Here is a 143,864-nt window from a genome sequence, read left to right on the forward strand (position 1 = left end):
TAAACCTCCCAAACCAACATCCGGTCAAACTTAACCTGTTGGTACGTCATGCCTAGCGTCTAGTCACTCCCTTGACCTGCTAGGACTCCCTCACCAAGTGTCCGGTCAATCCCTTTGACCCACTTGGACTTTTCTTTCATGCCAAGTATCCGGTCACTCTCTTAACCTACTTGGACTTTCACCTAGCTTCACTCACTAGGGTTTTCAATCTGCCTAGCTTCACTCACTAGGTCTTTCACCTGGCTTCACTCACCAGGATTTTCATACTGCCTAGCTTCACTCACTAGGACTTTCATCTGGCTTCACTCACCAGGATTTCCATCTGCCTAGCTTCACTCACTAGGACTTTCACCTGGCTTCACTCACTAGGATTTCCATCCAGTCAGGTATACCTACTTGACTCTTCTTCATTCACACTGATCAGTCCCTGATCAGAATCTCCCCATATGAACAACTGCACCTGCATTGTCCATGTGTCTACATGTATTGTCAAACATCGAAACTATGACCAAGACTCAAGCTTGGTCAAACCAGTCAACCTTGACCTAAGGGATATTGCACCAACAATCTCCCCCTTTTTGATGTTTGACAATACCTTTAATTTTGGACCATTCTGAGTTAAGCTAATCCCATAGCCTTAACTCCATTCATGCCAAGGTATGAATGTTGGTTCCCTTCATTCTCCCCCTATGACCTCCCCCATAGGTAATGAAGGTCTAACTTAAACCACACATTCTCCCCCTATTGGCACACATCAACCCATCTTTGAGCACACATTAACCCGTGCCTCAATTTTGGGCACTCTTCAACAAATGCCCCATTGTTGAAAACTCTCCCCCTGAAGAGTTGCTCATCGTTGTTCACAACTTCACTCATTGTGACCAACACGATAATGGAGGACCCATACCCTTCATTAACCTTAACCCTACATTCTCCCCTAATGTAGGCAAATGCCCATCCTTGAGCATTATCCACTTGAAGCCACTTGAACAATGAGGATATCCACTCCCCATTAAAGTTCAAACGCTCAACCTTGAGCATGTTCTTAACGGAAGGTTGACCACCTTCCAAGGTTCATGAAAAATAATTTTCATGTCTTTAAAGAGTCCCTCCCCCTAAAGACATGGTGATAACTTCTGTCATTGCACCAACAATGACTTGAAATCCCCAAAACTTTAGGAAACCCAATTTTAGAAGTTTTGAGCTTCAAATATTCAAAATTTGAAACAAACCTCAACCTAAACTTCAACTTAGCCTTCCTTAACCAATCCATCCTTGTTTTCCACACGAAAACACCCTTTTTATGTATACAAATGTATTTTTAGGGGTTTGGAATGGTTACCTAGACTAAAATAGGTTCAAAATGCTGAAAATAAGCTTTCCCAGCCAAAATCAGCAACTTGGATCGGTTGGAGTTGGGTTCCAATCGATTGAACCTTTCTGAATCGATCCACTGATTGATTCAGACTTCCTGGATCGATCGGCTGATCGATCCAGCGAGCTTCTGCTCGCGGGAGACTTGCCTTCTGAATCGATCCACGGATCGATTCAGGCACTCCAATCGATCCATGGATCGATCGGAGCTCTGATAGTAGCTGAATTTCAAAATCAGCCAACTTCAAAAACCCCTAGAAAATTCTACAAAAATCCAAAAATCATGAAATTTCGTGTAGGCATTATTTAGGGCATATACTATCAAGGAAAAATAGTTTTCTATGAAAATACTTCATATTTTCAAATATTGACACAAACTTGAAAACTTGCAAAAACTTTAGTGTTTTTCCTCAAGATTGTGTCTAACTATTCAATGGTGATTACTATCAAAAGATAGCAGTCACCAATGTTTTCCAAAATCATTTTAAAACATTTTCAAAATCAATATCCCACCATGTTCCTTGGGCTTAATGCACATGACTTGTACATTAGCTTTCCCAATGATGGGAAAACACATAACTATGTGTTTTGATGAACCTAAAACTCAAAAAAATGCACTAAATCAACATGTTGAGTTTTGTTCATCATCCTAACATCTCACTTGTATCTATTGTGGACAAAACACATACAAGTCATCTTATAGATCTTTGTGAGATGTAAAATTTGGTTTAGCCCTATTCTAGGGATCATGCATATCTATCTAGGCATTTTAGATATATTAGACATCCACCCAGGATGTCACTTGTTAATAAGTGTTGTTAAATGTCATTTGTCCTTAATTACAAGGAATTAAACTTAATGCATGATTATGCTATGACATACATCAAAATGAAATAACTTTCAAAAGAAAGATTCCTATAATTACATGATGTATGTATGACATGACATGGTATTTTTGTATTTTCATAATAAGGTATGAGTGCAAAAATAAACATGATGTCATGACATATAATGGGCAAACAATCATGGCAAGATTCAGCATAAATAAAATATACCTAAATTACCTTTCTAAGTATCCTTACCCACTTAGCTAACCCCACTTGTTTTAACTTAAAACGTTAAACCTAGATTGCCCTAAATGCTTCAAAGAAATGCCAAAACCTAAATTGACATTTCTATTTTTCTTGATTTGTTTATGCCACTTAAAAATTAAGCATATCCTCAAATGTTGGCATATTCTATTTTTTTTTCCTCAAGAATAATCACATAAATCAAGGCCCGGATTTCCTTAAATTTCTAAGAGAATACCAAAATCTCAACTTGGTATTTCTCTAGGTTTTCCCAATTTATGCCATTTTAAGATAAAATCAATTTTTCACCATTAGGCACATTTTACTCTTTCAAGGAGTAAATAATAATTCAATTTCATTTTCAAAGGTTAACAAAAACCTTGAAAATGCTCCTTGAGTGTCAATTTCTTCATGATTAGGTTAACTACCCTTTCACTTAGAGTTGACACTCTCTAACCCATTTATGGGGTAGAGAAAATGCTCCTAGGAACCCAACACCTATTGGTGCTCCTTGGATGCTCTAGGTATTCACTAGGGATAACTTCCCTAGATACCTTCCTAGTGACCTTGTTTGGCTTCTTAGAAGCCTTGGTCACCTTTTCTAGGTCAACTCTAGGGATAGCCTCCCTTGTGACCTTGTTGGTGACTTTCTTAGACTTCTTAGAAGCCTTAGTCACATTTATTGCAAAAATACTCTTAGGGATGACTTCCCTAGTATTCTTGACTTGACCACTAGACCTAGGGTTATTTCCATAACTATATGGAACCCTATGGTACGAAATTTCATCCTTCTTAGCCTTAGGTTTGTATCCCAAACCTCTATGGCCATTTGATGACTTTGATACTCCTAGACCTAGATTTTTACCCTTAGACCCTTGTGTCATATTTGTGATTTTTCTAAGGGTCTTTTCTAATTTATCAAGTCTTGACCTCAAGACTTGATTTTCCTTCCATAATCCCTCAACCATAGATTTTTCATTACACCCATGAGCATTTTTGTTTCTAGACTTATAACTATGGTCCTTAGTGTGATTGCCTAGATTTTTATCTATCTTCCTAATCCTAGGTGTGGTAGTCTTAGCATGATAAGCTACATGTTTTTCTTTAATTTTATCATGCCTCCTATTTTCATGGTAAATAGCATTAAAATGATATAAACTTGAATTAGCATGCTTTTTACCATTATGCAAGGGAATAGGCTCAATGAAAGTTACCTTTCTTTTTACCTTAGGGGCTCCCCCTTGAATTGAGCTTCCTCCTTGAGCCTTGACCACTACAAAAAAACCTGTAAATAACGACGGCATTCCCGACTGAATTTAATTCAGTCGGTAAATACCGACTGAATATATATTTCAGTCGGTAGTTACCGACTGAATTTAATTCAGTCGGTAAATACTGACTGAATATATATTTCGGTCGGTAATATTCCGACTGAATATATATTTCAGTCGGCAATTCATTTAAAGGGTTCGGGTATTGATGCTTACCGACGGAGTTAATATTCCGTCAGTATATATCGCTAATCGGGTGATCCGATCAGGGTTAGAGTTTACCGACGGAATCACAATTCCGTCGGTAATCCCCGACGGAATCATAATTCAGTCGGTAGTTACCGACTGAATTTAATTCAGTTGGTAACTACCGACTGAATTTAATTCAGTCGGTAAATACTGACTGAATATATATTTCGGTCGGTAATATTCCGACTGAATATATATTTCAGTCGGCAATTCATTTAACGGGTTCGGGTATTGATGTTTACCGACGGAGTTAACATTCCGTCAGTATATATCGCTAATCGGGCGATCCGATCAGGGTTAGAGTTTACCGACGGAATCACAATTCCGTCGGTAATCCCCGACGGAATCAGAATTCCGTCGGTAAACCCCGACGGAATCACAATTCCGTCGGTAAACCCCGACGGAATCACAATTCCGTCGGTAATTATCGACGGAATTGTGATTCCGTCGGTAAAACAGAGTGAAATTAGGGCACGGTGCGACTTTCCTCTCCGCGCGAACTTGATCTCCTCTCCTCTCCGCTTCCTCGGCGATCGGCAACTGACAACCGGCGATCTCGACGTCCAGCCTCGTGTCCTCTCCTGTTGTCGGCGATCAGCAACAGGCGACTTTGGTATGCTCCTCTTCTCCCTCATCTCTTTTGTTTGACACGCACGTCGGCGCTACGCCGGCGCCTGCTCCCCGGGCGTGTGCTCCACCGCCGGCTGCTCCCCAGGCACCTGCTCGCGGCAGCCGGCCGCCGATGGCGCAGGGCCGGCCGCCGCAGGCCGCTACTCGCGGTAGGCCGGGCGCCACAGGCCCTTGCTTGCGGCAGGCAGTTGCCGCAGGCCTGTGCCCATCTACACTGCTTACTGCTTTTCGATTCTAGTTTTTTTGCTTCTCGTATGAGATCGGATCTGTTAGCGACTGAGTTTGTCTCTCCAATGTGCGAGAGAGAGCTTGTGTCGGTTTAAATCTCATCTACGCTGCTGATTTCTATGCTGTATAATAGGATCTCTGTAGAGGAATCTAGATTATTTGTAATTGTCTGTCTTTCGTTGGGTAATATTCTTTGGAGATTTCTCCGGAAGATGTTAACTATGCAGAAATGTAAACTTTATAAAAAACAATTGTAGGTCTGATATAACTTTGATTAGAAAATAACAGAGTCTAGCGACGACGACTTACAAACTGTTGATATTGAGTAGAACTGTTTCCAGAGTCTAGCATTGATTACATTTTAGCATTATTGTTCATCAAGTAAGTTATGCTTCAATTCTGTTTTATTGCCTGATTATCATGTTTGTAAACTATTATGATGTGTTGTAATGCTATTTTGTAGATATTATATCTAATGGCAGATCATCCAGCACCACCACTTCGTGGATCTACAGTTCTTAGGGTTGTCGGAGAGTCGTAAGTATTTTTTAATTATTAGTAATTTATGTTCCTTTTTTAAACATATAGCTTATGTCTTAAATATTAGTGTTGTTATCTACAGTTCCTAGTTGTTATTAATTCAATATTAGTGTTGTTTGATTGTGAATCGAACATCTAGTTTACTTTCTCCATCATAAAATTTCTCATAACCACACTTTAACCATGCTACTGGAAGAAGTAGAAAAAATAAAGAAGCTAGATTATTGATATACTAATAGTGTCTTATTTGATTGATTAACCATCCTTAACACCAATAACCAAGCCCTCCACAACCTCTAGTTTGTTAAACTTTAAGTTGTTTTACCTAGTGACAAACTCTAAGTTTGTTAAACTTTCATTTGTTGTTTTTTTTTAATAATCCAAGTGTCCAAACTTCACCCGATTAATTTTCGAGATAGACAACCTTTCCTTAATTCAACTATCGAGTAAATTCGGAGTGCAGCTTATGCACACTCAGAAACTAACTTGATATTCTTATTGTTCCTTTGAGTACTAGTGTTGTATTGTTCCATGGACAAACCAACTCCAACACAACTCTGCTGACAAGCAAACTCATAGACACTAGATTTCATGCATAATCTATCCTCTAATGGGACAAGGTTCCAAGCATAACCTAAAGGTGGAACCTTAACCTAAAGGTTCAGATTTGCATGTTGTCCTCATTAGGCTTATGATACAATAACTTGAGCTACTTCAATCATAAAATGAATATTGTAGTTGTTTTTATAAGGTTTCAGATTCTTAAGTGGTTGTGGAGGTGGCTCAATTTTAGTAGTTGTATGCTTAAAGTATATTGTAGTTGTTTTTAGGTTTCAGATTCTTAAGTGGTTTTAATTTATCATACATTAATTAAGTCAAATATAATTATTCTATTTGGATATTCTTAGATATTTATCTTAAATTGTATTGCATTTTGCAGAAGTCCATATTGATACATTCACCATTGTACAAAATTAGTTATATACATTGATACTATCATTGGATATCTACAATATAATTCAGGTATTTTATTACATGTAAAATTAGTTATATATTACAATTATATCGATTCAGTCTGATTATAATCTCTTATGTAACGCCCGCCCTTCTTACCCAACCAAAGGCGGCGCTACGTTCTTTATACTACTTACGTACATGCTTTGGTTATACTATAGCAGCGGAAGAAAAACTTTTAAACTATTCATTTTATTTAAATAAGCATGATATCACAGATGAAATATGCATATATTGATTCTATAACTAATCATATTAATCTGTCTGAATCGTTCTTTGCCGAGCCACCACCACACACATCCTTATCCGCTCCTCCTGTTGCTCCTCTAGTTCATCCAGTTCTTTTATCTGCGGTACAAGGAAAGTAAGCTGTGAGCACTCATGGCTCAGTAAGTTCCTTTCCTACTCACTAAAACCGAAAATCATCGTATATTAATATCATGCGTAATATCATAAGCATATAACATACAAAGGTATCATATTCATATCATCATGGCATCATATCAAATCATTAGCTAATTCAAGCACATATGCAGGCAATGCATCATGAATTTGAAAACTTATATTTGTAAGTACTTGAAATTAATATCATCATCATTGGGGATCCCGGTTTGTACCACATACATCATACGTAGGTCCAAGGTAGCAAGTCTTGAACCCTACCATACATACATACTAGGCCCGAGTCTTACTCCATCGACCTAGGGCATCAGAAGCCCATTACTGACGAGGCCCGAGTCTTATTCCATCGACCCCGGGGCGTTTACGGAGCCCACCCTTGGTACAAACCATACAAAGTAATTTATCATGCATAACTATCATATCATATCCTTAACAATCTTTCATGCATTTCATTTTTCATTCTTCTCATTATGTATAGCATTTCATATGCTATTACATATCATGGCATTCACATAATTTCATTCTTCTCATTATGTATAGCATTTCATATGCTATCACATATCATGGCATTTACATATATTTCATTCTTCTCATTATGTATAGCATTTCATATGCTATCACATATCATGGCATTTACATATATTTCATTCTTCTCATTATGTATAGCATTTCATATGCTATCACATATCATGGCATTACATAAATTTCACATAAAAACATATAAAAAGCCTTGTACCACAGGTGAGGGGAAGCTTACCTTCTTCGCTTAAGTTTTCTAGAATTGAGAACTTGCTTGGACCTTTCTTCTTGCTTGCTAGGTTCGGCACCAATGGAGGGAAAGGAGTGGCTAGGTCTTTTGGTGGAGAGGGGAGGAAGAAGAAGCTTCTCCCTCTTGTGTTGCTCGGCAACAACAAGGAAGAAAGAAGAGGGAGGGAGTGAGGAGGAAGAGGAGCTTCCTTCCTCTTGTGTTGCTTGGCAACAAGAAGAAGAAGAGAGGGGGTCTCGGCACAAGAGGGAGGAGGAGAGGGAGAGGAGTGGAGGATGAATTTGAAGTCACCCCTCCATGCCTATTTATACTAAAATGAGGGGAGGAAATTTGACTTGATTCATCCTCCCCATTTATTCCTCTTCTTTATGATAGGAATATTCTAGAGATATGCCTTGTGAGTTCTCTCTTAATCTCTCTCTTTTCTCTCCTTTAATAAAATTTTCTATCTCTCCTCTTACAATATCCTCTCTTATCCCAATTGGTTAACACATGCATGCATCCACAAGAGAACCAAGGTTCAAAACTTGGTTATGCATATTTTTACTTCTTTTTCTTTTTAAGTAGAAAGAATCCTTTCTTATTCTTAACTACTTAATCCTTCCTCTCTTTACTAATAATTCTCCTATCCCTTTGGTATCCTATACATGTTCCCTACAAGAGATCCAAGGTTCAATCTCTCTTCTAACATTTTATTTTCTTTTACACATAATAATTCATATGCATTATGCATAAATATTTCATACATGTACATATTATCTCTTATTTCTTTCTTTTGTCCACATTAATTCCATACATTTTAAATCATGTATAGATGATTATATTCTCAACTTTATTTTTCTTTCATAAAGTTTTAATCATCTAAATCCATCTTAATATTTAACATAGAGTATTTACATCCTCTTTTCATTCGTACTCCCATTACCCTTCTAGGCTTTCTAGGGGTGTTACAATCTCCCCTACTTATTGAAAGTTCGTCCCCGAACTTAGAATGACAATTTCTGCTCAGATTCCCTTAGATGTTGGTGGAGCTTCTAATCTCCCTTGACTTATTGAGGGTCCCTCAATGGAAGTCTGCAGTTGGTGTAACCTTGCGGGACCGCCTTGATTCGAAACATACTGTGGTGCTTTAGTAGGGCAGTCTCTAGATAGATGTCCTTCTAGTCCACAGTCGTAGCATTTAATTTTGCCCTTACGACAGTCTTTTGCTTTATGACCCTCTATCCCACAGTTGTAGCACCTATTAGTGCCCGTACGACATGTCCCTGGATGTTTCTTCCCACATGTATTGCACAGAGAAAACTTGAGCTGCTTGTTGGACGGACCAATCTCAGTGTCATTCCGTCGTTTTTCCTTTCCGCCGTGGTTCCCTTTCCAGTTGGCTTTAACATTTTCCAGTTCTTCCTTCTAAGCTTGCTTCTTGTCCTTGTCTAGTGCCTTCAGGTAGTGTTCAGTATTCAGGGCACTGCTAACTAACTCTTCTGTGGTCTGTGGTCTGTTAACTCCGCCGGCCACATTAAGTGCTATCTCGGGTCTGAGCATCTTTAGCATAAGCCTGACCCTTTCTCCTTCCGTCCTAACTAATTCCGGGCATAGTCGCGCCAGGCGGTTGAATCTTTTTATCGCTTCTTCCACCGTTAGGTCGCCTTGCCGAAATTCAGTGAATTCATCATAGTGCCTACTTGTCACCCGAGTGTGGAAGAATTCTTCGAAGAATTCCGTCTCAAAATCTGCCCAACTCATTTGATTCACTGGCCTTTTCACTCTGTCCCACCACATTCGGGCGTCTCCTGTGAGACAGAAGGATACGCATTTGACCTTTTCATGCTCAGGCCAGTCCAATAGTTCTACCATGCTCTCCATCGTCTTAAACCAAGCTTGTGCGTCCCATGCTTCACAATTTCCAGAGAATTTCTCCGGCCTCAGTCTTTGCCACTGGATTATATACGCTTCCGGACGAACTACCGGTGCCAGATTCACTGGTGGTACCGGTGCTGCCACTGGCTCCGGTTCCACTACTGGTATGTTTGGCGTATTATTCTGATTTGGGGTAGCGGGATTCCCTTGTTGATTTATCATGGCAGCAATCATTTGTTGCTGTTCCGTAAGCTGTCGTTGTAGCTCAGTAACTACTTGTGCCCAATCAGGTGGAGGTACTGTCTCCTCCGTTCTGGCATTTCGTCTTCTAGCCATACCTGATTTCCTAAATGATGACAAGATTAGCCTAAGTTATCATTCATGCATGAATATCTTAACACATCATGTCTAGGTTTCATGCCATTTTTGGGTCATCATTGAGGTATTCTTTCTTAGGTTGTCATATCACCTTTAGATTACCTTATCTTTCTTACACGTCAAGATCTAGCCGATGGTATTATCATTCTTATACTCAAATTGATATCATTTCTACTCTTTGTATTCATCAAAAAGCTTTTATTACATAACTTCTTCTCTTAAACAGCCAGGTAGGTTGCGACTACTCCTGCCATAAAGGACATGAGAGCAGTAGTCATTATCAACCCAACCTGTATCGACTTGCCCAGACCATCCTGGGGTGGATCAGGCATTATCGGAGGTTGAATCTCCGGTGCCTCTTCCGGGTCGATTATTGTCTCTTCATCCATTCCCTCGTCTTCTTCAACAGGTTCGTCCAGTTCCATCGGGTCTTCGTCTAGTTCCTCCTCGAGGTTGTTCAGTCCCCACTCGAAGTCTATTATATCGTTGGGGTTGAAACCCATTTCCATGTATTCAGCAAGGTTAACTTCATCCTCGACCATCTCAGGAAGCTCGTTCTCTTCTTCATAGTATTCCATAGTTTCTTCATTTTCATCTTCATAATCGTTCAAATTTCCTTCCTCGATTTCCTCGAGATCTTCTTCTCCGAACTCGCCGTGTTCCGGAGATCCCGCGGCGAAGTATTCCAGCATCTCAGGTTCATCCGCGAACTCGAGGTATTCGCCAGAATATTCCACATCCTCGGAATCGTATTCGAACGGGATATAGTCCATTTCTACAAGATTTTAAAGATTCATTATTCCTCTTATGTTATAACCTGAGGTTCTTGTATCTAGGCTACCATTCATGCATCTTAGCATATCACCTACTTATCATTCTGCACCATTCTCTAGGGTATAGTTTAAGGTATCCTTCCTAGGCTACCATTCATGCATCCTAGAGTATCATACAAATATTTGCATACAAATAAATTAAGCAACTGTACTTACTTGGAGCGGCAGGAAGGAGCTTGATGTGTGTGTAGTGAGCTGGCAACACTTCGCTCTGATACCATCTGTAACGCCCGCCCTTCTTACCCAACCAAAGGCGGCGCTACATTCTTTATACTACTTACGTACATGCTTTGGTTATACTATAGCAGCGGAAGAAAAACTTTTAAACTATTCATTTTATTTAAATAAGCATGATATCACAGATGAAATATGCATATATTGATTCTATAACTAATCATATTAATCTGTCTGAATCGTTCTTTGCCGAGCCACCACCACACACATCCTTATCCGCTCCTCCTGTTGCTCCTCTAGTTCATCCAGTTCTTTTATCTGCGGTACAAGGAAAGTAAGCTGTGAGCACTCATGGCTCAGTAAGTTCCTTTCCTACTCACTAAAACCGAAAATCATCGTATATTAATATCATGCGTAATATCATAAGCATATAACATACAAAGGTATCATATTCATATCATCATGGCATCATATCAAATCATTAGCTAATTCAAGCACATATGCAGGCAATGCATCATGAATTTGAAAACTTATACTTGTAAGTACTTGAAATTAATATCATCATCATTGGGGATCCCGGTTTGTACCACATACATCATACGTAGGTCCAAGGTAGCAAGTCTTGAACCCTACCATACATACATACTAGGCCCGAGTCTTACTCCATCGACCTAGGGCATCAGAAGCCCATTACTGACGAGGCCCGAGTCTTATTCCATCGACCCCGGGGCGTTTACGGAGCCCACCCTTGGTACAAACCATACAAAGTAATTTATCATGCATAACTATCATATCATATCCTTAACAATCTTTCATGCATTTCATTTTTCATTCTTCTCATTATGTATAGCATTTCATATGCTATCACATATCATGGCATTTACATATATATTTCATTCTTCTCATTATGTATAGCATTTCATATGCTATCACATATCATGGCATTACATAAATTTCACATAAAAACATATAAAAAGCCTTGTACCACAGGTGAGGGGAAGCTTACCTTCTTCGCTTAAGTTTTCTAGAATTGAGAACTTGCTTGGACCTTTCTTCTTGCTTGCTAGGTTCGGCACCAATGGAGGGAAAGGAGTGGCTAGGTCTTTTGGTGGAGAGGGGAGGAAGAAGAAGCTTCTCCCTCTTGTGTTGCTCGGCAACAACAAGGAAGAAAGAAGAGGGAGGGAGTGAGGAGGAAGAGGAGCTTCCTTCCTTCCATAAGAGCAAACCATTGCTCTATCTCCATCATAAGAAAATTTTCGATTCTTGATTTCCAAGAATCGAAGCTCGTGGAAGTGTATGGTGGAGCCACTCTCGTGTCGAATCCGAGCCCATCTCGGAATTCCATTGTAGAAGTTGAGCTTTTGAATTTCTTTGACTTTGACAATTTTGCTTCAACTTCTTCACCCTCTAGCTCTTCTTGTTATGCTTGACCCTTCCGGCGATGATTCCGGTGAAGAGCGGCCTCGCTCTGATACCACTTGTTAGGACCAAAAGGAGCTAGAGGGGGGGGTGAATAGCTCTTCGCGTGCTCGTTGCTCGGCGTTGCTTGTTTCTTCAAGGATGCACAGCAGGAATACAAAGAAACAAATACAAACACGCTAACACTTGGATTTTACTTGGTATCCACCTCCAAGGGAGGTGACTAATCCAAGAATCCACACAACGCACGCACCCTCCACTAATGAAACTCTCCTTTATGGTAACTACCAAGGGCGGAGAAGCCCTACAAGACTCAATACAAGAAGAAGAAAGGGTAGTAAAGAAATACAAGCTTACAAGCTTACAATGAGTGCACAAACCCTAACCCTAGCTTCTTCTTCTTGCTTTGATCTGCCTCTTGACTTGGAAGAGCCTCCAAGAACCTTCAAGAACTGGCGATCTCGAGCTTGAGAAGAGTTGTGGAGGAGCTGGTGAAGATCTGAAATGAATCTGTGAAGTGATTGCCGAAGACAACGCTCGCATGCGGCTCAAATACGACGCAACGGTCGGATCCCAATCGATTCGATTATTCCCAATCGATCGGGGAGGCTTTGGATCGATCCACGGATCGATCTGAGCGCGCTCTGGAAAAATGCCCGGATCGATCTACGGATCGATCCCGCTATCGCCTGGGAACCCCTAATCGATCCACCGATCGATTGGGACCCGATCGATCCACCGATCGATCCGAGCTTCTGATTCCGGAAGGTCCGGATCGATCCACCGATCGATCCGAGCTTGGTTTTTCCCAAAACCAAGTCCCAAACCTCCCAAACCAACATCCGTCAAACTTAACTGGTACGCCATGCCCAGCGCCTAGTCACCCCTTGACTCGCTAGACTCCCTCACCAAGTGTCCGCCAACCTTTGACCCACTTGACTTTTCTTTCATGCCAAGTATCCGGTCACTCTCTTGACCTACTTGGACTTTCACCTAGCTTCACTCACTAGGGTTTTCAATCTGCCTAGCTTCACTCACTAGGTCTTTCACCTGGCTTCACTCACCAGGATTTTCATACTGCCTAGCTTCACTCACTAGGACTTTCACCTGGCTTCACTCACCAGGATTTCCATCTGCCTAGCTTCACTCACTAGGACTTTCACCTGGCTTCACTCACTAGGATTTCCATCCAGTCAGGTATACCTACTTGACTCTTCTTCATTCACACTGATCAGTCCCTGATCAGAATCTCCCCATATGAACAACTGCACCTGCATTGTCCATGTTTCTACATGTATTGTCAAACATCGAAACTATGACCAAGACTCAAGCTTGGTCAAACCAGTCAACCTTGACCTAAGGGATATTGCACCAACAGAATGATGAGTGCCGAGCAAAGTGGCAAGTGAGTCACGAACGATGAGTACCAGGCAAAGCGACGAATGAGCAGTGAGCACCAACCAATCAACAGCGGTGAGCAAAATGCTAATGATGAGGGTCGGGCAGAGCGGCGAGTAAAGCGAGTATGATGAGTGTCGGGCAGAGCGACAAGTGAGCGGTGAGCGCCTACCGAGAGGTCGTTGGGCGTGAGAGCATGCTCACTTATAATTCGCACTGGGGCGAGAGTCTGGAATCCCGACCGGAAGGTCATTGGTCGTGAGAGCATGCTCACTTATAACTTGCACTGGGGTGAAAGTCTGAGACACCGACCGAGAGGTCGTTGGGCGTGAGAGCATGCTCACTTATAACTCGCACTGAGGCGAGAGTCTAGGACCCGACCGAGAGGTCGTTGGGCGTGAGAGCAGACTTACTTATAACTCGCACTGAGGCGAGAGTCTGAGACCCGACCGAGAGGTCGTTGGGCATGAGAGCATGTTCACTTATAACTCGCACCGGGGCGAGAGTCTGAAGAGTTGAGAGCATGCTCACTTATTACTCGCACCTAAGGCGAGAGTTTGGGACCCGGTCGAGAGGTCGTTGGGCGTGAGAGCAGACTTACTTATAACTCACACTGGGGCGAGAGTCTGGAGGAATGAGAGAATGCTCACTTATAACTCGCACTGGGGCGAGAGTCTGGAATCCCGACTGGGAGGTTGTTGGTCGCGAGAGCATGCTCGCTTTTAACTCGCACTGGGTCGAGAGAGCAGGCTTACTTATAACTCGCACTGGGGCAAGAGTCTAAAAATCCCGACCGAGAGGTCGTTGGGCGTGAGAGCAGGCTCACTTATAACTCGCAATGGGGCGAGAGTCTAAAGGCGTGAGAGCATGCTCACTTATAACTCACACTGAGGCGAGAGTCTGGAGGCTTGAGAGCATGCTCACTTATAACTCGCATTGGAGTGAGAGTTTGGAGCTCGACCGAGAGGTCGTTTGTCGTGAGAGCATGCTCGCTTATAACTCACACTGGGACGAAAGTCTGGAATCCTAACCGAGAGGTCATTGGTCGTGAGAGCAAGCTCACTTATAACTCGCGCTAAGGCGAGAGTCTGGAACACTGACCGGGATGTCGGTGGTCGTGAGAGCAAGCTCACTTATAACTCGTGCTGGGGTGAGAGTCTAGAACACCGACTGAGAGGTCGTTGGTCGTGAGAGCAAGTTCACTTATAACTCGCGTTGGGCGAGAGTCTGGAGGCGTGAGAACATGTTCACTTATAACTTGCGCTGGGGTGAGAGTCTGAAATCTCAACCAAGAGGTCGTTGGACGTGAGAGCAAGCTCACTTATAACTCGCACTGGGGCGAGAGTCTGGAGGTGTGAGAGCATGCTCACTTATAACTCGCGCTGGGCGCGAGAGTCTGGAATCCTGATCAAGGGGTGATTTGGAGGCATGACTAGTATTTGATCTGGAGACCCAACCAAGAATTGATCTGAAGGATCTAGAGGTCTGACCAGGACTTTATCTGGAGACCTGACTAGGAATTGATCTGGAGACCTGACCAGGAATTGATCTGAAAGCCCGACCGGGAATTGGTTTGGAAGCTCGACTGAGAGATCGTTAACGATACTCCGATCCGAGACCAGTGGTGATAGCTCGACCCCGAATGGGAGAGGTGAAGCCCTGAAATCCATAGAGGCGAAGCCCGTAGCAATATGAGGGAGGAGAGCTTTTATCATACATGACCGCGGAGTAGTGTCGACTGACTGAGGATCTGTCTCGGTCCCTCAACTCCAAAATACCCGTGAAGTCAAGGAGAGAAATAGTATCGATCTCATGACTCCCAAATGTCCGCGGAGTCAGGGAGAGAATAATTTGCGCCCCGACCGTCAAAGATGTGAAGCCCATAGCCATATGAGAGAGCAGAGTTTGTAACAATAGAAGGAAGCATAACACTATGGGTGAAGGGAGCAGAGCCTGTAGACGTAAAAGGACGCAAAACAGGTGGATAATACAGAGCATATAGTAATAATAGAGTGAAGCGCCTATAGCAGTAAAATGATGCAGCCCCCCATGGTGAAGGGTGCAGAGCCTGTAGCAGTAAGAGGATTCAGAGCCTCATGGTGAAGGGTGCAGAGCCTGTAGCGGTAAGAAGATGCAGAGCCTCCTGGTGAAGGGTGCAGAGCTTGTAACACACCTGATAGGGGAGCTGGGCCCTTGGTCCCTGATTGGAGAGTAAGACCCCTAGCCTGCAATCAAAGAGCGAGACCCTTAGATCCTGATCGGGAAGCTGTACTGCGAGTCAATGATCGGGAAGTTGTGTCCCTAGTGTATGATCGGGGAGTTGGGCCCCTAGTGTATGAGCAGGGAGCTAGGCCCCTAGTGTTCGATAAAAAATCGAAGGCCCTAGTCTTTGATCAAGGAACTAGGATCTTACTCTCTTATCAGAGAGTTATAACGCTCCTATAACCGTAAAAAGGAAGCATAGCCTGTAACGTACCTGATCGGGGAGCCGTACCAACCAGCTAAGGGTTTGTCTCGGTTCCTTGACTCCCGAATACCTGTGGAGTCAGGAAAAAAATATAATGGAAAAACTAACCTATCGGCCAACTGAGGCTCTAACTCAATCCCTCGACTCCCGAATACCCGTGGAGTCAGGGTAAAAGATAATATGTTTATAGGGATCCTCTGGGACTGTGATAATAGCAGAGAACCTCTCGACATCGTCAATCTTCATGTTCCAGAACAGGTGGAGAAGATTCCCACAAACGGAGCCAAATTGATCCTGTCCGGAATTTGAGTCAGACGGACCGCCAGGTGAGGTGGATGGAATGTTGACCGAGTCGCGATGTCCCGGAGGGGGTGTGCTGAGATGACTTATGTGTTGATCAAATCTTCAAAAGTCCTCTGGTGAACGCTACTTGCAGCCAGCAACGGGGTTGCCCCGGTCCCTGGTACCCCGAGGCTCGAAGTAGATCCGACGAATATACGAGTAACAGGTTAATAATATAATAATGAGATAAATGAGGGGTGAGTACAGAAACGTATACCCTGGCCCGGGGGGCGCCCTCGGATGGGACGGTGCTCGAGTTGTCACTGTTGGTGCCCGTCTGGACTAACGATCTAACTCAGATTTTGATGAATGATAAATTAGGTTAAGTTAGGTTTGTCGTTATCTAACACTCTGATCGAGTGTACAGGCTAAGTCCAGACAGGTCGACGGGCTGACCGGATGTCTGGCACGAAGTCCAAGCAGATCGACGGGTGTTGGTGCAACCTTAGGTCAAAGTTGACTTGGTTGACCAGACTCGAGTTGACTTGACTCGAATTATGTTTTGATGTTTGACGATGTTTGACGAGAAGAGAGTTGTATTCTTGATGTTTGACAAGAATAGGTGTCTGGGAGATTGTAGGTGCAACCTTAGGTCAAGGTTGACCTGGTTGACCTGATTCGGGAAAAGTCCAAGCAGGTAGCTTGGCACGCGGAAAGTCCAAGTATGGAGACTTGGCACGGGGAAAGTCCAAACAGGGAGTTTGGCACGGGGAAAAGTCCTGGTGAGTGAAGTCAGACAGTGGAAAAGTCCTAACTGGGATGTTAGGCAGTGTGGAAAGTCCTGGTGAGTGAAGCCAAGCAAAGTCAAAATGTTAGGCAGTTGGAAAGTCCCGTGAGTGAAGCAAGGAGAAAGTCCTAACTAGGATGTTAGGCAAGTGGGAAGTCCCGTGAGTGAAGCAAGGAGAAAGTCCTAATGGATGTTAGGCGGTGGAAAGTCCCGTGAGTGAAGCGGCAGGGAAAGTCCTAACTGGAATGTTAGGCGGTTGGAAAGTCCCGTGAGTGAAGCCAGAGGAGAAAGTCCTAACTGGATGTTAGGCTGTGGAAACTCGGTGAGTGAAGCCGTGAAAGTCCGTGAGTGAAGCTGCAGGAAAATCCATGGATCGTGATGATCGGACATCCGGTGTTGAGGAAAGTCCAAGTAGGTCAAAGGGATTGACCGGACACTTGGCGGGGAACTCTAGCAGTCAAGGGAGTGACCGGATGCTAGCATGATGTACCAACAGGTCAAGGTTGACCGGATGTTGGTTGGGAGACGATCCTGGGAAACTTTGGATGACTGATCGGTCCGCAGATCGATCTAGTGAGACTAAGTTTTCTGATCGGTCTGTAGACCGATCAGGAAACACTCAGTAGCACACTGAGTGGAATCTGATCGGTCAGTAGACCGATCAGGAGAAAATGTCGCAGAAGAAAAAGGGCGTGGATCGGTCCATAGACCGATCCACATCCAATCTGATCAGTCGTCACGACCGATCAGACCAGCCTCGGACCGATCAAACTGTTGTCTGATCGGTCCCACGGATCGTGAGGCCTGCACCGATCAGGGTGAAGCCTGATTGGTCTGGATCTAGCCGTTGTGAGTAACAACGGCTAGGTTCTGCGTCTTCTGTCTTCGTTGCAGGTTCTTCTCAGGCACAGGTAATATAAAGAGGTCGAGGGCTACAGGGCTGAGTTGCTATTCTTCCTCTCTTTCTTCTAGCTTGCTGCTGCTTGCGATCTGAGCTTTGTTTGAGCTCTCCCCAGTAAGCTTCGTGTGAGCTTCCAGTCGACGGTCAGCTGCTGCTGTTGTCCGAGAAGTTGTTGCTTCACAGGCAGTCGACGAGAAGGCGAATTAGTGTTTGTACATTGTTCTTGTCTTTCTACTTGTATTTCTTGTACTCCTTCTTGTTGTTGCAAGTTTTGTGGCGAGGTTTCTCCACCCAGAAGGAGTTCGTATTAGCCGATTTTCCGGGGGCTCATCCACCGACGGATTGACTGGACTCGTCCACCTTACGGACACGCCGAGGAGTAGGAGCCCTAATCTCCGAACCTTGTTACATCCTTGTGTTAAGGTTTGGCTTTTTTCTCTTTCGTTTCTTTGTTGTATTTTTCGCTGCGCTAAGTTTGATTTGTAGAAAGAAACGAGTAATTTGGGGCGGCTATTCACACCCCCCTCTCTAGCCGCGATCATCGATTCCAACAAGTGGTATCATTTAAAGCGGCTATTCCAATGCAAGCAACGGGGACACTATAGGAGTCAATGTCCAAGGGGGAGGCAACCTCACAAGGACAAGAGGCCAAACACATGTAAAGGGGGAGCTAAGGCAAACCCTAAGGTAACATTTAAAGCTCATTCTTGCAATTCTAGTAGGATGCATGCTAGTAGTCTTATTGTCATTGTCAATAATGATAAGCATGTTAACACTAGAAATCGATACATGTGCTTAGGAGCCAAGCATGTTAGCCTAGATAAGAACAATTCTAGAAATGCTAACCCTAGAATTAACTCATCTAAGGCTAAGGAAAATCTAGATAGAAATCTCAAATCATCTAGACACATGCCTAGGAATACCTCAAAGAAAAATGATAAATCAAAACTTGAGGTATTAGAGAAAGAAAATCAAGTCTTGAGGTCAAGACTTGACTCTCTAGAAAAGGCTCTTAAGGATTTGACTCTAGGGTCTAGGGGTCAAAAACCCAAGTCCAAGGACAAGAAAGGTTTGGGTCACAAACCTAAGTCCCAATTGGTCAAGCCCACTTATCATAATGTTTCATTCGATTATGGAACAAAATCTAGGGCTAGGAAGACCATCACCAAGGTCACAAGGGGAGTCACCCCTAGAGTTGATCTTGATGAGTCCCAAATGACCAAGGCTTTAAAGCCTAAGAGGGTCATTAGGAGGGTTGCTAGGGAAGTTATCCCTAGTGAATATTTAGTGAACCCAATGAGCTCTAATAGGTATTGGGTTCCTAGGAGCATCTTCTCTACCCCATAGATGGGTTAGAGAGTGTCAACTCCGATTAGAAGGGTAGTTAACCCAACTTTGAGGAAATTGACACTCAAGGAGCATTTTCAAGGTTTTGAGAACTTTTGAAAATGAAATGGAATTATCATTTACTCCTTTGAAGAGTTAAATGTGCCTAAAGATTGGAAATTTCATTTTTAATTTCAATTGGCACAATTTGGGAAAATCTAGAGAACTCTTGAGGAAAAATGAAACATGCCAAGATTTGAGGATAAATTTGATCTTTAAGTAGCATGGAAAATCTAGAGTTCAAGGAGTGTCAAAATTAGGATTTTGGCATTTTGGGGTCTTGGTACTCTCTTAGGAATGTAAGACAATCTAAGCCTTAATTAAAAAGGTGTTGTTCTTGAGGAAATATGAAATATGCCAATATTTGAGGATATACTTAATGTTAAGTGGCATAAATTAATCAAGAAAAATAGGAATGCCAACTTAGGCTTGGACATTTTCTTGAAGCACTTTGAGCAATCTAGGTTTAGATTTTAAGTTAGCTAAGGTGTTAAGGATACTTAGATAGGTAATCTAGGTATTTTATTTGTGCTAACTTACCATGGTTGTTTGCCATATGTCATGCCATGACATCATGTTTAACTTATTATCATTTGAAATGTCATGATCATGCTTAGGTTAATTATATGTCATGCTTTAGTTTAAGTTTCATACTTTATGCCATGACATCATGACATTGGCACATGCTTTTATTTATGATATTATTTCATGCCATGTCATCATCTCTTGCATTAATAATCAATGAATTTGATTTAAGGATAAAAACACATTTTGATATTGAGATCAAAGTGTAGTTTAGCAAATGCATGAGAACTTAGCCTAAGATAACCTAAACCCATATCTCACATCAAAATTGACTTGAATGTATTTGATACACCTTAAATGTGTGTGAGATATTAGGATGATGAGTTAGGATCAAGGTGCATAGTTCTTGTACCTAGATGAACCTAATTCAAAATTGGGGGATCATAGGGAAAGCTTATGTACAAGTCATGTACATTTAGCCCTAAGATTATGGTCCTAAATTAAAAGGTTTAAAATCATTTTGAAATTGATTTTAAAAAAAAAACTTGATGAAGCTTTTCTAGTGATAGCATTCATCATTGAACAAAGTGATACAAAGTTTTTGAAACTTTGAGCTATTTCAAAACTTTTCGAACTTTGTATCAAGATTTGAAAATGGAAGTTATTTTCATAGAAAACTATTTTTCCTTGATAGTATATGTTATGAGGAATATATCCTCAAAATTTTATAATTTTTGGAATTTTCTGGAATTTGTTGTGAGTTTCTGAATTTCGAGAGAAGGAAATCAGAACTCGAGTCTGTCCAAGGCTGGATCGGTCACTGGACCGATCCAGGGAAGGCTGGATCGGTCTGGGGACCGATCCAGAGGGGTCCTGATCGGTCCGGTGACCGATCAGGCGTGCTGGATTTGCTGAATTTCGACTGTGGTCTGAAATTTCAGCTGTGGGAGTTGAGTTTCGGGTTTCTAAAGGTTTGAAACTCTCCAAGACATTGTTGGTGCAATGGTAAAGGGGGAGTTGGCCTTTAGGGGGAGTTTTACCTAATAGGGGGAGTTTTACTCCTTAAGACTTTTGAGGATTAGTGATATGGAATTGTCACTAAGTTGAGTGTTGAGTTTAGTATAAGGGGGAAATTAAGGGTTTCAATGAAAGGTATGAGACTTTCATTGAGAAGAAACTCTTGACCTTGATTCCCTCTTTTTGATGTGTGTCAAAAAGGGGGAGAAATGTCCCAAGGGGGAGAATGGGAGAATGTTTTGGAAAACCTAAGTTAGATTATCGGGTTAACCTAACTTGTTTATGGGTTTTGTCAAACATCAAAAAGGGGGAGATTGTTGGTGTAACCTTAGGTCAAAGTTGACTTGGTTGACCAGACTCGAGTTGACTTGACTCGAGTTATGTTTTGATGTTTGACGATGTTTGACGAGAAGAGAGTTGTATTCTTGATGTTTGACAAGAATAGGTGTTTGGGAGATTGTAGGTGCAACCTTAGGTCAAGGTTGACCTGGTTGACTGATTCGAATCAGTAGCTTAGCACGCGGAAAGTCCAAGTATGGAGACTGGCACGGGAAAGTCCAAACAGGAGTTTCGCACGGGAAAAGTCCCGTGAGTGAAGTCGACATGGAAAAGTCCTAACTGGATGTTAGGCGGTGTGGAAAGTCCCGTGAGTGAAGCAAGGGGAAAGTCCTAACTGGATGTTAGGCGGTTGGAAAGTCCTGAGTGTAGAAGGAGAAAGTCCTAACTGGATGTTAGGTGTGTGGAAGTCCCGGTGAGTGAAGCGAGGCGGTGGGAAAGTCCTAACGGAATGTTAGGCATTGGAAAGTCCCGTGAGTGAAGTCGCAGGAGAAAGTCCTAATCGGGATGTTAGGTGTGGAAATCGTGAGTGAAGCCGTGAAAGTCCGTGAGTGAAGCTGCAAGGAAAATCCAAATGGATCGGGGATGATCGGACATCCGGTGTTGAGGAAAGTCCAAGTAGGTCAAAGGGATTGACCGGACACGGGAACTCTAGCAGTCAAGGGAGTGACCGGATGCTAGCATGATGTACCAACAGTCAAGGTTGACCGGATGTTGGTTGGGAGACTTGGGACTTGGTTTGGGCAAAACCAAGACCGATCAGTTGATATGTTTGGTATCTCGATCGGCCCGTGACCAATCGATAACAAACCAAGGCGATCATGGTTTCGAGCTTACCGACGGCCCGGGACCGATCAAGATGGAGCTCGACGGCCCCGGACCGATCAGGACGCTACCACTGAGGTGGGATCGGTCCGTGGACCGATCAGATTCCACACAGAGAGTTGACAACTCTGGTGAAGCCTTGATCGGCCCGGGACCGATCAGCACAGGGCCTGATCGGTCCCCACGACCGATCAGGCAAGGCCCAGACCGATCAGGGTGAAGCCTGATCGGTCTGGATCTAGCCGTTGTGAGTAACAACGGCTAGGTTCTGCGTCTTCTGTCTTTGTTACAGGTTCTTCTCAGGCACAGTTAATATAAAGAGGTCGAGGGCTACAGGGCTGAGTTGCTATTCTTCCTCTCTTTCTTCTAGCTTGCTGCTGCTTGCGATCTGAGCTTTGTTTGAGCTCTCCCCAGTAAGCTTCGTGTGAGCTTCCAGTCGACGGTCAGCTGCTGCTGTTGTCCGAGAAGTTGTTGCTTCACAGGCAGTCGACGAGAAGGCGAATTAGTGTTTGTACATTGTTCTTGTCTTTCTACTTGTATTTCTTGTACTCCTTCTTGTTGTTGCAAGTTTTGTGGCGAGGTTTCTCCACCCAGAAGGAGTTCGTATTAGTCGGTTTTCCGGGGGCTCATCCACCGACGGATTGACTGGACTCGTCCACCTTACGGACACGCCGAGGAGTAGGAGCCCTAATCTCCGAACCTCGTTACATCCTTGTGTTAAGGTTTGGCTTTCTTCTCTTTCGTTTCTTTGTTGTATTTTCCGCTGCGCTAACTTTGATTTGTAGAAAGAAACGAGTAATTTGGGGCGGCTATTCACACCCCCCTCTCTAGCCGCGATCATCGATTCCAACAACGGGTTGACCGGACACTTGACACGAAGTCCAGCTAGGTTGACAGGCTGACCGGATAGCTGGCGAGAAGTCCAGGCGGGTCGACAGGCTGACTGGACGCTTGGCACGAAGTCCAGCTAGGTCGACGGGCTGACCGGATAGCTGGAGAGAAGTCCAGACGGGTTGAAGGGTTGACCGGACGTCTGGCAGGTTAGTAAAGGTAAGTCACTGGAAGGGAGTGACTGTGAGGACGCGTTCCCGGGAAGGGAACATTAGGCGTCGATCCGGCTTAGATCCATTTCGGATATCTAAGTCGAGATCGTGACTAGATTCCAGTCTCGGAAAGACGGAATCTAAGTCATACTTTTTATATTGAACTTATAAACTGTGCTAATACTTTGTTTTGCAGGATATACATTATCTATTTGCCTCGGACTAACCTTGTCTTGCAGGAAAGATGTTCCCTGGAGAAAGGTGGTCCGGGCGCCCGGAGGTGAATTCTATCCTAATCGCGGCATCGACACGTGGAGCTCGCTGGTTGGACCTGCTACGTCACACCAGGGCGCTCGGAAGGGATCCGGGGCGCCCCGAGCCTCATATAAAAGAAGGGGCAGGGGTGGAGCTTCAACAACAACTCAGAACGAACTGAAACCTGCTCTCCTGCGCTCTTGCAACGCTGCGAAAGATCTCCGACAAAGCTCTGTCCGCCTCTTCTTATTTTCTATTGTCGGTATTTCTTGTTCTAGCTTTTCTGTACTTAAACTCTGTAATTGAATCTTCGAATTACTAGTGGATTGCCCAACGAAAAGCACCCTTGTGTACGAGCCTTGGAGTAGGAGTCGCCAAAGGCTCCGAACTAAGTAAAATTGGTTCTTGTGTTAGCGTTGTTTTAATTTCGTCTTTTCCGCTGCGCTTACTCTCGACGAATTGTTATAATCGATATTCACGCCCCCTCTATCGAACGTCTACGATCCAACAGTCACGACCCGGAAGAGCAGGTGACTTGGAGTTGGATGAAGAGCTGGATCTGACGACGTGAAGTCGGACGCGATGGCACGAAATTGGATGCGACCCCAGCACACAGGCCAGGCTAAGACATTAGCATGCAGGCCAGGCTAAGACATTGGCACGCAGATCGGGAGGTACTAGCGACACGCATGCCGGGAGGTACTAGGGCACACATGTCGGAATACAATGACGGCACAAAGGTTGGAACACGATATCGGCGCACAAGTCGAGGTATGACATACAACCAGACTGGATTATCGCATAAGTTGGAACACAATATTAATACACAAGCTAGATCAGACCGGAACAGAACAATAGCTCGATGGTTGGAATAGTGCCGAAGACGCTCGTCAATGTGGGTTAGATACCGGATCGGCTTCGGAAGTGTGTGACAATGCAGATCGAATGTCGTCTACGACGGTGGGACCCGACTGCGGCTCGTGGCACCAACCGGTACGGAGGGTGCTGCAGTATGTGAACAAGGAGGAGAGAAGGCGATAACCGCGCACACCCTTGATGGCGGTGACTAGAGGCGGCTGTGCGAGAGAGGGGTGAGGAGGTTAGCCGCTAGATGAGGGGTAACCGACATGGGCGGCTGCTGGTCGGCTACGAAGAGGGGCGAGTTGGCCGCAAGTCTCCCGGTGAGGCTGCGGTGAACCTTTCGGCGAGGCAGCACCGAATAGAGAAAGGAGAACTTCCTCAGCGGCGTCAATGCGGAGAAAGGAGACGGTCGTGCGTGCCTGGCGGTGTGGGCTCAGTATGGCTGGCTTGACGACCGCCCATCGCTGTGGTGGCAGCAGAAAAACGAGTCAGACATTTCCTCTTTGGCGGTGGCGGCATGAAAAACGCAGAGGAGAGACAGAGAGAGCGAGAGCTAGAGGAGAAAAAGGGAGGAGAGTTGTGCAGACGACGATTGCAGCGTGAAGAAGAGATGGTGGAGTCGGCCTCCAATGCTAGCGCCTGGAAGCTTCTGCTGGCGAGAGGAGAAGGAGAGGGAGTCGTCAGCGTCGACGTCACCACGCCGTCGCCAGTGATGCCGGAGGCATGAGCCACGTCAGGAGTGCGAAGAGGGAGAGGAGATGTGGCTCGGCGATACTTCCTTGGTTGAGGAGAAGGCAACGAAGGTCGCCATGCAGGGCGGCAACGGGCTGTAGCTTCGACGGCAGCTCCGGCGGGAGAATCGGGTGTTGGCGGTGGCCCTTCGTCCCTAGCCCTAGGCCCTGGCGAAGAAAACCCACCGAGGAGGAAAAAAACACCGCCCCTTCATTGTATCTACAGTGCTCCCCTAAAAACCCTACTTATCCATTGACCAAAATGTCCTCCCATCTCCACTTAATTCTCTCACGGTCCTATATCCGTATTAATTATTATATCGTCCGAGCAGGATTGTATTAGTTAATGCGAGACAAAATTATTATCATAGAATAAAGATTTAAATCCTGATGAAGTCAGAAACAAATGTCCTTCTATACTGCTCAATTATAATTTTTTAATTTACTTCCTCATACATAATGGTAAGGTAAACAAAATTGTAAGGTCAACGGATGACAAATTTTATTATTTTTTTTTACTATCATAATTATTATGATATCACTCAGTATAAGAAGCCATAGTTAAACCTTCTAATAATATACGAGGAGTTTTCGCCTTAACGAGTAATACATTTGAGAACGATGAGTTACTGCTGCAACACATAAATGATAAGTGAAATCTATAAAATTATAATTGTTAGAATAAGAGAGTATTTTAACTGAGCTTATAAATTCTCTAAAATAATTTTAAAATGATTTTAAAGCTTATAAACTCTTCAAATTTATTTGATAAATTTTTTTTCAAACAACTTATTAAAATAAGTTGTTTTGGAACTTATAAACTATTTTTTAAAAAATATGGAAAACCCAACTTTTTTTTAAAAGATTTTATTTTAATATATTTTTTTCTAAAATATTCTTATATAATTTCATAAATCCTCATCTTATCTTTCATTAATTTTTAAAAGTCTAATATCTTTTTATCTCCGCCAACTTCTCTTCCAGCATTGTGTCATCTTCTCCGCTAATGTCTCTTTCCAATTTTCTCTCCCCTAGTGTAGAAAGTTACTCAAAACCCTCTATTAATAAAAATCCCAAAATCCTCTATTAATATTATTATACCTTTTTTGATAATTTTATTAATAAAAAGATCTTATAATATCAAACATATCAATACCTTTAAGTTATTGTAATAAGTTCACCAAACATTTTAACAACTTATTTTTAAAATAAAATCTAATAACTTATAAACTCTTAAAATAATTTATAAATTGTACGATTTTATAAGCGGTTTTTAATAAATTTAATCAAACATCCTCTAAGTTAAATATATAGTGCAGTGGTTATAACTTCTATAATGAGCCCTCAATTCAAAATTTATATGAAAAACTATAGACAAAATATAATAATAAAAATGATATACTGAAGAGTAACTCGGTAATTGTAGATCCATTGACATGGAATCAAGATGGAGATGCTCTTTTTGACTCTTGTCGTATATTTAAATTATTCTTATCAAAATTATTTAAGTTTATTTTTTGAAAAATTAAATTTGGTAGGATGAGGTTCGAGTTTTTTTTTTTATTAAACTCAACTAATATTATTTTTATTATTATACGAAAAATGCATTATTTAGGAAAGTGCAATATGTAATAAAATAAATTAATTAATTAATGCAATATTAAATTTTAGGTGAAGGAAATAAATAACTACTGTCACTCGTCCAAAATTGATAATTTTGAAGAGAGGAGCATTTGACGCCGCTTTTTGGTGCCAGTTCTGCCCTGCGCCTGCCTGTTTAAAGCGCCCACTTCCGCCGCGTTCATCCCCCGTCCGCTCTTCCAACCTCACGGACGATCGATCGAAGCGGCGGCCTTCATGAGAGCTTCCGGGATCTCAGGCGCCTCCCCGCCCCTCGCAGCCAGGAGATTTGGGCGCTTAAGGCGCCAGGAGATTTGCCCTGTCCTCGTCAGGTCCAATTTGTTACCTACTCCCCGGTCGTCCTTGACCGTCGGTTCTCAGAGTTCATCTCCAAAAGAGGTACCTTTCTTCCGTTTCTCGATCGAGCATTTTATCAAACGAAAAGTTTGCTCCTTTTAATAAACATACTCCATTGTTGTAGATTCATGGTCTTCCACGACTTTTTGATGCAACAAATGTTTTATTTAATTCTTTTGGGAGCCATAATTTTTAAGAACAATGTTGTCGGACTTCTTTTTGTTTGTTTGTTGACAGTGGACAGAGCATTTGGTTGTAGATGAAAGATTTTTTTTCAGTTTGTATAATATATTGAGTGTAAGGATCGTACTATCTTTAGGTGAAGAAGAATAACATGGATGATCTTTCCAATTGGGATTTGGCATCAAATACAACATCTTTGTCACCGTTGGATGGACGCTATATGCAAAAGGTCAAGGATTTACGCCCATTTTTCAGTGAATATGGACTAATTCGTTACCGGGTTTTGGTTGAGGTTAGCATTCTTGCTCAATAAATTTTGTAATCCCATCCTTTTGTTGCTTCGAAGCTTAATTATGTCCTACTCTAAATTCTAAATTGGATTATCATGACATTAACATACTCTAAAGTGTTTTTGAACTGCAGCAGAATAAACAACTTGTGTGCTTGTTGCATTAGTGAAGGAGGCAGATATTGATTCTTTTGATATTAGCTTGTTGCTAATATTGGTTTTTAGTAATAAGAGTAGTAAGAGTTTATTTGAGTTAGAACAATGTTGTCTACAGATGGGATTATTATGATTTCAAATTTGAAATTTTGTGAGTCGAGCTGTTTTTTATATGTACCAAACACTTTCACTTAGTATGATCATCTTAAAACCCTACTGCTTACTGGATTACTAAGTTTCTTATAAAACATAGGTAGAGAATGCAAACATTCTTATAATTGTCAAATACTTTTTAACAAATATAAGATTTCTATATTAGGAGTTTATGTGCAATTATCAAAATAAATATGCTAGTTCAAGGCACCTTATGGAAAATATATCTGACTCATAGTTATCTTAAATATTACATAATAGTATATTCATTGATTAGAGCAGTGAAATAATAATTGTCTGTTTAAATTTATAGGAATATTCTCTTCATCATCACGGTGCATGACAATGTATATGGTTGAAATTGTAACATGAGCAGATATTAACATAATAATCGTTCTCTCCATTTTGTCATGCTTTAGTTCTAAAATTGTTCTAATTTTGGTAGGTTTTGCACATCCATATCTGTTATTATTGATAATGCTTCCTAGCTCTACTTACAACTCCAATAATAAATTTCCATTGGCTTGATAATCCTGTAAAATCATCTTCTTTGCATAAAAATTCTTGTTTGGTGATGCCTTTAGCTGATCTCATACAATAGTCATCCAATTGGTTCCTTGCAGGTAAAATGGTTGCAAAAGCTTTCTCAAATTCCTGAAATTGTGGAGGTCCCACAGTTTAGTCAGGATGCTCATCTTTTCTTGGAAAAAATTATTGACAATTTTGATATAAATGATGCTGTCGAAGTGAAAAAGATTGAGAAAATAACTAATCATGATGTGAAAGCAGTGGAGTACTATTTGAAGCAGAAATGTAAATCTCATCCCGAGATTGCAAAGGTTAGTCAATTTTTACTTCTAATGTTTTCTGTGTGTCAAATGTTAGTTTAGGATATGAAGTATTATTTTTTTGATTATTCTTGTACACTTCTTCCAGGTGCTCGAGTTTTTTCATTTTGCATGCACGTCTGAGGATATAAACAATTTGGCTCATGCTTTATCACTAAAAGAGGCTCTGAATGATGTTATCTTTCCAGCCATGGTTGATTTGTGTAAAGAAATATGCGCTCTAGCGAAGGAAAATGCACATATTCCTATGTTGTCTCGCACACATGGCCAGGTAGGTACCTCATATTTTCAAGAACATTGTAGTTTCTTGTGTGTTGCCAACATAAGTTGCTTTCAACTTGTAGCTAATTTTTTTTACTTTAATTGCTGATCCACTGTTGGTTCTTGCTGCTCAAAAATTAAATTCCAATTGCTTTGTATAAATCATAGTATAACCAACAATTTAATAATCAAAGATGGTGTAATGTTGAGTAGCTTGATGTTGCAGTGCATGCCACTTAATGCACTATCTAACCAAGAATTTTGTTGATTGTAATCTCTGAATTAGATTTCTTTCTCATCTAGTTTGCGATCATGTAAGTGTCCCTGAAATTTTAAAGTTCATTTTGTCCAAGATGAAGTTTAAAAAATTAAAACTATTTATATTCAACCAAACATCTATCCTAGAGAAGCACATATAAGTTTCATGCTTCATATAAATACTGTTTATCCTTGACTATATTTTCCAATTATTCATCTGTTTCGCTTATTTATTAACTTCTATTTGTTCTTCTTGTTGCTAGTTGTTGTGCTTTGAAATGTTCATGCTATATTATGACTAGGTTCATAGTCTTGTCCCACCAAGTATCATGAAATCTGAGCTGTTCATAATACATTCCTCTTTTCTTACAGCTAGAAAGGAATTTTCTAAACAATTTTGATATTGCTAGATAATCCAGTTGATACTGCCCAAGTTAAATGATTTAATTACACTGCAATAGATTGCAACTTTTTTTTGCCTATTTTAGCCAGCATCACCTACGACTTTGGGAAAGGAAATGGCGAATTTTGCAGTCAGACTTGGTGAGAGAGGAAAGACTTTCTCTAGAATTCAGATACTTGGAAAGTTTGCTGGTGCAGTTGGAAATTATAATGCTCATAAAGTTGCATATCCCAATATCAACTGGAGAGACATCGCTGCAGAGTTTGTACCATCTCTGGGAGTAGATTTTAATGCATATGTAACACAGGTATTTCTTTTGTTTGAACGAGTATACTGTCATCCACTGCTAAGGATCATGTTGTCAACTTGATTCGTGTAAATGATTTCTTCATAGCATCTTATGGCTGGAACTGGATTTATGTTACACAAGTCAACTTTTCATCAAAGAAATCACTGTGCATGCTCTCCATGGTCCAGAAGTGCATTTCAAGTGTTTTTATTATATTATAATTGTGTCTAGGTTAACTTATTCCTACTAATTTTATTGCAAGAGTATACTTTTTATTTTATTAACTGAAGTTGACTTGGATAAGTGTATTTGGCTACAATTTGCTTATAGTTCTGGCGATGCCTTGCGATTTACTTTTCTCTCCCCATGCAGATTGAACCTCACGACTATATCCCAAAGCTTTTCAATAACATCCTTCAATTTAACAATGTCTTAACTGATTTTGACAGAGATATATGGAGCTTTTCATGTAATTGATTTCTTCACCGTCACATATAGCATCTTATGGCTGGAATTGGATTTATGTTCTACAAGTCAACTTTACATCAAAGAATCACTGTGCATGTTCTCAATGGTCCAGAAGTGCATTTCAAGTGTTTTTTATTATCTTTTCTCTCCCCATGCAGATTGAGCCGCACGACTATATCGCAGAGCTTTTCAATAACATACTTCAATTTAACAACATCTTAACTGATTTTGACAGAGATATATGGAGCTACATATCTCTGGGTTACTTCAAACAGGTAACCTGCTTCCGGAGTTCAGATTTTCGACTTTCTTTTTCGTTTATGATGAAATGGATTGATGATGCATATCTCTTGCACTCTTTTCAGATAACAAAGGCCGGTGAGATTGGATCTTCCACCATGCCTCACAAAGTAAATCCTATAGATTTTGAGAATAGTGAGGGTAATCTGTGCTTAGCAAATGCTATTTTATCAGCCTTGAGCATGAAGTTGCCTGTTTCACGGATGCAGGTACCATCTATAAAATTCCTTCTATAGCATCCAAGATGCATACTTATGGCTAAACTTTGATCTTTTAGTAAGATCCAAGCATTTACATGAACGTAGGTGTATCATTCAGTTATAATGGCTGTGGACGTGATTCTCATGCTCTGCTTACTCTTTGCTACGTGTTGTGCTTGACAGAGAGACCTGACTGATTCAACTGTGTTGAGGAACCTAGGTGTTGGATTAGGGTACTCGCTTGTAGCTTATAAAAGTGCACTACAGGGAATCAAAAAGCTCCAGGTATGTAACTTGTGAATCATTACCTTTCACTAGCAAGAGATTCTCGGTGTGGAATCACTACAAGCATCACAAAAAGCTTTCGCCCTGAACCATATTACCTTGCAGAATCTTTTGAAATTTAATTAGATTGTTCTGAATCAAAAATGGTGGTTTTGCAGGTCAATGAATCTCGTCTGATTGAAGACTTGGAGCAGACTTGGGAGGTCCTTGCTGAGCCGATACAAACAGTAAGACATCAAAAATTTATCCTGTAGTTGACAATCTTGACCATATTTGTTGATGCACATTCTGACCCGCTATGTGGCTGTTTTACGATGTTAATCGAAGTCATTATAACAAAGACTTGATTTTCAGTTTGGAAGATTTTACCAACTAGTTCTTTGGCAGCATTACTATGTCCTGACCATAAAACACTTGGAACTTGATATCTTCTACATATCTCTCGCCATTACCTTATTATAACAAAATTCCACTTCTATGAGTGCCACTATGATGTTTAAATCAACCAGAGAGATTCCGAGTAAAAAGAATGTAGACTATCGTCAACATTGATTAAATTTTTTTTTCTGTTATAGTTACTTATATTTTTTTTGATGTGCTCAAGCTCCTCTTAATCTTATTGGAGAAAACCAAGCTGATGTGTTGTGTAACTATTTTCACACCGTTAGGTGATGCGAAGGCATGCTGTTCCCGAGGCATACGAGAAGCTGAAGGAACTGACCAGAGGAAGAGAAGTCTCGAAGCAAAGCATCAGAGAGTTCACAGAAACCTTGGATTTGCCTGAGGAAGCAAAAGCAATTCTCTTGAACTTGACTCCTAACTCCTACATTGGAGAAGCTGAAGAATTGGCAAAATCTGTGGATGAAGCTGTGGATCTAGTTAATGGATTTAAACTCCATTGAGATTTGCGACTTCTCATATGCAAACTGGTTTGTGTTGTCACGCTTGTTCTTCAATAACAAGCAAAAAACATAATTTTTTTAAAGTGAATTTTGAGTACTTGATCATTGAAGCTACCAATAAAATGGTAAATTTTGGATTTCTCACTTGAATCGTTTCCATATGCATTCCCATTTTTTTTGTTTGCTTCATCCTTGACAATTGCCAACTAGCCAACTCTCATGAGGACAATATGATTAAACCTACCTAATTTATGGGTCCCAAATATTTCCTAGCTCTTATACAATTAGCAAGAGTCCCAAAAATTCAATTGCATTCCTAAACTTCAATTCTCTAATTCAATTATTGATCATATAATGCCAATGATAGTGTTGATTCTACAACTTCAATCCATTTACCAAATGATTCTGTTTTGATACACCAAATCCAAATAATAAATTATTAGATCGCCTAATATTTTTCACATGAAGAATACTTATGATTAAGGATGAACACCTTTTCATTGATGGGGTCATCCTTGCTCCCACCTTTTGTCCTAACTTTATTTTACTAGCCAAATCAATCCAACCAATTCGATTTCGTCGACCTAGTCCTACTCGATATTCGGCTAGCAACCTCGATACGATAGTTGTTCGAATGGTACTAAATTCGATTCAAACTCAATAGAGTTAACCAATCAACCATTTCATGCAAACCTATTAGACTGATTGGGTCTTTGAAGTATGCATAAATTATGCTCTAGATTTACCAATCGATTCGATTCAAACTCAACAGAGTTAACAGATCAATCATTCCAAGCAAACCTATTATTCAATCAAACACTCATTATGAACACGAAACATCAGGAAAAAAACACTCGTTTTAAATTACACTCATCATTCTGCTCACGAAAAAATTATCTTTGAGCAAAATCTGATGAAGAACAGCAGAAGCAGTCTGTAGTTTGTACCATAATCTGCTTGTTTCTGCTGAAACGATGACCAATTCACATACGTCTCCTGCCCCAACACATTCATAGCACATGGATTCAGCCAGACCAATTAATCAAATCATTTCTCAGGTTTTGTCCTATTGAATTTGTGGGGGCGCCCGAAACCACTGCCTGATTGCCCTCCAATTCCCACTTGTGGCCTTTGGGTGGAAGGATCCGTCTTTATAGCAACCTTCCTTCCACCTGTCTTCTTCGCTGCCTGGCTGCCTTCGGTGCAAGGATTTCATCACGCTCGAGCAATGGCAGGGAAGGTCTGCAATTCTTCATGATGTGGAGTTTTATAATTTCTTTTTGCTGTTTCTTTCATAAGGAACTATAAACATTCTCTGTTTTTTTTTTTCTTTTCTTTTGAATGATCTCTTAATATGTAGAACACTACGTTGATTTTGAAAGTTGATCTGGAATGCTGCCGCTGCGACAAGAAGATAAGGAAGATTTTGTGCAGGCTTCAAGGTAAACGTGATTTGAAAGGAGATGGCTGTTGCATGAAATTTGTGCTGATTGTTTTGTGTTGATCGGTTTAGATGAAGTGCACATCACGGCGATCGCCTTCGACGAGAAGAGCGGGACGGTGACGGTCTCCGGCGTGTTTGACGCCGAGAGGGTCTCGAGGAAGCTCAAGTGCAGGGCCAGGAAAGTGATCAAGAACATTGAGGAGAAGAAACCAGAGGAGAAGAAGAAACCAGAGGAGAAGAAACCAGAGGAGAAGAAGAAAGAAGAGAAGAAACCAGAAGAGAATAAGAAAGAAGAGAAGAAACCAGAGGAGAAGAAGAAAGAAGAGAAGAAACCAGAGGAGAAGAAGGAGGAGAAGAAGAAAGAGGAGAAAAAGGAAGAGAAGAAGGAGGAGAAAAAGGAAGAGAAGAAGGAGGAGAAGAAGAAAGAAGAGAAAAAAGAGGAGAAGAAGGAAGAGAAGAAGGAGGAGAAGAAGAAAGAGGAGAAGAAGGAAGAGAAGAAGGAGGAGAAGAAAGAAGAGAAGAAGGAAGAGAAGAAAGAGGCCGCGGCGGCGCTAGCAGAGAGAATTAAGTTTGATCCGGTGATGATGACGCCGTACCCGTACTTCTGGACGGCGCCGGGGCCGATGTGCTGCCACCGGCCGTACCTGGAGAGCTACCACGGCGGGTGCAGGTGCTGCTCCTGCGGAAGGATGACGGAGGCGGAGCCGCCGGCGATGGCCTACCCGCCGGCGCCGGTTCCCTGCTACTACCCTGTGACTTACCAGCAGCTGTGCCAATTCTCCTGTGAAGACGACCCTGCAACTTCTTGCTCCATCATGTAATGTAATCACTCATATCACCCCCAATATTTATTTTATTTATTTTTTCTGCCTTTTTTATATATATAATTGTTGGAGCATGTAAGAATGTCAGAGACAAGTTGTGACGTGAGATAAATTTGAGGGTGATGGAGGTGGTATGTGTAAAAAGTAAATGTATTTAAGTAAGAAATTAATAAGTTTGAGTTAAAAAGTGAGAAAAGAGAGAAATATATTTTTAATTTGATATTGAAATGCTTGAATTAGTGAGTGATTGCTATGAATTAGTGAGGTATTGGGTCATTTTCTTGTTGATGTTGGTGGTCAGTGGTTGACAGATGTGATGCATTCGCGATAGTGAGAATTAGGGGCTTAATTAAAATAAGACAAGAAAGTGGGAGAAATTAAAGTATTAAAAATAAAATTAGTAGCAAGGTAGTTTATTTTGACCTCAATTAGAGCGAGTTCTGTTCCTCTCTCTCAAGGTAGATGATCATGATATTCTTGTGATGTGTAATATATCCTTAAAATATGATCTAATTCATCTGATCGATGAAAGAATATGGGGACATAAAAATTTTGAGACAGAGAATCTGATCTCAATTAGAGTGTGATTGGATTTATCCGATGTACCATAATTTAAGCAAATGCGTTAAAATTTTATTAATTCATTTGGGTCAAGCAAACAGGTCATAGCGGGCTCTAGTTGGTCCACGGAGTAAAAAAGGAAAAAAGATCTTTATCTATTAGAACATCCACATCACTATCCTATATAAAGATTTTACCTTAAATTTTGGATAGAATAGTTAAAAAATCTTTGCATCAGGTACCCTATCCATTACCTAAATTTAGATTTGATGAATAGTGATTCTCTAAATTTAGGGAATGAAACCTCTACCCTAAAAATAAAATAATATTTTTTTTTAAAATCTATCTCCGTCCCCTCGTTCCATAAATATAATAATAAAAAAAAGAGAAGAAAGAGAAGAAAATAATAAAAAAAATAAAGGATGATGAAAATTTTAGGATAGTTGATGTAGTGTGTAGTAAAAAGTGATTGTCTAAATTTAATAAAGTAAATTATTTATCTTAAATTTTAGATATAGTAATAAGGAAATTGGATACTCTAAACAATGATATATGTTGATCCGGCGGTAAGAATGAGAGACTCACTTCCTGAAGGGTCCCAACCTGAGGACAAATGGAGGGCTGACTAAGCGGGTAAGGGTCGCGTCGGGCAGTTGAGCGGGTCCAAGCGGAGCCAGATATAGCCCAGCCATCGGCTTGGGTTTCCGACGCCAAGGCGGGTGTCTGCCCGGCTGGAACCGAAGGGCCGAGCGGGTGTCTGCCCGGCTGGAACCGAAGGGTCGAGCGGGTGGTCCGCTCGGCCAGGATAAGGGCAAGGATACAAAGGTTAGCCGAACGGCCTATTTGTTCGGCTCGGGATATGGGATGTCAGCAAAGGCATGTCTAATGATTATGCCGTACACAATATTTCACGATAGAGGATCTTGCCGTCACATCATGGAGAGGTTGATACAGTAGCGGTATGGCCTTATGGATGCCCTTCTGACAGACCCATACCTGGGCATGGTCAAAAGCAGGTGATTGCTTTGATTAGCGTGCCCAGGCTCCTTCGAGAGGTCTATATAAGGTCTCCATTTCTTCACCGGAGGTAGACGGGTCTTCTGTTTCTAAGCCACCTCTTTGTTATTCCTCGACTGACTTGAGCGTCGGAGGGTCGTCGCCGGGACACCCCTCCCGGCTCGGTTTTGTTGCAGGTTCGCCGGAGCACTCGAGGATCTAGCAGGGAGCGCCACATCCCCAGCGTTCGTTGACCCCTGATTCGGACAGGATCAATTTGGCGCCGTCTGTGGGAACGCACCTGCATCTGAGCAGAGGCAATGGACGAGGCTGGAAGAATACATACCGTGGCACTCTCACAAGAAGAGTTGGACGCTCTGGTCGAGATAAGGGCCGCCAAACTTGTGGAGCAAAAACAGAAAGCAGCAGTCGAACGACCGGAGCAACAAGCAACGTCTGCGTCTGGTGGCCGAGCGGAAGCACCTCCAACCACTGTCGCATTCCATCGAGCCTTATTTCGTACCCCTGAAGCCGTACCAGCTCGAAGGGATAGAGGATCTTCTTCAGACGAGATGCCTAGGCGAGATGACAGAAAGGGGAAAGCTCCCCGAGCGGACTCATCTCCCGAGCGGATCAATCGCCAATTTTCGGAGGCTATTCTGCGAGACCCTCTGCCCAAGCACTACGTGCCTCCGACGATCGGCGAGTACAATGGAACAACTGACCCAGATGATCATCTGGGTAAGTTTGATAACATAGCCACGCTCCATCAATACACCGATGGAGAAAAGTACCGAGTCTTTCTTACCACTCTCTCGGGATCGGCTCAACGGTGGTTTCGGAGGCTGCCGGATGGATCCATCACAAGCTTCAAGGACTTCCGAATGGCCTTCCTCCACCACTTCGCCAGCAGTCGGCGTTATCAAAAAACAAGCGTAAGTCTGTTCGCCATCAAGCAAGAGGCCCGGGAATCGCTTCGAGCTTACATCCAGCGATTCAACCAAGTGGCGATAGACATTCCAACGGCCACTTCGGAAACCATGATGAATGCCTTCACACAAGGCCTAGTGGATGGAGATTTCTTCCGATCGCTCATCCGAAAGCCGCCCCGGGATTATGATCACATGCTACATCGGGCCAACGAGTACATCAACGTGGAAGAAGCGCAAGCCGCCCGGAAAAAGGAAACTCCAACCGAGCGGGCACCTATTCAGGCCGAACGGAAACAGCACGCCGCTCATCAACCGCCGAGGGGACCAAGGGTCGAAGCAATCCGCTCCCCTCGTGTAAGGTCCCAAGTACAAGAAGTAGCTGCGGCTCGAAGCAAGCCAAAGAAGAAATGGACCCCTATGTTTTGCTCCTTCCACCGGACGGATACGCACAACACCAGGGATTGTCGAAGTCTTCCCTTCGTGGCTAATCCCGTTCCCAGGAAGGCCGAACGACGGTCTCCTTCCATCGACAGGAGGCAAAGGACCCATGAAGCCGACCGGACCCGCACCGAGAGGCGACATCAACAGACGCCCGATCGGCATCGATCTCCAAGGCAGGAGAATCGCCGAGCGTCAAGAGAACGATCCCGTCCGCTCGGGAAGAGGAAAATAGAAGCAATACTTCCCGAGGCGAGATCAACGTTATTGCTGGTGGGCCGACCGGAGGAGACTCCAACCGAGCCAGAAAGGCGGGCGTCCGGCAGCTACAGATCCACGCAGTCGGTTGTAGCCAAGAGCGGGCAAGTGGACCGGAAATCACTTTCGGGCCCGGAGACTTAGAAGGAGTAGAAGTGCCCCACGACGACGCTCTGCTCATTAAAGCGGTAATAGCAAATTACACTATTCACCGCATATTTGTTGACACAGGGAGCTCGGTCAACATTATATTCAAGAAGGCGTTCGATCAGCTGCAAATTGATCGAGCCGAGCTGCTACCCATGACAACGCCGCTCTACGGGTTCACGGGTAACGAAGTACAGCCGGTCGGACAGATCCGGTTGGCTACCTCACTGGGAGAAGAGCCGCTCAGGAGGACCAGGACAATAAACTTCGTGGTGGTCGACTCTCCTTCGTCCTACAACGTCATTTTGGGACGACCGGCGCTCAGCGAATTCCGAGCAGTCGTCTCAACCTTCTATCAAGTTTCCCGTGGAGGACAAAATAGGAGTACATGGAGATCAGCTAGCAGCTCGGTGGTGCTATATAGAGATGATCCGAGCAGAAGCCTGTTCCGCTCGGAAGGCGCCCCGAATCGAGGTACACGCCATAACCGAGAAACCTCCTGCTTTAATTTATGATGAAAAGGAGGAGGTTCAGATCCATCCGACCCGATCGGAGGCCACGACTTTTATCGCCTCTGATCTGGAGGAGGAGCAGAAGGAGGAGCTGATCCAATGCCTCCAACGAAATCATGATGTCTTCGTCTGGTCGACACATGAGTTGCCCGGAGTTTCGCCGAGCATACCGCAGCATGAGTTGCATGTCCGACCGGACGCTCGGCCAGTGAAGCAGAGAAAAAGGGATTTCAATCATCCGGCGGAAGTGAGAAACTGGAGGCCGACCACATACGTGAGGTGCAGTTCCCGAGCTGGCTGGCTAACGTAGTATTAGTCTCCAAGCGGGGCGGCAAGTGGAGAGTCTGCATCGACTTTCGGGACTTAAACAAAGCATGCCCCAAAGATTTTTATCCCCTGCCCCGGATAGATCAGCTGGTGGACTCTACGGCCGGCTGCGAGTTAATATGTATGCTCGACGCCTACCAAGGCTATCATCAAGTGCCGCTCGCCCGTGAAGATCAAGAAAAAGTTAGCTTCGTGACTGCCGACGGCACATATTGCTACAATGTGATGCCGTTCGGATTGAAGAATGCCGGGGCCACCTATCAACGCTTGATGAACAAAGTGTTCAGGGAGCAGATCGGGCGGAATCTGGAAGTCTATGTGGACGACATCCTTATCAAATCAGTCCGAGCGGCCGATCTCTTCAAGGACATGGAAGAAACCTTCCGAACGCTACGCAAATATGGAGTCAGGCTAAATCCCCAGAAGTACCTGTTCGGAGCAAAAGGAGGGCGTTTCTTGGGGTATATAGTGACCGAACGGGGAATTGAAGCAAATCCCAGCAAAGTGAAAGCTCTACAAGACATGCCGCCTCCCAGAAATACAAGGGAACTGCAGTGGTTGACCGGTCGGATAACTGCTTTGTCCAGATTCATCTCCAAAACCGCCGACCGGAGCCTACCATTCTTCAAGATCTTGCGCAAGGCTACTAAGTTCCAGTGGGATGAAGAATGTGACCGAGCGTTCGGAGAATTGAAAACATATCTCAATTCTCTGCCTGTACTTGCCAAGCCGATCGGGGGTGAGTCACTTTATATTTATCTGTCGTCAACTGAGCATGCTGTAGGCTCAGCACTTGTGAGGGCGAGCGGCGAAGAGCAGCCGGTGTATTTTCTGAGCCACATTTTAAAAGATGCTGAATCTCGTTACACCGGGCTCGAGAAGTTGGCCTTTGCTTTGGTTCTAGCCGCTCGGCGCCTTCGACCATATTTCTTGGCTCACACCATCATTGTCCGGACGAACAGCCCACTAGGAAGAGTGCTGTTGAATCCAGAAGCGTCCGGACGGCTCATCAAATGGACGACAGAACTAAGTGAATTTGACATCCAATACCAGCCCCGCTCGGCGATCAAAGCGCAATCCTTGGCTGATTTTGTGACCGAAGTGCAAAAGCCAGAGCCGGAAGCTCTGTGGAGAATATATGTGGATGGGTCTTCCACTCGGCTCGGAAGTGGGATTGGAATATTGTTGCTCTCGCCTCAAGAAGAAAAGATGCACTTATCCGTCCGGCCGGATTACAAAGCTACCAACAATGAAGCAAAGTATGAGGCCCTCATAGCCGGATTACAGGCAGCACGGCATGTGGGAGCCGGTCGGGTGACACTTTATTCAGATTCACAGTTGGCCGCTCAGCAACTGTCTGACACCTTTGAAATCAACAGCGCTCGGCTTAAACTCTACGCTGAGGCCTTTGAAAAACTCAAAGCTAATTTTCGCGAGGTTCTTATTCAGAAGATTCCCCGAACGGAGAACCAGGCAGCCGATGAGTTGGCCAAACTAGCAAGTTCTATAACGCCGGTCATTATCCCGAAGCCAATTGAACAAATATCTTTGGTGGCACATGTTGACCGGATGGAAGGCCTCATGTTTCCGGACGACTGGAGGACATCCATCATGGAGTTTTTGCGCTCGGGCACCACTCCTGCCGATCGGGATGAAGCCTAGCTACTCAGGAGGAGGGCCGGTCGGTTCACACTCATCGGCGATCAGCTCTACAAGAAGGCTTTCTCTCGCCCGCTGTTGAAGTGTGTGAGCTCGGAAGACTCGGCTTACATCCTCCAAGAGGTACATCAAGGATCGTGCGGAGGATATCCGGGCGGACGATCACTAGCCAAGAAGATTTTGTTAGCTGGATACTTTTGGCCGACCTTACAAATGGACGCCGCTCGGACAGTATCTACGTGCCTTTCATGCCAGAAGTATCACAACTTCTCGCACCGACCGGCAGAGGAGATGAAGACATCAGCCGTTTCATGTCCTTTCGATCAATGGGGAATGGATATTGTAGGTCCATTTCCGATGGCGACCGGGCAGAGGAAATTTTTGCTAGTGGCGGTCGATTATTTTTCCAAGTGGGTGGAGGCCGAGCCACTAGCCAGGATCACCGAGCAGATGGTCAAAAAATTCATCTGGCAACACATCATCTGTAGGTTCGGTATCCCTCGCCGATTGGTTTCCGACAATGGGCGGCAATTCACAGGGAAGGTGCTAGAAGATTGGTACAAAAGCTACGGCATCGAGCAACACTTCACGTCCGTGGCTTACCCCCAAAGCAATGGTCAAGCCGAAGTAGCCAACCGGAAAATTCTCCGTATTCTGCGCGCTCTGCTCGACCACGTGGGAGGAAGTTGGCCGGATGAAGTGTCGGGCGTTTTATGGGCCATCCGGACGACTCCTAAGGAAGCAACGGGCGTCACACCTTTTCATCTGGTGTACGGCGGCGAAGCAGTCATTCCGGTTGAAGTCGGCGTCGAGTCCGTCCGGGTCCAATTGTACGATGAAGGCAACGCCGATCGGAGGAACATGGAGCTGGATTTGATTGATGAGGAGCGAGCCAAGGCATCCGTTCGGCTGATGGCATACCGTCAACGAATGAAGCAAAACTACAACCGCCGCGTCATTCCCCGATCATTCTAGGTCGGCGACCTTGTCTGGAAGAAAGTCAAACCGGTCGGCGACGTCGGCAAGCTTGAAGCTCCGTGGGCAGGTCCCTTCAAAGTCATCGAAAAGCTCCGCTCGGGTGCGTATTATTTGGAGGATGAGGACGGTCGGCAGTTAGATATGCCGTGGAGCGCGAACCACCTCCAGCCTTACCGGGCGGGGTGAAAGGTGTGCCAAAGTAAATCATCCTGTGTACTTTTTTCGACTGAATACTTGAAATGCATAAATGAAAAATCAAGAGAACAAATATAAGGCATCATCAACGAGGAACGAAAGCCCCGCGCCGTTCGGCCGGAGGTAAATGGGTCGAGCCAAGCGCTCGAGGATCGAAGACCCAGTACCTTCCGGACGGAGGTAAATTATCCGAGCCAAAATGTTCGACGAAGCAGACCCTGAGCCGTTCGGCCAGGAGTACGTTCTCCAAGCTGGGTGAAAGGGGCATATGGATTATCCGAGCCAAGAGCCCGGATAGCGAAGGCCTCCCAGCGGATTGGATTCGCAAGCAAATGACCCGTGCTGTTCGGCCGGGCACAAAGACTGTTCAAGCGCGAGATAAGTTATGAAGGCCAAGGTCGCTCGACCTGGTAAGGAGTTAGCCTTGAAGGCCGTCTAGCCCAGACGTTAAACCGTAGAACCGCGCCGACCGGCTATAAATAACCGCGCCGACGAGCTCCGTCGTTAAAGATCGAGAGACGAGCCGGCGTCTATAAACTCTCCGAGCGGAGTACCGTCTAGCCCAGACGTTAAATCAGAGCCGCCGACCGCTATAAATAACCGACGAGCCCGCCGTTAAAGATCGAGATGAGCCGGCCTATAAACTCTCCGAGCGGAGTACCGTCTAGCCCAGACGTTAAACCGAGCCGCGCCGACCGGCTATAAATAATCGCACCGACGAGCCCGTCGTTAAAGATCGAGACGAGCCGGCTATAAACTCTCCGAGCGGAGTACCGTTTAGCCCAGACGTTAAACCGTAGAGCCGCTAACGAGCTCCGTCGTTAAAGATCGAGAGACGAGCCGGCGTCTATAAACTCTCCGAGCGGAGTACCGTCTAGCCCAGACGTTAAACCGTAGAGCCGCGCCGACCGACTATAAATAACCGCGCCGACGAGCTCCGTCGTTAAAGATCGAGAGACGCGCCTATAAACTCTCCGAGCGGAAGACCGTCCAGCTCGAGAGCAGAGCCGACCGGCTATAAATAACCGCTACCGACGAGCTCCGTTAAAGATCGAGAGACGAGGCGGTATATAAACTCTCCGAGCGGAGTACCGTCTAGCCCAGACGTTAAAGATCGAGAGCCGCCGACCGGCTATAAATAACCGCCGACGAGCTCCGTGGTTAAAGATCGAGAGACGAGCGCCTATAAACTCTCCGAGCGGAGTACCGTCTAGCCCAGACGTTAAACCGAGAGCCGCGCCGACCGGCTATAATAACCGACGAGCTCCGTTAAAGATCGAGAGCCGGCGTCTATAAACTCTCCGAGCGGAGTACCGTCTAGCCGACGAGAGCCGCGCCGACCGGCTATAAATAACCCCGCCGCGATCTCGTTAAAGATCGAGAGACGAGCCGGCCTATAAACTCTCCGAGCGAGTCTAGCCAGACGTTAAACCAGAGCCGCTACCGACCGGCTATAATAACGACGAGCTCAGCGTTAAAGATCGAGAGACGAGCCGGCTTCTATAACCCGAGCGGAGTACCGTCTAGCCCAGACGTTAAACCGGATAAAAACCGAGCGAATAACCGACGAGCTCCGTCGTTAAAGATCGAGAGACGAGGCCTATAAACTCTCCGAGCGGAGTACCGTCTAGCCCAGACGTTAAATCAGAGCCGCCGACCGGCTATAAATAACCGCGCCGACGAGCTCCGTTAAAGATCGAGAGACGAGCCGGCCTATAAACTCTCCGAGTGAGTACCGCCTAGCCAGACGTTAAATCAGAGCCGCCGACCGGCTATAAATAATCTACCGACGAGCTTAAAGATCGAGACGAGGCCTATAAACTCTCCGAGCGAGTACCGTCTAGCCCAGACGTTAAATCGAGAGCCGCGCCGACAACGGCCGACGAGCTCCGTTAAAGATCGAGAGACGAGGGCCTATAAACTCTCCGAGCGAGTACCGCCTAGGACGTTAAACCAGAGCCGCCGACCGGCTATAAATAAACCGACGAGCTCGTCGTTAAAGATCGAGAGACGAGGCCTATAAACTCTCCGAGCGGAGTACCGTCTAGCCCAGACGTTAAATCAGAGCCGACCGGCTATAAATAACGCCGACGAGCTCCGTTAAAGATCGAGAGACGAGCCGGCGTCTATAAACCTTCCGGAAGACCGTCTAGCCAGACGTTAAACCGTAGAGCCGCACCGACTAATAACCGCGCCGACGAGCTCCGTTAAAGATCGAGAGACCAGCGTCTATAAACTCTCCGAACGGAATACCGTCTAGCCCAGACGTTAAACCAGAGCCGCGCCGATCGGCTATAAATAATCGCGCCGACGAGCTCCGTTAAAGATCGAGACGAGCCGGCGTCTATAAACTCCGAGCGGAGTACCGTCTAGCCAGACGTTAAACCGTAGAGCCGCCCCCGGCTATAAATAACCGCACCGACGAGCTCCGAGAGACGAGCCAGCGTCTATAAACTCTCCGAGCGGAGTACCGTCTAGCCCAGACGTTAAACCGTAGAGCCGCGCCGACCGGCTATAAATAACCGCGCCGACGAGCTCCGTCGTTAAAGATCGAGAGACGAGCCGGCGTCTATAAACTCTCCGAGCGGAGTACCGTCTAGCCCAGACGTTAAACCGTAGAGCCGCGCCGACCGGCTATAAATAACCGCGCCGACGAGCTCCGTCGTTAAAGATCGAGAGACGAGCCGGCGTCTATAAACTCTCCGAGCGGAGTACCGTCTAGCCCAGACGTTAAACCGTAGAGCCGCGCCGACCGGCTATAAATAACCGCGCCGACGAGCTCCGTCGCTAAAGATCGAGAGACGAGCCGGCGTCTATAAACTCTCCGAGCGGAGTACCGTTTAGCCCAGACGCTAAACCGTAGAGCCGCGTCGACCGGTTATAAATAACCGCGCCGTCGAGCACCGACGTTAAAGATCGAGAGACGAGCCGGCATCTATAAACCTCCGAGCAGAAAACCGACGAGCCCCGTCGTTAAAAATCGAGAGCCGCGCCGACCGGCTATAAATAACCGCACCGTCGAGCACCGACGTTAAAGATCGAGAGACGAGCCAGCGTCTATAAACCTCCGAGCAGAAGACCGACGAGCCCCGTCGTTAAAAATCGAGAGCCGCGCCGACCGGCTATAAATATCCAAGCCGTCGAGCACCGACGTTAAAGATCGAGAGACGAGCCGGCGTCTATAAATCCCCGAGCAGAAGACCGACGAGCCCCGTCGTTAAAGATCGAGAGCCGCGCCGACCGGCTATAAATAACCGCGTCGTCGAGCACGGACGTTAAATATCGAGAGACGAGCCGGCGTCTATAAACGTCCGAGCGGAAAGCCGTCGAGATCCGACGTTAAAGATCGAGAGTCAAACCCGCGACTGTGAGCTTACTGGACGAAACTAAGGACGCCAAATAACGAGCGTTCGCAAGTACTAAATTGATTAAGTCCGATCGGCCATCAGTTTGCCAATACTTCGCATTCACTGAATGCAAACAGCATAGCCAAGCGCTAAACGATTTCGAGGAAAACAAATCAACTGATTAACCCGATCGGTCGTCTAGTGGGGAACACGTCGAGCTTAACTGACTCTACGAACAAGCACTAAACAGACAAAAGACGACAATGAAGGGCAAGCAAAAATAGAGGCAAAAGAAGACAATTACGCCGATCGGCTCATGCAAAAATTTTATATCAGCAGATGAAATACAGAAAGTACTGGGAAGAACTCGCTTCACTCCGGATCCTCAAAATTAAAAAAGGTGTCCGGGATATCGTCAATCATAGCCGCCAGATCTGAAGAGAGAATGCTCAGGTCAGCAGGAAGGTGCCCCCCTTCTTCAAGTACGCCGTGGTGACCTTGACCGCCTCGGCGAAAGTGGAGGAGACGTTGCCACCGAACTTTTCGTCGAACCGCTCCGAGCGGAGGTATTCTTGGCGCGCTGCTGCTAGGCGACTCGGCTCCCCTTCCTTGTACTTTCTGAAAGCCGCTCGGGAGGCAATTAGTGAATCTTGGAGGACTTTCTGGTCCACCTCCGCTTTAGTACGTTCAGCGGAGCGCCCATCCCGTTCGACAGCTAGTTGGGCTTCCAGATTCTTAGATTGCTGATCTAGGGCTCGGACTTCAACTTTCATCTTGTCCAGATCAGCAATCGCCCGCTTCTTCCGGCTACTGGCGCGCTTCACGTCTGCGTCGCGTTTCTTCACCAGGCCTTCAAGTCGAGCCACCTCTGTAGCCAGGTCGGCGGCCTTCTTCTGTTCGGCCTCACGGGCTTGTTTCTCCCGCTCGGCTGATGGACCCCCCGAGACTTGGAGTTTTTCCATGAGATCCTCCAGCTCGGCCAGCCGATGGCTAGTGGCGATTTGCTCGGCCCAATGCTGTAAGGGAAATAATAAAATCAGAAACCAAACAGTAGCAGGGCACGAGAAGAAAAATGAACCTACCTGAGTGGCCTGCTGCATGTGGTTATCACCAAGCTGCTTGGGCGTCATGAGGGCCACCCTAATCTGAGCGTCCTCAAAAAGCTTGGCGAGCGGACCCCTCAAGGTTATCTCATGAACGGGGCTTGAAGGCCGATCGGCAGACAATAAATATTCCTCCGATGGGAATCGAAGGGTAGTCTTGACGGTCGGGTGGCAGCCTCAGTCGCTTGACCCGAGGACTCCCCAATGGTTGAAGTTTCGCCCAACCGTCGTAAGCGACGACGAGTCAGTGGAGGAGAGCCAGAGGGCTGTGCGGTGGACGAGGCCACTGAGGTCCCGATCTGCGAAGGCGTGCGATCTGGTGAGGCGACCTCGATCGGCGCCTGTGGTTCGCCTTCTTGGGTCGGCGGAAGGCTGGGGTCTCTTCGACGTTTCTGCCGAACTTCCGTGGTGAATCCGCCTGGGGACTCCCAGCTCTACTGGGCAGAGGAAACAGGATCCGCCTCAACCTCCGTTGAGCGGATGGGGTAACTTCCGTTTCTTTTTGGTAGCCTCAATCTCCACGGCTTTCAATTTCAGATGGAGCCTTGGAGCGCCACATGACTTCAAGCAGTGGAAAAAATTAAAATCGGTTAGACAAAAAAGGCGAAGTGAGTAAAGAGTCCTTACTCATGCGGTAGGGAGATTGGCCCGAACGGAGATAATCCAAAATGTACAACACCCTTGAGAAGCAACTGGTTGATTTTGTTCGCCGCATGAAGGTAGGCTGGATTGCTTCTGAATTTGCCGAGCTTCGGCTGGGTCGGCACAGCGGTCTGCCATTTGGTTCTGAATGTTGGCCGCTCGGGAAGTCGTATATAGAAGAAGAACTCCTTCCAGTGCTTGTTGGAGGTCGGCATATTATCAAAAAATTTGAAGCCTATTCTACTTTGGAAAATAAAGGTACCCAATTCGGATTGTTTGGGGTAGAAGAAGAAGTGGAATATTTTGGGGTCAAGTGGAATACTATGCAGCCTAAAGAGGACGACCACCCCACTCAGCAGCCTAAAGGAATTCGGCACAAGTTGGCCGAGCGGGATCCGGAAATAATTACAAACTTCCAAAATAAATGGATGGGTAGGAAATCTAAGGCCGCCCTGGAATTGGTCTAGAAAAAAGCAAATGGTACCGATCGGCGGGTTATGGGGCCGATTGGTCGGGTCGGCTATAACTATTTCATGATCGTCCGGGATCCCGTACGTCCGAACAAGACGCCGAGCGCCCTCCTCATCAAATTTACTTTCCATACTCATATACCATGGACCGTGAACATGGGTAGCGGGTTCGGAAGAGCTCGCCATCTCGAAGAGACAAAAGGATAGCAGCGAAAGAGAGGTGAAACGATTAGGAAAGACCTGGTAAGCGAGGAAAGAAGGCTCACTAAGAAGGAGATGGGCGGAGAAGATCGCCGGTGAGATGGTAGCCGCCGAAAAACGGGAACTGGATCGCCGGAGGCCGCAGTAGCAGAGGAGTCAGGAGGACAAAGCACGAGCAAAGATGCGACGGAGGAGGAGGACTAAGGCTTTATACGGCCGAAGTCGATTGGCCTCCACCGTCCGATCCAGGTCACGGGAAACAAGGACGTCATCGGGCCGTCCATTTCAAAACAATCGGCGTCCTATCGTACGGATCATCACCGCCACGCGAGAAGAGCCACGTGGCGCTCTGTCACCAGGCGCAATTAATGCGCCCATACCGCGCATGCTTCGACTTAATGAAAAGGATTTGCGTGATTTTCGAGAAGATTTAGACAAGCAAACATCTAAGTTGAGCGCCAAGACATTCAAAATGAAGAGCCGAGCGGCTGAATTTGGCATAAGGGCCGAACGACTCAAGGGATATTATAAGCGACGGTAAGGCGACGACCGCCCGCTCGGACACATAGTCCAGTCAGTCGGACTCATTGTCTCCTTCGACTAGACTTGAAGGGGAGGCAAGTGATCCGACGGTAAGAATGGGGGACCCACCGAGGGTCCCACCGAGGACAAATGGAGGGTCGACTAAGCGGGTAAGGGCGTCGGGCGATTGAGCGAGTCCAAGCGAGCCGATATAGCTCACCATCGGCTTGGGTTTCACGCCATGTGTCCGCCTACTGAACCAAGGGCCGAAGGGTGTCTACCCTACTGAATGGGCCGAGCGGTGGTCCGCTCGGCAGATAAGGGCGAGGATACAAAGGTTAAGCCTATTTGTTCGGCTCGGGATATGGGATGTCAGCAAAGGCATGTCTAATGATTATGCCGTACACAAGATTTCACGATAGAGGATCTTGCCGTCACATCATGGAGAGGTTGATACAGTAGTGGTATGGCCTTATGGATGCCCTTCTGACAGACCCATACCTGGGCATGGTCGAAAGCAGGTGATTGCTTTGATTGACGTGCCCAGGCTCCTTCGAGAGGTCTATATAAGGTCTCCATTTCTTCACCGGAGGTAGACGGGTCTTCTGTTTCTAAGCCACCTCTTTGTTATTCCTCGCCTGACTTGAGTGTCGGAGGGCCGTCGCCGGGACACCCCTCCCGGCTCGGTTTTGTTGCAGGTTCGCCGGAGCACTCGAGGATCTAGCAGGGAGCACCACATCCCCAGCGTTCGTTGACCCCTGGTTCGGACAGGATCATATGTATTTTCATATTTTTTATTAATTGTTTTGGTTAACTTAATTAAGAATTTTATTATGATTTTTTAAAATATTTATTTATGAAATGATTATATTCGTAGGGATTTTTTTTTTTGAAGGCTTAACCCGTTAATCAGGTATGTTTGATTTGTATATTTTTTTTATTTTTATTTTATGAAAAATACATATTTTCTAGAAAATAGAAAATGGAAATACTACCTATTTTTTTTAGAAAATAAAAAATACAAACCAAATACTATTTTCTAAAAATATATATTTTTCTAAAAAATAAAAATAAAAATAAAAAACATACAAATCAAACCCACTTTTAGTAATTCATCTTAGATTAGGTTAGATTAAAGATTTTTTTGACCATGGCAGGTTGGCTCATCCTTCTTAGCAGATAATGAATTTTTGTAGGTCAATTTGTGATGAGATAATTACCCTAAAAATTTTAAATAAAATGGACTATTGTGCTAAAAATGCCCTTAGTTTAAGTTAAAATTGGCTGAGAAAAGAAAAAACTTAGAAAAAGAGAAAAACTTTTAAAAATAGAAAGAAAACAAAATTCAAAAACATGGTTAATACTTGAAAGATAATATTTATATATTTCCCTTTTTTAATAAAATATTTTTAAAATTTAATAGCACAGAATCTTAATCAAGATTTTATTTGGTATCAATTACTTATTATTATAATAATACTGATAAATTATATACTTTCTAATTTTCACATTTATTTTTTTTAGATTAAAGGTAATTAAATTCTACAGCGACCCGTTGAGAAAAAACTCTCAACGGCTTTAATTCTCCAGCGAGACAAAAAATCAAACGTCAAACGGTTATCTAACACCTCGCCACCGATTCATCGGGGAAGACGGGTTTAGGCTGATGGCTGCGAAGCGCCAGACCAGGGGCTCAAAGTCATCGCCGGCGATTCCGCTGACGCCAGAGTCCACCGTACCTCCCCGCCGCTCTCTCCGTTCCGCGACCGCGACAACCTCCGACCCTACCACCCCTGTCGTTCCAACGTCCGTTGCCGACCGCACTCCCAAATCCGTTTCGAAGCGGTCGTTGTCGCACCCAGATGCTCCGTTTGTCACCCCGGACCGGCAGATGCAGCGGAGGTCGGGAACCCCCTTGAGGACCACCCAAAAGGGAGATGCTTCGGGTCTGTCTCCAATCACCCCGGACTCGAAGCAGCGGCGGCGGCCCGGACCCTCCGTTGCCAACCGCACTCCCAAATCCGCTTCTAAGCGGTCGTTGTCGCGCCCAGATGCTCCGATTGTCACCCCGGACCAGAAGAAGCAGCGGAGGTCGGGAACCCCCTCGAGGACCCCCCAAAAGAGAGATGTTTCGGGTCTGCCTCCAGTCACCCCGGACTTCAAGCACTCTAGGACCGCCCGAAGGAGAGTTTACTACAAGAAGGTAGTCTTTGACGAGGTCGAGTTCGAGGTCGGAGATGACGTGTACTTGAAGAGGAGGGAGGGGCTGGAGTCGGATGATGATGACCTGGAGGTGGAGGAGTGCCGGATCTGCTTCCGGGAAGGCGGGACGGTGATGATCGAGTGCGACGACTGCTTGGGAGGGTTTCATCTCAAGTGCTTGAAGCCGCCGCTTAGGAAAATCCCGGAGGGGGACTGGATCTGTGACTTTTGTGAGGCCCGGAAGCTGGGAAAGGATGTCCAACTCCCAAGCCCGCCCAAAGGAAAAAAGGTGCGGAGGACGGCCAAAGAGAAGCTCCTTTCTTGCGATCTCTGGGCTGCTCGGATCGAGAGGTATTGCTCGACACATCTGAATCTGTGGTAGATTTTGGTCATTTTACACATTTTTCAGTATCTTATTCGGCTCTGCTTGTTTTAGTACTCCTGTTTCGTGCTCGTCAGTTTACTAATAGGAAATCTTGTGTTTTTTGAACAGCTTATGGAGGGAACCGGATGGTACTTATTGGCTCAAGTGTAGATGGTACATCATCCCTGAAGAGACTGCCGTAGGGAGACAGCCACATAACTTAAGAAGGGAGCTATACCGAACAAATAATTGCAATGACATCGAGGTAGACAATTTTGACATTTTTTTGAATTGGTTTCTCTTTGATCTTTGTTCTGAAAATTCTAGCACTACTGCTTCTGTCAAGCTCTGCTAATTAGTCAAGATGAATGATGTAGGTATTATAATGTTGTAAACGACAATAAATGCCATATTCACAAGATCAGGATACTGTTTGGAAGGATATGGAGTTGGGTTTGATATGTAGATGTTATGTAAGCATTTTCTCATATTGGAAATTTTGAAAATTGGCAAAAAGATGTATGCAACAACACAAGTCACACTCTCATATCCAGTTGGATGACTGAGGAATCTGATCCAACAAGCAATAATTAACAATTCTCCAAAAATATTGGAAAAAGAAAACATATATAAAAAATGTGGAACCGCCACATTAACGGCCCCCACACGACGGCCCCACGTTGATGGAAGGAGCACAAGTGTTAAGTGCAGGGTGGAACGAACACAGAAAGAAAACATATATAAGGTATTGCATGTGGCTTTGTATAAGTTGGTCATTCCCAATGATTATTAACCAAGAAACGTAATCATGTTAGAATTCAAAGAAGGATAACAAATTACTGTATTCCAACTATAAACATAGATCATTTTAAGTTATACTATGCTGAACTTTAGTTTTCATATATCCCTATTGCCTTGTCATCTTAACATATGGACATACATATTTATATGTATTTATTTCACTTTATCAACTGAAAGCTTTGAACCTAATCGCTCACACAATCATATTACTAACATAAAGTAGGTTTAAAAATTGTGGTAAATCAGTCAGTCACAGTGACATCCAATCAATACAACTGATAATCTTTTGCTTAACGCATGCTCCCAATTAGGTGATATTTTTGAGTTTGAGACCATTTATCTAATTCTCCAAACATAAGTTTTTCCTTATATGCCATGAGATTTAGTTAGTTGAAAGTTAATAATGGTCACATGATGATAACAAAATAGATCATAATCACATTATGCCAGTGTCCAAAAGAAAAGTAAGCTCGACGTTTCGAAGAGTTAATGGCCCTACTTGGACTGAATGTGGTCATTAGTGAAATGGGTAAGTTAATATGATCCTGAATTTCAGATAAAACTTAGTCTTTAATCTTGATTAAATACTGCCATGTTGATGTACTATCATTTTTTTTACAGTTTTTTAGTTTTAAAGAACCCTACTTCCCTTGGATGTTAATTTTTTTAAGGTGATGCATTAATTCTTTCATCAGATGTAAGAACTTAAAACTCTTGTATGTCTCCAGATGGAGTGTGTCATTCGACATTGCTATGCTATGAACCCTAAGGCCTACAGTGAAGCCAAAGATGCAGGAGATGATGTATTCTACTGTGAATATGAGTATGATATTCACTGGCATAACTTCAAGCGTATAACAGATATTGATGATGCCAATGAGGTACATTCTTTATAATCATAGTAGAATATGCATTTAGGAAAATACTTAACAGTTCTTGCATGAATGAAGCTGTACTTTTAATTTTTCTTCTTTTTTAGAATGACAATGGAGTTGAAAGCGATGAGGAGTGGGTTTACAAGGATTCTGATGCAGAAGAAGATTTAGAAAATGAAGGACTTATGAAATCCCCTTCTTGTCAGAGGAAGCATGAAGTGGCGGCTGTATTATTTTCTTTTCCTTTTTCAATTTTCATTCTAATTGCTTTGATGTTTTTGAATCTAACAAATAATTAAATATATGCCTTTTTTCAGAACATATGCAAGGGAAGAACATTTGGCCTTCAAAAAATTGGTATAAAGACAATCCCTGAGCACACACGATGCCGTAAACAGACCGATCTTGAAAAGGCCAAGGGGATGCTGTTGTTAGCGAGTTTGCCAAAATTTTTGCCTTGCAGAACTAAGTATATATGATCTGATTTATTTTAGATGTTTGACATTCTATTTTTGGGTGTATGTGATTATATGTGCTTATATACCAGGGAAATGGAAGAAATTACTGCATTCATCAGAGGTGCTATCTCTGGTGAACATTGTTTAGGACGATGCCTTTATATTCATGGTGTTCCAGGAACTGGCAAGGTAATTTGATTCTTGTCATCTTTCTATGTAATTAGTCTGGCACATGTTAATGCTTTAAATTTTGATATTATTACTGTGTCTTAGTGATCAACATTAGAATAGTTGTTTCTGTACCACTGATCTGCCTCGAACTGCAGACTATGTCCGTACTTTCAGTCATGAGGAATTTGAGGTCTGAGGTCGATGCAGGAACTCTGAGGCCATATACATTTGTGGAGATTAATGGTTTGAAACTGGCTTCTCCTGAGAATATTTACAAAGTAGGTTATTTGTTTCTTTGCTGCTTTTGTTTCTCCAAAATGTTGAGTAGATAGACTGAATTTGCACAATCCAGGTAATTCATGAAGCTCTAAGTGGTCACAGGGCCGGGTGGAAAAAAGCTCTTCATTTTCTGAATGAACGTTTTAACAATGGTACCAGAGCTGAGATAAATGAGCATCGACCTTGTGTTTTACTCATAGATGAGCTTGATCTTCTTTTGACACGAAACCAATCGGTAAATTTTGGGTAGTGATTATCTTTCTTTCTGATCTAACTTAAAAATCCTAAAAGTATTTACAAATTCTATCGGTAAATTTTGGGTAGTGATTATCTGTCTTTCTGATCTAACTTAAAAATCCTGAAAGTATTTACAAATTGTAGAAAATGATATGATTCTTAGATAATAATTTTGAGCTTATGATTGTTGTTTCTTTCCATCATTCAGGTCTTGTATAACATTCTCGATTGGCCTACTAAACCTCATGCAAATCTTATTGTTATAGGTATATAATGGTTCTTGTTGACTGTATATTATTCTCAACTTGTTTGATTTTTAAATGCAACTTTGTTTGGTTGATATTTATTCAGGGATAGCAAACACAATGGATCTTCCTGAAAAGTTATTGCCTCGCATTTCGAGCAGAATGGGAATTCAGAGATTATGTTTCGGGCCTTATACTTATCAGCAATTGCAAGAAATAATATCAAGTCGTCTTAACAGCCTTGATGCATTCGAGGATCAAGCCATTGAGTTTGCTTCAAGAAAGGTAGTTTATGATTAGCATATTTCATAAGGAGTAGCTGTTGTTGGGAACAATTTTCTAGAAACCTAAATTACATGTTCTAGAAACAAGTCATGTTAATGGTCACCATTGTATTAACAGAAGCACTACACACAACTAGTCTTAAGAGGCTGTGGATCCTGGGCACATGAGCAAGGCTGGTCTTCTTCTAAAAACAATTAGGCATACGCTTCCAAAAAATATCCAGTACAAGTGGTTTATAAGTTCATATGGTTAGATATCTCATTCACACAAATGTAACAGTCAAATCATTTATTAGCAAGTAAACAAATCTCAAAAACAACCACATAATAAAATTTATAATATTATTACCATCATCATGAAGGCATATTTGTTCTATCTATTTAGAGTTGGATACATGAATTTTATCCCTCCATTGAGGTATTGAAGTCATTATCACTAGTACTATTCAAATTAATTAAATTTAATATTTATAACATCGACCAACTTTTTGAATAAAAATATTATATCATGCCACAACTCATACCTGTGGATACGATGTCAGAATTAGGTAAATCAGAATATTAGTAATGTAATACTAGAAAGTTGATTCTTTTCTTTTAGTTTTTTAATTTTGTAATTTATAATGAATCAACCTTTTATTATCGAACCTTTTATTATTGCGTGAAGATGAAAATAGAAAAAAAAAGTTGTTTGACTTTGCTTATGGTCAAAGCCTTGTGCTCTTATAAATACAATTTATACTTGTTTGCTTTATTAGTAACTGGGTACCTCCTGCTTGTTCATTACCTCAGTCAAGGTTAGCAACCTGGTTCCAGATAGTGCTAATTCAGGAACCAAAGCAGTCCATTGCATGCATTTGGTGCTTGTTCAAATTCCTTCAGTAACAGTATTTATAAACATATATGTTCACACTGTCATGCCCATAACAGTTTATCTGCATTCTCATGTATCAGGTTGCTGCTATGTCTGGTGATGCCAGGCGTGCTTTGGAGATATGTAGGCGAGCAGCAGAGATAGCAGATTATCAACTTAAGCAGTCACTGTTATCAAAACAATCTTTGGGTTCACGTGATGATTTGATGGAAGGTATTTGTTAAGGATAAATAATTGAGAATTTGGTTTTCACCTAATTTAGTGAAGCAATGTGTTGAAACTTTAAAATTCTTGATCCTAGTAACCATGAAGCATCATTCAACTTTTCAAGATTATAGTATCCAGATATACCCACGCATGAATCATCAATTAATTTTTCCTGGATAAGCTCTTATGAATGAAATATGTTGATATATAGATTCTTTTCCCTCTTATACCAAAAGCATCAAGAGATATTTATTTTCCAGATATGTGCACTTAATTTGAGATTTGCTTTGGTCTACTTGCTAGAGAAACAGCGAGTTCGGATGACTCACATCCAGGCTGCCCTAGAAGAAGTCTTTCAGGCACCACATATTCAAGTAAGCTACAATTTTCAACATTGGAGAAATTTGTTTCTTCTCATATTGGGTCTTGAAAAGATAAATTTGGAAATGTGAACTTGAATTGGCAAAAATGCACCTGGTAATATTCTGTTTGTGTTTACTAGATATAGTTTCCTGATTGCTGTAAGTAGCTATACTATATTTAAGCTAGCTAATATTTATCTTTCAATAGGTCATGAAAACTTCTTCAAGACTGAGCAAAATATTTTTAGTGGCTATGGTCCGTGAACTCTACAGAACTGGTTTGGGTGAAACAAATTTCGAAAAGGTTTTCTCTTACCAAATTGTTTTCTTTTGAACTAACATGTTTATTTAGTTAACATCACCTACTATCTCAAATAAAATCTATACTGCATTTTTTTTTCATGTGAATAGTGTTAATTCAAATCTAGGAAGGGGAGCCTTGGCGCAACGGTAGAGTTGCTGCCATGTGACCTTGAATCGCCTCTTGCAAAAATGAAAGGTAAGGTTACGTACAATTGACCCAATGTGATCTGACCCTTATCGGGACCCTGCATTGATGGGAGCTTCGTGCACCAACTGCCCCTTTTTAGTGTTAATTCAAAGCTGAATAAATTGATGGCTATGGCCATGATTCCGTGTTGTTGGATGGCATTCAGTTGTTTTGTTTTTTTTTTCTTCGGGTAATTTCTTCAAGTTATCCTTTGCTCCATCAGAAACTAATAAAATTTAGTCCATCCTTCTTTCTCCTGTAAGTTGGTCTTTATTCATGATGCTGTCAAAAGTCCTAGTTTGTTGATCTTGTTATTTCATTCATTGGCAGTGCTATATCTACATTGTAATTTCCTAATTTCATGGTAAAGAATGAATTTAGATTGATTATTGACAGATATGGTGAATAACATTCCTTTATGTAGTACTCATGGTGTGTTTACTTGGACTGCAATAAGAGGGAAAAGAAAGGAAAATAGAAAAATTGAGTGTCTGGTTTACTTGGAAGGAAGAGGAGAGGAGGAAGAAATTTATTATTTGTCCAGTTACTTGTTCTATTTCTGCCAAAATTGGGTTGAAATGGATACAAAAGAAGTTTGGATCTCTAATAAAAGCAATGACTTCTTTCAGTGCTGTCCAAATAAACTAGACGAGTGGCAATGATGCAAATTAGATAATATAGTTATGTTCTTTTTGGCCTTTACTTGAACTTCTCGCTTTCTCTTCTACTTTCTCCTCTCTAAGTAAGCACAAATCAGTATCTGGTGTTAATTGCTTTGAGTTGCATGCCATTCTCTTAGTTCCTGATATGATTATGTAATTTGGATTATACTTTTCTATAATTCTATCTGGTAATAAAAGGTAACTCTACTGCAGCTTGCAACGACTGTTATATCTATGTGCTCAAGCAATAGGGAAGCACCTCCTGGATGGGATACACTCATGAAAGTGGGGTAAGGACAAAAATGTTCTTTTGATGTAGTTTATAGTTTTGCCTAAAAAGTAACACTGGGAGAAACTAAAATGTTTAATTAAGCATCAGAATTTAAAAAAAAAAAATGAATGAAGAAATAAAACCTCAATAGAGAATGAACATGCTGTCAGTAGAAGGGCATTGTTCCCCTTTGGAAAGAGAGCATAAAATGCTCTTAAGTTACTTCACTTTCTCCAAATTCTAATCGGATTGAGAAAAAAATGTAGCAGTTAGTATATTTGGTTGTTTCATAGTCATTTCATCTATTTGAGTAGCCATCATATTAACTACATCAAGTTGCTCTCATGTTGTACAATTGAGGTTCTTATTTCTGATCCCATAAAAAATAACTTCCAAAATTTTGTTGGGCTACAGGTGTAAGCTTGGTGAGAGTAGAATAATTCTTTGCGAGGAAGGCACAAAACACAGGTTGCAAAAGTTGCAGCTTAACTTCCCAAGGTTAAATTTTGTTGCTCGGAAAACTAGTTTTACTTAAATAGCTAATTCTGTCTACTAGTTCTCTCATACCCTGGACCCTATATTGTCACTGAGGTTGCCAAGGGGTGACATTCTTGTTCAGTGCTCAGTTGTGTAAGTAATTTGCAATTTTGGATGAGAACAGTAATTCACATAGCAATAGCTTCCAGATTGCAAATTCGAAGCTCATTGCAAGATGACTAATGGCATATTAAATTGGGTCAGAATCATATTTTCTTTAAGAAATTTATAATTCATTGGATAGTTAGAACTAGGATAATCTACAAGGCTCATCACTAGCTTGCCGATAGAATTAGATGGGTCTCTTATTTGCTAATTGTAGAATCTTAGCATCCCAGGGTATTGCATAAAAACTAAAGAAATGATCCTATTGTAGTGGAACAACTGATTATTGAAGGCATCGTTTTTTCTGTTAGATCAGCCTAACAAACCATTAGGATTGGAATATGATTTGATGCCGCTAGTGATCTGTGCTCTAATGGGACTAGGCTTAAAATCATCCACGTGTGCTACATGCTTCTGAATTTTGTTAGGTTTCACATGTATGACAGAAGGTTTTGTCATTGCCATCTGGTGTCCTCACAAAAATTTAAAATTTTAGTACAAAAGTAAAACACATTATATTTTTTTCCAGAATTTATTTTCAAACAGTGCGTTAATGGCATAAAAATCAACTTAGTGAAATGATCGGTGTTTTGAGACTATTGCTAATTATGGAATATTAATACCCATGCTTTTATCCTATCATTCATCACCTTGGCTATACTTTTGTGATTATATATATTTTAAGTTCCTTACGTGGTTCACTGGTTTAATTTCTTTTTTAAATTGAAACTGATGTGATGTTTGTTCTACAATGATGGCAGTGATGATGTTTCTTTTGCTTTAAAAGACTGCTCGGAACTACCCTGGTTGGCAAAATATTTATAAGTGCATGGTGGTAATATGGCAAAATATCTACTTCCGTCCGTCGTGGTTTTTTTGTTTCTTTTTTCATGGATTCGATTGAGAGCCTTGACTAGGATGAATTGATCAATCTCGTGTCTCTGTTTCAATCGGCAGTTTGTTCTTCATTTCTTTGTCAGAGCACTCATCAAATTGGCAAACTAAGGGAGGTTATGCTGGCACCTTAGCGAGGTACAGCCATGTTTCTGCGGCAAAGAGGATGGCTTATTGCAGGATAAATTCAGAGGCGATGAGGGTGGTGAAGTCTGTGCTTCAGCGTCAACAATGAGGATGACTAAGGGAAAAATCCACTGAACAATTGTGTGTTCTTGTCAGAGACTTCTTTGCTCAGTGAGATTAAAAACTCAATTACCCAGGCCGGATGTAACTTTGGCGAGTGTATCAAATTAGACAATCCGATACTTTTGTACTATTGTATGGGTTTCATCTGGTATATTCATGTGCAAATTTGGTGGCATATTCTCAGTTTGATTACGTTAGTTGCAAACTGATTGATTTGATTTGGTGCTGCAAATTTGGCTTGATTTTTATTTCGTAAAAAAACAAAGTTTGAAAATAACTTTTTAGCATTGATTTTCTTAAAGTAAACAATAGTGTTTCCCATTTGGGAGGAAAAGTAAAAGATATTTTTTTAAAAAATTATTCATTCAGAAAAATTAATATAAATAAAAATAGATTCAAAAAGAAAATAATGATTTTATAATTTTTAGTAATGGATTTAAACTCTACTACATCCAAAATGACTCTTTTATTTGGTCTAAATTGATGGAAATTATTTTTTTAATTTAAAAGGGGAAAGTAATTTTAAGAGTTTTATACGTGATATAAAGGAAAATTAGAAATTCAAATAAAAAACCACTATCATAAGAATAATAAAAGGGATCTACGTGTTGTAGGGACAATAGAGTAATGGTTAAGTCTTTTAATGAATAATCAAAGTATTTAAATTTCGAATTTTAACTACGATCTATTGTAAGATATTTTTTCTATAATGAAAAGTAGACCTAAAATGTTAGCCATAGGAAAGGGTGTACATTGTACCTACGAAACTGTGACAGCTATAGTTCCGTAACTGTTATAACGTGAATGTTAGATGAATAAATCAAATCTGTATTGTAACAACTACAAAATCGTAGTAATTATAATTTCGTAACTGTTACAATATGAATGTTAGATGAACATATCAAATCTACGTTGTAGCCGTTATGAAATATAGATAGAATATTTAATTGATAAAGTATACTAGAGAATAATTTTTTTGTGTGTAGTTAGATAATTATCCATAAATTACTAGTGGAGTGAGGTGCTCTTTTTATAAATAATAAAAGTGGGACGTTTAAAAAAATACTCTTAAATTTTTGCCCAATAATTTTTTATGGTTTTTTTTATAATGTGAATAATTTTTTATGGGTTTTTTTTTATAATGTGAGTGTTCAAGTGCTTGACTTAATCTTGGATGTGAGTTAGCTTATCGAGTAAATTTGCAGCCGAATTTATGCACATTTAGATACCACCTCTCTCTAGAATATTCATCCCAATTGAGATTCGAATTTTGATCATCTTATTTATTTTCTTTTTTTTACCACTGCACCACACCGGTGGACAATTTCTAATCTCTTATCCTCAAAGATGATTGACCTACAGGTTTATCTATTTGTCATCTACCTGTCACGAGTAAACCCGACATAATAATCGGCCAACCCATTTTTTGTTTCGGATCACACATCAGCAAAGAACTGTCGTCACTAAACAAGAAGTATTTTATAGAAAAAGAGGCGAACATATAACCATATAAAGCTAGTTTAGCGTATCATGTTTTCCAAAACAAACAAAATTATGTTCTCCAAAACATTGCACAATTGAGTACATTCTGAAGCCAAAAGAAACAAACTCTTATAGTGCAGATGGTAGATCACAGAAACTATACATGAACAAATCCCCAACTTACTCAATTTCCTTGGTACTACATGTTTCAAAGACAAAATGTTAATGCTTTACAAGTTACAACACTAGCTTTTGGAGACAAGTTACAACACTAGCACTCCATGCGCGAGTTGGGGAAAAAGATCTTATTGGGACAAAAATGTACTGAATTCCTGTATGTACAATGTCATGTGGAGTTGCGGTTCAAATCATGACAAAGTCGAGCAATTCTCATTTGGCTGCAACCTCAGTCTATTAAAGCAAAAGGATGAACAGACGATACTGACTTGGCTAGTTATTTGAACCTTGAAGCACTGGAGACGAGAAGAAGGAAAGAAACATTAAGTATGATATAGCATGTGAATGTAAATTGTTCTGTAATCTTTAGCTCCCTTTTTTTTTCACGCGTTAACAAAAAGAATATTGTAAAACATGACAAATGAAATGATTGTTGGTTAAATTAATTACCATGAAGATTTTCTTGGGCAGATGCGAAATCTTGGTTCCTTTGGGATTGTGCAAGGCTTTTCCGACCTTTCAAGAACAAGAGGAGCAAAATATAATGAAACAATAACAAACAAGAGTAAGTTAAGAGGGTGTCTCTCTTTTTCATTCAAATGGAATTGAATTTTATTTTATCTTTTGTAAACAGAACCAACCCATATTAAAAAAATCTTATACGAAGTTTGAAGTGAACTGAATTGATTTTTTTTGTTCAACCAAACTACTCTCAAGGAAGCCAAACTGCATCGAGAACTTCAGTTAAGTTTGGTTTAGTTCAGTTTTTCGATTTGTGGCCAGCTGCAAGAATTCCTGTATACAATTCTCATCCGCCTCACAAGCGTGGCTCACAATACTACAAGATTTCAGATACCCAATAATGCATCTCTAGATCGGATTCATCACTTCCATCTCATTTACATTATCAAGTGCCTACTGAATTTGTAATGTGGAAGGATTCAAGATACTTGACTTGCTTGGCCGACAAACAGGAAAAAAAAAAAGGAAATACGTACCTACTGCATTCAGTAAGATGGTGCAATCAGGAATTTTAGCAGATCTTGCTTTATGATGCTTAGCCATCAAACAGAAAAATTAAGAAATACTTTCTACTTGGTTCAATAAGACGGTGCCAATTAACAGGTAAGTTGTGTCTGAATTTGGAGAAATTTGGCTACCGTACATCAAAAAAATATAAGGGCAAAAGATGCATAGGTTTTTCGGTAAACTTACCTTTTAGGAACAAAGGGTCGATCAAAGTATGGCATCAGTTGAGCTTTAGGCACAAGCTCTCTTTTGAGCCTCCGTATTTCTTCTTCTTCTTCAAACTATAAAATATTTAATATTTAAGTATACAATTTTTTGGATTCATAGAACTTGATAAATCATCAATGTTAAGGGGAAAGAGAGGAAAAAAAACCTTCTGTTGCATCTCCCTTTCTAATCTTAGTTGTTCGGCAAAGCTCAGCCGCTCAGCTACCTGATGAATAGTAGAGTAAGCAACAAAGAAAGGTTAGTGATGAATTATATATTGGCTTCAGCGCTACATGATATTACTGGAATTATACTAAAAAAATTTCTATTTATTTATTTATTTATTTTTGCTGATAATAGCAGAATCTAGAAATCTTACAAATTTATCAAACCCAGCCCTTTGAACTGCACGCACATCACTATGCAAAACAAGGTCTAGAGGTTCAGTGCTTTCTTTAATGGGGGGCTTCAACAAGATCTAAGTGACATATTAGAAATATTGTAGGTTAGCAGAAGGAAAGAACTTGCAGAAATGTAAAATTAGAGATTTAACTATTTCAGTAAGAAAATTATCCAACCGGCTAATGGTTGCAATAATAAATTCAGTTGGAGTTTCATAAAACTACATGATGTCCATAAGTAGTGCAATTCTGACAGTTTTTTCCCCAAAAAAATACAAAAATAAAGGCAACATTAAACAAAATGATTCACTTCCATCCATATTGAATGGTATCTACAGTCTGGCTCATTTTGCTGATGCTAGAACAAATAAACATGAATAGATCAAACAAGTAGACCAGACATAGCTGATCCAATAGTTCAATAAATAATTAATGTATATGAAGATGCTTAATATCTTCCATCTCAACGCCTTCCATCCTATCTAAATTGCCAATGAAGACAATAACTTTAGGTGCAATCTACTGCCTCTATTAATCTTGAAGCCACGTACAGATAAAAAAAAATAGCCCATACAAATATATGCTGGAATGAAGCATGTCTCAATTTTCATTATTTCTAATTTCCTGTATGGTCCTTGCCAAGTGTAAACAAAATCACAAGCATTTTATCCAATTAAATGTCCTCCTAACAGAAGTTTATTTAGCTAAGAACTATAGGCTATAGTGAGCATCTCATAGAAACTTCAAAAATAAAAGATTGATTGCATATGAGCATGCTTAAAGAATATGGCAAGGTAACCAACAAACAACAAAAGCATGTTCTTTATTAGATTATTTATTTATTGAATTCTATGGTCAAGATAAAAAACTTTTGGTTTATCCTGATGAGACTGCCCTTTGCCACTACATTGGACAGGAATGTCCTTTTGTCAAGTACGAAGGAGACACTCTTCAATATAAATTTCAGAAGTTGAAGCCTGTTTTCCTAAATTGAAAATTTTACTGAAAACAATTTTTTTGACAATAAGAAATTCTTCAATATACCAGCAATGAAAGCCCTTGTTATAGTATGAATTTTAAGACGGGCTATACATAGGAAAGTTTTCTCGATGCGGTCTCCTATTGGGAGAGAAATATTGAACATTTAGTGCTGGTGGTCTCCCTCCTACTATTAGTTAGTCATAGATTTCACAAGCTTCTTCATACTTTGCAATCATGATTAAAGCAATAAATAAGGGAAATATCTAAAGATTAAATTCATCAATTGAATATATTTGCGTCACACATTACATTGCTTAACTTTGAACACTAATCTTGTCATGAAATTAAGTTTGAAGTTTGTCACCTCTGGTTCATCTATGGTCCATGGAAGGCCTTGGGCAATAGGTATACGTTGCTTCTCCTCCTCAACCAGCATTTCTTTCACTTTCTTGATAAATTGTTCTTCTTTAATCCTTCCTCTTTGCTAAAAATAGAATACATAGTTTTTTTATGAAGCTCAACCAAAAACAAGATCAAAATTCAATTGATGAAAAAAATCTTTAAAGTTTATCTGACATCCTGAAGTACTAAAGGAACAGAAAAAAAATAGATCAACTTAAAAACACCTTTCAGATCATTGGATTAGACTGTTAGCTAGCAAGCACTCATTGCAAGAGTTAGTTGGAGGGTGCTCTATTAGATAAACAAACTGTGATAGCCCCCACCACATGAAGTGACTATATTACTGGAAATATTACAAACTAGAATTTAATTTTATCTTTCTCTGTCCCGCATAAATTTCAATTTTAATCTACTCAACTTGTCTAATTATAGAATTTATTTGTTGTTTTTGTGAAAATGTAGTATTTATTTTATTTTATTAGTAATCTCATGCATTCTTTTAAGCATTCTGACCCCAGCTACATTAACTTTTTATGAGTTATTTCTTAAGTTACCAACAGTTGGATCTACAAAGTATGACCCACAATCTTATAAATTTTTCTATTTTCTGTTAGACAGAAACGCACTACGCTCACACAAGACATTTGGACAAAGTGAAGTTAAAATTAAAAATAACTCTTTCAACCATTTAACTTTCAAACATTTTGCAATTCTGTCGAAGCTGAACCCAAAGCTACTCACATCATACAAGATACAAAGTTCCTTTAGACAAGAATTAATAGTAAAGGACACAAGGATTTACATAACTAGAGGGCAGTCATTGATCAGGGATATCCTGTCATTTCTGACAGTAAGTAGTGGCCAAGCACCTGATCAGTGCCCACAATCCAGGCTTTAAAAATAACACTATTTTACACTTTAACCAGAACTTTTTTATTATTTGCTAACAAAATTGATCTAGCAACCTACCTCGGTCCTGAGCTTGAATGGATGTTGGCTTGTCATTTTAAGCATCTTATCCCAGCTCCTCCTAAGACAATCAGAGCTCTGGCAAGAATACACCAGTTTCACGTCAGAACCTGTATATATGACATTCTAAAACAAAACATGAAGAACATCTCTGTACACATTTTGAAATAATTACTTGTAGAATACAAGATTTTCTTACAATACGTTTGTTCCTTCCTTCACCAGATGTCCTTCTCCCCAAGCTCAGCCTAGAACCAATTGGGGTCGATAATGTTGAATTCTTTGAGTAGTGACAGAAACATCAAGTAAAAACTACATATATAAAAAACATAAAGTTTCTAGAGTTTAAGAGCTCCAGCCTATCACCAATGCCACCTACTAAAAAAATTATAAGTGATACGTCTAGAAACACATCAAGTTTATGCAATGTGAGAATTCTAACCTTTCAACATTTTCATCCACTGAAGACTTCAACTGCGACTCCCTAGTAGGTTTTATAGAAGGTATAAACTCTGATGAAGAAAAAACATATGCAAATGAAGTTTTCGCTGCCTCAGTCTTGCACGATTGCTGTAAGCCTGGCAATGTCCAATTCATCACGTTCGGATCTCTGTCTTCTGACTTTTCAACAGCATCATCCTTTGAAATGGAAAGGAAGTTCTCAAATGCCTTTACCAGATGCCTAACGCGACCAGATCCAGGCTCAGGTGCCTCCTCCTTCACCAAATCCCTCAGCTTCCTCGCCTCTGAACAGTCTTCAGTATCTTCAGTCCCCGAATCCAAGACCTCTCTCGTCCCGTTCACTCCCTCCTTATTGCTTCGATCAACGGACACGCCAGCTTCAACGTCTCCAGGATTCACGATACCGGCCACTCCCGAAGATCGGCCTATCCTAAAAAACTCCTCCTGCGACGCTCGGAGGGTCTCGTAAGCTTCTTTTCGGCACTTCTCGAAGTCAATCCCGTTCCCCGCCCTCCTGGAGCTCTTCTTCGCGACGATGAACTTCCTCGCTCGTCCCGGAGCGGGCGGTGGATCCCGACCGCGGGTCTTACTCCCTGAACCCTTCGACTCGTCCGATCCAACCGCTGGAGACCTCTCCAATTTCTGCGAAGAAAGAGGAGACGGGGAGGGAATATTGGGATCGGAATTCTCCGAGCCCATAGGTGCCTCCAACACATGAGATCGGGAGCGCTGCAGCTTCTTCGACGGAGTCGCCGCCATCTCCGAAGGAAGGAGAGGAATACGAGAAGAAAGGACGCGAGCGTGACTCGCTAGGGTTCGTCGACGCGACCCCGAAGCAGGACGACTCCTCTAATAACCGAGCGGGGCAGCAACGGCTAGTTTTTCCGGTGGGTCAGCAGCAGCAGCAGGAAAAAAACATACCCGAGATCAGTACTCGTTCCACGAGTTTTTCCTCAACTCAGAGTTTCTCTTTAATGCCTCTCAGTTTTTTATTTGGTCTATTTTCATGTTCCTTAGTAAATCTGATTGTGATTTTATAGAATTATTTTTAAAATTTTAAAAGTAATTTACAGTATATCATAATGATTCTAAATATCTAAATCTTATTCCGAACAATTCGACATCTTTTATCTTAATAATTATATCATTATATCTAATATTTCTAAACATAAATTACATTTAAATTTAAAATCGTTCCCGTACTTTCCACTGAGATTTTAATTTAGCATTTACTCATTTACGTATTTCATCTGTAAACAACATGTGTCACGATACTGTGTCTAAAATGTATACAGTGAATTCGTCCATAATTATTATAAAAAGATAGAGACTTAGAGCTAATTTTTGATGAAATCTTATCTTTATTGAAAATATTTCAGTTAATATACCTAAAGTATTTACTCTAATTGTTATATCTTCGTACATATCCTTAATTGTATGATCGAGGCACGTGAAAGCGGGATAAATCACATGAGCAGAAAAATAAACTAAGTAAAAAGAACAATAAAGAGACAGAACACGAGGAGTTACTTAGTTCGGAACTTTTGACGACTCCTACTTCAAGACTCACGATCCCTCGGACCGTATCGACGACCAATCTACTATAACCTCTTCCGGAACTGCCGAAGAGAGAATCAAATACAAGTAAGAAAAATCGAAAATGTGTAACAACCTATACTTTCCTTTTGTAAGTATGAAAGAAGTACACGAATATTAAATCATTACCAACATTTTAGAATTGTAGAATCTGAACAGGCTCATATGACGATGTCGATTTGCCAACAGCGTGTCTCGGAGCAGTAACGCAGCAACAGAGCTTAGTCGAAACAGTAGAAGAATCGTTAAAGCTCGTAGAAAGGATGATCTGATTGTGTTGCTTGAACACTTCTTTTAAAGAGTGTTGAGGACGCCTATAACCTTAAGTTTAATCCCTTTGACCCTGGCCGCGATAAACAGCACTAACTTTGGCTTTTATCTATTCGAGCGTGTGTTCCAAACACTCCAAGGTGCCTTCCCAGCGCTCCAAGATGCCTCTAAGCATGAATCAAGGGCGCCTCCAGTGCACTCCAGGGTGCCTCCCCTCAACGCAAACTTTATTTCCTTGAGGGCGTCTCCAATGGATCTAGGGTGCCTCCAAGCTTGCTCATAGACACCTCCAATCAGCTTTAAGGTGCCTCAAATACTATTTATCTAAGACTAATTTTACTACTTTGGTCCTACAAAATGTATTAGTCTAAAAATAAAGTGTAACCTGTAAAATAAAGTTAGCACAATAATAAAATTGTTAGGGTTGATTTGTAGCTAGAGGAGGAGGTGAATAGCTCGTCGTGCTTCGGTTGCTTGCTTCGTGATGATGATATGCAGCGGAATGAAATATGAAACACACTTACAACGCTAACAAGAAGGATTTACTTGGTATCCATCTCAAGATGAGGTGACTAATCCAAGGATCCACATATACAAACACTCTCTAATAAGAAAAAAACTTCTTCTCGGTACTACTGGAGATGAAAAAACCTCTTACAACACCCACACAAGTATACAACTCAACGCAAGAAGAAAAATACAAAGAATACAAATGAAAAATATTCTTCTTGCTCTCTTGTTGCTTGTAAATGGCTCTTGAACTTTGGAAGTGCAACAACACTTGTCCCCAAGAGCTTCCAAGAACTGGCGGAGAGTAGTCGGAGAAGTTGTATGAAGATCGGGAGAACTTCTAGGAAGAAGAAAGCGTGCAACGACTTTATACTTGGCATTTCTAGGGCTCCCAATCGATTGTCACGTCAGATCCATGCAACCGCAGTCGTCCATCGCTCGCTTCCTGCGCAACGGTCATATCCCAATCGATTGATCAACCGATTGGGGAGGTTTGAATCAATCGGTTGATTGATTCAGAGTGCCTTTATGCTCTACTAGAAACGGTATGAATCGATCGATCGATTCAGGCTTCCTCGTGTCTGTGCGAGAAAACCAACCCCTAATCGATTGGCAGCGTTCAATCGATTGGCTGATCGATTGGGGATCGTTCTATGTTCGCGATAACACTTTCCAATTGATCGGCTAATCGATTGAGCCAGCCTTCACTCGTAGTACACCTTCAATCGATCGACTGATCGATTGCTCCATGGATCAATCGATCGATTGATCGATTGACCTCCTTTTGACTTGCTTAACTCAAGTCCAAGGTTCCCAAACCCAATATTCGGTCAACTGTGACCTGTTGGGACTTTTTCACCAAGTGTACGGTCAATTATTTGACCCACTTGAACTTTTCTCCTCATGCCAAGTGTCCGGTCCTCCATGACCCACTTAGACTTCCTTCCACTAGATGTCCGGTCATCCTTGACCTATCTAGATTTCCTTGTGCCAAGTATCCAATCACACCTTTGACCTACTTGGACTTCCCAACACCAGGTGTCTAGTCAACCTTGACTCACATGGATTTCCACGTGTCTGGCTTCACTCACTAGGTCTTTCCATTTGCCTGGCTTAACTCACCAAGACTTTCCATCTATCTGGCTTCACTCACCAAGACTTTCACCTGCCTGGCTTCACTCACTAGGATTTTCACTTGGCTTCACTTACTAAGATTTTTCCATTGTCCGACTTTACTCACTAGGACTTTCACCTGTTTGACTTCACTCACCAGAACTTTCATCTAGCTTCACTCACTAGGATTTTCACCTGGCTTCACTCACTAGGATTTTCACACTGCTCCGTTTCACTCACCGAACTTTCATCACCAAGTGTCCGGTCCTCAATGACCCACTTGGATTTTTACTTCTGCCAACATTCCTATTGGACTTGCTTTTGCCTAACTTCTAGTTAAGACTTTCCCAATCAAGTAATCAGTCAGCCTTGACCTACTTGATTATTCTTCACATCAAATTGGTCAAACCTTGACCAGAAGGAAATTACACCAACAATCTCCCCAATCAGACGATTGCATCTGCAATTTCTACATATTGTCAAACATCGAAACCCAAACATCAAGACTCAAGCTTGAGTCAACTCAAGCTTAGTCACCCTAGTCAACCTGACCCAGGGGATATTACACGAACAAAAATAACATTATTAATTAGATTATATCAGTCCAAGACCAGGATCTAGTCATGGTCTCAGTTTATGAATCCAAAATGGACCAACACCTAAAGTCCCTAATTGAGACTCATCCTTACTGGATCTCTCCTCTAGTTATTTACCTGACCTTACCCATTAGACATCTGGTCTTTCATGTTGGTTTTTTTCGGCCGGCTAGAGGGGGTGAATAGCTTGAAATAAAAAATAAATACCTTTCTCGAACTTTACAGCTTAATTAGCATAAACACTTGTAAAAAAATAATAATAAGTAAATTAAAAAAAGAGAGGCATAGATATTTTACTTGGTTTGCAATTAGAAGGTTACTAATCAAAAATGTTGAAAAAGTCCACTAAAGTCTCCTTTAGGTGGAGAAGCCTCTTACAACAATTAACGTACTCAATTACAAAGCTAAACTGAAAATAGATCATTTATAAGTATTGTTTTTAGCTTCTGGGATCAAAACTATATTTATAGCCCTAACCAGGACTTCTGGAAGGGTTTCAAGCGTTTGGACGTGGATAAAATTTTATTCATGTTGCAATGGATCGCGACACATTGAGTTCCGATAAACTTTCTGGTCCGGGCACTCGGAAGGAATCCAGGTGCCCGGACGGTGTCAATACGGCCCCCACTAGGCGAGGTGCCCCGAGGGCGCCTAGGTGATCCGGGCGCTAGGACTGAAGTCAACTTCCCTGTTGACTTTTTGATCCGGGCTCTCGCTCCTGCTCCGCTTGCTTGGGTGATTTCAGTTATCTAGAATAGGGCTCACCAAACCCATTTTCCGGCCTTCTCGAGGAGTCTTTCGCTTCAGCTTCTCGTCCCTCGGAATCGTTGCGTGTTTCCTTCTCGTCCGTCAGCGCACTCTTCCGTAGCGCCTCATCCCTCGGACGCACCGAGCCCGTTGACTCTCTCTCGTGTCGTCCTTCTTCCTAGTTGTGTCTTTTGCTTGACTTCTTGTGCTCATAAGCTCCTGCAAACTTAGACACAAGGATCAAACCATAACAGAACCTAACTTGACTTGGTTGATCACATTAAAACTACCATGGGGTACTTATACTCCAAACCTATTTAGACTTTTTCTAGTCCTGTTTAATGTCTGATCAACCTGATGTACTAAGGCTTACCTGCAATACTGAGTTAGCACAATAGATATAAAACAGTAAGGTAAAATAATGTTAGTAGTATTCAAGATTCGATGGTCGGTCGACCGCGTGTCGACATACATGCTTGAAGTTTACTCCTCCAAAACCTTTCATTACCTAGGGTTACCACCCCTAAGGTTATCTAGCTTTACTCACTAGGACTTTCATTGTCTGACTTCATTTACCAGGACTTTCACCATCTAGTTTCACTCACTAAGATCTAGTTTCACTCACTAAGACTTCCATTGTCTGACTCCACTCACCAGGACTTTCACCACCTAACTTCACTTACTAGGGTGTGACTTCGCTCACCAGGACTTTCACTACCTAGCTTCACTTACTAGGGTCTGACTTCACTCACCAGGACTTCCATTACCTAATTTCACTCACTAGGGTCCGACTTCACTTACCAGGACTTCCATTACCTAGCTCCACTCACTAGAGCTTGACTTTACTCACTGAAATTTTCACTACCTAGCTTCACTTACTAGAACTTTCATTGTCCGACTTCACTCACTAGGATTTTCTTTTGCCTAACCTCTAGTTAGGACTAGTCACTCAATATATTTTTCACCTGCCTAACCTCCAGTTAGGACTTATCTTTGCCTAATCTCTAGTTAGGACTTACCCTTGCTAGTCATCTAGTCCTAACTAGATTTATCTCTTCCAATTAGATCAACCCTTAGTCAACTACATTGGTATATTATCAAACATCAAAACTCCAGACGTCGATTGCACCAATATTAATTAATTTAATATATGTTATACTATCACCTTTTTTTAATAATATTCTTCATATAATTTTTTTAGGATCTAACATAATTTTTTTTAAATCAATGAATATCATATGTAGATTTATTTTTACTCCTGATATTTTTTAATTAATTATCTAAAAATATATATAATTTCTATTATCGATTTTTTAAATATAAATATAAATTAATTTTTCATCACCCTGACGTTCTTTTCCTTAATTTTTTCTATTATTATTTTTTTCAAATAGTTTTATTTCCAGCGGATCCCTCAGCTAGTCAGATTTTGAACGGAAATTTCTATTTCACCCCACGACTTATATCAATTCCAAAAAATTATTTTTTTAAAAAAAATAAGTCTCTACCCGATTAAAATAAATAATTATTTAGTGTAAAATAATCCATCGTAATTTTCATCCCGCATACTTAACAAAACACAATGTAGGCATCTTAGGTTGTAGAGGGATTGCTTTGATCTCATTCTTTATTTTTCGACCGCCTCTCCCACGCCCACTCTCGGCGTTTTTCCGCCGCGCGCCGCCCCTTACGCGCCCGGGCGTCGCCGCCGCTCGATCGTCCTCGCGGGCAGCCGACACCAGCCACCTCCCCTCCTGTCCGAGCACGAAGCCGGTTGCTGCTTGTCCTTGTTCCCTTGCAAACTTCTCCGATAATCATATGGCTGCTCCTCTCTCCCTCAAAGATTACCTCAAGCGATATGAGTCAACGGGTGAAGATGAAGAGAAGAAAAAGAAGAAGAAGAAGAAAAAGGAGAAGGTCAAGCCCAGCTCTATGGGTGGCATCCTAGTGGTGGACGAAGACCCCGTGTGGCAAAAACCTGTCCAAATTGAACAAGAAGAGTCAGAATCTGCTGGTAATCCTTAAAACACTACCATTTCTTTCAAATTTTGACATTTTTCCTGAATAATTTTGTATTGTTGATCTGTTTTGAAAATCAAATGGAGCAGATGAAGAAAAACCCCAAATTGATGAGGATATTGAGGTCAAACGGATGAAGAGACTGGAGTCCATTCGTGCACGGAAGCCCTATCATGCAATTTCAGAAGATGGGAGTGGTTGGGTTTCAATTTCCAATTCCTCAAAACATACAAAGGTCACTGAGCCAAGATCGAGGTTCGACACTCCCTCTCCAAGGACCAGGGAGGCTTCTCATAGTACGGACATCTCACCTCCGCAGCGCAGGCAGCGGCGTGCTGATACACCTCCTGAGGCTGAGACAGCACTGCCTCTTAATCAAGAGATGGATATTTCACCGACAAGAAGAACCAGGGAGTCATCTTTCCCAAGTCCTGATCTTTCTCCTCCCAAGAGAGGCGGAAAGCATTTGTCTAATGATCTATCTCCTCCTCGTAAGATATCCACCCGCACACATAATCCATCCGACCTTTCCCCTCCAAGGAGGAGTCGGAGATTTTTGTCACCTGATGCATCCCCACCACGGCAAACCCGTCACATATTTTCAGATGACACAGGGCCCCCAGCTTCCCCTGTTGGAGATCTTTCTCCTCCAAGGAGAGGTAGTAAAGACTTGTCCAATGACCTCTCTCCTCCACGCCGGACTCGTCCACAGTCTCCTGAAGCTATTAGAGGCCGGAATTCCTCTCCCACTGATCTTTCTCCACCGAGGAAGAGCAGGAAGGTTCTTGTGGAGAAGGAGCCTAGAAGGGGTGGATTACTTTCAGCTAAAGATCTTAGAGAAGAGAATGACAGGACGAGGAAGGAAGCACTGTCAAGGTGATGGTTAATCTATGAGGACTTCAAATTCAGCTGCACCTTGCGTATTTACGTGCACATAACACCTGTGAATTCTTTGTTCAATTGAACATGGTTTTATGATATTTTGCTTGACATATGTGATATGTTTTTTTTGGCCCAGATTTGCATCCTTGGATCCTAGTTTGAGTGGTAAAAGTGCAAAGCCAGTGTATCGTGATGCAAAAGGTCTGAGTTCTCTGACACAGCATGACATTTGAAAATTTTCCAAGTACATTTGGAAGCTCAGATTCTACTGGTTTTGTAGTTTTGTATTTGCATGTTTCTGACTGCTGAGTGACTGAATTATTTTCTGTAGGGAAAGCTATTTCAAAGGAAGAGCTATTGAAACCAAAGGAAGAAGAGAAACCAAAGGTATTTTAGATACACTTCATCTTTGATTTGGTGGTCATTTTTACCATACGTGTCAGTCAAGTCCCAAGAGCTATATTTTTTTTGTTTAACTTTTATTGTTAGCTATAAGAGCACAACAAGTTATGCTATTATTACAGCTATTTATCAGAAAGGAGAATTATTGGTACACATTCGATTGTTTAATTATAGGCTCTTAGTTGGAAGCAAGTGTAGTGCTGATTGTGTAGGAGTGATTTGTAACGCTTATTATTTATTAGTTCTTGCACAATTTTTTTGTTAATTGTTTTCTATTATTAATATCTATATAATGACTAAATGGTTGTCATAAAAGATATGCCATGGTACAGAGGTCTCAAATCCAGTTTATTTTTTTTTCAAGGTATCTTTTTTTATTTCTTGTTTATGTTTTTCAGTCTCAGTTAATAGTTCTTTGTTTACCTTTTTGAGTCACTGATGATCATTATCAACTAGAAAAGATTTGTTGATAACATAGGAATTTTGTCGATTATGAGAGATAATGGTTCTAAATCTGCCACTTCTTAGCTTGTAATAGCACAATCCAATAATTTTATTAGTACATAGGAATAGACCCTTTGGAAGAGGTTTTGCAACTGCTGGTAACGTTCTACACTTCTGTAGGAAACTTGTTCATTGGTATAACAAACTCTGAACTTCATTTTTCTTATTATTTTGGAAACTTTCAATAGTTGTATGCATCAAATTTCATAAATGTTTTTATGTTTTTGTCTAAGACTAATAAAGACACATGTGGCTTAGACAATCAGATATGCGAGTTGAAATTGATAAAATGCTATCACTCAGATATACATAGGTCTTTGACGTAATACCAATTACTAAATAACGGATGGGAGATTAAATAATTAACTCTAATGCCCACATAAACCTATTAGCTTCTAGCACAACTAAGATGCAAATTCCAATGCTTCATGGCTTTCCTACAGTTGTTGTAAGCCTATGGAAGCAACAAAAGATAATAATTGTTGGTTGATATATGGAGTTGTGCATGAAATATAGCAAGAAATTTTTTCCTAATTTAACTCATAGATTTCGGATCACATTCTATATGTTAACTTGTAGTAGCACAACGTAAGCTTGTTCCTAAACTAGCTTTTCAATTCCTCATCCTATTCCATATGTCAGCTTATGCATAGGGTAGGCTTGCTTCCTCAATGTAGACACTTTTACAAGGTTCAATTAATCAACCTTTCAATTTGTTTTGACTTTACATAGCAGTTTGATGCAATATCACTTTTTTTTTCCTTTATCTTCAGTGATTTATTTGTTTAATGATACTATTGGCTAGGGTAATTAGAGTGTAGCAGCAGTATACAAGTATCCATGGTTTAAAGTGCTGAGCCGAGACGGTCGAAACGGGCGAAACATCTCATTCCGCGCGAAACATCTCATTCCGCTCGGCGACCGACATTGGCACGACCCCGACACCAGACCCACGACAGCTGCAACGTATTGCGAGACTCTGTGGCTGCAGCGGAGGGGTCAGCCCCGATACCAGACCCACGACAGTTGTGATGTGTTGCGCGACCCCGTGACGGTAGCGAAGGGGTCGGTCGACCTCGCAACAGCAGTAGAGGGGTCGCATAACCCTTTCGTCGCTGCCACGGAGACGTGCGACCTTGTGACCGCTGCAGAGGGGTCGCACGACCATCGTGGAGTCACGCGATCCTCGCGGCCATGGTTGAGGGGTCGCGCAATCCCGCGACACCGACGAAGTAGTGCGAGCTCGCGAGTGGCGTCGAACTTCGGATTTTTTTTAATTAAACTTAGGTTAATTATTTTAATCAACTCCTAGTTACAATGGAGATAATCTAAATAGGTTTTATTAAATCCTCATAAAATTTTTATTTATTTATTTATTATCCATTTTCATATCTTTTCCTTTTTTTTAAGATGATTTTTTATATTGTTTATTTTTTAAATATTTATGTTAAATATTTTATTTTTTAATTAATATATTTTATATTTAAAAAAACCGAAACTATATCGGTACGACACGATACAGTACCGAAACTATATCGTTTCCCTCCAAAATCGAAACCTTGACACAGGTCGAAATTTTAAACCTTGCAAGTATCAAATATTGTATTTTTGTATGATATATGATATTTAATTGAGTTATTTTTCTTGAAACTTCTATCTTCTCCTTTTTTATCCTCTCTTCTCTTATCTTCTCTCCCTTATTTCATCTTATTATTTGTATATAATCTCATTTTGGTATATAATATGTTTTGACCTTGCACACTTGAAACTATAACAAGAGGTTGACTTGATATTTCTTGGATGTGAGGTTAGTATTGCATCATTTTTCTCTTTATTTTTCAGTTGTGTTCCAATTCCAAAAAGTCTAAAACACTCGCATAATATAAAAAACTTTATATATGGTAACCATAGATATCATCAATATGACAAGGATTTTTTCCAAAAGTTCACATGTTGGGGCATCCAATAGTAGTAATGATGGCATGTTCTTTGGAAATGGAGGCTATTCATCATTACTATCATTTGCCTTACTATTGCTGTCTCGTTGATTTTTATTTGCTCTTTTTGTTTCTTTAAAGTTCACTTACATTTGCAATATCTCTTCATATATTATTAGTGGCTAATGGTTGGTTCTTGGATTTTCTATAGCACTTTTGGCTGTTTCTACTAAAGAAAGTTAACTTTTATCAGGAATGTTCTTTTGTGATCTTCCTTTTTACATTACTACCAAGTGTTTTGTTTGCATGTCCAGGAAAAAAAATTGGAATGGGGTAAAGGCTTGGCACAGAAGAGGCAAGCTGAAGCTAACACTAGAGAATTAGAACTTGAGAAAGACAAACCTTTTGCTCGTATGAAGTAAGTTGTTTTTTTTTTGTATAAATTTTTTTGTTGCGACCATGCATGATTTTTTTTTATAGACAAAATTAGATACTAATCAACAGGATACTAGTTATAATCTCTCACTTGTTGTTTCTGTGATTAACATCCCTTATTGGAACCTGAAATGCTTGTTGGATGTTGGACCTCTAGCAATTTTTGGGAACAACAATAAACTGGCACGGTGTAAATAGTATGCTTTTTTAGGTGATTTTTTTATCAATCTGAGAATGGTTAGGTGGATATGAAGCACTTTAAAACTCAATCCTTCTCGTAAGTTTTCATAGAGATTTGTGGCATATACATTAATGTTAGGAATTCAAGAAATAAAACAAAATGAATTTCACACTTGCTCATGTGTGAACTACTTCCATAGTTATACGCAAAACCTATAAAAAAAATTCCAAGCTATCAGTTAAGCCCCTAGAATCTAGTGATTTTTTTTATTGTTGTAGTAGCTTATTATGATTATAACCAGAAATTTGGTCACAACTTCCCATTTAGATTATTGTGATTGTGTTAAATAATCTGACATGTGTGCCTATATGCTGTAAATAATTTTTTGTTAATTAGTATTTAGGTCTCATTTGTCATTATTATGATTTATGTTAAAATAACTTTTTGCAAATAAGTAGATCTTGATTTTATCCTTTGTGGTACTCGTAACTATTTAACTATTCGTCTTCATCAAAATGTTATTTGCCAACTTATTTGACCTCCAGGGATGATCCTGATCTTGATCAGATGTTAAAGGAGAGAGTTCGATGGGGCGATCCCATGGCACATCTGGTCAAGGTATATTTTTTATCTAGAGTTTGGACTGTGAATTTTAATTAGTAGTACACTTGCTGTCAATTCTTTACCGTATAATTACTCATCTCTTGATATGTTATAGCAGAAGAATTCAGAAACAATATTAGAAGATCTTGGTGAGAATGAAGCAATGAAGGAATCTGGATTCATTATCCCTCAGACGATTCCGGCTCACAGTTGGCTTAAACGAGGAGTAGATTGCCCTCCAAATCGGTATGGAATCAAACCTGGTCGCCATTGGGATGGAGTGGACCGCAGCAACGGTATGTTGGTTTAGTCTCTTAATTTTCAGTTCCTTTAATCTTTCTTTCTCATATAATGTAGTTTTCTTACTTTGGAAACTCGTATTTTGTGCACATAAAGTCAATAAACATAACATCTTAGGACTGACTGAACTTTGGTTTGGTTGTCATGGTTATTGAAGGGTTCGAGAAGGACATGTATAAGAGACAGAATGAGAAGCGAGCCACTGAGAGAGAGGCATACCTATGGTCCGTCTCCGACATGTGAAGATCTTTTAGTGGTTTTCTTTTTCAGAGTTCGTGAACAAAAGACCTGCTTTTTGTGGTTTATGGAAGAAATCTCGAGTGTTCATTGAATTTGCTGCTCCTTTTTTCTTTTGAGCTCATGATCTATTTGTCATTTTGCTTGTGTAAAAAAGGAAATTGGAGGAATTGTGAGGGTTAGCAACAAAATGGGTATGTGGCTATAAAATATTTCACCTATATTGAACAAACAATTGGAGATTTTAATTCATGCTCAAAACTAATGTAATATAATTTTATGTATCATAACTATTTTAGGGGGAAAAGGGCATGTGGCTAAAATTAATAATAGTTGTGTTGCAGAAAGCTAACAGAAAATGACCTGGGAAGGAGATGGAACATGTAATCTACCCTTTATTCCGTTAGATTCCAATTAGAGGTGACGCTGGCTGGGTCCGGCTCGGACCCATAATTAAGTCAATGGACTGGTTACCTATTGACCCAGATCATAGGCTTGAATTTTACCGGGCAGGTTCAAGCTCATGTTTAATCGCTGAACTGGCAGTTCAAATTGTTGCCACAGGGATTCGACCTCACGTTTACGAAAGCTGTGCATCCTAACCATCTAGACTACTTGGTTAGTTTATTAATAATTTTCTTTCATTATATTAGTATTATTATTATTATTATTATTATTTTGAATAATTGGAAGCAGAGTAAGTGAGTAAATAATTTCTTTGATTTTGTAACAATTCATTTATACGAGTATTTAAATGTTAAAGATAATGAGTAAGCCATTCCGATTGTTGGAGGAAAATGAGTTTTTTTTAATTATTTGATTATTGTTTATTAATAACTAATATTTAGTATCAATTATTTCGGAATTTAATAACTAAAGAATTTATTTTATTATTTTCCTGTCATATGTTTTTACTCTTATCTTTCAATGAGAAAATAGTCAATTTAAATTTACCGATGATAAATCTGAGTAAGTTTTGATATCGAGTCATAAGTAAGTTTATCAAATTTTTTTATGAATTTAGAATTTTTATTTTTTTAATATAATAATTTTGAATCATGATAAATCATATATGAATATACTGAAGATTAATCCTCCACAAATTATTGAATTGTCAATTTTGAATCAACTATTAATTTTGAACCGCTGAATCTTCGATTTGAATGGATGTAAGATGTAATTCCAATTGCTTTACCCTAAAATTTAATATATAATCATATAAATATAACTACTCACTTTTATATTAATATTATTTAATGGTGTCCTTTCATTTCATTTTCTCAAAATGTTCTCCATATAAGTTTAAGGTGGCGTTTGGTGTTGAGTGTAGGAATGAGGATAAGAATGAGAATGAATTTGATAATAGACTGAAATGGAAAGGGGTAATCATTCCAAATTGTTGTTTAATTTATAAACTTTGATTAGGTATGATTATCAATACGGCTTTACCAAAGATTTAGGAATATAAATACAATAATATTTATTTTTAAAATAAATAATAATATTCCTAGTAAGACGATGAACAAGCAACCAATTAAGAACACGACTTATCAAGTGGTTGACCACGTCATCCTTGGTCTTGTCGAGGACGCACATAGCCACCTTCTCCCACCGTTGGGGGCGTTGGCGTCGAACTTGATCAACGCGTTCTCGAAGCTCTTGTTCTGCTCCTGCGCTGCACCCCTTCGGGCAGAGGAACAAGATCGCGCTGGGGTAGCGAGGCGTCGGCATCCACGACGGCGCCATTAATCGGTTTGCTACAGGAATCAACTACGTGAGAAAGAAAACACCAATTCAACAAACAAAACAAAGAAAAGATCCGAACTTGATTTTGTTTAATTTCTTCTTCAATTACTGACAGAAATCAAGAACACGAGAAGGAGGATTAAGATGGAAAGGTGAGGCCTTCCTCTCCCAAAAGATCAAAACTTCGACACTCACAGAGATTTCTCGTTCGATCAATTGCAGAAATCAAGAAGAACATGATCAGATCTCCCGGAGAAGGCATTTCCTCCTCCTCCTCTATCAAAACTTCTGATCGAAACTTCCAAGGATTTTTCCCTCGATTACCGATCGAAAAGGATGAGATTTCCAATGATACTTCCTCCTCCTCCGCTCCCAAAAGATCAAAACTTTAGACGATGACTTGCGCCGCAATGGTTTAGGGTTAAGTATTACCTGCTTATTGTGGAGTGCGACGGCAAGGGAGGGAGTCGAAGAGGCAGCGACGACGAACCCACTCGAAGAGCCGACGATGACTTGCGCCGGTGAGGACACTGTTGTCACACGAAGTTGGGAGCGTTGTTGTTGCGGGGCGCTGTTGTCACAAAAAGTCGAGGATGGTGGTGTCGCACGAAGTCGATTAGGGGAAAATAAAGGAGAAAAAATAAAAAAAAAAACATCGGGAACAAAACTCATCCACGGGAATGAATTCTAAACCCACCTAGTCAGTTGGATTTTGTTCATTCCCAAATATTTAGAAATGATTCCCAAATCTATTAACCAAACACCATATATTTCTATTATTTCATTCTCTCATTTCCAAACCCCTAATTTGGACACGGGCTACGTTTGGTTGAGTGTAATGTAATCTTGCTTGTAATGTAATCAAATTTGTAATGTAATCTTGATTACATTACTACGTTTGGTAACATAATATAATGTATGTAATCTTTGATTAGTTCCTATTATTTTTTATAAGGAATGTAATTCGTATTAGTATAAAATGATACAAATATCTTGCGACCTCTATCAACGATCATTGTACCTTTGTCGGAGCTTGCGGCAACCAGCGGTCTCCGCCGTTGGCCTCCTCCGCCGCCATAGGCAACTGCTAGCAACCGACGACGACGACGACGACCACTGGCGGCGGAGGTAGAGGCGGGCGGCGACGACAGCGGCCGAAGGCGACGACCCACGGCGACGGCGGCGTCCGGCGATGGGCGGTGACGATCGACGACGGTGGGCGACGATCGTCGATGACAGTGGGCGACGACCACGATGGATTAGGAGTATATTCGGCATTTAAATTTTGGTTAAACGGTGACCTCGTAATGTAATCGGATTACATAGTATTTGCTTTGTAATCCAGATTACAAAACTTCACCATCTTTTATAATCCAGATTATATTATATTACAAGTTTAAAATTAAACCAAATAAAATAATCCATCTTGTAGGATTACATTACAAATCAGATTACATCCACTAGAGATTATTTTGACTGTAAAAATAAATTTTAAAAAATATTTTGATTTTAATAAAATATTAAAGGTTTTATTTTTTAAAAAAAAATATTATTCATTTTGAAAAATACCATGAGAAGAAGACCACACAAAAGCAGGAACAAGCGAAATAGGCCTTGTTCCCTTCTAATTAGAACGCCAAAAAGATTCGCTGCTTGTTTGGCGAGAACCCGAGAGAACCGTGGAGGGAGAGAGAGAGAGCGATTCCAGCGTTCTCCATTCTTTTTGGGTCTCTCTTCTCTTATCTCCTTAATCTCCCCTAGAGATTAGATCGATCATCGATGTCGATCTCTCCAGACTCGCACGCTCCTGAAAGGTACCACCGCCGCCGATCCCTTCATCTATTTTTATTTCCCTATAAATTATTCTGATAGTTTGAGTGATTACTTTCCTGCGCGACCTGAATAGGTAAAGGGATCGTAATCAGTTTGCTAATTGTTTTTTCTTCAAATTGTTGGAGAAATATAGCCATGATGAGTTTGAATACCTTTCTGTGGTTTTCTTTTTTGGAGTTCGTGAACAAAAGACCTGCTTTTGTGGTTTATGAAAGATATCTTGAGTGTTCATTGAATTTGCTGTGCCTTTCTTCTTTCGAGCTCATGATTTAGTTGCCATTTTGCTCGTGTAAAAAAGAAAATTGGAGGAATTTCCTAAGCAACAAAAAAAATCCATTTTTCTCCATTTTATCAGTTTAGGAAACTGAAATTTGGACGTCCAGTTGTGTTTTTGTTGGAATAACACATTGTTTCTTTGGCAAAGCACCATACTTATTCTATCTACCACATTCATGTAAGCATTTCGAGCGTAAAAAACCGCTTTTTCGCGTTGCGAAAATCCTGAAAAATTTGCCATCGGATCCGTGCGAAATTAATAAAATAAACTTGTACATGTTTTTCTACTCGAGATCTACATTAGATCTAAATGATAAAGAAGTTACCCTTGAAGCGATGCCCTTCGCGTATCCCGCTTGTCCAAAGTTCTTGCCGGATCTCGAAAAGTGTCAAATGAACACTCCTCTACAAGTATCCACACGGACAAAAGAGTGGAGAAAAAACCTTTAGAGTGTGCTAGCACTCTTGAAGGTTTCGGCCAAGGAGGAGGAGAGGGAGAGCAAGAGGAATCCTAGAGAGGAAGAAAAATTCAATTCGATGAAAAATGAATGACAATCACTCATTCCTACATATGGCCGGCCACATTGAATGCATTTAATGCATTCCATGCCAAATGAATCTTATTCCATTCGTATGGCCGACCACATTGAATGCATTTAATGCATTCCATGTCAAATGAATCTTATTCCATTCATATGGCCTGCCACATTGGGAATACTAATTATGTGGCCTTGATGATGTGGAACATCATCATTGGCTAGTCCATGCCAAGTTACAAATGACATGGCATGTAGTCAAGTCAAACTTGACTCTTCATCTTCCCTCTCAACTCAAGTCAAACTTGAATCTCTTATCTCCCTTGGTTGATCAAATCTAACTATTTGATTCAAATCAATTTAATATAATGAATCTCTATTCATTGATTAAATTGATTTAATGAAACGTAATCTAAATTAGATCCATTGAACACATGAATCAAATCGAGCCCAACTCAATTAGTTTAATTTGGATTACTCATAATCTAATTTGGTTCATCACATGAACCTAATCCTCTTGGTTCATCATATGAACTTAATCTCCATCTAATTGCCCTTTGTGTGTGACCTTATAGGTTCCTGTAAAGTTGACAATGCTCCTAAACCCATTTAGAAGCATAAGTAATGAGCGGTATCTAGCAACACATCATTACTACCCAAGTTACAAGAATGTTGAGATCCAACATCACCTTGTGACTACTAATTGTGACTCTTCACAATATGTGACATTGTCCTTCTATCCTTGACATCTAGATTGATTAACTTGAGGCATAGACCGTGTCATCCTCTAATCAATCTAAATCTTGAACTCCAAGTAGACTCACTATAATCAAATGAGCTCAATATCTCATATTGACTCATTTACGCGTCACGCACTTAGTGGTCTCACTCTATCAAGAATAATGTTGTCACTCCCGTCATATAGGAAGGATAGATTCCATCTACATCACTCACATTCCTCTGCGCATAATTTGTTACATACCCAAGAATCGCCTTTATAGTCCACATGATTCTGGGTGACGTTTGAAGAAGCAAAGTACTGAACTCCTATGAGGGAACCAGGTGACTTCGTGTTCAAGGACTAATAGTCATACTAATAGCCACATGAGAAAGTATATGATACTCATATAACGATCCATGATACTTTCTCATGGCGGGTCATTTAGTATACATTCTCCAATGCATACCCATGTGTCAACTTGATATCTCTATATCCATGACTTGTGAGATCAAGTCATCGAGTTGACCTACATGCTAGTCTCGTCGCATTAACATTGTCCTTGAATGTTAATACTTGACTAGGAATGATTAAGAGTAGTGTTTCCTATATCATCTCACTATCGATTCAACCAATCGATTGATATAAGTAAGAACCTTCTACTCAAGGATGCTATTATACTTAGTTATTTGGCACCAATACAAGCAAGTATAATAACCATAAACAAATACCTTTATATACATAAGAATATGATACAATGAGTCCATACAACAATCATCAAATGATTGGCTCTAGGGCTCTAACTAACAATCTCCCACTAGCACTAGTGCCAATCAGTGTAGGCTCTAAGGCCTAATGACCTAGTGTGACCATCATGCTTTCTCTGTGCCAAAGCCTTGGTCAAGGGATCTGCGATGTTAGCCTCTGTGGGTACTCTACAAATCTTCACATCTCCTCTATTGATAATCTCTCGAATGAGATGGAAGCGCCGTAGTATGTGTTTGGTCCGCTGGTGTGAGCGAGGTTTCTTAGCCCGTGCAATCGCTCCATTGTTGTCACAATAGAGCTCTATGGGATCAACTATGCTAGGAACCACCCCAAGCTCGTGAATGAACTCATGGATCCAAACCGCCTCCTTCGCTCACGCAAAGAATATACTCGTCTCATTGTAGAATCGGATCGTGTCCTTGAACTCTTCCACCACAAGACCACCATTCAAGCAAAACACGAACCCAGACTGCGATCGATAATCATCAGTTTGGAAGCGGCATCATCGTAACCCTTTACAGCTAGCTTATCGCCTCTATACATCAAGAAGTATTCTTTAGTCCTTCTCAAGTACTTAGAATATTCTCGATCGATATCCGATGACTTTCACGGATCGAGTATCTCGCACGCCAAAGCATACGAGACATCGTGACGAGTACATAAGATGACGTATATGATAGATCCCATGATCGAGGCATAAGGATCGATCCACGCGGTCTCTCTCTCTCTGTAAGAGGGACCTTGAGTCTTGAAGACTCACACCAATGACATCGGCTAAATCCCTTCTTGGAGTTCTGCACGACAAACCGTAGTAATACTTTGTCAATATAAAAGTCTAAGCAATCTCTTAGATCTATCTCTATAGATCTGTATGCCTAAAATATGAGTTACTTCACCTAAGTCCTTCATTGAGAAACAATTCCCCAACCAAGTCTTTACAGACTGCAGCAAGGGGATGTCGTTCCCAATGAGTAGTATGTCATCCACATACAACACAAGGAAGACAACTGTGTTCCCTACAACATTCTTGTAGACACAGGGTTCATCTTCATTCTTGATGAAACCAAACTGTTTGTTCGCATCATCAAATCGAAGATTTCAGCTCCGAGAGGCTTGCTTTAGTCCATAAATGGACCTATGCAGCTTGCATACTTTGCTAGTATGCAATGGTCGGTTGTGTCATGTACACATCCTCGAGTAAGTTGCCATTCAGAAACGCGGTTTTGACATCCATCTGCCAGATCTCATAATCATGGTATGCTGCAATAGCAAGCAAGATCCGAATGGACTTAAACATCGCTACTGGAGAAAAGGTTTCATCATAGTCAATACCATGAATTTGCTTGAAACCTTTTGCTACCAAACGACCTTTATAGATAAGTCCATCCATGTCAGTCTTTCTCTTAAAGACCCACTTACACCCTATGGGTTTGATGCCCTCAGGTGGATCAACCAAAGTCCATACTTGGTTGGTGTACATGGATTCCATCTCGGATCTTATGGCCTGTAGCCATTTCTGAGAATCTGGTCTCATCTCATCATCTATGAGCATAGCGTCATCAGGGTCAGACAAGAGAAATGAGTATCTCTCAGGCTGACGACGTACCCTATCAGATATGCGAAGAGATATGTCTACTTGAACTGGTTGTTGCTCAACTCCTTGTGCAACAATCTCATCATCCACAACTCTTTGTGGTTCCAGTTCAACTTCCATCAAGGCCTCAGTGCTATGGTCCATATCTTGAACTTCTTCAAGATTGAACGTACTCCCACTAGTTTTTCTAGAAACAAAATCTCTTTTTAGAAAAACTCCAGTCTTAGCCACAACTACTTTGTGTTGACTGACAATGTAGAAGTAATATCCCTTCGTTTCCTTGGAATATCCTACAAAATAGCACTTATCGGATTTGGGTCCCAGTTTGTTCGAGATTTGACGTCGAACGTAAGCCTCACAACCCCAAATCCTCATAAAAGACATCTTAGGATTTCTCCCAGTTCATATCGTATATGGTGTCTTTATCACAGCTTTAGATGGAACACGGTTAAGTGTAAAGGCTGCTGTGTCTAGAGCATATCCCCAAAAGGATATAGGAAGATCTGTGTGACTCATCATAGATCGAATCATGTCTAATAGGGTACGATTCGTTCTTTCGGATACACCATTCCACTGTGGTGTTCCAGGAGGAGTGAGTTGGGATAGAATCCCACACTCAGCTAGATAGTCACAAAACTCATGGCTAAGGTATTCACCACCTCGATCTGATCGAAGTATCTTGATACTCTTGCCAAGCTGGTTTTGTACTTTATTCTTGAATTCTTTGAACTTCTCAAAGATTCTGATTTATGTGTCATCAGATACACATAACCATATCTACTGAAGTCATCAGTAAATGTAATGAAGTACCTATAACCACCTCTGGCAGCGACATTGAAAGGGTCACATACATCACTATGTATAAGTCCTAACAAGTCTGTCGTTCTATCGCTGTGTCCACTAAAGGGAGTTTTAGTCATCTTGCCCAGTAGGCATGACTCGCATGTCTTATATGATTCAAAATCAAATGAGTCCAGCAAACCATCTTTATGGAGCTGGGATAAGCGACTCTCATTTATGTGACCTAAGCGACAGTGCCAGAGATAGGTTTGGTTCATGTCATTTGACTTGAACCTTTTGGTACTTATGTTATAGATAGGGTTTTCCAAGTCTAGAATATAGAGTCCGTTCATCAGAGGTGCACTACAATAGAACATATCATTTAAATAAACTGAACAACATTTGTTCTTTATCATAGAAACTGAAATGATGTTCTTAGTTAAAGCAGACACATAACAACATTCATCTAATTCTAGTACAAGCCCAGAGGGCAGAGATAGAAAATAAGTTCCTACAGCAACAGCAGCAACTCGTGCTCCATTGCCTACTCGTAGGTCTAACTCGCCCTTTGTCAATGCCCTGCTATTTCTCAGCGCCTGCACATTAGTACAAATGTGAGTAACACTTCCGGTATCTAATACCCATGATGAAGAAATAGATAAATTAACTTCTATAACATATATACCTGAAGTAGAAGTCTCACTTCTCTTCTTCTTAAGATCTTCCAGGTATACTTTGCAGTTCCTCTTCCAATGCCCGGTCTGACCGCATTGGAAACAGGTAGCATCCTTAGCAACCCCTCCTTTAGGTTTCAGTGTCTTGCCTTTGCCCTTGGCTTGAGACTTTCCCTTACCTTTGGGCTTGCCCTTGCCTTTATAATTGTTCACCATCATAATGGAGTTAGGCTTAACCTTCTTAAGGTTGAGCTCAGCAGTTCTTAACATGCTAAGTAGCTCAAGCAGTGGCTTCTCAATTTCGTTCATGTTGTAATTCATGACGAATTAACTATAACTTTCTGGCAAGGATTGCAAGATCAAGTCAGTGGTCAGCTCTTGGCCAAGTGGGAATCCCAACCTCTGTAGGTTTTCTATGTACCCAATCATCTTGAGTACATATGGACCTACGGGAGTCTCAGCTTGCATCTTGTACTGAAATAGTGCCTTAGAGATCTCGAATCTCTCGTGCCGTGCTTATCCTTGATATAGTTGACGAAGATGTACAACCATATCATAAGCAGTCATCAACTCATGTTGCTTCTGAATCTCAGAGTTCATGGTTGCGAGCATGAGACATGACACATCTAATGCGTCATCTTGATGCTTCTTGTAAGCATCTCGGTCAGCTCGCGTGGCAGTGACAGGAGGTGCCTCCGGAATGGGCTGCTCCAGAACGTACAGTTTACGTTCTTGTGTGAGAACGATTCTCAGATTCCTGTATCAGTTTAGGAAATTAGCTCCGTTGAGCTTGTCCTTCTCAAGGACAGAACGCAGGGAGAAAGAGTTCGTATTTGACGTCATGGCAATCTACAACAGAAATTAAAGCAGAAAGTAAATATCATATTCCTTTTTATCATTTAATTAAGTTTTTAACTAAATGATGCTCCCACTAAATTATAGGGTCTTTGTAGAATCAAGTCATGGATGTGGTCAAACCACACTACTAGATTCCACCAAGTAGCTATAATACTCGTGGGACAAGATCCACATCATACTATGCCTTGAGTTAGCTTTGGCTAAATCGCCCAAGACCTAGTATGATCGGTATATAACTAATTATCAATTACATCTCTATGCAATTCTTGTTTATAGAATAAAGACCCTCATTTATAAGAAAACTTGAGTTAGCTTTGGCTAAATCGCCCAAGTTTTAGTATAAATGCGAACTTTATCCTATCTTTTCAACGGTTGGAATATGTCTATAGTTTACTCGATCCAATTGAGTTAACTAGTTTGACTCAATCTAATTGAGTTTGTTCTCACCCAAGCTTTGATAGGCGGGACCAAGGTTGTCCCTCCGCACCCTACCAAGATAAAATGCGTTGCTCTGCTTTGGCAGATTCAACAACAACATATGATCGAGGTAGTGATGGATATTAAAACTTGTTAGGCATTTTTCGAGTTGATTCGATTATGATCTAATCTAATCGAGGATGTGTATCAAATACGCATAAAAGCACTAATTTCACTAAATTAGCATGCATCACAAACAAGAGCAATGATATATATATATATATATATATATATATATATATATATGTTAATTAACTATTTAATTAAATTGTGATGAAATCATGGCCCTACTACGATCTTCTCAAGCCAATGAGAAGATCAGATGGTCAACCTAGGGTTAGCCGCTTCATCAAGCGCCTTCTTTGACCACCATGTGTTGACTTCAGCCTCCTCGTAACTCTTCCTTGAGTGGACCTTCCACGGCTTCAATTTTGTACATTACAAATGTGAAACTCGAGTTACATTCGAGTCTAAAACTATTTTACAATCAGAATATAAAAGAGAGGGCACGACACGCAGGTCGCGTAACAAATACAACATGCACAACACAAAAATGGCGCGCAGGCCATATTATGAATTACAACACATTATTAACCAATCGTATTGGGTCTTTTGGGGCCATGATCATCACAACATCACACATAATTCTAAATTATGTATTTTATAAATTTCTGTAATTTTACTATTATTTTATCTATTTTATGAGTTATAACTTCCCGGCGGTCCCGATTAGCAATTTTCGGACGCAATCGCGGAACAAAGCCCCTTGCGGGGTTAGGGGCAGCACCCCTACTCGCGATCTAACCATCACGAGTGTTCCTAAGCGATCCTACAGCGCCTTAAGTCGCTGTCCCAAACAAAAATAAATTTGTTTGGGCGAGACCTTGCCGTTTCGGAAGATTTTTTTCGGTCGTCGAAGCCTACAAGTGACCAAACACTTGTTGCTTCGCTTCTACGAGAAAAATACTCATAAAAACCATAAAATTAGTAAAATCACAGAGACTTACAGAAATGAAACTTTTTCATAAAACAAAAACAAAAAACAAGTACAAGTTCGCATGTGGCTCTGATACCATTGTAAGCATTTCGAGCCGTAAAAAATCGCTTTTTCGCGTTACGGAAACCCTGAAAAACTTGCCATCGGATCCGTGCGAAATTAATAAAATAAACTTGTACATGTTTTTCTACTCGAGATCTACATTAGATCTAAATGATAAAGAAGTTACCCTTGAAGCGATGCACTTCGCGTATCTCGCTCGTCTAAAGTTCTTGCCGGATCTCGAAGAGTGTCAAATGAACACTCCTCTACAAGTATCCACACAGACAAAAGAGTGGAGAAAAAAACCTTTAGAGTGTGCTAGCACTCTTGAAGGTTTCGGCCAAGGAGGAGGAGAGGGAGAGCAAGAGGAATCCTAGAGAGGAAGAAAAATTCAATTCGATGAAAAATGAATGACAATCACTCATTCCTACATATGGCCGGCCACATTGAATGCATTTAATGCATTCCATGCCAAATGAATCTTATTCCATTCATATGGCCGACCACATTGAATGCATTTAATGCATTCCATGTCAAATGAATCTTATTCCATTTATATGGCTGGCCACATTGGGAATACTAATTATGTGGCCTTGATGATGTGGAACATCATCATTGGCTAGCCCATGCCAAGTCACAAATGACATGGCATGTAGTCAAGTCAAACTTGACTCTTCATCTTCCCTCTCAACTCAAGTCAAACTTGAATCTCTTATCTCCCTTGGTTGATCAAATCTAACTATTTGATTCAAATCAATTTAATATAATGAATCTCTATTCATTGATTAAATTGATTTAATGAAACGTAATCTAAATTAGATCCATTGAACACATGAATCAAATCGAGTCCAACTCAATTAGTTTAATTTGGATTACTCATAATCTAATTTGGTTCATCACATGAACCTAATCCTCTTGGTTCATCATATGAACCTAATCTCCATCTAATTGCCCTTTGTGTGTGACCTTATAGGTTATTGTAACGTTGGCAATGCTCCTAAACCCCATTTAGAAGCATAAGTAATGAGCGGTATCTAGCAACGCATCATTACTACCTAAGTTACAAGAATGTTGAGATCCAACATCACCTTGTGACTACTAATTGTGACTCTTCACAGTATGTGACATTGTCCTTCTATCCTTGACATCTAGATTGATTAACTTGAGGCATAGACCGTGTCATCCTCTAATCAATCTAAATCTTGAAATCCAAGTAGACTCACTATAATCAAATGAGCTCAATATCTCATATTGACTCATTTGGGCATGACCATGCACTTAGTGGTCTCACTCTATCAAGAATAATGATGTCACTCCCGTCATATAGGAGGGATAGATCCTATCTACATCACTCACATCCCTCTGCATAATTTGTTGCATACCCAGTAATCACCTTTATAGTCCACACAGTTACGGGTGACGTTTGAAGAAGCCAAAGTATGCAACTCCTTATGTAGGGAACCATGGTGACTTCAGGTTCAAGGACTAATAGTCATACTAATAGCCACATGAGAAAGTATATGATACTCATATAACGATCCATGATACTTTCTCATGGCGGGTCATTTAGTATACATTCTCCAATGCATACCCATGTGTCAACTTGATATCTCTATATCCATGACTTGTGAGATTAAGTCATCGAGTTGACTTACATGCTAGTCTCGTCGCATTAACATTGTCCTTGAATGTTAATACTTGACTAGGAACGATTAAGAGTAGTGTTCCCTATATCATCTCATTATCGATTCAGCCAATCGATTGATATAGGTAAGAACCTTCTACTCAAGGACGCTATTATACTTAGTTATTTGGCACAAATACAAGCAAGTATAATAACCATAAACAAATGTCTTTATATACATAAGAATACGATACAATGAGTCCATATAACAATCATCAAATGATTAGCTCTAGGGCTCTAACTAACAATTCATGTTCGATTCTTGTGGTTTTGTTACTAATAAATGTATCCCAATTGTGTATAGATGGTCTCTTACTATTGTTTTGTCTGGCTTTTTATTGACAAACTGATACCGAACTTTAGAATTCGTAAATGGTGATTCTTTAATTTTGGTTACTACTAATTTGCCTTCATCACTTGCATCAGCTCTCTTGCTAGGCTTGCTCCAGTTGAAGCCGTTTTGTTTGATGTTGATGGAACACTGTGTGATTCAGATCCCCTTCATTACTTTGCTTTCAGAGAGATGCTTTTAGAGGCATGATTTGCTAATGGCTTTCAGATTGTTGCAGCAGTACTTGATTGAAAATTAGTCTTCTAACTGAAAGAAACTTCTTGCAGATTGGTTATAACAATGGAATCCCCATAGATGAGGAATTTTTTATAAAAAACATTGCAGGAAGGCACAGTGATGACACTGCTAGAATCTTATTTCCAGACTGGGATTTCGAAAAAGCTTCTAAATTTGTTGACGACAAGGAAGCTATGTTTCGAAGGTCCAACTCAAACAATGCTTCTTTTCCTTATCAGTTTGTTCATATTTCTTGATAGAGATTGCAATGTTAATGCTCAGGATTGTGGCTGAACAATTAAAGCCAATAGATGGTATCCACAAGCTATGCAAATGGGTTGAGGATCAAGGCCTGAAGCGTGCAGCAGTAACTAATGCACCGAGAGCAAACGCAGAGCTTATGATCTCGATGCTCGGTCTTTCTGACTTCTTCCAGGTTGTCATAATTGGGAGCGAATGTGAGAGAGCAAAACCTTTCCCTGATCCTTACTTGAAGGCCCTCAAGGAGCTCAATGCTTCGGCCGAGCACACTTTCATCTTTGAGGTGGTTCATCTTTTGATATAATCGTTGGTGGCTATTCAAAATTTTCTCCTCCAATTTTAGTAAGCTTGTTCATCCTTTTTGTTCGTTTCTCAAGGACTCAGCATCCGGAATAAAGGCTGGTGTGGCTGCCGGAATGCCCGTTATTGGCTTAACAACGAGAAATCCTGAGAAATCTCTGAAAGAAGCAGGAGCTACCTTCCTGATTAAGGACTATGAAGATCCAAAGCTTTGGAAGGCATTGGGAGAGTTGGAAAAGGATGGAGCAATCCTGAGATGCCAATCTTCTGTTTCCAAATAATTCAAAGAAAATAAAAGTAGGATATTCAACATTAGATCTTTGGACAAGATCATATTTGATCATAGCATTTTCCTTTTCATTGTCTTGTAAGGCAGAAGAGCAAGAACTCTGCAAACATTCATGGGTTCAAATAAGATATGTTGGCGAAATCCACATATTGGATGAATGATTCACGTATTAGAGGAATGAAAGATGAATGAATAATTTTCTATTTATGTATGATCCGAGATACAAATTATGGTCTCCTAATTAAATCAGAGTAAATGATGCTCTTTTATATGTGAAGATCCATATCCCATATATGAGCTATGGACGGAGCCCAAAGGCCATCATGAACCCATCTGAAGTGCTCTAAAACCCTCAATTCAAGAGGAGTGTGTGATAGAGCAGTAGCAGGGCGTTAGAGGAAGGTGCGAGAGAGGTGGCAGAGGTCGATGGCGAGCCTTCGTCTGGCGATGGACACCGCGTTATGGGATTTGAACATGTCTTCATAGAAGGCACGACCAAGGCCGCCCTTGGTGAGCCTTCGCTGTCGCTTGGCCTAGTGACGACCGCACGTACTATCCACCCGCTCTAGCTATCCTTCTTCGCTAGCGCCTTGCCCCTCTATCTGGTCCTGTTATTCTCTCTGTCTCCTTCCAAGGACATTGGCTCCTTCATCGTTCTTCTTTCACGAAATTTCTGACTTTGAGCTAAGACCTATTTCAAGTTACAATTTTTTGATTGTTTAATTCACTGTTATGTGATTTTTTAGAGCAATTCACATTTGTGCGTTTGCACTGGAATGTTGCTTTGTGTGAAGAACTTTTACATGCGCAACTGAGCTTCAATTTGCATGATATCCATCAAAAGTAGTCTTCCCAGGCTTCCATGTATCTAAGAATGTTTATTGAAGTTGTTGCATATTCCACTACATGTAAACGCTATTTTGAATTGTTAGAGATCATACCCAGTGAGAAAAGGATAACTATAACAGACCAGAGAGGTTATTAGCATATGTTGGGGTTTTTCGTCCCTGAGATGTATGACTTCACATGGTGACTCATCATTCATAGATAGGCTCAGTATCTTCAAGACTGCACCATTTCTTTGAAACCAATAATAATTAGCTGCTAAATTGTAATTGGATATTCATAGTACAAACAAGATATGCAGTGAGTGTAAAGATATGCATAAGAAATGGGTTTTATATATTGACCACTCCATAAATACCACACTTCCACCTTAAATCACTTTGCTACCCCACCCTACATGATACTAGGTTCTTACAAGAGGATTTTATTTTCCCACTGCTTTACATCTTTCAAAGGTAACTATTGTATTCTCTTATGTTGATGTTTCATTATAAGTGATTATAAGAGGGGGGATTTGATATTTCATATAGTTTGTTGGTCTTTTGATTCTTGCACAATGATCTTTCCTTGGCTTTTCTGAGTTGTCTAGACATAATGCAATACGCTACTGCAAAAGACGTTTATAGCAGATCTGTGATTATCTTTGATAGCAAAAAGGTGAAACCATCATCTCGGAGGCTCCTCCAGGGTGACCCCCAATGTTTGGAAGGGAGGTAAATCATGAGGGACTTCACCTACCTATAACAACGCATGTAAGGAGGGGTTGAGGCATTTCGCATCCGCTGAGAATTGACCCAACAGTAACACTCTTGTATGAACCAACTGACTAGTCCGTGGGGACAGATCTGTGATGCTCTTGGACTATGTTAGGTGGATGGCGTTAGTTGGCCAATTTTGTCCAAAAAAAAAATTAATTGCAAATATTAAGAAGGAAGTGGAACTTGGACTTGAAATTTTTAGACATATAGATGAGCTAGGATGGCCTCCGTTGAAGAGCTTTGCAAAACATTTTGTTGACAAGTCACTGTATGCAGTCGGTTTGTTCTCTAGACACGTCCTTTTCAATGTGGAAAATCATGGCGATAAGGTAGGATGGTGCACAAAAGCAATGCTCTTGCACAAGGTACGTAAATGAATGACGTTAATATTTTTCATAGGAGATTTAATCATTGCATATTTTGTGATTGATTCTACCTTGGTTGCACCGCCAATAATTGTTTATCCTATGTATATAATATCCTTATCTAGCAACAAGAATGTGCAATGTAGAGCATATGAAGTTAGATATTTATCAGTTAAGAAAACATCCTTTTGCAAGGATAATTAATTTGGTATTCTAAAATCTAAATGAGTTATATAAAGAGGTTTTAGCTCATTCCAAAACCTTAACAGTTAATGTTTGAGCTTGAGGTTTTAACTTAATTGACTTGAATGAAATGATGGAAAAGGTAAAGTGGGATATACAAGTGGATCTAAAGAAAGGAATAGAAAAGTTTCTTTTCTTGCTTACAAGGTATTCTATTTACTTTGGCAGAAAGAAAAATTCTTTTAAAAAAATTGATTGTCTTTCCTTTCAGTTTTCCACAAACTTTTCAGTGGATCAATTTGAGAGTAGAAAGTGACTTCAACTCCCTCTCCTACTATTTTTTTTTCGGAAAAGCTTTCTCTTCTGTTTTTTTTAGCTTTCATCCTCCAATAAATGCCTGCTAATTGAGCTGCGCTGATCTGAGCTGAGGTAGTTTTTTCCCTACTACTTTAATTGTTTGTTATCTCATGAATAAGAACTGACAAAAAAATTGATTTTGCAAGTTTGAAAGTAAATTTATTTGTAAGATCTTGAACGAGCATGTTTGCGAATTTTGTAAATAATCCTAGTTTGTAAGCTGGACACAAGGCTTAATCTGAGGTTCATCAACAAGTTCTCTAAGTTCTTAATAAATCTATAATCATGTGGTAATATAGTATCATTTTGATTATCTGTTAAGGGACTTATATTAAGTTCACTTATATACTTGCTTGAATCATGTTGAGTTTATGTCATCTTTTCAGCACAAAGTCAAGCAGCTAATTCCATCTTTAGTTAGGTTTCTAACTTAGGCAAGCTTTTTAAGATGTACATGTATACTTAGGTCAACTCTGCCCATGACGAATCAGTCATGGCCGGTCTCAAACCCAGATAAAAAAGGAGGATTTCGTTAGGTTGCCAGCCAACATTAAAACTATGATAAATATTCAATGAAATGTATACTTAGGTCATTTTGACATTGCAATGAGCATGTTTGCCACAGCAATGTTGGCTTGGCTCCATTTGAATTTAAGTCAAATTTGGCTTAATGCATGGTTTTGTTGTGCTTGCTCAGAAGCATATCCATCAACCCATCATCTGATGAGTAGTTTATTGTCATCCTATCTGTTGTAGCTTAAAACATGGAAATATGACCATGAAGTAGATAATGGCTCATCTGAATCTCTTAACCATTGTCTCTGTACATATTTATCGTATCTATCTGACAACATCCTTATATTGTAAAATGATAGGCACCACTTATGAAACTAGCTATTTTCCCTGCAGAATTATTTCTTGTCTTTTAAATGATCATAAATCTTGTCAGGATTTGAAAAATGGATCTTGTTAGAGAGATTTACATATATGTTCTTGCTTGAAGCACTCTAAATGGCTTATAGTTGGTTGCGTTCCATTTTACATTCTTCCCTTGTATAATATTTCCTATGACCTATCTATGCCTTTGCAGTTTGAAAATCATGACGCCACACTAGAAGCTGCATGGCCTGAGTATGATGCTTTGCTTTTAATTGCTACATATAAGGAAATAAGTGATAATAAGTAATTACTCAAGCTGTTTTTTTTTCTGTGACATTCTTATCAGCACTTAATAGTGAAAATGACTATTAATATGACAGGAACTGAAGCACTTAGTTTGACTATGATTTTCATACACTAACACAAATAATCACTAATTGTTGAATGTCAATTTTGAGTTCTTGCATTCAAAAAATAAATTGGAATTTGTTCCAATAGTGGATGATTAGCAGAAAACTTGATTAGTAGCATTAAGCAAGGGGCTCTCAATTGAATTTGAAGGCCAAAAAATATGTTGTGTTCCAGTTTGTCATATATTTTTTCACCCTTCTAGGTTTAAGTTTGAAAATTTGGTTTTGCCTACAATACAGTCGCTAAAAATGCTGAATTCAAGTATGCTTTTTTGTTTGGTTGTATTGATTGCTTACAAATTTATTGCTCCCTCTCTTTTCATATTTGAGCTTACCAACACACCAGTAATTGTATGTAATGTGTACATGATTCTTACATTCTGTAGTGATTATTATTTTATGCTAGATGTGGTAATATTTTATTAGCTAGCCTTTCCTGATCTGAACATATCTCTGTTCTTGCTTGTCAAATTTATCTATTCATCAATTTTCTCATCATTAGACCTTGAAGGGATTTATTATTGTTGCTGGAGCTGAGGTACAATGGTCAACGGCACTCTACACTGCAGCAGTAGGTTGCCTGCACATATGGTTTTCTGGGTCAACTTTGACTGTGTTTTACTTTTAACTTAGTGGTGACAAACTCAATGTATTGTTTGCTACATTGGTTCATTTGCAACCAATAGCTTCATGTTGATCCTCACAAAAAATTGGCATTGCTCACTTCTTTAGAAAAACTAGAATCCCAGATTAAAGATAGGTATGCCTAGAGGAGTTTTTCGTTGTGTCCATTCCTGATTCTGGATAATATCAGTCATGTGGTATCATTATATTTGAGTTCATAAGCATGCTAACGCAAGTTGGTGTTGGAAATGCGATAGATAAAATATATATCCAATAAAAGCTGGTAACATAGTATGCATTGAAAGATGGTCAATGTTTTTTGGATTAGGGAGAAATTTGCACAGAACCACATTGATTAGTTCTTAACCTCTTTGTGGCCCAAATGTTTGAATTATGAAAAGATGGGTGAATTGATGTACCTACTTCTCTTAATGAGCATAATCAATTTTCTTGAGTTTAAATTGATTGTCTGTTTTTGTTTTCCTGTGTGTGCCGTTGTCTCTACAATTTGGAACTTTGAATCAATGTTCCGCAAGGCACAACAGGATAACTGCAAGCAAGCTGAACTTGATATAGTGGAGGCCTTTTGCATTTATGTTCAGTATGGTGTACTAAATTTATCTGCTTAATTTTCTGATATGACAAAAGTTGGAAATTAGAATTAACTAGGAAGCTCTCTTCATCTTTTTATTTTTATTTTTATTTTATTTTTGACAATTCAGTTATTCAGTTCTTCGAACTGATTAATTTCGGAGATGATCGACTTATTCATCAAACACTTGGTAAATCATGGAAGCACGGATGAGTCTTGGTAGATGGCTCAACATCACGAGTGGTTCAAACACCATGAGCGTATGAGGTGTCCGGCGCGAGTTTCAAAATCCTCATTATATAAGAGTCCGTTTTACTTTTAACTATCGCACCATGCCCCGGGGCAACCCGCTTCATCCTTTTTGATATTCTTCTAACTAGTATCTCTCATTTAATTGCTTTTTATGCTGCAAAAGGTTGGAACCGCCAACCTAGCGGCCCCCTCAACCCGGCCCCACAAGTATGAGAGGGAGTAAATCACGGTGAATACGGGCCCAGCTATGACATGGCGGTCTTAGGTGTTTAGCACAGACAGATATTGATGTTATCGTAATTGCTGCCGCAGACCCTCGACCTCTCGACTCATGCTGCAAGAATCCATGTCATAACCAGTTGATCCCGTCCGTGGGGGCTCATTTAATTGCTTTTTAGATTGAATTGAAGCGTGCCAATAAAATTGAGATCATGCTGACAAAGGTCAAGATGCCACTCCCTGACCAATGAAGATTTTCTTGGGTGGATGCGAAGTCTTGGTTCGTTTGGGATTGTGCACGACTTTTCTGACCTTTTTATGATATGAAAAAAGAGTCAAGAACAAGAGAAGAGCAAAATATAATAATGAAACAATAACAAACAACAGTAAGGTAAGGGCGTCTCTCTTTTCTATTCAAATGGAATTTTATTTTATTTTTTTAAACAGAACCAACCCAAATTAACAAATAAATAAATCTTACACGAAGTTTGAAGTGTTTTTGGTTAACTATAAAATGGTTAGCTGTTGTTAGATTAGATTGAAACTCAACCAAACTATTCTGAAGGAAGCCAAACTGAATCGAGAGCTTCAGTTAAGTTTGGTTTAGTTCAATTTTTCTATTTGTAGTCAGCCGCAAAATATTCATCTTTATTTGGATTCCAACTCTGATCTTAGTATTTGGTCTTCTAAGTGTTTTATCACTGCACACATCCGTGGAGATGCAGGTCATTCTTTTATGTTTTGAACAAGTTTGGTCACAATTTCTTTACGCACAATATTATTGGAATTGCTTCCGGAGATGACATGTGTAGAAAGCCTTCCTTTCCAACTCGATCACGATTAGTAATCGTGAACTTCTGTGTGGCACTTCCGAGCTTCAACCTATTAGTATCATAAGGTAATTTTGATGTGATCAATCAAGTAAAATTAGATTCTATTGATATTTAATCCCCGTGTCTAAATGTATAGGTACTTAGGAACATAGAAAGTCGAACGAAAGACGCAGCTAGCGAGAAGGATAGCACGACAGAGAGTCGACGAATTCGGTGTGTTCGAGGTACGAGGTGATGCGGAAGAGTATATGGGCAGACGAGAATGAGGCGCGCAACGTTTTCCTTGGGATGAGAAGCTGATGCGTAAGTTTGCTCTGGAAGGTCGGAAGTTGGGTTCGAGTGAACCCTATTCCGAATGGCCGAAATCACCCAAGCGAGTAGAACCGGAGTGGAAGATCTGGACCAATGCGAGCGGAATCGGAGCGGAAGACCTAGAACAAAAAGTCAACTAGAAGTTGACTTTAATGGTCTCGGTGCCCAGAATCAAAAGTCTATCATTTTGCAACGTGACACATCCCGTTGCGATGAGGATAAAAGTTTATCCCCTCCAGGCGCATGGACCTTCCAGCCATCCTGACCAGGGCTATAAATACAGCCCTGGTCCTAGAAGGTTAGAACAATACTTGTAATTGATTATTCTTTAGTCTTATTTTGTAATTGAGTGCTTCAACTGTTGTAGGAGACTTCTCCGTCTGAAGGAGATTATTTAATGAGCTTTGCATCGTTCTTGGATTAACAACCTTCCTGATTGTAACTAAGTAAATTCTCTGAGTCTCTTCTTTCTTTGGTTAGTTTTCTTTTGTATAAGTATTTATGTTAATATAGTTATAAAGTCGAAAAAGATTTATTTTTATTGTACATGCTATTTAGCCCTCTCTAACCGGTCTCCAAGGGATCATCAGAACAATCGGCAATAGTGAGTAATTCTTTCATCTTTTTGATGACCAATTATGGTTAGATTCTTGTTGTCTCTTTAGGATGGATAGTTGGATAGCACATAGTGGTGTTGTTACCATGAGTTCTAGGGTCAAATCTTGACTAGTAGTCGGGTGCTTATTCTCCCTCATGCACTATTCAATTGCCTAAGGCTAATAGTCATTTGTGATTTATCTCTTTCATATTGATCTGAGGACAGATTGATAGAGATATTGGGGGCAAGTAAATTGCCTTTTCACCACTACGATTAGATTTTTACTGTTCCAACAGATATAATCGAGTTAGTACTCGAGTAACAGATTATCACACGAAAATAAGAATTGAATTTCTATAGAAATAATTTCTATGATGGCACTCGATCATCATAATTTATCTTCCTTTTAAATACCTTGGACGGATACAGGAGAGATGCCTATAATAAACGAATCACTTTTAATTCACAACGGTTAAATTCTTGCTAGATTGAATTCAAATAAAAGTGTTCCACCACTGTTCAATTGAGCTAATGTAAAGACAAAAAGTCGTCGATCTTTAAAATTCATTAAAAAATTCTGGATGTGCGACAGAAATTTCACCATGATGATGCAACACCAGAAATCCACCTAGCATGGAAGAGCGATCTTCTAGCGACGTGACTGATCTTCTAATGACATTGACCAGCTCTGTGAAGAATTACGAGTGTCAAAAACTCGTCGAGAGTTACTTAAGTCATCATAGTCTCAAAAAATATATAATAGAAAAAAGAAATAATAAAAAGATTGAGTAAAAATAGATGAGATTGAGTAAGTGGAGGGCAGAAGAGAAGACGGCTCATGGAAAGAAACCCAGGACGCATCTCACTAAAGGGTGTTATTGTGACCAACGTGCCCGATTGCCTTCTTGTAATCGTTGTGTCCGTTTACATGCCAACGGCAAGTTGGATGATCGGGAGATCAGACCAGTAGCAAATCGGGAGGCCAGAGGTTAGCTCAGCTCGAACTAATTCAGATCAACTAGATGAGACCACATAGATAGATACATCCCTCATCTGGAGTCAACTAGGTACCGACGGTATCATTTGTTCAGCCGGAGTCAACTAGATATCGACAGTATCCCTGGTCATGAAAAAAATCTTAATCATTTTATTTTATCTTGTTAAGATTTAATGGAAATCTGTGAATAATTCTTCGGATTTCACAAATTTAGGCAGAAAAAAAGATATTATTGTAGTAAAAATTACGGCGAATGTGTCCACGGATTCATGATCACTCTGATACCACTTGTTAGAATCTTCAGACGCGGCTAGAGAGGGGGGGTGTGAATAGCCGACCCCAAATTCACGTTTCTTCCTACAATTTTAGTTAGAGCAGCGGAAATAAAAGATAGAAACGAAACAGGAGAATATCAAACCTCAAACGCGACGATATAACGAGGTTCGGAGATGATATTCCTACTCCTCGGCGTGTCCGTAAGGTGGACGAATCCTATCAATCCGTCGGTGGATGAGACCCTGAAAAATTGGCTAATAAAAACTCCTTCTGGGTGGAGAAACCTCGCCACAATCTCTCTTGCAACAGCAAGATCGGAGTACAAAGATAAAGCAAGAAGCCAAAAACAATATGAATGTAAAAACACTAGTTTGCTTGCCTTCTTGTCGACTGGTGATGAAGCAACCACTTCACGGATGCCAACAACAGCAGCAACTGATCAGTTGGAGTCCAGCCGAGGGAAGCTCACACGAAGCTTCAGCAGTGGAGAGCTCAACAAAGCTCAGATCGCAGGAGCAAGAAGAAGTCCACCACCATCTAAAGGCCCTCCACCTCTTGATTTATATGAACCTGCGAAGAAGAAGACACAGACACAGAAATCTAGCCGTTGTGACTCAACGGCTAGACCTGGACTGACCAGGCTCCACCCTGATCGATCCAGGATGGATCCGATCGGTTAGGGGACCGATCGGGCCCTAGGCTGATCGGTCCCCAGACCAATCCCAACTCTCACAGAGTTGGTTGCAGAGCCCTGATCAGTCTGTGGACCGATCAGGCCATAGGTGGATCGGTCCACAGACCGATCTCTCCTATTCCTTCTCCCAATCTGTTTGGTTACTGATCGGTCACCAGACCGATTAGATGACCCATAGTGAGAATCAGTGATACCTTAGTTATCTGATCGGTCTCGTGACCGATCAGTAACCACACAGCAGCTTTCTGTGGGTTATCTGATCGGTCTGGTGACCGATCAGTAAGAAGCGATGTGATTCAGAACAATAGGGGGATCGGTCTGTGGACCGATCCACCTATAGGCTGATCGGTCCACAGACCGATCAGCATCATCCCAGACCGATCAGGATGTGTCCTGATCGGTCCAGAGGGCTATGGATCGGTCTGTTGACCGATCCACAACGATGTCGTTTTATCTTCTGCTGTTTCTCTGCGATTTCTGATTCATCTGATCTAACCATCTGCTGTAAGCTTTTTGAGTTACAGGTTGCAGGTGTCGTGTCAATGCTTAAATTCAAATTAAGCTCCATCAGAAGAATAAGACCAAGTGCTCTTTCTGCTGTGTTTCGCTGCAAATGGTGCAATTGGAGCGTTAACGTTCACTGGCTGCGATCAGTTGGCAACAGCTTGACTCTTGCTTATTGGTTCGAGCTCAGAGACACCAGTGAAGACCATGGATGGTATTGGTGTGAGTTCAGAGAACCAGATGAGGAGGAAGAGTGATTGTCGACGCCTGAGTTGGTCGCAGTGATTCGATACAGGTGACAGTGATTCGGCTCTGGCTGAAGACAGTGAGAAAGCAGAGGAATAAGAAGAAGGAAGAAGAGAGGTTTGAGAGAGGATTTTGAAAAACTCTCTGTCGATCAAGCAAGAGTGCTGTGTTTTTGAGCTCTTGGCTGAGGAACTTCTTCTATCTTTGCGCTTTGCTTTCATCGTGGCTGTAAGTTTATTGTTCATTCCTTTTAGCCACTAAACTCTGTAAGTCTTGTGCTTCATTTCAAATCTTTTCTGAGACTTTGTGGAGAGGTTACTCTACCGAGAAGGAGAAATACTTAGCCGGAATCTGTCCGGGGTGTGATCTACCGAAAGATTAAGGGATCGTCCACCTTACGGATACGCCGAGGAGTAGGGGCAAGTTATCCCCGAACCTCGTACATCCTTGTTGTGTTGGTGGTGGGTTGTTTCTTTTCCTTGCATCAGTTTTCCTTTTGCTTATTTCCGCTGTGCTAACAAACTTTTGTGAGGAGATTAATTGAGTTTTTAGAGGAGGCTATTCACACCCCCCTCTCTAGCCATCCGAAGGTCCTAACAAGTGGTATCAAAGCAAGGCACTCTTCATCCGGATTAACACCCTAAAGAGCAAGAAGATGGCTATGAAGGAAGGTTTTAGCACCAATCGTCCACCCTACTTCGACGGAGCGGACTTCAAATATTGGAAGAGTCGTATGGAGTATTATCTCAAGACCGACATCTCCATGTGGTTCTCGGTCAAGGAAGGTTCACACCTCTGAAGGACGAAGAAGGTAAGGAACTAGAGTCGTCAAGGTGGTCCGCCGAGCAAACTCGCAAAGGACAAGCCGATGCCAAGGCGGTGGTCACTCTACAATGTGGGATAGCCAAAGATCAACTTGTCAAGGTAGGTCCATTTGTGAGCGCAAAAGATTTGTGGAACAAGCTCATCGAGCTCCAAGAAGGAACCCGAGACTCTCGGATCGCCAAGAGAGACTTGTTCCTAAACCAACTACAAAATCTCACCATGAAGGAGAACGAAACGGTAAGTGAACTACACGGAAGGTTCAAAGAGATCATTAATGATCTTCATTCCGTAGATGAACGCGTAGAGAATCACGATCTTGTAAGGTACGCTCTCAAAGCCTTTCCGAGGAATACCTTGTGGTCATCTATGGTAGATGCCTACAAGGTCTCCAAGGACCTTTCAATTGTTAAATTAGATTAATTCTTTTGTGAAATGGAACTTCATGAACTTGCTAAGAAGGGTCAAAAAGAGAAAGGTATTGCCTTAGTTGCAGGAGAAAAGAGCAAGGATGGAAGAAGGAAGAAAGAAAAGAAGAAGGAGAAAGAGATTCCTACATCCTCATCCTTCTCCGAGTCCAATGATGAAGGTGGATCATCATCAAGCGAGATGGCCAACTTCGTAAGGAGAATCATAAGAAGGAGCCGGAGATACAAAGGGAAAGGTAAGTCTATTGATCAAAATGTTGATAAGACTAATGTTACGTGTTATGAGTGTAGCAAGAAAGGACACTATCGGAGCGAGTGTCCAAAACTCAAGAAAAAGGAGGAAAGGGCCAAGAAGAAGAAAGCTCTCAAAGCTACTTGGGATGAATCCTCCTCAAGCTCATCGGAGGAAGAGAAGAAGGAGAAAAGCACTCGTCAATTAGCGCTCATGGCAAGGGAGGAATCGGATTCCGGAAGATCAGCCGCGGCTTCATCATCTTCGGATGATGAAGAGGTAACTTCTCCTCACTTAGAAAAATGCTATAAAACTATTGCACATTTATCTACTTTGCTTAAGAAATCAAAAACTGAAATCAAATCATTAAAAGATGAAATAGAACACTTGAAGACTCTTAGGGAAGATGAGGTTGATAACCTACATCAAGAGCTTCTTGAGGATGAAAACAAAGCCTTAAAGAGTGAAGTTGAGAAACTCAAGAAAATACTTGAGAAATTCTCAACTAGCTCTAAGACCTTAGATATGATTCTAAATGCCCAAAGGGCGGTCTACAACAAGGCTGGGTTAGGATATCAACCTAAGGAGTCTAGTTTCATTTCCCTAGTGTCTAGAACCCAATTTCATAGATCACATGCTTCTAGGGTTCATGAGACTAGAAAGGGTGTGACCAAGGCATGAGTTCCTAGGTCTTTCATTGTAGATGCATTAGGTCCCAAGATTTGGGTACCTAAAACATCTATCTTTCGTTTCTTGTAGGCATTTGTCAAGGTGGAGCATCTATCAACTTGGTTTGTTGATAGTGGATGCTCCAAGCACATGACCGGGGACAAGTCACTCTTTACTACCCTTCAAAACAAAAATAGAGGTAATATGTCCTTTGGTAATAATGGTAGCCTTAAGGTTATAGGAGTTGGAGATATTCATATATCCAAATGTCTCCAAATCAAAAATGTCCTTCTAGTCAAGGGGATGGCCTTTAATCTCCTAAGTGTCAGCCAATTGTGTGATACGGGTTACACAATTGAGTTTCATTCAAGTCAATGTCTGGTCAAACACATTGACACACTTGACACGGTACTAGTAGGCACAAGGGTAGATAACATTTATCAAGTATTTTTTAAAAGTACTACTAATGCCTCTGCTAAGTGTTTCATGTCAAAAGAAGAAGAATCATGGCTGTGGCATAGGAGGTTGGCCCACGTAAACATGAAGAATATTCGAAAGCTGGCCAACAAAGGATTAGTGCGAGACTTACCAAGCATCAAGTACCAAAAGACAAAATTACGTGATGCATGTCAAAAGGGTAAGCAAACAAAAGCGTTTCATAAAGGTAAAAGCGCTGTAAGTACATCTACTGCTTTAGATTTATTGCATATGAATTTGTTTGATTGCAGTAATGTTATTTCATTGAATGGAAGTAGATACTGCTTAATGATCATTGATGATTTTACTAGATATACATGGACTTTCTTTTTGAAAAATAATGATCAAACCATAGATGTTTTTGTTTCTTTTTGTAGAAGAACTAAAAATGAAAAATCAACAACAATTAAAACAATTAGAAGTGATCATGGTGGAGAATTTCAAAACCATAGATTTTTAGAATTTTGTCAAGAAAAAGGATATAGGCATGAGTTCTCTACTCCAAGGACCCCACAACAAAATGGGGTTGTGGAGAGAAAGAACCGAGTCTTGCAAGAGGCTGCACGAAACATGCTCAATGAGTACTCACTACCGAGCTACTTATGGGCTGAAGCTGTAAATACCGCTTGCTATGTGCAAAACTGAGTCTTGATACATAGGTTTTTAGGAAAGACTCCCCATGAACTTTGGTTTGGGAAACCCCCTACAATTAAACATCTTAGGGTGTTTGGTTGTAAGGTGTTTATCTTGAACACCAAGGATCATCTTGGAAAGTTCACGGCTAAGGCTGACGAAGGGATACTAGTCGGGTACTCTCTCATCAGCAAAGCCTATCGAGTCTACAACAATATGACTAAATTGATTGAAGAGTCCTCGGATGTAGCATTTCAAGAAATTCCTAAATCAAATTATCAATCAAGGGATGTAGGAGAAATTCAATTTGAACTTAAAAATCTAAGTTTAAATGATCAAAACATAGAAAGAGTCGAAATTGACTCCGATGATGATGAGCAAAGGCAAGAGAGGGCTTAGTCTGATCCTTTGCCTGATACTGAGCCCTTGCCTGTGTCTAGTGAGACCACTCATGAGGCACCGCCAACACCAAGGCAATCTAGGATAGCCTCTAGTCATCCCCAAGACCAGATTGTGGGAGACATTCAACAAGGGGTTAGGACTAGATCATTCTTTAGAAATGAGTCTAATGAGGTCGCCTTGATCTCAGAAATCGAACCAAAATTAGTTGATGAGGCATTGCACGATCCTGATTGGATCATAGCTATGCAAGATGAGTTAGGTCAATTTGAAAGGAGCCAAGTGTGAGACTTAGTTCCTAGACCTAAGAAGACCACCATTATTGGAACCAAATGGGTCTTCAAAAATAAGTTAAACCAAACGGGAGAAGTCGTAAGAAACAAGGCAAGACTTGTAGCCAAGGGCTATAGTCAAGTCGAATGCCTCGATTATGATGAGACTTATGCTCCCGTGGCTCGATTAGAGTCCATTCGTTTAATGCTAGCTTTTGCTGCACATAGAGGCTTCAAGCTCTATCAAATGGACGTTAAATCGGCCTTCTTAAATGGTTTCATTAAAGAAGAGGTCTATGTTGAACAACCACCGGGGTTTATGAATACCGAAACTCCAAATCACGTGTACAAGCTCAAGAAAGCTCTTTATGGGCTTAAACAAGCACCTCGAGCATGGTACGAAAGGTTGTCAACTTACTTACTAGAAAAGGGTTTTGCAAGAGGTCAAATAGACCCAACACTATTTCTGCGTAGAGATGGTGAAAACATATTTGTAGCCCAGGTGTATGTCGATGACATAATTTGTGGCTCAAATAATAAGGACTATTTGAATAAGTTTATCACTCACATGGAAAGTGAGTTTGAGATGAGTCTGGTGGGAGAATTGACATTCTTCCTTGGATTTGAAATCAAACAAACTCGAGATGACATTTATGTCCATCAAACAAAATATACTCAAGAGATGCTCAAGAAATTCAAAATGAGTGACTCTAAGGAAGTATCCACTCCAATGGCGACGAACACTCGCCTTGACAATGATGAGAATGGAAAACCAGTTGATCTAACGCAATATAGAAGCATGATCGGTAGTCTTCTATATCTCACAACTAGTCGACCGGACATACTTTTTGTTGTGGGCATGTGCGCTAGATATCAAGTATGTGCCAAAGAATCTCATTTAATTGCAGTTAAGAGAATTCTGAGATACCTTAAGGGCACAATTAGAGTAGGTCTATGGTACCCTCGTACGGAGTCTTTTGACTTGATAGGTTATACCGACTCTGATTATACTGGGTGCAAATTGGATCGGAAAAGTACTAGTGGGGGTTGCCAATTTTTAGGTTCATCATTGGTTAGTTGGTCAAGTCGGAAGCAACATTGCGTTGCCCTCTCCACGACCAAGGCTGAATACATTGTCATGGGAGAGAGTGTATCACAATTGTTATGGGTGATCCACACCCTAGAAGATTATGGGCTTTCGTATAAGGGAGTGCAAGTGTTGTGTGACAACATCAGCACAATAAACCTAACGAAAAATCCAGTCCATCATTCAAGGACCAAACACATTGAAGTGCGTCATCACTTCATTAGAGATCACGTAGCTAAGGGAGACATTGTGCTCACATATGTTGAGTCAAAATCAAACCTAGCCGATATTTTCACCAAACCCCTTCCGGAAAATGAATTTAGTCATTTGAGGAGAGAATTGAGAATGTGTTTGGCTCAATAGGCCATTAGGACTCCATCATGATCAATAAGGACAATTAAAACAATAAGAGAAATTGGGAAATTAATTTGGGCAACTTGGGGACATCTCACACAAACTATAAGGTTAACAAATTATTTTTGTTTGCTAGAAATGGGGTGAGATGCTAGGATCAGCCGAATTATTCAAAATGTATCATGCATCCCTTGAATAATTAGGTTGAAGAGACATAAATTGAGTATGGGGGAGACCATTACATAATTCATGTGTATTTGGTTCCTAGATCTTACTCATATATTCCAACCAAGGAAACTTGGTTGGACCTTTACCTAGATTTTATCTAACTTTGGTTAATGTGTTGTTTGATACCTTTGATCGATACCGTTCATGATTTTGATTGAAAATAAGACAAGCTATTGAGGTAATGATAGCAATTTGGATATATTTTGACAAATTTGAAACTGAACATAACAAGGTCGAAAATTTCAGTTTTCAAGCCTTGAGTTGTCTGTTTTTCTAAATGTCTGAAACTTTCGGGCTATAAATAATTTCAGACCATAATATTTAGGAAATAGTTATGCTTGTAGATTCTTCAGGTTCTAGGTACTGAATTTGGAAGTTTTACTGGAGAAACTTCTACGAATTATCGAACACTTCTACGAATTTCAGTTACTGAAATTACTGGAGAAACTTCAGTATCAGACACTGATCGGTCTACAGCCCGATCAGGAGAAGGTGGATCGGTCTGTCGACCGATCCAAAAATCTCTCCAGACCCTTCTGTTTGTAATCTGATCGGTCCAGGGACCGATCAGGTTCGTTTTGTACGCCAGGAAGCCTACTGATCGGTCTACAGACCGATCAGGAGTTCCCTGATTGGTCTGGGGACCGATCAGGTCAGTCTGGTACGCAGAGAGGGCTACTGATTATTTTCTGATCAGTCTATAGACCGATCAGGAGGTTCCTTGATCGGTCCAGAGACCGATCAGGAGGTTCCCTGATCGGACTGGTGACCGATCAGGAAGTTTCTGATATCTCCTGATCGGACAGCCGTCCGATCACTTCAACACCTGGACCCTAGCCGATCTCTCTTAAATCTTCCCGATCCTTTCTCTTTTCTTTTCACGCTGAAGCCCTAGCCGACACTTTCCTACACCTCAACTATTCTCTTCTCTTTGCACGCCGAAGCCCTAGCCAAAGCCTTAGCCAAAAGATACTTCAATGACACCAAGGTAACTCCATACTTCCCTAGAACTACTCACCTTGGCATTTCAGGTTCATTTCTCACCGTATCTGTGCATTTTGTTTTGGCTTTCGGTTGTTGGTGTAGGTTGCTACACGGAAAACCTATAGGTTCCACTGTACAAAAATTTTGTACAAAGGTCTGAACCTTTTCCTAGCTACCATGTGTTCTTTTAAATTAAATTTTGGATCGCCTGCGGAACTTAACACGTTTGATCCAAAACTTAATCTATTTGTTCTTTTAGGTTTTGACTTGGATCTCCTGCGGAACTTTACACGTTCGACCCAAGTCTCCTTAAGTTATTAATTCCATTAAATATTAATTTCCATAATTGGTTCCCAGTACTGACGTGGCGAGGCACATGACCTTCTTGGATATGGGAGCAACCACCACCGACTAGACAAAACCTTTTATAGAAAGTTAATATTTAATTTCCTAAAATAACTTTAGGTTAACCAAAGAGAACAATCAAATCACAAGGAAAAGAAAAAAACAAAAGAACACAGCATCGAAAAAATATATTCGAAATTCTAGAACGTAAGCCTCTTGTATTTGGTATTATTTCCATAAATAACTAGCATGATGCGGAAATAAAAATTACTAGTTATACCTTGTAGAAAAACCTCTTGATCTTCTACCGTATTCCTCTTCTAACCTCGGACGTTGTGTGGGCAACGATCTACCGAGATGAGAAACCACCAACCACCTTCTTCTCCTCCAAGCAAGGTTCGGCCACAAAGGAAGAACTTCACCAAAGAAGAAAACCAAAATACTAACCAAGCTCCAAGAGATGCTAGCTTTCTCTCCTTCTTCTTCTTCTTCTCCAAGTAGTATCCGGCCACCACAAGAGCTCCAAGCCTTTGAGAGAGGTTCGGCCACCACAAGAGGAAGAGAGGGAGATGATGATGATGGCCGGCCAAACCAAGGAACCAAAGAGGGAGAGAAAATAATAGAGGTTGTGTCTCATGAAGGGACCCTCACCCCTTCTTTTATATTCCTTGGCCTAGGCAAATTAGGAAATTTAATTACAATAAAATTTCCTCAATTTCCTTGACATAATTTTATTGAGAAAAATAAAATAAAATTTCCCAAATTAAAACCAATGGACGGCCGCATCCATGAAGGAAAAAATTAGACAAGTTTTCATAGCAAATTACAACTTCCTAATTTGTTTCCGGAAATTTTAAAAACTAAAATTTCTCTTTAAAATCTCTTCATGGTTGATAAAAGGAAATTTCTATAATTTTAATTTTATCAACATGTGAATAATTTTTAAAGAGAAAATAAAACATCTCTCCAATCTACAAATAAGGAAAGAGATCTAATCTCTTTCTTTAATCTTTTGTAGATCTTTTACAAGAGAGATATTTTAATTTTAATTCTTTTTAAATTATATCTTCCACATAATAATAAAAATTAAAATTAAATTTCTTTTTTAATTTAATTTGGCTGGCCCCACTAGCATTTTATACCTAGGCCGGCCCTAGCTTGTTCCCAAGCTAGCTTGGCCGGCCCCTATTTGGTGGGTATAGAAGGTGGGTATAGGTGGGTATAGAACTCTATAAATAAGAGGCTACGATAGGGACCGAGAGGAGGAATTGGTTTTGATCTCCCGATAAAATTAAGCATCCCGTGTTCGCCCCAAACTTAATTTTATCAATGATAATTCATTCCACTAGAGAACTATCATTGAACTACCGCATCAATCCCAAATTACATTTTGGGCTCCTTCTTATTATGAGTGTGTTAGTCTCCACGTGTTTAAGATATCGAATGTCCACTAATTAAGTGAGTTCTCGACAACTCATTTAATTAATATCTTAGTCCAAGAGTAGTATCACTCAACCTTATCGTCATGTCGGACTAAGTCCACCTGCAGGGTTTAACATGACAATCCTTTTGAGCTCCTCTTGGGGACATTCTCAACCTAGTATCTCTAGGACAGTTTCCTTCTATAATCAACAACACACACTATAAGTGATACCATTTCCCAACTTATCGGGCTTATTGATTCATCGAACTAAATCTCACCCATTGATAAATTAAAGAAATAAACATCAAATATATGTGCTTGTTATTATATTAGGATTAAGAGCACACACTTCCATAATAACCGAGGTCTTTGTTTCTTTATAAAATCAGTATAAAAGAAATGACCTCAAATGATCCTACTCAATACACTCTAAGTGTACTAGTGTAATTATACAGTCAAGATAAACTGATACCTAATTACACTACGACCTTCTAATGGTTTGTTCCTTTCCATTTTGGTCGTGAGCTACTGTTTATAATTTATAAGGTATTGATAACATTATCTTCTGCATATGACACCACATGCTATGTTATCTACAATATAAATTAATTGAACAACTACAAACAAATGTAGACAATTTGACCAAATGTGATTCTTTATTCATAATGAATGTTTACATAACTTAGACTTTCAGTATACACTCCAACAGTTGGTGGCTCCGGTGCTCACTTATTTGCCCCATTGTATCACATTGTTAAACCTTAGGAAGAAACAAGTTGGTGAGGGAACTTCTAAGTCATCAACTGAGAAGTCTAAATCTAAGGCTCCCTCCCGACCTCAACCATCTGTTTCTGGAAGATTTCCAAATCATCACTTTGAGCAAGCCTTTAAACAAAGAACCTTTAAACTGCTTCCTTGTAGGTCTGTGGATCGAAAATTCATGGATGAATTCTGTCCATCTGTGTCAGAAATCATTGCCTATTACAAACTGGATTCACTTGTCTATTTAGAACGAGATATCAATTATGACCTAGTATCTGAGTTTTATAACAATCTTCATCAAACTAATGATGTAAGTTATAAAACAAAAGTTGCTAAGCAGACTCTTGATTTCAGTTTCTCAGCCTTCTTTGATTATCTAGCTTGCCGTAGGTGTTCAGGAAATGTCTTTTTCATATATCTTGACTTACCAGACCCCTTATCTTCACCCTTTGATGTCTCATCTGACTCCATTTATGAGTATTTCTTCGGACATCCTAGACCGGGTGGGCTAGATGAATTAGATGTTGATTTTCCTACTTTTGCAGCCTTGAGATTATCTGCCCCAGATTATATTCTCTTTAAGATTGTCACAAACTGCCTTCTGCCAATCACATCTAAACCCTTGTCTGACATCCAACCATATCATTGTCTGATGCTTTATGGATTGCGTCGGCGTCTCGACTTTGACATCAAGTCTAGCATCTATTCTTCGATCATCTCCTATAGTGAGCCGAACAACTTCACTGTTTATATGCCTTATGGGTATATAATTATAGATTGGCTCAAGACCCTTCAGATTGATGTCTCCAAGGGTAGAATAGTCAAAATGGTCAGGTAGGACTGCAGACTTGGGAAACTGGCATTTTCCAAGTGTGGCATCATAGGACAGAATGGGGAGGTTCGGTGGAAGGATGGGAGAGCACTAGGTGAGTTACCACGGGCACCTCCACGACAGGCAGGCGCTCTTCTGCTGCTCCTCCTGCCGCCGCACCCGCGAGAGGGACCGGTACTTGATATTGATCGCGGGCGGAGAGGGGGAGGAAGGAGCCGCCGAGCTCCACGGGCTGCGCGTTCGGATTGACCAGCGCTACGATGATCTACGCAGTCAGCAGTTGGCGACACATCAGGCGATTATGGGATGAATGGCCAGATACCCACCTCCGCAGTATTTCTCGGGCTATCCATCCTCGAGCAGCGGCATGCCACCTCAGGGACCCACTCCTCCAGCTGATGATGCTGATGCTCCTCATGATGAGGAGGTTGATTGATACACATTGTTCTATGCTGTCATTTTGATTATCTATGTTTTGGATGTTGTTTGTTGGATACTTATGTCTGACCTGGATACTTGCTGATTTCATATATTTATGCTGCTCATTTTCTTATTTTTCTTTATGTTTCACTTCCTATTGGCTATTAATATGTTGTTCATATGTCATGTCTTGTATGTCTCTTATTTCTTTATTACTGTCTTATAATACACTTAGAGGGCATTCTAGGTGGATTAAGAAAAAGACAGTATGGGTTAAGGGGGAGTCCTTTAACGTTTTCTTACCTAATTCGCACCTTTTCGGTGTTTGACAAAGGGGGAGAAGATAACTAAGTTTAGAGATAAATGAAAGTTTGGCTTTAGGGGGAGGATCTTGATTCCCCTATCCTTACATGGTGTTGTATCTATCTTAGGGGGAGGTTCTTGATTCCCCTAAAATTAGGGAAATATGAATATTTCTGATCTAAACTTAAATCGTGTTGTCAAACAACAAAAAGGGGGAGATTGTTAATACAGTCTGACCTGACTGTTGTTTTGATGTTGACATTGATTTAAGTTTGTATCAGATATTAATTAAACTCAGACTGATTAATGATCAAGGTTGATCATGTGGAGAGGAAAAGTCCAAGTACGGATATTTGGCACGCGAAGTCGGAGAGGGCTCGGTAGCTCGTTCTCTGACCCGGACGTGGAAGTCGGAGAGGGCTCGGTAGGTAGTTCTCCGGACTAGGTCAGAGAGGGCTCGGTAGCTCATCCTCTGACCCGGACGTGGAAGTCGGAGAGGGCTCGGTAGCTCATTCTCCGAACTAGGTCAGAGAGGGCTCGGTAGCTCGTTCTCTGGACCGGACGAAGTCGGAGAGGGCTCGGCAGCTCGTTCTCCAGACTAGGTCAGTGAGGGCTCGGTAGCTCGTTCTCTGACCCGGACATGGAAGTCGGAGAGGGCTCGGTAGCTTGTTCTCCAGACTAGGTCAGAGAGGGCTCGGTAGCTCGTTCTCTGGACCAGGAAGACGTTAGGGTTTAGGGCTGGGAAGCTCTAAAACCAACAGAGGCATTGGATCGGTCTGTTGACCGATCCAGTGATACTTTGGCTGTCTGGATTGGTCTGTCGACCGATCCAGTGATACCTTAGTTATATGATTGGTCTCGTGACTGATCAATAACCACACAACAGCTTTCTGTGGGTTATCTGATCGGTCTGGTGACCGATCAGTAAGAAGCGATGTGATTCAGAACAATAGGGGGATCGGTCTGCCGATCCACCTATAGGCTGATCGATCCACAGACCGATCAGCTGTTGGAATGTATACTGAAAGCCTAAGCTTTGTAAACATTTATTATGAATAAAGAATCACATTTGGTCTAATTATCTACATTTGTTTGTAGTTGTTCATTTAATTTATATTGTAGATAACATAGTATGTGGTGTCACATACAGAAGATGATGTTATCAGTACCTTATAAATTATAAACAGTAGCTCACGACCAAAATGGAAAAGGAACAAACCATTAGAAGGTCGTAGTGTAATTAGATATTAGTTTATCTTGACTATATAATTACACTAGTACACTCAGAGTGTATTGAGTAGGACCATTTGAGGTCGTTTCTTTTATACTGACTTTATAAAGGAACAAAGACCTCAGTTATTATGGAAGTGTGTGCTCTTAATCCTAATATAATAACATGCACATATATTTGATATTTATTTCTTTAATTTATCAATGGGTGAGATTTAGTTCGTTGAATCAATAAACCCGATAAGTTGGGAAATGGTATTACTTATAGTGTGTATTGTTGATTATAGAAGGAAACGTGTCCTAGAGATACTAGGTTGATAATGTCCTCAAGAGGAGCTCATAAAGATTGTCATGTTAAACCCTGCAGTGGACTTAGTCCGACATGACAATAAGGTTGAGTGGTACTACTCTTGGACTTAGATATTAATTAAATGAGTTGTCGGTAACTCACTTAATTAGTGGACATTCGATATCTTAAACACAGGAGACTAACACACTCATAATAAGAAGGAGCCCAAAATGTAATTTGGGATTGGTGCGGTAGTTCAATGATAGTTCTCTAGTGGAATGAATTATCATTGATAAAATTAAGTTGTGTGTTGGGCGAACATGGGATGCTTAATTTTATCGGAGACCAAAACCAATTCCTCCTCTCGGTCCCTATCGTAGCCTCTTATTTATGGAGTACTATACCCACATATACCCACCTTCTATACCCACCTAAAGTGGTCCGGCCAAGCTAGCTTGGGAACCAAGCTAGGGCCGGCCTAAGCTTGGGTTTAAGGTGGCCGGCCCTAGCTTGAACCCAAGCTAGTAGGGCCGGCCATAATTAATTAAAAAGAAAATTTAATTTTAATGTTTATTATTATGTGGAAGATTTAATTTAAAAGAGAATTGAAATTAAAATATCTCTCTTGTAAAAGATTTACAAAAGATTAAAGAAAGAGATTAGATCTCTTTCCTTATTTGTAGATTGGAGAGATGTTTTATTTTCTCTTTAAAATTATTCACATGTTAATAAAATTAAAATTATAGATATTTCCTTTTATTAACCATGAAGAGATTTTTAAAGAGAAATTTTATTTTTTAAAATTTCCGGAAACAAATTAGGAAGTTTTAATTGTTGATTAAAACTTGTCCTCTTTGTTTCAATGATGTGGCCGGCCATCTCAAGTTAATTGGGAAATTTTGTTTTATTTTTCTCAATTAATTCATGTCAAGAAAAATTAAGGAAATTTTATTGTAATTAAATTTCCTAATTTGCCTAGGCCAAGGAATATAAAAGAAGGGGTAGGGGTGCCTTCATGAGACACAACCTCTATTATTTTCTCTCCCTCTTTTGTTCCTTGGTGTGGCCGGCCATCCTCTCCCTCTCTTCCTCTTGTGGTGGCCGAACCTCTCTCTTTCCTTGGAGCTCTTGTGGTGGCCGGATACTACTCGGAGAAGAAGAAGAAGAAGGAGAGAAAGCTAGCATCTCTTGGAGCTTGGTTAGTATTTTGGTTTTCTTCTTTGGTGAAGTTCTTCCTTTGTGGCCGAACCTTGCTTGGAGGAGAAGAAGGTGGTTGGTGGTTTCTCATCTCGGTAGATCGTTGCCCACACAACGTCCGAGGTTAGAAGAGGAATACGGTAGAAGATCAAGAGGTTTTTCTACAAGGTATAACTAGTAATTTTTATTTCCGCATCATGCTAGTTATTTATGGAAATAATACCAAATACAAGAGGCTTACGTTCTAGTATTTTGAATATGTTTTTTCGAAGTTGTGTTCTTTTGTTTCTTTCTTTTCCTTGTGATTTGATTGTTCTCTTTGGTTAACCTAAAGTTATTTTAGGAAATTAAATATTAGCTTTCTATTAAAGGTTTTGTCTAGTCGGTGGTGGTTGCTCCCATATCCAAGAAGGTCATGTGCCTCGCCACGTCAGTACTGGGAACCTTTTATGGAAATTAATATTTAATGGAATTAATAACTTAAGGAGACTTGGGTCGAACGTGTTAAGTTCCGCAGGAGATCCAAGTCAAAACCTAAAAGAACAAATAGATTAAGTTTTGGATCAAACGTGTTAAGTTCCGCAGGCGATCCAAAATTTAATTTAAAAGAACACATGGTAGCTAGGAAAAGGTTCAGACCTTTGTACAAAATTTTTGTACAGTGGAACCTCTAGGCTTTCCGAGTAGCAACCAACAATTGGTATCAGAGCTAGGGTTTTGCCTCTGTGTATTTGGTATTTAGTTTAATTATGCACATGTCATACATAATTTAGGCAGGATAATAGTAGGATGTGCTAACTTTGTGGATGCAGGATCCAACTATTATGGCTTTTAGTTAATTATGTGTGTGATTGGACCCTTGGACATGTCAAGGGCAATTTATATGTGTGTGCATGATTGTATTAAAATACAGCAGGAGCTGTATTTAGTTTTATTAGGATTTTATTTTTGATCTAGATACATGTACATTCCTTTTATGGAATATAGGATCAAAATGTAAAATTCTATTTATGTCGTGGATCGAATCTTGCAAAGCGTGGAACCTTCTAAGGACCAGAGGCGCAGCGGAACTAGGAGCAAGATGGATGCGACAGCTAGACCCGGAGGCGGTGGCCAAATATGGCAGCAGCTTGGGATGACAACACACGGAGGACAATTAGAGATAAAAGCCATAATAGTTGAAAATTAAATTTTCTATTTATTGCTTTTATATTGTGCTGTGTGTGCATGTTAGTTTACAAGTTTAAGTAGGCTAGCATAGTTAAAATTCCTCATTTATAAATAACTAAGTGGGAGAGGGATTTTTAAATAAATCTCATGGTCTCCATTACTGGTTTGTAAGTGATGCAAACAAGCTTGCGCGTTGGCTCTGAGTGCCTTCCTCCATAACGGATGAGCTTGTTTGCGGATCACTAGAACAGACTTCTATTTTTGGATGACTATAGGAAGTTAATTAAGAGCGTGTGATCTTCCCCAACGGAAGGGGCATAATCTTATTAATGGACTTAGTGTCAAGTAATGGTATACACTTAGACACATCTAATAGTATCCTCCCCAACGGAGTCACTGCTATTATTTGTGTGACCAAATGATACCAACTATTAATTTTATTTGTCAAAAAGTTAGGTTGACAAGATAATAAAATTAATGGGTTAAAACCCTCCTTTTACAAATGTTGAATTTGTATACGTCCACACTAACGTGGCATACAAAATTCACGGTGTTTTGAGGTGTTGGTTAATTTAAAATAGTATTGTTTGAGGAATCAATATTATTCTAAATTTAGAGTTCTGACCAAAAGTTATTTGTGATTCTTAGGATGTCTTTCAACCCACTGTCCATCATACTTCAACAGAATAGACTTACTGGACCAAACTACATAGATTGGAAAAGAAACTTGGACATTGTACTAACTGAGCAGTGCCCTGAAGCACTTACTGGTGAATCTACCCAAGAGGAGATTGAATATCATAGGAAATGGGTAAAAGCAGATGAGATGGCGCGGTGTTACATTTTGGCTTCAATGTCAAATGTATTGCAACATCAGCATCAAGATTTACCAACAGCCTATGATATTATGAACAATCTCAAGGAACTCTTTGGTCATCAGGATAGGGCTTCTAGGCAAGAAGTCATGAGAAAGATAATGACAGCCACCATGCAAGAGGGTACTCCTGTGAGGGATCATATCCTAAAGATGATGACTTATCTGAACGAAATACAGATCTTAGGAGGAGAAATTGATGGGGAACCCGGATCGATATGATCCTCCAACGCTACCTAAGTTTTGAGCGGTTCACTGAACTATAATATGAATAAGAGGGCTTATTCATTAGCGGAACTATTGACTCAAGCAGCTGAAGGATTATTTCGTCACAATGCTCATATTCACTATCGAAAATGGTTCTACTTCTAAACCGAAAGGAAAGAAGAAGAAGAAACAAGTGGTTGAAAAGAAAGTGAATAAATCTCGAGTACGGTTTAAAGCTGGAATGAAGAAGCCAAGGGCAAGTGCTTCATCTGTAAGCGGGCAGGGCGGGCTGTCCTCATAGGAACCAAAACAAAGGTATATCTCATACTCTAGTTGTTGAAACATGTTTAGCGGTGTTATCTACCAACACCTGGTGTGTAGATACGGGAGCCACTGATCATGTCTGCAATTCCTTGCAGGGGTTCCAGGAAACCCGACGACTATCTGAAGGAGAAATTACCGTCTACATGGGCAATGCTACTAAGGTGGCAGCTGTTGCAGTGGGAGACGTCTACTTATCTTTTAGTAGAAATAGGAATTTGGTTTTAAGAAATTGTCTTTATGTACCCAGTTTTAGAAAGAATTTAGTTTCTAAACTGCTTATAGATGGATATTCATTTTCTTTCAGATACGATGTAGTTATTAAAAGAAATAAAGTGATTATCTGGTGCATTAGTTGGCAATTTGTATATTTTAAATCCAATTTCTTCCACAAAGCAAAACATGGAAATTTATAACTCATCTTCTAATTCTAATAAGAGAAAAGAACCTTCAGAAATGAACCAAGCATATCTTTGGCATCTAAGGCTTGGTCATATTAACTTAAGTAGGATTCAGAGGCTTATAGCCGATGGACTTTTAGGTTCATTAGAGTTGGAAAATTTTCCAACTTGTGAATCCTGCTTGGAAGGTAAAATGACCAAGAGGTCGTTCAAGGCCAAGGGGTATAGAGCCAAAGAAGTGTTAGAGTTGGTTCACTCTGATTTCTGTGTCTGTCCAGGCAAGAGGAGGTTTTGAATATTTTGTCTCTTTCATAGATGATTATTCAAGATATGGATACATTTACCTAATGCATGAAGTCCGAGTGCTTTGATAAGTTCAAAGAATACAAGGTGATGTGGAGAAACGACTAGGTAAAGTATCAAGACACTACTGATCGGATCGTGGTGGCGAATACCTCTTAGGAGAGTTTAGGAATTACTTATCGAGGTCGATTCAATCCCAATTGTCCTCACCAGGTGAATGGTGTAGCGAGCGAAGGAATAGGACTCTTATGGAAATGGTTAGATCGATGATGAGTTATTGAATTACCAAATTCGTTTTGGGGATATGCTCGGGAAATATCGTTCCGAACTTAGTACCTTCTAAATCGGTTTCTTCTACTCCCATAGAATTGTGGAATGGGCGAAAACCCGTCTAAGACATTCGGATTTGGGGTAGTCCGGCACATGTCTGAAACCAGATCTTGATAAGTTAGAATCTCGAAGTTCGCGTGTTTGTATGATATCCCAAAGGAACGAAGGTGGTTTATTTTATAGTCCTAAAGACCGAAGGTCATTGTTAGCACCAATGCCCGCTTTTAGAAGAAGACTATATAATGGATCACAAGCCCCGAGTAAAGTTGTTTTAGAAGAACTTAGAGAGGACATGTCTACTTCAGTAGCAAGACAAGATGAAGTACCACAAGAGCGCAACACGTGTCACACATGATACACAACCACGTGCCTCGTCGTAGTGGGAGGGTTGTGAAGCGACTGAAAGATTCATGTTTTGGGAGAGTCTTCGTACTTGATCCGGGTAAACATGAACCTGATCCCCGGTCATGAATAAGCACTCCAAGATATAGATGCAAGATCTTGGCAAAAGGCAATGAATTAGAAATAGAGTCCATGTACTCTAATAAGGTTTGGGAGCTTGTAGAACCACCTGATGGTGTAAAAGCCATTGGATGCAAGTGGATCTACAAAAGGAAAAGAGGGACAGACGGGAAGGTAGAAACCTTCAAAGCTAGGCTTGTTGCAAAAGGGTACACTCAAAAAGAGGGAATCGATTATGAGGAGACCTTTTCACCGGTAGCCATGTTTAAGTCTATCCGGATACTCTTATCCATTGCTGCTCATATGGATTATGAGATTTGGCAAATGGATGTCAAGACAGCTTTCCTTAATGGAAGTCTTGAAGAGAACATCCATATGAAGCAACCAGAAGGGTTCATTGAAAAAGGCAAAGAGCATCTAGTGTGCAAGCTCAATCGGTCCATTTATGGACTGAAGCAAGCTTCAAGGTCTTGGAACATCCGGTTTAATGAAGTAATCCAGTCATATGGATTTATTCAAAGTCCGGATGAGTCTTGTGTATATAAGAAGTGTAACGGAAACGTGGTGGTATTTCTTGTACTATACGTAGATGATATTTTGTTAATTGGCAACAATGTCAAGGTATTATCGACGTAAGGGTATGGTTGTCCAAACAATTTGATATGAAGGACTTAGGAGAATGTGCACATATTCTTGGGATCAAAGTTATAAGGGATCGTAAGAAAAGAATGTTGTGTCTATCCCAAGCTTCATATATAGATACAATCCTTGCTCGTTTTAGCATGCAGATTCCAAGAAAGGTTTCTTACCTTTTAGACATGGAGTAGCTCTATCTAAAGAGATGTCTCCAAAGACATCAAAAGAGATAGAGGACATGAAAGTTGTTCCGCTTGTAGAAAGCCTAATGTATGCAATCTTATATACGAGACACGATATCTTTTCTGGGCATGGTCAGATATCGAGTAACTCGACAAGGACATTGGATGCGGTAAAGCATATATTGAAGTACGAGAAGGACTAGAGATTATATGCTAGTTTACCAAGACGATCGCTCCCTGGGTTACAGATTGATTTCCAATCGATAGGGATAACAATGAAGTCTACATCGGGCTATGTGTTTACTTTAGGAGGTGGAGCCATTTCATGGAGGAGTGTTAAGCGAATGCGTTTGGACTCAACCATGGAAGTTGAGTATGAGGCACCTGAGGCACTAAAGAAGCAGTATGGCTCGGGAACTTTCTAATGGACTTAGATGTGATTCTGGTTTGCCCAAGATCATCACAATTTATTGTGATAATAGCGATGCAGTTGCAAACTCCAAGGAACCACGAGCTCATAAGGCAAGTAAACATATAGGCTACGCACCCGATACGAGATATCGTGAAGCGAGGAGAAGTTGTCATCGCCAAGATTGCATCGGATAACCTGGCGATCCTTTCACTAAGGCCCTTCCACAAAGCTTTCGATCGGCATGTGGAAGGAATGAGAATCGGATGTATGGTAGAAGATATGGCGACTTAGTCATTAGTATAAGTGGGAGATTGTTGGAATGTATCTGAAAGCCTAAGCTTTGTAAACATTTATTATGAATAAAGAATCACATTTGGTCTAATTATCTACATTTGTTTGTAGTTGTTCATTTAATTTATATTGTAGATAACATAGTATGTGGTGTCACATACAGAAGATGATGTTATCAGTACCTTATAAATTATAAACAGTAGCTCACGACCAAAATGGAAAAGGAACAAACCATTAGAAGGTCGTAGTGTAATTAGATATTAGTTTATCTTGACTATATAATTACACTAGTACACTCAGAGTGTATTGAGTAGGACCATTTGAGGTCGTTTCTTTTATACTGACTTTATAAAGGAACAAAGACCTCAGTTATTATGGAAGTGTGTGCTCTTAATCCTAATATAATAACATGCACATATATTTGATATTTATTTCTTTAATTTATCAATGGGTGAGATTTAGTTCGTTGAATCAATAAACCCGATAAGTTGGGAAATGGTATTACTTATAGTGTGTATTGTTGATTATAGAAGGAAACTGTGTCCTAGAGATACTAGGTTGATAATGTCCTCAAGAGGAGCTCATAAAGATTGTCATGTTAAACCCTGCAGGTGGACTTAGTCCGACATGACAATAAGGTTGAGTGGTACTACTCTTGGACTTAGATATTAATTAAATGAGTTGTCAGTAACTCACTTAATTAGTGGACATTCGATATCTTAAACACAGGGAGACTAACACACTCATAATAAGAAGGAGCCCAAAAATGTAATTTGGGATTGGTGCGGTAGTTCAATGATAGTTCTCTAGTGGAATGAATTATCATTGATAAAATTAAGTTGTGTGTTCGGGGCGAACATGGGATGCTTAATTTTATCGGGAGACCAAAACCAATTCCTCCTCTCGGTTCCTATCGTAGCCTCTTATTTATAGAGTACTATACCCACATATACCCACCTTCTATACCCACCTAAAGGGGGCCGGCCAAGCTAGGGCCGGCCTAAGCTTGGGTTTAAGGTGGCCGGCCCTAGCTTGAACCCAAGCTAGTAGGGCCGGCCATAATTAATTAAAAAGAAAATTTAATTTTAATGTTTATTATTATGTGGAAGATTTAATTTAAAAGAGAATTAAAATTAAAATATCTCTCTTGTAAAAGATTTACAAAGATTAAAGAAAGAGATTAGATCTCTTTCCTTATTTGTAGATTGGAGAGATGTTTTATTTTCTCTTTAAAATTATTCACATGTTAATAAAATTAAAATTATAGATATTTCCTTTTATTAACCATGAAGAGATTTTAAAGAGAAATTTTATTTTTTAAAATTTCCGGAAACAAATTAGGAAGTTTTAATTGTTGATTAAAAATTGTCCTCTTTGTTTTGATGTGGCCGACCATCTCAAGTTAATTGGGAAATTTTGTTTTATTTTTCTCAATTAATTCATGTCAAGAAAAATTAAGGAAATTTTATTGTAATTAAATTTCCTAATTTGCCTAGGCCAAGGAATATAAAAGAAGGGGTAGGGGTGCCTTCATGAGACACAACCTCTATTATTTTCTCTCCCTCTTTTGTTCCTTGGTGTGGCCGGCCATCCTCTCCCTCTCTTCCTCTTGTGGTGGCCGGATACTACTTGGAGAAGAAGAAGAAGAAGGAGAGAAAGCTAGCATCTCTTGGAGCTTGGTTAGTATTTTGGTTTTCTTCTTTGGTGAAGTTCTTCCTTTGTGGCCGAACCTTGCTTGGAGGAGAAGAAGGTGGTTGGTGGTTTCTCATCTCGGTAGATCGTTGCCCACACAACGTCCGAGGTTAGAAGAGGAATACGGTAGAAGATCAAGAGGTTTTTCTACAAGGTATAACTAGTAATTTTTATTTCCGCATCATGCTAGTTATTTATGGAAATAATACCAAATACAAGAGGCTTACGTTCTAGTATTTCGAATATGTTTTTTCGAAGTTGTGTTCTTTTGTTTCTTTCTTTTCCTTGTGATTTGATTGTTCTCTTTGGTTAACCTAAAGTTATTTTAGGAAATTAAATATTAGCTTTCTATTAAAGGTTTTGTCTAGTCGGTGGTGGTTGCTCCCATATCCAAGAAGGCCATGTGCCTCGCCACGTCAGTACTGGGAACCTTTTATGGAAATTAATATTTAATGGAATTAATAACTTAAGGAGACTTGGGTCGAACGTGTTAAGTTCCGCAGGAGATCCAAGTCAAAACCTAAAAGAACAAATAGATTAAGTTTTGGATCAAACGTGTTAAGTTCCGCAGGCGATCCAAAAGTTTAATTTAAAAGAACACATGGTAGCTAGGAAAAGGTTCAGACCTTTGTACAAAATTTTTGTACAGTGGAACCTATAGGTTTTCCGAGTAGCAACCAACATCAGCATCATCCCAGACCGATCAGGATGTGTCCTGATTGGTCCAGAGGGCTATGGATCGGTCTGTTGACCGATTCACAACGATGTCGTTTGTCTTCTGCTGTTTCTCTGCGATTTCTGATTCATCTGATCTAACCATCTGCTGTAAGTTTTTTGAGTTACAGGTTGCAGGTGTCATGCCAATGTTTAAATTCAAATTAAGCTCCATCAGAAGAATAAGACCAAGTGCTCTTTCTGCTGTGTTTCGCTGCAAATGGTGCAATTAGAGCGTTAACGTTCACTGGCTGCGATCAGTTGGCAACAGCTTGACTCTTGCTTATTGGTTCGAGCTCAGAGACATCAGTGAAGACCATGGATGGTATTGGTGTGAGTTCAGAAAACCAGATGAGGAGGAAGAGTGATTGGCGACGCCTGAGTTGGTCGTAGTGATTCGATACAGGTGACAGTGATTCGGCTCTGGCTGAAGACAGTGAGAAAGCAGAGGAATAAGAAGAAGGAAGAAGAGAGGTTTGAGAGAGGATTTTGAAAAACTCTCTGTCGATCAAGCAAGAGTGCTGAGCTCTCTTGGACCGCTTTTTGCGCTCCAAGGATCTGCCATCGTAAGTTTATTGTTCATTCCTTTTAGCCACTAAACTCTGTAAGTCTTGTGCTTCATTTCAAATCTTTTCTGAGACTTTATGGAGAGGTTACTCCACCGAGAAGGAGAAATACTTAGCCGGAATCTATCCGGGGTGTGATCTACTGAAAGATCAAGGGATCGTCCACCTTACGGATACGCCGAGGAGTAGGGGCAAGTTATCCCCGAACCTCGTACATCCTTGTTGTGTTGGTGTTGGGTTGTTTCTTTTCCTTGCATCAGTTTTCCTTTTGCTTATTTCCGCTGTGCTAACAAACTTTTGTGAGGAGATTAATTGAGTTTTTAGAGGAGGCTATTCACACCCCCCTCTCTAGCCATCCGAAGGTCCTAACAAGCTTTGCATCGTTCTTAGATTAACAACCTTCCTGATTGTAACGAAGTAAATTCTCTGAGTTTCTTCTTTCTTTGGTTAGTTTTCTTTTGTACAAGTATTTATGTTAATATAGTTATAAAGTCGAAAAGATTTATTTTTATTGTACATGCTATTTAGCCCTCTCTAACCGGTCTCCAAGGGATCATCATAACAATCGGCAATAGTGAGTAATTCTTTCATCTTTTTGATGACCAATTATGGTTAGATTCTTGTTGTCTCTTTAGGATGGATAATTGGATAGCACATAGTGGTGTTGTCACCATGAGATCTAGGGTCAAATCTCGACTAGTAGTCGGGTGCCTATTCTCCCTCATGCACTATTCAATTGCCTAAGGCTAATAGTCATTTGTGATTTATCTCTTTCATATTGATCTGAGGACAGATTGATAGAGATATTGGGGGCAAGTAAATTGCCTTTTCACCACTACGATTAGGTTTTTACTTGTTCCAACAGATATAATCAAGTTAGTACTCGAGTAACAGATTATCACACGAAAATAAGAATTAAATTTCTATAGAAATAATTTCCATGATGGCGCTCGATCATCATAATTTATCTTCCTTTTAAATACCTTGGACGGATACAGGAGAGATGCCTATAATAAACGAATCACTTTTTATTCTCAATGGTTAAATTCTGGCTAGATTGAATTCAAATAAAAGTGTTCCACCACTGTTCAATTGAGCTAATGTAAAGACAAAAAGTCGTTGAACTTTAAAATTCATTAAAAAATTCTGGATGTGCGACAGAAATTTCACCGTGATGATGCAACACTAGAAATCCACCTAGCATGGAAGAGCGATCTTCTAGCGACGTGACTGATCTTCTAATGACATTGACCAGCTCTGTGAAGAATTACGAGTGTCAAAAACTCGTCGAGAGTTACTTAAGTCATCATAGTCTCAAAAAATATATAATAGAAAAAAGAAATAATAAAAAGATTGAGTAAAAATAGATGAGATCGAGTAAGTGGAGGGCAGAAGAGAAGACGGCTCATGGAAAGAAACCCAGGACGCATCTCACTAAAGGGTGTTATTGTGACCAACGTGCCCGATTGCCTTCTTGTAATCGTTGTGTCCGTTTACATGCCAACGGCAAGTTGGATGATCGGGAGATCAGATCAGTAGCAAATCGGGAGGCCAGAGGTTAGCTCAGCTCGAACTAATTCAGATCAACTAGATGAGACCACATAGATAGATACATCCCTCATCTGGAGTCAACTAGATACCGACGGTATCATTTATTCAGCCGGAGCCAACTAGATATCGACAGTATCCCTGGTCATGAAAAAAATCTTAATCATTTTATTTTATCTTGATAAAATTTAATGGAAATCTGTGAATAATTCTTCGGATTTCACAAATTTAGGCAGAAAAAAAGATATTATTGCTGCAAAAATTAAGACGAATGTGTCCACGGATTCATGATCACTTTATAACTTTTCGAGCATGGAGACAAACCAATCTACGACAAAGAAAGGAAGTTTCAACTTTTCGCCAATGAATCTGCTCATTAAATTACTCTACCTCACGTGACGGTTTAGAGTTTTTTTTTTACTTTAATTTCAGAAAATAAAAGATTAATTAATTGAGCAATATATTGGTAATTATTTCCCAAAAGCTATATTGAATCGAACTTTTGTTCGATAGATAGAAACAATTTTATCAGAGGCTCCAGAGCTTGGTGGATCCCTTCAACCACTCAATAGTAAACCGAGCCAAAAACAAAAGCCCGATTCGACCGAACCGCATTTACAACTTGTCTAGACTTTAACCATCGTTTTAGGAATTTATTCAATCCCAATAAATTAAAATAAACTCCAAATTAATTTTGGACAAAAATAGATGTGTTCCTAGGCACCTAAAGTTCTGAAATTCTAAAAACAGACTATGCTCTCATGCTAATAAAATTTTACCATTAGTTTTATGGGTTATGTTTATAGATTGCGCCCATAAAATATTTTAAATCAAATAAAAAGAATTTAGGTGATGAAGAGATGTGCAAGGTAAGATGCATAGGATAATATTTCTATATACAAATTATGTTACCATACACTTCTTGCATGAGGGCAGATCTTCTGGACCGTTTTTTATAATTTAGGGGATGATCCCTTGGCTTGGATTGGTGAGATGAATGATCTCCATTCATAAAATAGGTAGGGACCATTCATCCCCATCAATCCATATCAAGAGACTATCCCCTGGACCTTAAAAAATGATCCAGAGGATCTGGACTGCTTCTTGCATACCTAAAAATATTTTTTGATTTTAATTTTTTTTATACTCAATACTATAAAAAAAAATTGAACTTTGAAAATCAGCAAAAAAAAAAAAAAAAAAAAACCAATATTATAATAATATTTTAATTTCTCAAACCTAACAATACAATGCTGAACTTTGAAAATCAACGCCAATAATATAATAGTGCTGAACTTTAAAAATTATATCAAAATGATATTGAATCAAAATCAACATGTTATGTCTTGAATCCAACCGTACAATGATATTGAGTTTTGAAAATTAATATTAAAATGATGTTGAATTTAAAAAATCAGGACCATAATATTCTGATTTTCCAAATTGAACAATATAATAATGTTAAATTTTAAAAATCAGTGTCAAAATAATATTCAACCTTCACAATCAACACCCGGGGCGCACCCTGTGGGAAAACATTAAGAAAAAGAAAGCATAAGTCGGTATTTTAGCTCGTATATAAGTACGCAACCTGAATACTTTAAATAATGCGACATTAATTAATAAATACAGCGATTAATCATGGTGGCGGACGATTACTTAATCGTGCGCAGTAACAATCAGGCGGGCGGACACGTCGTCCTTGTCCATGGCACGTGATCTTTCCGCATATGATTTTGTATGCGAGAAGTGGGATCTTTCGTCCGATGGATCTTCCCCGTAAATATCGACCGTCGATACTACTAAAACTAACGCCGTACTACATCCCCCGTTCCGTTTTCTTTGCACAGTCTTATTTTGTTTCCCCACTTGAGCTTCTTCGTCCTCGCGAACGGTAAAAAGAGGGGAAGGGAAAAGTTGAGTCCTTTTTGTCGAATAATTCGCTTCTCTTTCTGTCCCTCTTCTTCTCTTCGTCGCCTTGCTCCGGGTCGAAAGCCTTCCGATCGGTCTTCCTCGGCGGGGATTTTGCCCTCGGGGAGCTGCTCTGTGGGCCGGCGCGAGGGTCGTGGCGGGGATCGGCTTACCCTACGCGAGCAGGGCGTGGGAGCTCGGCTTAGGGATTGGAGCGGTTGATTTGGGTTTGGATCCGGTAGTCGGAGCGGCGTCGGCCGCCGGTGGGAGCGCCGGCGGATGGCGTTGTTCAGGAGGCTTTTCTACCGGAAGCCGCCGGATCGGCTGCTGGAGATCTCGGAGAGAGTCTACGGTAGGTCCTCACTTTTGACCTAACAGGTATCTCGTCGGAGTGAGTTCGTTTTGGCGGTTGAATTGATATTTAGACTGGCAATTTGAGAAATGCTGGCGGCTCTCCTTCTTAATTAGGGGTTTCAAGGGGAGATGGTTTGTTGAACTTGCTCGAAAGTTCATTCATGAACCTTTTGGGAAGAAGAAAAAAGGTTCTGAAGCGTAGCTGAATAGCTCGTATTTTCGTTGTCGCTTATGGCCTATTGTCGTTGATTATGTATCGCTTAAAACTACTAACTTGGCGAAGTAAAATGCAGCTAAAATATTGCAAATCTTAGGTTTAATGTGTACTTTTGTAGTTTCCTATTTTTAGCGGTTTCTAGTAGTCATTGTCTTTTTGAATCATTGTGTTATTTCTACGGTTATCTATACTTCTTCGGTTTTATTTACTTTCATGAGTGCTCCTTCTGAAAGATCAAACTTAAAAAAACTCTTTTTGCCTCTATGAATTCATTAAGAGATGTTTGAATTACATTGCTGCAGTTTTTGATTGCTGCTTCTCGACTGACACTCTTGGGGAACAAGAATACAGTGACTACCTGAATGGGATAGTTACCCAACTGAATGATTACTTCCCAGAACCCTCTTTCATGGTGTTTAATTTTAGAGAAGGTAATCAAAGGAGCCACATTTCAGACATTTTGTCTGATTATGGCATGACGGTCATGGATTATCCTGTTCAGTATGAAGGGTGTCCTCTTCTTCCGCTCGAGATGATCCACCACTTTTTGAAGTCGAGTGAGAGCTGGCTGTCATTGGAAGGGCAACATAATGTGTTGCTAATGCACTGTGAGAGAGGAGGTTGGCCGGTGCTTGCCTTCATGCTCGCTGGTTTGCTCCTTTACAGAAAGCAGTACAATGGAGAGCATAAGACTCTTGACATGGTGTATAGACAAGCCCCTAAGGAATTACTCCATCTTTTGTCTCCCTTAAACCCCCAATCTTCTCACCTAAGATATCTTCAGTACATATCAAGACGAGGCAATGCATCAGAGTGGCCTCCAAACGATATGCCTTTAACCTTGGAATCCTTGATTCTCAGGGTCATCCCTAATTGTGACGGGGAAGATGGTTGCAGACCAATGGCTCGCATCTATGGTCAAGATCCCTTGGCTCCTAAAAGGAATCCAAAGATCCTCTTTGCAACTTCTAAGACCAAAAAACACATTCGATATCACAAACAGGTAATCTTTCTTTCTTCCTTTCAGTATTATTGCCTTTTCAGTCTACTCGTTGACTGACTGTATGCACAGGGGGAGGGGACTCCATTAAGGATAAAGACCCGTTGTCGTGTTCAAGGAGATGTAGTTATTGAGTGCATTCATATTGATAAAGATTTAGAAGACGAGAAGATGATGTTCAGGGTGATGTTCAACACAGCTTTTGTCCAATCTAATACTCTGATCCTGTCTCGTGAGGAAATTGATGTTGTGTGGAATTCTGAGGAACATTTTCCTAGAGATTTCAAAGCTGAGGTTTGTTCTTATTTGTTTCTTGTGCATACTTGTTCCTCCTAGGCACTCAAGTTTTACACACATTATGCTTGATCTAGGTGATATTTTCAGACTTTGATACTTATGAATCTGATTCAAGTTCTGAAACATTGGTCGAAGATGGTAATGAAACAGAAGGTAATTTCACTGAGGCTGAGGAGTTTTTTGAGGCAGAGGAAATTTTTACTAATGCAGACTGGCATAATGCAAATCGAGATTCTGAAGCAGCTGCAACTAAAAGTGGAACTTCCATAACTGGTGGGAATACTACATCAGAAATACATAGTTTAACTGGTGGAGCAAGAAATAGATTTGAGCGAAGCAAAGATCAAGTGAATTCAAATACAAGTGGTTCCAATGAAGTAGCAGGTGTAGTTGCAGAAATTACAATGACAAAAACTCCTACTGTGCCAGGTCCAGCTGAGGCCCATTCCAAATTTGACAAATCTGACCATGATGATGATTTTGTGACAGAGAAATCAGTCACTTCAGAATATGTGGTTCATATTGAAGAGAAGGGTGTGATAGAAAGCAGCACAAGGCAACAAAACTTCAAGGGAGTTGCTTCATTTTCCGAAGAGAAGAATTTTAATAATATTAACAAGCTTAAGGTTGATTCTGAAGGCGTGCCAATGAAGGCTACCAATCTTATCTATAAGAATCCAAGTCAGGACAAAATTCATCATGAAAGAGAGACCGAGTATATCAGACATCCAGATAAATTTGAACCTTATAGTGTAAGTACATTAAGCACCCCACAAGAGACAATGACTAAATTTTCTACTATCTCTAGCATTATTGATGGTAAAATTATCAGTGAAAATTCCATATCTCTGGAGGACACCTTTCCTTGTCATGAGAAGAACATAGTAGAAGTCAATGAAATCAAACACGTGGTGAAGGAAATTGTTGCAGTTGATGTCGAAGAGATGAATATAGTCGAAACCTGCAAGGATGATCACGATGCAGATAACCAAATTATTGAAAAGACAACAACCTCATGTAATATGATTTCTACAAAAGAAATTGCAACTGATGTAGAAGCTTTATCAGAAAATATTGACTCAAAATTTTATCAAGAGAATGTTACCATGAGAAACCTGGTTGACAATGGTTGCCATCAAGAGGGACAAAATATGGCAAGAGAACTGAAGTTTAAACCAAAAAAGGAAACAGAAAGTTCTGTTACTGAAAAGAAGACAGAGACCAAGGCCCTTATTCAGAAGACAAAAAATAATGAGCAAAAACAAACGCCAGAAGTATATCTGCCTTCGACAATGGAGAAATCATTAACAAGCACAACACAACCTGACTCTCCAGTAGGTAAACCAATTGTCAAGAAACAGGACTCTTATGTTGGTCCAAAGAAATCTACAAAGCCCAAAACAATTGTTAGGTGGATCTCACCAAAGAAAGACGCCAATGCTACTTCATTCTATATTCCACCCCATCCTCCATCCAGATATAACAGTGCACCTCCTGCTCTGGCCATCTCTGCAGCTCAAGGTAATAAAACTTGTCAAATTTCAGATGCATATCAAATTTGTTTGGACAAAGCTGCATCTTCCCTGCATTATCAGATCAATCTTTTGCAGGTCCAGTGTTGTCTTCAATTGAGGAAGTACCTCAATCTTCTTCAGCATCAGACATTCTACCTGCATCTGGAAATCCACCTCCCAAGTTGCAAGCTCACAATATTTCACCCCTGCCGCCGGCCTCACCTCCTACCTCACTCCCAAGCCCATCCATTTCAGTTCCTACTCCAAAGACAGAAACTGTTGATACTATATCTACTTCCTCACCATTGCCTCCATTGCCTCCACGGCCGCCGCCACCGCCTCCACTGCCTCCACCAACACCTTTTTCCTCATTTGGAATCTCATATGGATCTTTTCAACTATCCTCTCAAACTTCTTCAGTAATCAATGTTTCTCATACAAAAGTTCCACCACCTCCTCCTCCTCCTCCTCCTCCTCCATCTAGTAAAATTGATTCCTATGCTACACAGTCGGAAACATCCACTAGATATTTGTCATCCCTACTGATCAATCCTCCTCCTCCTCCTCCACCACCACCACCACCACCACCACCACCACCACCTCCATTGTCTAAAGCTTATGCTAAAGCTCCTTCAATGGCACCTCCTCCCCCACCACCACCTCCTTTGCCTTTCTCAAGCTCTTCAAAGTTTCCTAATAGTTCTAGTCTTATGCCGCCGCCGCCGCCGCCGCCACCACCTCCGGCACGTGCGATTCTTGCACCACCACCACCACCACCACCACCACCACCACCTCTGACACGTGCGATTCTTGCGCCGCCGCCACCACCACCATTAGCACATAATAATGTTTCTTACTCACCTTTGCCTCCACCTCTTTTTAATCCATGTGGACCTCCTCCTCCTCCTCCACCACCACCACCACCACCACCACCTCCTCCTCCACCACCTCCTTCTAACCCACGTGGTGCTCCACTGCCGCCGCCACCTCCTAATCAGCATGGTGTTTCTCCTCCTCCTCCTCCTCCACCACCACCACCACCACCTCTTAATCCACGTGGTGCTCCTCCACCACCACCACCACCACCACCACCACCACCACCACCTCCTAATCCACGTGGTGCTCCTCCTCCACCACCACCACCTCCTCCTCCTCCTCTTAATCCACAACATGCTCCTAACCCACATGGTGCTTCTACTCCGCCGCCACCGCCACCTCCACCTCCTCCAACTAATCAACGTGGTGCTCCTCCTCCACCTCCTCCACCACCTATTGGGCCACAAAATGGTGCCCCCCATCTGTCACCTCCTCTAGGGACACGTGGTATTGCTCCACCTCTGCCCCCTCCTCCAGGTCCGCGAGTTAGTGCTCCTACACCACCACCACCACCACCAGGCACCCGTGCACCCCCTCCACCCCCTCCAGGACCACGTGGTGGTCCTCCTCCTCCTCCTCCTCCCGGTTCACGTGGAGGTGCACCTCCTCCACCTGCCCCACCTAGGGCACCAGGTGCACCGCCACCTCCACCAACCAATGGTCAAGTTGATGCGAGAGGAGCAATGCCAAATGGAGGAAGAGGTCGTGGACTCACACGTTCTACAGCATCAAATCCGGCATGTTTGGCACCCCGTAGGTCATCGCTGAAGCCATTGCACTGGGTGAAAGTAACAAGAGCTGTTCAAGGAAGTTTATGGGCTGAGCTACAAAGATCTGGTGATGCTTCAAGGTTGCAAAAGTGCTTAAATTCTGTATTTTCTACGGGGGCCTTTTGTTCTTGTTGCTTCTAGCATTATCTCATTTTGCTCAATTGTCTACATGGATGCAGTGCTTCAGAATTTGATGTGTCAGAACTTGAAAGTCTCTTCTCTACTGTAGTTCCAAAAGCAGATGATAGCTCAAAATCTGATGGACGTCGTAAATCTGTTGGATCTAAATTAGATAAAGTCCATCTAGTAAGTTATCAATATCTTTCACTTGGTAGATACACTTGAGTTCTCCACCTTGTGGAGTTTGCATTGCATCTAATTCCATGTTAACTTTGAAAATGTTATTGAATAAAATATTTTTACCTACCTAAGAATTGTTTATGTTGAGTATTTTTTTTTGTTGGGTTCAACATTCATTTTTTGATGTGTTCTGTATTTATCTAACCACGCACAACTTGAGAGGGTCATTTAGCATAAAAGAAGCCATTATTAGTTCCAACTATTTAGAGCTCTAAGGACCTCATTCCTCCATTTACTTTATGTAAGGTTATAACTAGATGACTTTTGGGGCAATCTCCCAGTGCATCCTTTGCATATTGCCTTGAAGGCCAATCTCTTGACTTACAGGTAACGGCTTAGCCTTATTATAACTATGTCTAAGTTCAATGCTGATAAGGTTTTGTTGTTTTTCAAAAAGTGTCTATTACACAATTATCAGCCTTTTGCATTCATGTTCAGTGTGGTGTACTAAATATATCTGCTTAATTTTCTGACATGACAAAAGTAGGGAATTATATTTAACTAGCAAGTCCTCATCCTTTTATGATATTCTTCTAACTAGTGTCTCTCATTTAATTGCTTTTATAGATTGAACTGAGGCGTGCCAATAACACTGAAATCATGCTGACAAAGGTCAAGATGCCACTCCCTGATATGATGGTAAGTTTCTGTAATGGTTTTCATAGTTATTTATTATCATTCCTTTCTTTGTTGTTTAATTTGCCATTGATTTGGCTGCACTAATCACACTCGAGTATTATATCCGTTGCTTCTGATCATAAAGTTGTATCTAATGGGCTTAATTCAATTGCACTATTCAGATTGCTTCTAGGTTTTGATTGTCAAAGTAGCCATAGTATTTTGTTTGGTTTTACAATCCATTAGATTCAAATGTCTCTCTATGGAACTAATATCTAGATGGAATGACTATAGTACCACATTTATTTATAGGAAAAAGAAACATCTTTGTCATCCCTCTTGGATAGGACTTAAAGTTCAAAATTAGATTTTGAAAATTATTAGGATCACAGTGTAAATATCATTTTGTGCCTGTCATTTTGCCCACTGACTGATCCATGAAACAACAAGAGACCAAGAAAACCCCATGCCAATCTTCCATCAGCAGTATGACTTTTGGAAATAACAAACAAAACAGGCAACTACCCTTCCATGATGATGACGATGCGCTAGAGGGGAAGCCTTGAGGCACATGAGTAATTTGCAAGCAAGCATCGTGAGGTTGACACAAGTCTTCCACAAGCAACAACCTTAAGAAATAGCGAACAACCCGAGCGATCATTCCACGTTGTCAATGACACATTGGAGCAGAAACCTGAAGCATATGAGTCTTTAGTGACTATTGCAAGGTCGTGCAAGTCTTCCGTGAGCAACATGACCTTCAAAAACAACAAATAACACGAGTGACCTCTCGTGATGTTCAACACACCCAACCATACCTATCAACAAGCTGAATCTTATTTGTCGATCTCTCCTCCTCCTTGTCTAGTATTCAGCACACCCTTTTGTGTCCGCGGTGTGTTGGATCTCCTTCTTCCTAGATATCATTATTTTACTAGATAACAATTATTTGAAGAGTAATATACATGCTAAACTAATAAATATTATGTATACTTGGAATAAAATGTAATCTTGTTTAGAGCTCAAAAAATATGTAGTCTTGTTTTGAGCTCAAAAAGGAGTAAGATTATATTAACTACAATAATATATAATTTAATATTAAAGTATAAAATTTTTAATACACTAAATTTTTTAGATTATTATCATATTATAAAATGTTAATAATATTATTGCAATAATTTATATATTATATATTTAATTGTAATATCATACAATAAAAAACAAAATCGCCTGGCCAAATTGTAATAAGTTGGAAAACTAATTGTATGAACACATATAATCTCATATGCACAGAACCATCTACTATTATAACACAATATTATTACGCCCTTATATTTTTTATAGGGAAAAAGAGGGGAAGCAAGTGGGTAGTCAATTGTATTCAACATATTTTAGGACAGTTATAGACTACACTGTATAGAGAACTTCCTTTCCCTGTCAATTTTAAGAGTTAACTGCCCAGAATAAAGACCTCTTGAACATTTTCAGTTGGTTCTTTTAGCTGGCTACTCCTGATATTGATTAGAGTACTTAAATAGTTTACAAACAGGTGGTGTGTAGTGAGTATGTTCAGAAAACTAGCTGTCAATCTTAAGAGTTAGTCACTCCAAAATAATTACCTCTTGAACATATCAATTAGTTTAGCTTTCTTAAAGATCTGGCTTTTCCCTTCTGTTCAAAGGAGTCAATATCAATCTCTACCTGATTCCTCTTGTTTTGTTTGCTCTTCTCTTGGATGGTAAGTGTACCATTAAAGCCTCTCCGTTAAATGTGGGGAATGGTTAATTCCCTGGGAAAAAAGTCTTTGCTAGCTTAAGGCAGTGATTTGAAAAAGGAACAAATCCATTTCACCCCATGGAAGGCACAATATAGTCAATTAAGATGTTTAACCTGTTAAAATATTTTTATGCATAGTCATTGTACATAGATCCAAGCAATCATCTTAATTTTGGCTGGTGCCTAGCTTGATAATAGTTGCTTAAAGGTTGAGGTACTGTTTTTTCATGGTGAAGGTTTGTTGGATGAACATAGAAATATGAGTCAATATATCAATGCCATTCATTGAGTTGGATTGTTAAACTTGACTCTAATGCTACTGTTGTTCCCTCAGAGTGCTGCTCTGGCGTTGGATGATTCTATTTTAGATGTCGACCAAGTGGAGAATCTCATCAAATTTTGTCCAACCAAAGAGGAAATGGAGCTCCTGAAGGTACATCTTTTGTTCCTTTTGATCTTAGTTTGTTAATATTTGAATCTCTTGAGTTTTCCAAAAAAATTTTGGTTTTGATTCTGCAGGGTTATACAGGTGAGAAGGAAAAACTTGGCAAATGTGAGCAGGTAAACTATGAACCGATTGTCTGCAATGTTTGCATAATTTATATGTTTGGTAGCTGTAAAACTGGTATATCTGAAGTTATTGAAGCGTTTTTCTTAATTTGCACTAGATTGATGGTGAGAGCTTCTTGTCCATATATTTTTGGCCATTACATTGTTGTGTGCCTTATAAATTTTCTTTACACTATATCTAGTCTTGGTCCTACTTATTACGAAATAAACAGTTCAATGTTTGCTTTGGTCACACAAGCTTCAAATATTTTGATTTTGATTTTTTTTTTGTGTGTGTGTGTGTGGGGGGGGGGGGGGGGGGGGGATAAATATATATAAAGATCTAGTGATCAAACTAATATAAACTCTAGACGCCTACCAACCAAAAACAGAAGTGTCTTCAAACCTTGCGGGCAAACAATCCACTCAAGGAGACATGACCACCAAACTACATAAACATCATAACCTTTGCGGGCTAGCACAACCATGCAAAGTGACATCACATGACCACAAAACATCATAACCCCTTGCGGCAAACCCAGCCACACAAGGAGACATCATTCACCACACACATCACATGACCCACAAAACCACAAAACATCATACCCCTTGCGGCTAAACATAACCACACAAGGAGACATACTACACCACACAACTTAAATACATCATAACAAGTTCCAACTCTAAACATCTACAAATCGAAACACGTGAATCTGAATTTTCCGGAACAGCCCTGCTACACATGGTGCTTCCCCTTCAAACCGGTTTTTGTTCTGTGCTTGCCACAAGAGGTAAACCATGCAAGAGACCTCCAAGTAGTGCGCCTTCATTAGCCTACCATTGCCTCGATACCACCTTAGAAGGGCTGTGAATAGCCATTGAACACAATTGATTTGATGCTGAAATCCCAGCCAACACCTCACCTTATCCCACAGCTCCCTTGTGACCGAGCAGTGAAAATAGATGTGGCTGTTGGACACGTCTTGTTGTTTGCATAAGGAACATATTTTGTACGCCTCATAAGTCATTGTGTCCGCCGTCCTCAACTGGCCATGAGCAAGTAACCACCAGGTAAACCGATGCTTAGGCATCAATCCAGCCCTCCACACAACCAGCGCCCAAAACACCTTTGCCGCGCACGGTCTGAACAGTTCGTATGCATTAGCCACCCCTTTCTTTTCCGTTTCAAACCAATCAATTAACTTCATGTTCACAACACCTTGACTCCCCAATCTTCGCAATAGCTGATGGATCGTCTCTAATCTGTGATAACCTCTTCATCAATGGAGAATCTGATGATCTGATGCCTTAACGCGCCATTGTCAAAAATCTGCACTGTAGTGGTGGTGCACCCATCTTACCCAGATGCTATGGAAAGTAATATTTTGATTTTGATCATTATAAGCATGGTTGTCAAGATCATCCAATACTGATATGGATCACCTTAATTGGATTGGTCTTGGCCTTTGTTCAGCAGATCTTTCTTGAGAAATTGATCATCCCACAAACATTGATGGAAGCTTTGTTTTTTCTAAAGAAACTCAAGATTCAAAGAAATTACCTAGAAATGAGATACATTCCATTATAAAATAGATGCAACAATGGAATTCAGCCAAATTGAGAGTGGAAATGGATGTCAATCATATTTGGTTGAATTAGATTGACTAAAAAAACTCAAGGATTTATACTATTTTATCGTGCTTAACTCTAGCAAACATTCATAATGGCTATTAGCCACCCGTGATCTACCTCCTCCGTGTTGGCCTAGGGACGAATTGGCAGGGGCGCTAGGGGCGAGCGAATCGCCTTTTGCCACATGAGAATGTAAGGATTGCCTTATGCTTCTTTGTGATTTTAATATTTATCTATTTTCTATTACAACTTATTTTTCCTGTAGATTTTGTCCTAAACTAGTATTACAAAATGATGACCTTGTGTTAGTTTTAGCATTATCTGTTTGTTCTGTTGGATTTTAAGTGCTGTTTCCAAATTGATACAACTATTAACTCATGTTCGTTTTTTTTTTTGTATTTAGCTTTTATATTTCAAATGTTTGACTGTGTTTCTGTTTCTCATAGATGGTTATTCTCACCATTGACTCTAACCTTTCCTTTGCAATCATGTTAAACAAATTTCATTTGTGGCTTTCATGGTACAGTTTTTCCTGGAGTTGATGCAAGTTCCAAGGGTGGAATCTAAATTAAGAGTTTTCTCTTTCAAGATTCAGTTTGGCTCTCAGGTTTTGCTTATATCAATTTTTTTTTTCTGCTTCTATAAATGATCAGATTAACTAAGTTTCAATCTCTCATCTTTTCCCAGGTCTCTGATCTTAGAAAAAGTTTGAATACTATAGATTCTGCATGTGCGGAGGTATATCTCTATTATGACTCTTCCTCTTCTTTTTTTTTTTCTTTCTTGTTTGTGATTTTGACATTTATATCTTGTGCATTTGGTTTTCTTAAGATTCGCAATTCTGATAAACTGAAGGAGATCATGAAGAAAATTCTTTTTCTTGGTAATACCTTAAATCAAGGAACTGCAAGAGGTACATTCAATTTCATGTATTCAAATGGAAATACTTATCTGTTATATAAGTTTCTTTATTTTGTATCAATTCAAGAAACTAAAATCATAATTCTACCAAAGCTGTTTCTATTTGTGCTTTGCTCTCAAAGTTTATTTATGATTTTAATCCATGTCTCCTTGTTATGCGAAGTGGTTTTTGTAATGGGCAGATGGAAAATTTAAGACGACTGATACATATGTACAAATGAGAAGTGAATAAACAATATACTGTCATGAAAATGCTAAAACATTATGTTGGCGCAACGGGGCCGGCAAGAGGGGGGTGAATTGCCTGCAAAATAAAGTCTTTTCAACTCAAAATAGATAGCAATAGTAATAAAATAATAAACAAAAGAATTAGAGAAGACCAGAAGTTGACTTGGTTACAACCAAGACGGTTGTTAATCCAAGGCGGTAAAAAGCGCATTAACGATCTCCTTCTCTGAAGGCGGAGAAGCCTTTTACACACTTAGAATCTCAGAACTATTGCTAGGAGTGATTACAGAGTTGATTGCTTGAATGAATGAATATTTCCTCGCTCCAGGGGCCTTTAAATAGCTCATGGAAATCCTATCTCGAAAGTCCAAGGCGTCTCCAACAAGGTCCAAGACGCCTCTAACCGTTTGACCGGATAAAACTTTATCCAATTGCAAACGGCAAGTTTTACTGGATCTGAGGCGCCTCAAATGACCTTGGAGGCGTCTCTGACTGGGTCTGAGGCGCCTCCAAGCTGTTTGAGACGCCTCAGACATTGGAGGCAGTTGGGGCGCCTCCAGCATTGGTTTGAGGTGCCTCTGGCTAGCTTTTTCAGCTCCTTTTGGCTTCTTTTCTCCTTCCGAAGCTCCGATTGATTGGGTGATTGCGGCCAATCGAAATAGGGCTCACCCGAACCCAATTTCCGGCCTTTTCCTCGAGCAGTCTTCCGTCCTGGCTTTACGTCCCTCGAACGTCGCGCACGTTCTTCTCGCCCAGTGTACTCTTTCGCAGCTCTCTCGTCCTTCGGACGCATCGAGCCCGTCGACTCCCTTCCCGTGGCGTCTTTCTTGCTAGCTGCGTCTTCCGCTCGACTTCCTGCACTCCTAAGTTCCTGCACACTTAGACACAGGGATCAAATAACAACAGGACTTAACCTAACTTGATTGATCACATCAAAATACCCACGGGGTCCAACACATTATTGATTTGGCATAGTTGTTCTGGCACACATCATAGTTCTTGAATTGATTATAGCAATATTTCCCTGTTTCAGCATTAGAATCTTGCGCAATAACTATTTCTTATACTTTTATTTGTTTGTTGTGCATGTTTCCTTTACAAGCATTAGCTTCCAACAAAGTAAAAGTTATTTGTGACATTACATAGCATCACATTCTATGTTTTTTTGTCATATAAAAAATTATCGGTTCTAAATTGCAGGCTCAGCTATTGGCTTTCGCTTGGACAGCCTTCTTAAACTTACTGACACTCGAGCTAATAATAAGATGACACTTATGCACTATTTGTGCAAGGTATAGTATATATAGTTTCAGTACTATTATCTACATACTTGTTTACATTCCAGAATTACCAATTTGTTGGTTAAAAAAAATTGTGATCTACTGCAAAATTCCTTCTCTTTTGCAATTATTTGTAGAGTTCACTTGATTAGAGATTCTATTCAGATTCTATTTGTTACTGGTTTGGACCATCGATTTTTTTATTTAAAAATATTATCATTGAGTAAAACGCATCATCGACGGTGTTATTTTATGTTGAGTGTAGGTCATAATAACCTTTTCATCTGGGCTTCAGACCAGCACTGGCGGATTTAACTTAGGCAATTTCATGGCTATTGGTTAATATAATTTTAACCGTAGTTTTAAAATATGAATGGTGTTTATTAAACAAATAAATAGTAAATAACTTACACAGCCTAGTCAAGAAAAGGTGATGAAGTTAGAAAGCTTTCACTGTGATTAAGTAGTATCTAGCTTATAGTTGTAAGTATTGGTATGTTATATTGATTAGGAATTTGTATTGCCAATTTTCTCCAATTGCAGTGCTCTTTTTTGTCAACTCTTTATCTGTGCAATTATACAATAATGTTCTTGTTATGAAACCAGGTAATTGCTTTGAGATCTCCAAATCTTTTGGATTTTCATGAGGATCTTATTAGCTTGGAAGCTGCATCAAAGGTTCAACTTGGTTTTGCCGTTTCTATTGATGTTCAGCTTGAAGGATATTTGCTGACAGTTTCTCTATGCAGATTCAATTGAAATCTTTGGCTGAAGAAATGCAGGCCATTGTCAAGGGTTTAGAAAAGGTTGGGTTAGAACTGAATGCATCTGAAAATGATGGCCCTGTCTCAGAAATCTTCCAAAAAGTACACCACCCTTTAAAAGCTTCTTATTTTTGTACTTATGCGATCAATCTGGTGAAGTTATTTACATACCTTTAAATGTCTAACACCTATCTTATTTTCTACAATTTTACAGTTAAATGGTATAATAATTTCCTGGTCAAAGTAGATAGCTCTTGCATCACAGTGCATGGATTATCGTGAAAATTTTACCAAAATGGAAAGGAAAATATCTTGTGTCAAGTAATGTTGTCTTGTGCCAGTATAAGTTGGGAAAATGGAAATTTTTGCTAATATACTGATTTAATTGGTTGATGAAATACAGCAAATTCAATTTTCTTTCCCTCTCTTTTGAAGTGAAAGGCTGACTATTATGTTAAAAACTGAAACATTTTGTCTGAGTATGATGCTTTTAATTGCTACATATAAGGAAATAAGTAATAATAACTATTTCCTGAAGCTGTGTTTTTTCTGTGACATTCTTATCATCACCTAAGTGAAAATGACTATTACTATGACAGGAACTGAAGCATTTTGTTTGACTAAGATTTTCATTTATTTGTTCATACACTAACACACATAATCACTAATTGTTGAATGCCAATTTTGAGTTCTTGCTTTCAAAAAATAAATTTGAATTTGTTCCAATATAGATGATTTGCAGAAAACTTGATTAGTAGCATTAAGCAAGGGGCTCTCAATTGAGCTTGAAGACCAAAAAATATGTTGTGTTCCAGTTTGTAATATTTTTTTGTCACCCTTCTAGATTTAAGTTTGAAAATTTGGTTTTGCCTACAACACAGACGCTAAAAATGCTGAATTCAAGTATTCTTTTATGTATGGTTGTATTGATTACCTACAAATTTGTTGCTTGCTCTGTTTTCATATTTGAGCTTACCAATAATTACATACAAACACATCAGTAATTGTATGTTATGTGTACATGATTCTTACATTCTGAGTGATTATTATTTTATGCTAGTGTTGGATGTGGTAACATTTTATTAGCTAGCCTTTCCTGATCTGAACATATCTCTGTTCTTGTCAAATTTATCTAATCATCAATTTGCTCATCGTTAGACCTTGAAGGGATTTATTGTTGTTGCTGGAGCTGAGGTACAATCATTAACAGCACTCTACACTGCAGCGGTAGGTTGCCAGTTAGTCACTTGTAAATGTTACTGAGCTTTAATTTCTATCATGCAGCGTATCCGTTTAATATGTTTGAGTGTTTACAGGGTAGAAATGCAGATGCCCTTGCCCTATATTTTGGTGAAGATCCTGCACGCTGTCCCTTTGAACAAGGTTTTTAGCTACTTAATTTAATGCTTCATCAATTAGATAGGTAGAGAGTCCCTCTTTCAAAGCACCAATATGCATATCTGTATGCATAACAGCTTATTCGGATGCATTATTTAGCTATAAGGATATAGAAGTATGATTTACACAATGTCTATGTTGATTGTGTCAGAAAAGGTATAATTGCATACGCACCTGAACAAACTCAATGTGCTGTTTGTTGCATTGCTTCATTTGCAACCAATAGCTTCATGTTGATCCTCGCAAAAATTGACATTGCTAGCTTCTATAGAAAAAACTAGAATACCAGGTTAAAGATAACTTACAAAGGTATTGATAGGTATGCCTAGAGGAGTTTTTTGTTGTGTCCATCCTTGATTCTGGGTGATTTCAGTCATGTGGTATCAGCATATTTGAGTTTATTAGCAACACAAGTTGATGCAAGTTGACGCTCGAAGTGCAATACATAACAAGATATATATATGCTATAAAAGCTGTTAACATAGTATGCGTTGAAAGATGGTCAATGTTTTTTGGATTAAGGGAGAAATTTGCACAGAACTACATTGGTTAGTTCCTCAGTGCAGGAATGTGCACCAAAGTGCAGAGTAATGAGTCAAACTGCTGACTTTAACGTCTTTGTGGCCCAAATGTTTGAATTATGAAAAGATGGGTGAATTGATGTACCTACTTCGTACTTGTGACCATTATCAATTTTCTTGAGTTTAAATTGATCGTCTGTTTTGTTTTCCTGTGCGTGCAGTTATCTCTACACTCTCGAACTTTGTATCGATGTTCCGCAAAGCACATCAGGATAACTGCAAGCAAGCTGAACTTGATAAAAAGAAAGCTCAAAAGGAGAGAGAGATTGAAATGTCTAAACCTTCGATGCAGAATAGTAAAGATGTTAGCTTCTGATCACTTATACCTCAGACGATGTTGTTTCCTTAAGAATTCTCTGTTTCTTTACTATGTTAATCAAATGCTTCTCCACCAGGACCTGAAGCAGACAAGTTTGAGTGAGCAATTGGGGCAAGCAAAGGAGAAGGTCAAGTCTAAAAGCAAAAGCGAAAAAGACATTAGATGACCTCTAGTTCTCAACTTTTGGCTCGTATCCTGGTTGGTTGCTTCCTGGCAGTGAAACTCTTTCATCCTTTTGAGTATAGGAATCAAATCCAATGATGGAGAAGACAGCAATGCAAAGGCATTCTGTTTGAAGCACGGCAGACAACGATCAAAAATAGGTCTGAGCCTGCTTATTCTTTGCACAGGGATTATCTGAGCGCTAACGGTCTTACCTGGTGCATTTGACCTCCATGCCATGCCCGAACGAGCTGTTCAACAGCTTCTTTGCTAATTGTAGAAGCTCAAGGATTTGGGATTATACGTCTGATCCAATGCACTATGGCCAGGCAAGCAACTCCAACTCTACTTGTAGTACCTGTACAGAGCTAATCTTTTGGTTTGTTTGATTGTCTCTTTGTAAAATCTTTTATTCTTTGACAAGGCACGGCCAAACTATAGATAATATTATATTCTAAGGTATCTGAAAGTAAATATCTGTATAGAGCCCGATTTTAATGCGATAGGCTCTGACTTGAGCCCAATTTTCCGAATTTGTTAAGTTTTCATTGTTGTTTCCATATTTCTCGTTCATGAAGACGAACTTGTTGGACAACATTACGGTGGCTGCCAGGGGCAATAAGAAACCAGGCAAGTTGTGTCCTCACTTTGACATGAGGTTCAACCGATTGCCCCTTTGATTATTCTTTGTGCTCTAAATATTTTACTTGGATTTTTTTTTTAAGTTGGCACAGATTTTTAATCTTTCGAATCAATTAATTTTAGAGATGATTGAGCTGGTCCGATTTCCTAAAAGTTTCTTACTGGCCACCATGTTTGAAAATATGTTTGATCCTTTATGTTATATCACGGCAAACATCTGCGTTGTCTTGGCGAGGAGTGGTTCAAAGGCATTGTGTGAACTGTGAAGGGAGGTCGGGAAGGGTTGCTCTGAACTTCACGATGGTAAGGTTGGTGAATCATCAGATTGGCATGTCATTCAATGATCTCAGTGGTGGAAAACTTGAAAGACCTTAAAAATATCTTCTTTTTTTTTTTTTTTAAATTATGATATAATTTATAAATTAATTTTAACTTCGGAGACCGATCATTGAAAGGATGGATTCTATAAGAGTATTTATTTTTAGAAAGGTATAACTCTTGTGCCATAAAAAAAAAATCAATACAAGTGTGTATTTATAGGTTAAACAACATTATTAGGTATAAATGCTTGAAATTTTGTATATTTACTGTCTAAAATCTTATAATGGTGTAAATGTGGACTTCTAAAATCTTTTAATGGTGTAAAATTTCTATATTTAGTAGGCCCACCATCCACGGACCAATCACGAATGAAGTGCACGAGTCGTCTCGGATTCGGAATAGTCTAGTGACTAGCACATAAGGTGTTACCACCACGAATGGAGTGCACGAGAGAGAGAATTACTTTCTATCCAAATAAAAAAAACTATTGATGGATAAGGGAAAGTTTTTCACCATCAAAATTTTACTAAGTTTCCATCCTCGCAGATAAACAAGACATAAATCAAAGGATATCAGTGGGAAAACTTTGAGAATTTTATTAATTTTTATTTAAAAATCATTATATAGGTGGTCCAAATTTTCAGTTATGATGTTGCCTATGTAATCCTACTAAAAATTCTTAAAATTTTATAATACTTAATTAATATTTAAAAAAAACTAAAAGGTCATTTATATATTTATATAGATTAATAATTTTATATATACATACCATAAAGGTCATTTATATATTTATATAGATTAATAATTTTATATATACACTACATTCAACATAACATTTGATATTATTACATGTACAAATTTAAATTAATTAGTATAGATTATATTACCACATTTGACATCAATTATTACATGTATAAATTTAAACTAACATTCTATTACAATAACACACAATAATATTTATATTTATCATATTACAA

At 40.4% G+C, this 143,864-nt stretch overlaps 7 protein-coding genes, 1 long non-coding RNA gene and 1 other non-coding gene across 16 annotated transcripts; 8 read left to right on the forward strand and 1 right to left on the reverse strand.

Annotated features, from left to right (window-relative positions):
- Window positions 1–26,735: 26,735 nt before the first annotated feature.
- Window positions 26,736–32,130, forward strand: LOC121970700 (adenylosuccinate lyase-like). The gene is made up of 10 exons (XM_042521582.1): window positions 26,736–27,038; window positions 27,316–27,471; window positions 28,401–28,616; window positions 28,714–28,896; window positions 29,633–29,854; window positions 30,463–30,579; window positions 30,670–30,813; window positions 30,988–31,089; window positions 31,248–31,316; window positions 31,758–32,130. Exons 1-10 carry the CDS (start codon window positions 26,877–26,879, stop codon window positions 31,989–31,991), a joined length of 1,605 nt encoding a protein of 534 aa, XP_042377516.1. The 5' UTR covers window positions 26,736–26,876; the 3' UTR covers window positions 31,992–32,130.
- Window positions 32,131–33,070: 940 nt separating this feature from the next.
- LOC121972667 (protein PYRICULARIA ORYZAE RESISTANCE 21-like) lies at window positions 33,071–34,256 on the forward strand. Its single transcript, XM_042524315.1, has 4 exons — window positions 33,071–33,231; window positions 33,352–33,433; window positions 33,505–33,768; window positions 33,994–34,256. The coding sequence occupies exons 1-4, from the start codon at window positions 33,220–33,222 to the stop codon at window positions 34,254–34,256; spliced, it is 621 nt and encodes a 206-aa protein (XP_042380249.1). The 5' UTR covers window positions 33,071–33,219.
- A 14,864-nt stretch (window positions 34,257–49,120) lies between these two features.
- Window positions 49,121–58,291, forward strand: LOC121970701 (origin of replication complex subunit 1-like). 4 transcript variants are annotated; one of them, XM_042521585.1, is made up of 17 exons: window positions 49,121–50,100; window positions 50,243–50,378; window positions 51,643–51,795; window positions 51,894–52,016; window positions 52,107–52,258; window positions 52,337–52,436; window positions 52,574–52,696; window positions 52,771–52,932; window positions 53,143–53,200; window positions 53,286–53,464; window positions 54,418–54,550; window positions 54,848–54,918; window positions 55,115–55,210; window positions 56,272–56,348; window positions 56,744–56,827; window positions 57,733–57,806; window positions 57,929–58,291. In XM_042521585.1, exons 1-16 carry the CDS (start codon window positions 49,214–49,216, stop codon window positions 57,794–57,796), a joined length of 2,598 nt encoding a protein of 865 aa, XP_042377519.1. In that variant the 5' UTR covers window positions 49,121–49,213; the 3' UTR covers window positions 57,797–57,806; window positions 57,929–58,291. The 4 variants fall into 4 exon arrangements, with proteins under 4 accessions (XP_042377519.1, XP_042377520.1, XP_042377521.1 ...); XM_042521586.1 differs by having other exon boundaries at window positions 57,952–58,291; XM_042521587.1 differs by having other exon boundaries at window positions 49,121–49,377; window positions 49,567–50,100; window positions 57,733–58,291.
- LOC121974085 lies at window positions 51,703–51,780 on the forward strand. The gene has a single exon (XR_006109948.1). It is a non-coding gene; the product is annotated as a small nucleolar RNA snoR28 (small nucleolar RNA).
- A 1,325-nt stretch (window positions 58,292–59,616) lies between the features above and the next one.
- On the reverse strand, window positions 59,617–65,191 carry LOC121970702. 2 transcript variants are annotated; one of them, XM_042521588.1, is made up of 9 exons: window positions 64,205–65,191; window positions 63,938–64,010; window positions 63,763–63,840; window positions 62,756–62,875; window positions 61,389–61,487; window positions 61,176–61,235; window positions 60,989–61,083; window positions 60,224–60,289; window positions 59,617–60,069 (listed from the first exon to the last, which is right to left on the reverse strand). In XM_042521588.1, exons 1-9 carry the CDS (start codon window positions 64,981–64,983, stop codon window positions 60,051–60,053), a joined length of 1,389 nt encoding a protein of 462 aa, XP_042377522.1. In that variant the 5' UTR covers window positions 64,984–65,191; the 3' UTR covers window positions 59,617–60,050. The 2 variants fall into 2 exon arrangements, with proteins under 2 accessions (XP_042377522.1, XP_042377523.1); XM_042521589.1 differs by having other exon boundaries at window positions 63,962–64,010; window positions 64,205–65,186.
- Window positions 65,192–70,627: 5,436 nt separating this feature from the next.
- LOC121970703 (BUD13 homolog) lies at window positions 70,628–76,804 on the forward strand. Of its 2 annotated transcripts, none has more exons than XM_042521590.1 (8): window positions 70,628–71,070; window positions 71,165–71,951; window positions 72,094–72,158; window positions 72,289–72,344; window positions 75,115–75,218; window positions 75,962–76,034; window positions 76,135–76,315; window positions 76,477–76,804. In XM_042521590.1, exons 1-8 carry the CDS (start codon window positions 70,875–70,877, stop codon window positions 76,560–76,562), a joined length of 1,548 nt encoding a protein of 515 aa, XP_042377524.1. In that variant the 5' UTR covers window positions 70,628–70,874; the 3' UTR covers window positions 76,563–76,804. The 2 variants fall into 2 exon arrangements, with proteins under 2 accessions (XP_042377524.1, XP_042377525.1); XM_042521591.1 differs by having other exon boundaries at window positions 76,138–76,315.
- Window positions 76,805–78,294: 1,490 nt separating this feature from the next.
- Window positions 78,295–78,550, forward strand: LOC121973582. Its single transcript, XR_006109673.1, has 3 exons — window positions 78,295–78,308; window positions 78,418–78,454; window positions 78,525–78,550. It is a non-coding gene; the product is annotated as an uncharacterized LOC121973582 (long non-coding RNA).
- A 1,349-nt stretch (window positions 78,551–79,899) lies between these two features.
- On the forward strand, window positions 79,900–91,168 carry LOC121973583 (haloacid dehalogenase-like hydrolase domain-containing protein Sgpp). The gene is made up of 5 exons (XM_042524982.1): window positions 79,900–80,116; window positions 89,966–90,074; window positions 90,158–90,312; window positions 90,390–90,651; window positions 90,746–91,168. Exons 1-5 carry the CDS (start codon window positions 80,082–80,084, stop codon window positions 90,947–90,949), a joined length of 765 nt encoding a protein of 254 aa, XP_042380916.1. The 5' UTR covers window positions 79,900–80,081; the 3' UTR covers window positions 90,950–91,168.
- A 35,114-nt stretch (window positions 91,169–126,282) lies between these two features.
- LOC121970704 (formin-like protein 5) lies at window positions 126,283–142,457 on the forward strand. Of its 3 annotated transcripts, XM_042521594.1 has the most exons (19): window positions 126,283–126,660; window positions 127,182–127,882; window positions 127,952–128,173; window positions 128,251–129,697; window positions 129,772–131,416; window positions 131,516–131,642; window positions 132,264–132,335; window positions 134,425–134,523; window positions 134,610–134,651; window positions 136,798–136,878; window positions 136,959–137,009; window positions 137,103–137,184; window positions 138,621–138,712; window positions 139,307–139,378; window positions 139,450–139,566; window positions 140,623–140,691; window positions 140,781–140,847; window positions 141,605–141,747; window positions 141,839–142,457. In XM_042521594.1, the coding sequence occupies exons 1-19, from the start codon at window positions 126,588–126,590 to the stop codon at window positions 141,926–141,928; spliced, it is 5,292 nt and encodes a 1,763-aa protein (XP_042377528.1). In that variant the 5' UTR covers window positions 126,283–126,587; the 3' UTR covers window positions 141,929–142,457. The 3 variants fall into 3 exon arrangements, with proteins under 3 accessions (XP_042377528.1, XP_042377526.1, XP_042377527.1); XM_042521592.1 differs by having other exon boundaries at window positions 136,959–137,184; XM_042521593.1 differs by having other exon boundaries at window positions 127,741–127,882; window positions 136,959–137,184.
- Window positions 142,458–143,864: the final 1,407 nt, after the last annotated feature.

Source organism: Zingiber officinale, chromosome 4A (genome assembly GCF_018446385.1).
Source record: "Zingiber officinale cultivar Zhangliang chromosome 4A, Zo_v1.1, whole genome shotgun sequence".
NCBI classification, from domain to species: Eukaryota; Viridiplantae; Streptophyta; class Magnoliopsida; order Zingiberales; family Zingiberaceae; genus Zingiber; species Zingiber officinale.

Coding starts and splice junctions, on each gene's coding strand:
- LOC121970701 (XM_042521583.1), top strand. CDS start 49,214: ATGGCTGCGAAGCGCCAGACCAGGGGCTCAAAGTCATCGCCGGCGATT. Junction 53,465..54,417: donor TTGAGTTTGCTTCAAGAAAG/GTAGTTTATGAT, acceptor CTCATGTATCAG/GTTGCTGCTATGTCTGGTGA. Junction 55,211..56,271: donor GTGAAACAAATTTCGAAAAG/GTTTTCTCTTAC, acceptor ACTCTACTGCAG/CTTGCAACGACTGTTATATC.
- LOC121970704 (XM_042521592.1), top strand. CDS start 126,588: ATGGCGTTGTTCAGGAGGCTTTTCTACCGGAAGCCGCCGGATCGGCTG. Junction 132,336..134,424: donor TGCCACTCCCTGATATGATG/GTAAGTTTCTGT, acceptor TTGTTCCCTCAG/AGTGCTGCTCTGGCGTTGGA. Junction 137,185..138,620: donor AAATCAAGGAACTGCAAGAG/GTACATTCAATT, acceptor TCTAAATTGCAG/GCTCAGCTATTGGCTTTCGC.
- LOC121970700 (XM_042521582.1), top strand. CDS start 26,877: ATGAGAGCTTCCGGGATCTCAGGCGCCTCCCCGCCCCTCGCAGCCAGG. Junction 28,897..29,632: donor TGTCTCGCACACATGGCCAG/GTAGGTACCTCA, acceptor TGCCTATTTTAG/CCAGCATCACCTACGACTTT. Junction 30,580..30,669: donor CTCTGGGTTACTTCAAACAG/GTAACCTGCTTC, acceptor CACTCTTTTCAG/ATAACAAAGGCCGGTGAGAT.
- LOC121970702 (XM_042521588.1), bottom strand. CDS start 64,983: ATGGCGGCGACTCCGTCGAAGAAGCTGCAGCGCTCCCGATCTCATGTG. Junction 64,011..64,204: donor GTGGATGAAAATGTTGAAAG/GTTAGAATTCTC, acceptor AATTGGTTCTAG/GCTGAGCTTGGGGAGAAGGA. Junction 61,084..61,175: donor AAAGGGAGATGCAACAGAAG/GTTTTTTTTCCT, acceptor AATATTTTATAG/TTTGAAGAAGAAGAAGAAAT.
- LOC121972667 (XM_042524315.1), top strand. Junction 33,434..33,504: donor GATTTTGTGCAGGCTTCAAG/GTAAACGTGATT, acceptor TGATCGGTTTAG/ATGAAGTGCACATCACGGCG. Junction 33,769..33,993: donor GAAGAAAGAAGAGAAGAAAC/CAGAGGAGAAGA, acceptor CGGCGCTAGCAG/AGAGAATTAAGTTTGATCCG.
- LOC121973583 (XM_042524982.1), top strand. CDS start 80,082: ATGTCGATCTCTCCAGACTCGCACGCTCCTGAAAG. Junction 80,117..89,965: donor GACTCGCACGCTCCTGAAAG/GTACCACCGCCG, acceptor CACTTGCATCAG/CTCTCTTGCTAGGCTTGCTC. Junction 90,075..90,157: donor TCAGAGAGATGCTTTTAGAG/GCATGATTTGCT, acceptor AACTTCTTGCAG/ATTGGTTATAACAATGGAAT.
- LOC121970703 (XM_042521590.1), top strand. CDS start 70,875: ATGGCTGCTCCTCTCTCCCTCAAAGATTACCTCAAGCGATATGAGTCA. Junction 75,219..75,961: donor AAACCTTTTGCTCGTATGAA/GTAAGTTGTTTT, acceptor TTTGACCTCCAG/GGATGATCCTGATCTTGATC. Junction 76,316..76,476: donor TGGAGTGGACCGCAGCAACG/GTATGTTGGTTT, acceptor TGGTTATTGAAG/GGTTCGAGAAGGACATGTAT.